The sequence below is a fragment of the Podarcis melisellensis genome (assembly GCF_964234715.1).
Source record: "Podarcis melisellensis genome assembly, chromosome: 13".
NCBI classification, from domain to species: Eukaryota; Metazoa; Chordata; class Lepidosauria; order Squamata; family Lacertidae; genus Podarcis; species Podarcis melisellensis.
Window position 1 is genome coordinate 47637040 of NC_138545.1, and position 110397 is coordinate 47747436.

The 110397-nt window shown below is 46.4% G+C and overlaps 1 protein-coding gene across 4 annotated transcripts; it reads left to right on the top strand.

Annotated features, from left to right (window-relative positions):
• Positions 1 to 35544: 35544 nt before the first annotated feature.
• On the top strand, positions 35545 to 105513 carry LOC309354210 (transmembrane protease serine 11A-like). Of its 4 annotated transcripts, XM_081884257.1 has the most exons (13): positions 35545 to 35913; positions 61173 to 61388; positions 68166 to 68317; positions 71587 to 71708; positions 73213 to 73331; positions 74212 to 74279; positions 78090 to 78253; positions 82846 to 82884; positions 92551 to 92574; positions 99922 to 100090; positions 100980 to 101245; positions 103087 to 103229; positions 105065 to 105513. In XM_081884257.1, exons 4-13 carry the CDS (start codon positions 71588 to 71590, stop codon positions 105224 to 105226), a joined length of 1275 nt encoding a protein of 424 aa, XP_081740383.1. In that variant the 5' UTR covers positions 35545 to 35913; positions 61173 to 61388; positions 68166 to 68317; position 71587; the 3' UTR covers positions 105227 to 105513. The 4 variants fall into 4 exon arrangements, with proteins under 4 accessions (XP_081740383.1, XP_081740386.1, XP_081740384.1 ...); XM_081884260.1 differs by lacking the exon at positions 92551 to 92574; XM_081884258.1 differs by lacking the exon at positions 68166 to 68317.
• The last annotated feature ends 4884 nt before the right edge of the window (positions 105514 to 110397 follow it).

Sequence of the window (110397 nt, forward strand, 5' to 3'; positions counted from 1 at the left end):
TCACACAAAATCTCCATGTGCTCTTTCCCATAACCAGTGGCGTAGCGTGGGTTGTCAGCACCCGGGGCAAGGCAAGTAATTTGTGCCCCCTAACCTGTGAATTTGCGCCCCCTAACCCGTGGATTTGCGCCCCCTAACCCTACCGCCCAGATGTTGCGCCCCGTGCGGCAGGCCCCCCCTGCACCCCCCACGCTACGCTACTGCCCATAACATAGCAAAAATGCAATCTGCACAGGAGTGTCAGGCCTAAGGAGCACAGTCACCTCCTCATCAGGGTGTCCCCCCCCCCAAATAACTGGAGACTGTCCCTGGATGCCTCTTTTGCTCCTCCCATTTCACGCCTCTTCTGGTTCTGGGGGACAAACAGGGAGGAGAGACACCCATGACTCTTCAGCAGCCTGACTCATTTCTGCCCCTTGTCTTCTTCTTCTTTTTTTTAAAAAAAATATTTATTGGCATTTTTAAATACAATACAGAAAGATAAACAATATCACATATCTCTTGACATAGTTTCATAGCTTCTTTGGACTCCCTCACGTCTCCCGCTCCCACTTTCATCCCAATAATATTTCCCAGCAATTTATCACCTTGTTTCCAATCTTCATATCTAACTTTCTCTTGTTGCTTCTCTGATTTCAGATGCCCTATGTTCAGATCCCTAAAGTTTTAAAAATAATCCAATAATTATCCAAAAGAGAAAAAAATTCCCCCCTAAATCTTACTTATATTCATAACTCCGTCTAATTTAGTGGTGCCAAATTATTTATGATCTAGCATCCTTCTTAACATTCAACCAAATTACAATGTTTCTGCAAGTAAATCTTGAATTTCTTCCAATCTTCTTCAACCCTCTCTTCTCCCAGGTCTTGGATTCTGCCAGTCATCTCAGCCAGTTCCATGTATTCTATCAGTTGCATCTGCCATTCTTCCAGTGTGGGTAAATCTTGGGTTTTCCAGTGCTTGGCTACGAGTATCCTTGCTGCCGTTGTTGCAAATTTCTGCCCCTTGTCTTCTCTCTTCCTACCCTCCTGCTTCAACTTCTGCCTCTGATTCTGTACTTCGCACCACTGCCACGCATGTGGAGGATCCTCCGTTCGCTGTACGTAATGCCGCCGCACATGCGCTGTACATAGCGGTTTGCCACTGGCGCTGCTCGAGCGCTGTACAAACGGTGATGGGATCCCTCCATCGCCACTACAGCCAAAAATGGAGGATCCTCCGTTTGCGGCTGCAGCTGTGAGCAGAGGATCCCGCCACTGTCCGTACGGTGCTGGAGCGGTACTGCCAGCAAACCGCTATGTGCAGCACACAATGCCTTTGTCTGCCCCTGCTTCTGTGCCCGTAGACCTCTTTACTAAGAACTACAAGGGCAACGCTGAGACTATCTAAGAAGGACGATAGCCAGGCAGGCAGGGTTTGGCTATGGGCAGAGTGAGGTTGGAATAATATAATTGTCGAGCCGCAAGGGGCCACGAGGGTCATTTAGTCCAACCCCCTACAATGCAAGAATATTTTTGCCCAATGTGCGGCTTCAACACATGACCCTGAGATTAAGAGTTTCATGCTCTACCAGCCTCCGGTGCTTAACAATGGACTATTTGAGAACAAATGGTAATTATATGGGTGGGTGGGTGTGTCTTGAATACAGAACACATTACTGCCTCCCTTAGAACAGCTGGAACATGACCCTCTGTCACCAAGGTAGCAATTACATCTGTTGTCCAGACAGTCCCAGTTTAGCAGATTTAATCAGCCAGGATGAAGGGGGGGGGGGGATAGAGCAGGCACCTGGTCTGCTGCACCTCTTCAAGAATCCTGCCCAAATTCTCAAGCGGAACAATAAACTGGAACCCAAACTAGACTATACTAGTAATTATATCCTTTCGCTTTCATGCTTGGCTTGTGTTCTGATAGGCAAGCTGGCTGCAAGCAGGCTGGGCCTGCCTCAATTCTTTGGGGGTGCTTCGCTTGCAGCCAACGAGAGACAGACCCATGGAAGGGGGCAGGGGGCATTCAGGGACGTGTCAGACTCAAGGGATTCTCTCCTCCCCAGGTAGCATCCAAGATCAAAGAAGAAACAAGGAAGTTCGTTTTTTAAATGATTTTATTCAGCAGTTGAGGAGCAGAAGAACAAATCTAGACTTGGATGCCATTATGGTGAGACATCACCTTGCCAACAAAGGTCCGTATAGTTAAAGCTATGGTTTTCCCAGTAGTGATGTATTAAAGTGAGAGCTGGACCATAAAGAAGGCGGATCACCGAAGAATTGATGCTTTTGAATTATGGTACTGGAGGAGACTCTGGAGAGTCCCATGGACTGCAAGAAGATCAAACCTCTCCATTCTGAAGGAAATCAGCCCTGAGGGCTCACTGGAAAGACAAATCCTGAAGCTGAGGCTCCAGTACTTTGGCCACCTCATGAGAAGAGAAGACTCCCTGGAAAAGACCCTGATGTTGGGAAAGATTGAGGGCGCAAGGAGAAGGGGATGACAGAGGATGAGATAGTTGGACAGTGTTCTCGAAGCTACAAACATGAGTTTGACCAAACTGCGGGAGGCAGTGGAAGACAGGAGTGCCTGGCGTGCTCTGGTCCATGGGGTCATGAAGAGTTGGACACGACTAAACCACTAAACAACAACAACAACAACATGACGTTGCTCACTCTGAGCCCCTCCTTTTCCTTCCCCAACAACATCCTGTGTCCTTATGGAAAATCTCACATGTCTCTGCATTCTTTGCTCTTGACTCCTGATGGACCGGCGTGTCCTTGGAGAAGGGGGTGGGTGGGTTTCCCAGGCTCTCTAAGGATGTGTCTTCTATCTGTTCTCCATCTCCCCCTCCTTCTCTCAATACCTCAAAACTTGGCAGTTCTCTGTCCTGTCGTAAATCAGTCCTGTCTCTGTTGCTTCTTGCAGCTACTGGAGAATGGGGCCCGGGTGTGTGTGTGGACTTTCCCCTCCTCCTCCGAAAGTGGGAGAGGGCATTTCGCAGCCCCCCTCTTCAGACCAGTCCCTGACAGGACCAAAATATGGCTTCTCAGCCTCCTTACATATGTACACCAGGGAGTAGCTAGTTAAAATGTGACAGGCAGGTGATAATTAGCCATAGTCTGCCTTGATAATTTGCAGAAGTTTTGTTCTTTCGTCTCTTGTGCAATTCCACTGTCACACATCCAAGAACTGACCTTGCTTACCCCCATCAACACCATTCATCTTCAGGTACGAGTTACCAAGCTGGAAGTTTAAGAGGGGAAGAGAGTGAGAGCCGTTGGTCACAATTGTTGCAAGCTCTTTTGTATGAGCCAACAGAGTTGTGAAGGATCTGTAAAAGAGTGCAAAAGTCATATTATTCTATGCACGCCCATTCATTTTGATGAGATTTGTGAGGTTTGGCTTGATTAGGACTTCTGTGAAGGAGTAGGGGAGAAATGCTTCTTTGTCTGCATTTTGGTGGGAAACTATTTCAATGTTCACTCCTTGAACCAATAGTTTTCCTTCAAAATGTGCACCTTTTAAGATTTTGTCATGCAGCCCTCCAACCAAATCACTGTACAGTGGTACCTCGGGTTACATACGCTTCAGGTTACATATGCTTCAGGTTACAGACTCCGCTAACCCAGAAATAGTACCTCGGGTTACCTCAGGAAGAGAACAGAAATCGCACGGCGGCAGCGGGAGGCCCCATTAGTTGAAGTGGTACCTCAGGTTAAGAACAGTTTCAGGTTAAGAATGGACATCTGGAATGAATTCAGTACCTAACCATACATTAGAGGAGAGGGTGCAGAAAGTAGGTATATTGGTGAAAACAGCATACTGAAATGCATTCACTTGCAAACTCTGTTAAGCAAAACTGCACACAAAACATGTTTATTAGGAGAAATCAGTACTACAATAATGATGAGGATTTTTTTTAAAATGCAAATTGCTTCAGAAATGTGGAGAACTGTATTGTAGGCTACTTAATTCCAAATCTCCTTTGTGGTGCAGAAATGTAGTTTCTCAATGTGGATTCGTTCAGGCTCTTCCTCTTCATGCTGCTTTCAATCTAGGGACTCGGCTACACAGCTGCAAATAAAACGTTTTAAATGCGTTGTAAAGTGCAGAATACAAGTGTGACACTAGATGGCGAAAGTGAGCTATGCAAAATTCAACGTGTTTTTCAAAACATTTTTTAGTAAAGCATTTTCACAGCGTTTTTTTAACGTGTGTGTAGATTCCACCGAGATTGATTCTAGATGTGGTTACTTGACACATGTTTGAAAATCCTTCCCTTGATCAGGTTATCTCTGCCTTTTCCTCCCTGCATGTGCCCCAGGTGAATGAAGACATGGTGACTGAGATCTTGGCACAGTGGTACCTCGGGTTAAGTACTTAATTCGTTCCGGAGGTCCGTTCTTAACCTGAAATTGTTCTTAACCTGAAGCACCACTTTAGCTAATGGGGCCTCCTGCTGCCGCTGCGCCACTGCTGCAAGATTCTGTTCTCATCCTGAAGCAAAGTTCTTAACCTGAGGTACTATTTCTGGGTTAGCAGAGTGTGTAACCTGAAACCTATGTAACCCAAGGTCCCACTGTATACATCCACCAACTGGGGGAGTAATAAGGTATCTGCAATAAGTGCAATAAGTGCAATTCGGTATCTGAACCAGTGGGAGGTAACAAACAGAAAGACAACCAGTTCTCCCTTCTCACCGATTCATTATCTTTTAGTAACATTTTGTTGGTGAAGGTGATTAAATCCTTCCTGCTTCTTCTCCAGTTTCAGCCAGCATTCAGTATGAGCTGGCATCTGTTAGCGTTCTGTTACGGCAAAAATCTGGGTGCGAGGCTGCTCTGCCACCCAGCTCATCGGACTAAGTCCGTGGGTCCCTGCGGAGGAAAATGAGCTCAGCCGGGCACAGGAGCAAACTGCAGAAGATCCAAGTTTATTGCACAACAGGTTCAAGGCGAGATTGAACCACGAGAAAGGGGGTGACATGAACTTTTGAAACTCCCTCCATGTCCCAGAATACAGTGCAAAACACGTCATGAATACATTAAAGAGAGGTTTGGTTACACAGATTACATCATGAATATATTAAAGGGAGGTTGGGTTACACAGATTAACATATGGAGGAGGGAGGGGGGAATATGCAGAGCTGGAGATATGCACAGATAAACACTTCCTGGGGATGAGAAAACAATGGTCTCAAATATGCATAGTCTGGCACCTGACATTGCCTGGAGGAAAGGCTGATCAGAGCGATTTGACAGGATTTGGGTCTTAACACCTTGCTTGAGGGATTATGCTGGACAGGGGAGGTGTGATGGAGTCCTAGAGAAATTGAGCAAACTGGCACGTTGATTTTCTATGAATTTTATAGATTTTAGTCCCTTTTGACATTGACAATTGGAAATAAATTGATATATTGTAGCGAAGAAGAAGGTGAAGAAGACATGCCCCCCCCCTCCGTATCAGTTCACATCCTGGATCCATCTTTGCTGCATCTAAAATCTATCCTTAGAATGGCTTTGTTTGCCATGAGAAATAAACCTTGGGTTTTCTCCGTCCTTTCAACCAGCAGCCTCACCTAATTATGTCTCTCTGCACATAGCTGTGGTATATTTCCTAAACTCCAACAGCGTTGTGGACTGCGGTGACAGGCGGGTGGCACTTTTTCCTCTCGCGCTGTTGGGCCCGCTCTCACTTAGACAGCTTGCCCCCACCCCACTGAACAACCCTTTAACTGAAGGTCTCTCTACCTTTCCCCTTAAATTTTAATCCAGAATGCCCTGCAGGGGACCTTTGTGAGGGAGTAACTAGTAAGTTGGAGTCTCTGACAGGCTTTCTTTAAATTAACAATAAAGATTTATTTAAGGCAAGATACAGTGGTACCTCGGGTTAAGTACTTAATTCGTTCTGGAGGTCCATACTTAACCTGAAACTGTACTTAACCTGAAGCACCACTTTGGCTAATGGGGCCTCCTGCTGCTGCCCGAAGCACGATTTCTGTTCTCATCCTGAAGCAAAGTTCTTAACCTGAAGCACTATTTCTGGGTTAGCGGAGTCTGTAACCTGAAGTGTATGTAACCCGAGGTACCACTGTAGTAAATAACACAAATGGATTAAACTTAGGTTACTTCAGGAATGCAGTGCGATTTCACTTTAATTTGCTCTCAGCTGTTTTTGGCATTAGAAGTTCGGTTCCTTTATACGGTGATTCTTTCAGTTATCCACCCCCTTTAACAATCCCGCTCCCTGAGGTACTTTAAGTAATAGACCAAAGGGCTCTCCACACCCCATCCCTTCACTGGGTTTTTTGGGAGTTTCTTCTTTTGCTCTCCCCTCCAGACTAGATTTGAGTCCCAAGCAGGCTGTTCCTTTCCAGTTCCTACTTCTCCTGGCTCAACCTCTGCCTCCCAGTGAAATTCTGGTCTATTCCTCCTACAGGACACCACACTCTGTCCTGCACAATATGCTCAGAGTGGAAGTTGTTTTCCCCCAGTCATGCACATAGAGACTTATAAGCTCAGCTAACTAGCCACAGTGTGGTGTAGTGGTTACATTACTTTCTATGGGAAAAAGCACACCTTGGTTTTGGAATGCTTCGGTTTTGGAACGGACTTCGGGAATGGATTAAGTTTGAGAACCAAGGTACCACTGTACTGAATGGTATATATAGTATTTATAAAATATGCAGGGATTCATGATATATAAAATGAACCATGGAAAGAGAAGAAGGGAAGTCACTGATATTATAAGGATGTAAAAGGAGTATTTTAAATTATATATATATATATATATATGCTTTCGTAGATTTTCACGGGTACAGGAATGCAGGTTTTGGTGTCCTCGGGTGTCTTCCCGTGTAAAAGTTGGGGTGTCTAGGCGACGTTTCGACGAGGTCTCACTCGTCATCTTCAGGCTGGTGCTTTCGGCTTCTTGTTACTGGAACAGAGCAGGATCTCAGTGTTTGAGTTCCTATAAATACTGTTGAGGGGGTGTGGTGTATAGCCTCCAATGTTCTGGGCAGAGAGGAAGTTCCCAGGCTAGTGTGCCTTTTCTTCTTTTGTTCCTTAATTACTTGAGGGATATCTTGAGTGATTTCTTGAGTGATATCCTGAGTACCACTTAGGTGGGTCATTAGGTGTGGATTAGTTGCTAAAGTCTTTGTGTCTTGACCTCTTGAACTTTGTGAAGAGTTTTTCTGAGAAGATGGCTGTACTGCACTTAGTTGTGCTCTGGCTTGGCTTCGTGTATAGGGGCGAGCTGTGGTTTTGTGGCCTGTGTCAGCCAGATCTGTGTAGGGATTTCCAGTTGGAAAACCAAGGGGTCTATGAAATACCCTGCAAAGTCTGCCCAGCCACGTACATTGGACAAACAAACAGACGAATAAATGCACGTATCGCAGAACACAAGAATGCCGTCAAAAAAGAAGAAAAAACTTCCTCTCTTTTCCAACACATGAAAGAAACAGGACACGAAATTAATTTTGCAGATTCCAAATTGCTCTTTAACATGGAACATCACCACAAGAGAATAATCATGGAAGCCATCGAGATAGAGAAACACCCTCACAACATGAACAAGCGTGACGACACATCCCGCTTGCCAGACACCTGGAAATTAGCCCTCCCCACAAAAACTGACACCAGATCCAGAGGCACACAGAACGCCATCACCAATCAACCACACCAGACCCAAACCCAGACCCTCTCCACAGATAAATTACAGACACCATCCAGTAGCCAAACCATGGTGGCACCTCCGGATGCTGCACCCCCCTGCAATCCCTACACAGATCTGGCTGACACAGGCCACAAAACCACAGCTCGCCCCTATACACGAAGCCAAGCCAGAGCACAACTAAGTGCAGTACAGCCATCTTCTCAGAAAAACTCTTCACAAAGTTCAAGAGGTCAAGACACAAAGACTTTAGCAACTAATCCACACCTAATGACCCACCTAAGTGGTACTCAGGATATCACTCAAGAAATCACTCAAGATATCCCTCAAGTAATTAAGGAACAAAAGAAGAAAAGGCACACTAGCCTGGGAACTTCCTCTCTGCCCAGAACATTGGAGGCTATACACCACACCCCCTCAACAGTATTTATAGGAACTCAAACACTGAGATCCTGCTCTGTTCCAGTAACAAGAAGCCGAAAGCACCAGCCTGAAGATGACGAGTGAGACCTCGTCGAAACGTTGCCTAGACACCCCAACTTTTACACGGGAAGACACCCGAGGACACCAAAACCTGCATATATATATATATATATATATATATATATATATATATATATATATATATATACATATATATACACAGCATATATACACAGCATATACACACAGCATATATACACAGCATACACACACACACACATATACACAGCAGAGTAGTTCCCCCCTTTTGTGTTTCATGTTGCATTTGCACACTCCTTTACACACCGGTGTAAAAGTTTCCCGGCCCCTGCAAGCACCCCAAAACCTCTATATATGAAGTTGTCCTCTGCTTCTCACATGATTCTGTCCTTCTGACATGATTCTATATCTCCTTGCAGACATTGATAAGTATGTGACCTGGTGTGTAGCACTTTTTGCAACTGCCACCAGGAAAATTAGAAAAAAATATATAGCCGAGATAGCTATCAACTGTAAAGGAGAGGAATTTATTTGACTCCATCTAGACCAAGCTGTGTCTTTCTTGCTAAACTTTGTACATAATTGTCTATTGTATTATTTAATATTACTTTTAATATATTAGTGGCCCCGCAGTGATTTTAGCTTATAAATTTTATTGTCTAATGTTTCAATTTGTATATTAAGGGGTTTCTATAGTTTTGTGCAAATTGGGTCATGTTTTGACAATGTAAACGTTTTAAGTTTTTGTATCAAACTAGTATATATTTTATTGAATGATATTGTATACAGCAGCCTTTGGCTACAAGCAATAAACTTGACTCACTGACTGGCATGTGCAATGGCTAAATCAAAAGCACACACTTCAGTGTATGGTAACTGCGAAGTGAATGTGGCTTACATTTTAAAACTGGATGAAAGCTGGTTTGAAGGAATGACCACTCCCCGCTTAAAACGGGGGACGCCCTTTTCATGGACGCGTGCAGCCCCTAGATCTGGAGTGGCTCCAACAGCATAGGCTTGGCTTTGCCTTCCCTCAGGTGGGATACCTGGAGGTCTCCGCCTACCTCAGTCAGTTGTCCAATCCCACCTGGGGGAAGCGTTGCCAAGGAGACCAGGCCAGGTAGGGGAGGGATTACCTGCCCACACAATAGAGGGAGGATCTTACCTGGGAATTCTCACTTGGCTCCAGAGCTTCTCCCACCCTACCCACCCTCAGTTAATGTCTTATTTTGCAGGTCAATTTTTCCTCACAGGTTTTGCAGGTTAACTTTTCTTCACAGGTATGCGGGCGCTGCTACGTTAAGGTCGCTGTTAAAGGGCCGGAAAGGAATTTCCCTGCATTGGCAGGTTTCGCCTTTCCCGTAGCAAAACGTCACAACTTTGGCGGTATCAGGCCTTGGGCGGAATCCTTTTGTCCATCTTCCTCTTTGCGGCGGTGATACCAGGGTTCCCCGTTAAAGGGGTTGTCTGAAGGGAGGCTTTGACCGTACGCCGAAAGGTCGTCATTGCTCTCCCCTGCGGCGGCGGCGTTACGGGGGCGGCTATCTTTGCTTGAACATATGTTCTCCAGAGCTGGCCCATCCCCCCCACACACACTGGATAACCCTGATGCTCCCTAGGTCCCCGGCTGGGGACTGGGGAGGGAGAACGCCCAATGCCTGAGCCAAGGTCTACCCACATTTGAAATTTAATAAAGTTGTGGCCAATTTAATCCCATAGCACGTTGTCTTGAGTCGTTATTCCACATGACGGGGGGACCGCGCAGGATCTGGGGACTCCGCCTGTCCACGCAAAACACACCAAAGAGCTGTATTGATCAAGAAACTCAATGTCACGGTCCGGTTTACGGGCGGTCAAAGTCCTGGCGAGGACGTTGGGACCACGGGCAAGATGGTGGGGTGGGAGCAGGAATGAGAGTCCAGAAGCCAAGGGTCAGAGACGGGAGTCAAGAAGCCAAGTGTCCAAGGGTCAGAAAACTAGGAGTGAAGAAGCCAAGTCTGAGGATGGGGAAGCAAGCAGCCAAGAAGCCAAACAGCAAGTCAGTAAGCATGTTGCTATGGCAAAGAGCCAAGGGGAAATGCTGACCTTATATCCCTTCCTGCCTCTTGCCACCAGGTGCTGTGAGTTACCAGTCAGCCTCACCTGTGCGGCCACACCTTGCCTCTTCAGAACAAACTTAGGAAAGACCCAGTCCTGCGAAGCCCTACTGGTCACAGGGCCTGGCTCCTGCACACACACCTGACACTCCAGAATAGATGTGGATTGTGACTAACACCATGTGTACACGGCTTCAAACTCCAGCGGCGAGAGTACACTGGAGCTGGGGTAAATGGTATTGAGTGCACAGTCCTTATGTGGGCTAACAGGAGGGAAGGAATAGGGGTGCCCCCATACCTGGAGGACTGGATCCACTTGAGACCTTCCCACGCTGAGAGATTCTAAGCATGCTTGAATGAGCCTGTCTAGAATCCTCCCTGTGATCAGGAATCCTGCTTGATCAGAGGGCTGAATTTACTCCAGAATGCAGGTCACATACTAAATTTAGGTTGATGAATCTGTCGCTATGTCAAAACTGAAAAATTCAAAATACACCTAACTTCTAGATCTCTCTTTTTGGAAGGCAGGAGAAACAACAAGCTGGTGGAAGTGAAAGAACAAGATCAACAACAATTGTTAACTTTAGGGATGAACACATTCAGTAATGACCGCTCCTCACATCAAATGGGGGGCATATTTTGCGTGGTCGCGCCCAGCACCCCTGATCCTACATGGCTCCTAGCAGTATTGCCTGGCATCGCCCCTCCCCCGACTGGATCCCTGGAGGTTCCCGCCCAACCTTGGGCAGTCAACCAATCCCGGTGGGGGAGGCGTTGCGAGGGAAGTTGGCCAGGTAGGGGGTGGGACTTCCCTACTCACACAATAGAGGGTGGAACTTACCTGGGAGATCACAGTCGGCTCCAGAGTTTCTCCCACCCTCCCCTCCCTCAGTTAAGCTTTCTTTTGCAGGTTAACTACTTCTTCACAGGTATGCTGGCGCTGCTACGAATTGGTCGCTGTTGAAGGGCTGGAAAGGAATTTGCTTGCATTCGCAGGTTTTGCCTTCCCCGTAGCAAAACGTCACAACTTTGGCGGTTTCAGGCCTTGGGCGGAATCTTTTAGTCTTTCTTCCCTAAAATGGGGGGGGGGGCGTGAAGCGGTGATCCATGCCCCCCCTTGCGGTGGCGATCCCAGGGTTCCCCGTTAAAGGGGTTGTTCTGAGGGCAGGCATTGGCCATATGCCGAGAGGTTGTCTTTGGTCTCCCTTGTGTTGCGGCAAATTGGGGGGCGGATTCTCTGCTTGAATAGATGTTCTCCAGAGTCGGCCCAATCCCCACTCAATCAGGATAACCCTGATGTTCCCCAGGTCCCCAGCCGGGGACTGGGAGGAATGAACGCCCAAAGCCTATGCCAAGAAGAAGAGTTTGGCTTTGATATCCTGCTTTATCGCTACCCGAAGGAGTCTCAAAGCAGCTAACAATCTCCTTTCCCTTCCTTCCCCACAACAAACACTCTGTGACGTGAGTGAGGCTGAGAGACTAGCCCAAGGTCACCCAGCAGCTGCATGTGGAGAAGCGGAGAATCGAACCCGGTTCACCTGATTACGAGTCTACCGCTCTTAACCACTACACCACAAGGTCTCCCTACATCTGAATCTTAAATAAAGTTGTGGCCAATTTTAATCCCATAACACAGTGTCGTGTGCCTTTATTCCACGCGGGAGCCAACCTGGGGTTGGGTGGGAGGGTCTCAACCCGTTTGCGCAAAACAAAAAGCCAGTGAACATAAGAGATTTGCCAATGCAAACAGACAAGACCTACTATAGTCAAGGTAGGTCCTTACTGGCAACACAAGCCTATGCACACAGGAACAAGAATGTAATGGTTCTAGGGGTTGCTCGTGCGTAAGTTGCCGCCACTCCTGGCTAGGTTGCCTGGTTGAACCCTTTCTGTCTGGACAGCCTTTCACCCGTGGCTGTCTCAATCACTGGCAGAATCCCTCAGTGGGCATTTCTTGAACTTCTTCCAGCAAAGAAGTTCTTTGACGCCAAGTCTCCTCCTACTCTCCCTGCGCGGAAGTCTTCTGCACAGGTAGGGTGTGGGCAGCGGAGTACCCGTGCTCTCCCCGCTGGTCTCCGGCGATGAGTCCTGGAGCCTCCTCTCCGATTCCCCCATCTGCCCCCCTTCTCCACTGGTGTTACGCTGATTTCCTTCCCCAGCAGATGGGCTGCCTCTCTCCCTACTGGGAACCTCTCCGGCATCCCTCCGGAGCCTTCCTTCCGCCTCTGGCTCCGATGGCAGTTCCCTGACAAAGAACTTAGTAATAACCTAGGAAAATGTATATTTTTGGATTAACAATGGATGGCTTCCATTATGTAGGCATGTCATTATCTAAAGCAGTAGGTAGAGAGCCAGGACTTTTTTTTTCATTTCCCATTTTGTTTCGCAGATGTGTTCTGCAACATGTCGTTGGGAGCCTCCAAGTGACCCATTTGTCAAGCAATTGTCCTGATTTATTTTCAGGGAGATGCGCAGATTAGGAGGAACTTGCACTAAAATGATGACTGTTTTCATGAGTTAAAACAACAACAACAACAACAACAACAACGAAAAACAAGTTGATGCAGAAATATGGAGAGCTGAAGAGTGGAAAAACAAGAAACTGAGAGGAGCCCAAAATGACTGATTTGTCGGTCCCTTAAAAAGAAACAAACAATAGACTTTTCCAACAGGAAGCCTGTTGGAACCTATATTGCGAAGGAGACAAATTTCTTACTCTCTGTCTTTTAAAATGTCTCTATGTAAAGGCAGCTACTCCCTCTTATTTCATCCTGTCAGCTGAAAACAATGAAACCAGTTGATTTTCTTTTGTCCATTTCTGCTTCTGGCAGATGACTAACAAACCACAAAGGACAACACCTAAATTTCAGCGAGACAAGCTAACGAAACACAAAATGACAAAAAGAGTTACACGGAGGGTGTTCCCAGGACTTTTTCACCACAGTAATGCAATCTATATTCTATAGGTCTATTAGTTCTTTTCAGAAAGAGGGGGGGGGAACCCAGTGATGCCAAGGTAATTTATTATGATGGAGGTGGTTTCTGATGGCCTGTTTTGTGCTTTCGTTCTATTACAATAGGAAGGAATCGTTGACTCGTTTCGGCTGGATGTCCTGCCTTCCTCTGATCCTGGCTTGGTACCCAAATAAAGGATTTGAACCCAAGTCTCCCCAAGGAAAGCCAAGCACTTATGTGACTGCACCACACTAGGGATGGCATAAAAATGCAACTGAGGAAGGGTGGGAGGAGAAATAGATCAAGCTTCTTCTGGCCTCATTAAGTCTATATCTGGTTTTATTCTTTTCCCCCCTGCTTCTATTTTTTTTTAAGGGGCAAAGCTTTATGACAGCATTTACTATACATAATAAAACAAAAACAAACACATTTAAAAAGCCATAGAATGCCAATCAACTATTCTATGGGAGAGATTATTCTCTGTGTTTGCACCAAGTACTATTACTATTACCCAAGTAAAGTAGAGACAGCACCTTGCCAACAAAGGTCCATATAGTAAAAGCTATGGTTTTCACAATAGTGATGTATGGAAGTGAGAGCTGGACCATAAAGAAGGCTGATCGCCGAAGAACTGATGCTTTTGAATTATGGTGCTGGAGGAGACTCTTGAGAGTCCCATGGACTGCAAGAAGATCAAACCTCTCCATTCGGAAGGAAATCAGCCCTGAGTGCTCACAGGAAGGACAGATCCTGAAGCTGAGACTCCAATACTTTGGCCACCTCATGAGAAGAGAAGACTCCCTGGAAAAGACCCTGATGTTGGGAAAGATGGAGGGCACAAGGAGAAGGGGACGACAGAGGACGAGATGGTTGGACAGTGTTCTCTAAGCTACCGACATGAGTTTGACCAAACTGCAGGAGGCAGTGGAAGACAGAAGTGCCTGGCGTGCTCTGGTCCATGGGGTCACGAAGAGTCAGACACAACTAAATGACTAAACAACAACAACAGCAACTATTACTCTGCCCAGGTAGATTCATTCAGGACTGAGTGCAGCTTTCATACTCTATACTGCTTAAGTCTTCCCCAACCTGGTGCCCTCTAGATGTCATGAGATTACAGATCTCATCATCTCTATTGGTCATGCACAAGATTGGGGAAGTATGCATCCAATTGGCTGATTCACATGGTGCAGCTTTCCTGTTTGAATGCTCTCCCGTACAGAAATGCCATTCATGAAGAGAATTACCACGTCAGGGAGAGATCTCAGAACTAGTTTTCTGCCCGCCGTTTTTCACAGGCATGCAACTTCCTCTGTCTAGATGACTAAAGTGTTGTAGTCCAGGAAAAGCTTTAAGCTACATTCTGCTGATTGCATAACCTGGTTCTAAACCTCTGAGGTTTTAAAATTACCGATGTGTGGATGTGTGAATCAGACTAAATGTACAAAGGCAGGAATCAATTATGAGTGTCAATGAGGACACTGACCCAGTGATTGATGTTATGCTTTCTGCATCTTCACATTTTGTTTTCCCCTCTTCTACCCAGCATTCAGTACCATTTGCCCAACTTTCTGTTCTGATTGTACCAACAGCCTAGCTATTTTCTGTTTCGGCAAATTCATCATGGCCAGGCTATTACGAAACAGGCTTTCATTCAGAAGCCGGGAGATGTTTGCGATACAAAGCACTGCGATTCAACTGCAGTCAATTGAGTACACTAATCCAGCGGTTTTAAACGTCTGAGGGTGTCAGAATAAACCTGAGTGAGTCATTAGGTCTTTCAGAGTTCACTGCAACAGCTGTGGTTATGATGACACCACAGAATGGTAATGATAGGCATTGTTAAATGCATTCCTCCCTCTGCTGGTTCGCAAGTCGGGACAGCCCCACACCTTCCACATTTCTCGCTAAATGTTGACAGAGGAGCATCGCTCGAGCCCAATTTGTACAGTTAACGGCTAGCATTTACACAGGACGGAACTTGCTAAGAACATCCTTCCCCCCACTATGAAAATAGGAGGTTATTTAAGTACAAGTTGCTCACTGATTTCTCTTTCTTTTGCAGAACAGAAAACAACAGACTTTTTTTTTTTGTATTTTCTAAGGACAGCAGCATTTCTTCTCTTGTACTTCCTGGTCTAGGGTGCAGAGTTGTACCTGTTTAACCAAGCAAGGGTTGTCTTGATTGATTTCCACATGCAGAATCTTGCAGTTAATGTTGCAGCCAGAGAGCAAACTCTTAGTCAGATTAGGCAGAGAATTATTATGGTGCAATAGCTTCCAAGTTCAAGCTTGTTTAATTGTGGTGCACGTTAAACTATCAGTTCACCTGTATCAGGTACCCATACACCCTGGGGGCTGATGGGAACTGGCGTCCACAGCAAGTGCCCCACAACAGACATGAAGAACAACAAACAGACATGAAGAACAACAAAAGTCAATTGTTCGGTCTAATCTTGCTCTTTCTCCTAGAACCTCATGGCATCATACACAGTATCCTCACAACTTTATGAAGGCTGTCACATTGAAAAATGGTAACTGGGCAGAGGTCATAAAGTAAGTTCATGGCGGAGGGGAATTTGAACCCAAGCATTCCAAGCCTTTGGGGGGGGGGACGCAGGTGGTGCTGTGGGTTAAACCACAGAGCCTAGGGCTTGCCTAACAGAAGGTCGACGGTTCGAATCCCTGTGACGGGGTGAGCTCCCGTTGCTCGGTCCCTGCTCCTGCCCACCTAGCAGTTCGAAAGCACATCAAAGTGCAAAGAAGGACAGAATTTTTTTTATGTATGCAACAACAGCAGCAAGAATACTCATCGCAAAGTACTGGAAGATACAGGATCTACCCACTCTGGAAGAATGGCAGATGAAGATGATAGACTATATGGGACTAGCAGAAATGACCGGCAGAATCCGAGACCAGGGAGAAAAGTCAGCGGAAGAAGATTGGAAGAAATTTAAAGACTATCTACAGAAATACTGTAAAATTAATGAATGTAAGAATGATGTCGGATAGAAATTAAGTGGTTTCTAGCTGTAATGTTTTAAGAGAATAGGGGGAAAAAAGGTTCAGAAGCAGGTTAAAACTTATTGATAAGGATTTGCTGAATTAACAATTGGAAATGGAATACAAAAAAGGGAGGTACGAGGAGGTCTGGGAAACAAGTCAATGGAAAATAAGTTGTGGAAATTTTGTGTGTTTTTTTTAATTATTTTTATTTTTGTATTTTTGTGATTTTTTTCTTTTTCTTTTTTCTTTTTCTTTTTGTATTAATATTGAAAATTTTAATAAATATCTTACAAAGTACAAGTAGATAAATAGGTACTGCTCCGGCGGGAAGGTAAACGGCGTTTCCGTGCGCTGCTCTGGTTCGTCAGAAGCGGCTTAGTCATGCTGGCCACATGACCCGGAAGCTGTACGTCGGCTCCCACAGCCAATAAAGCGAGATGAGCGCCGCAACCCCAGAGTCGGTCACGACTGGACTTAATGGTCAGGGGTCCCTTTACCTTTTACCTATTCCAAACCTTTATCCACTCCTCCACTCAACTGCTGAATGAAAGAGACTAGATACCAGCGAATAATGGCACTTGAAGGATTACTGTTGCTCCAAGAATTCTCCACACCGCATGAAGCAGAATAAAATTGTGATTATAAAAATCAGAGAAGACCCCCCCCCCTTCAAGCAGCAGAAATGACCAAAAACTCAAAAATGAGCTGGAGGAGTTGACATGAGACTGATCACAAATGATGTTCAGATGAAGAGCAAGGTTTACATCGCTGTGCAGTACACAAAAATCAAGGCTGAGGAATCTGTGGCCTTCTAAATGTTGCAGAACTACCAGCCCCATCATCTCTGACCTCTGGCCAAACTGGCTGGGGCTGATGGGAGTTGGGTTCCAACAACATCTGAAGGGCTATGGGTTCCTCCCAGGTGGGTGGAGCCTGGGAATCCAAAGGGTATATAATTATAATTTGTGCTGTTTTTATTTGGTTCTGCTATTTTTATGGAAATTGGGAAAGTCGTGGAAGGGAAATTTTGGTCGACTTTAGGAAAAATATTTAAGAATGAATAACGAGGTATAAGTATTGATGTTGAAGTTTGGATAAGTCAAAACTGGTTTTTAAAATGGTCTAAATTAAATGAAAATAAGGTTTGCAAAATAAATTGAGGAAATGGAAGAAAGAAGAAAAGTAAAATAATAACATGTTAGAATAAATTATTAAGTTAAAGTGGAGAAATAAGTTAAGGACTTGCTGAGCTGATAATTTAAATTGGAATACAAGAAGGGGAGGTGTGAGGAGGTCTGAGAAACAAGTTAAAAGAAAATAAGTAATTGAAATTTTATGTGTTTTTAATTGTTTTTAAGTTTTGGATTTTTGTATTTTTGTTATTTTTTGTCTATTTTTGTTTTTGTGTGGTTCTTGAAAATGCTAATAAATATTCATTAAAAAAAATAATGAAGGGCTATGGGTTCCTCGCAGCAGACATAAAAAGATTAGCTGTTTGAACTCATGTTCAGTCTGTTGTTTTTAGAAATGCATACTAACATGGCAAGTGCAGCTGAATTGAAGGCATATACAGTGGTACCTTGGGTTACAGACACTTCAGGTTACAGACTCCGCTAACCCAGAAGTAGTACCTTGGGTTAAGAACTTTGCTTCAGGATGAGAACAGAAATTGCGTGGTGGCAGCGTGGCGGCAGCAGGAGGCCCCGTTAGCTAAAGTGGTGCTTCAGGTTAAGAACAGTTTCAGGTTAAGAACGGAGCTCCGGAACGAATTAAGTTCTTAACCAGAGGTACCACTGTATAGGTATTACTGGGAAAAGATGTGTGGCTACCACAAAAAGAAGAAACTGCACATTTCTTCCTTTCCCTGATATAAAATGCATGCGCTAAAGCTGATCCAATATGCTTTGCTGCCAAGGAAGCAGCTCAGTTCATGTGTGCTTTCCATGTGAACTTTTTTTATATATACAGAAAAGACAGTGCTGTATAGTGGTCAGAGTGTGGCACATGTTCTTGTCCTTGCTCAGTTATGAAATCCAGTCTGTGGCTTTGGACAAATCACACTTCCTCAGCCTGACTTACCCCACAAGGATTAAAAAATGATAGAACCTGATGCCCCAACAGATTTGTTTTGATTTGATTTTCAAGTGCTTTGAAAAATTGAAAAACAGAGTGCGAGATTGGCTCCATTATTATCAAATAATGGAGGCATATAACTTGGACAAAAAAGTTGGTTTCCAGGTGGAAAAATCAAAATTGGAAACAAAATCGTTAGATCCCAAAATTAAGAACTTGTCAAGAATGTATAACTTGCTGTTGAAATGGAACACGCAGGATGAGTGAAATCTGCTATGATTAAATGGGCACAAGACGTTGGACATAACATTATGATGGCTGACTGGGAACAGCTATGGACCACAGGTATGAAATTTACGGTATGTGATACCTTAAGAGAGAATTTATTGAAAATGATTTACAGGTGGTACATGACACCAGTCAAGCTTGCAAAAATATATAATTTACCTGACAATAAATGTTGGAAATGTAATGAGACTGAAGGTACATTCTTTCACCTTTGGTGGACATGCCCAAGGATTAAGACATTCTGGGAGATGATTTATAATGAAATGAAAAAGGTATTTAAATATACCTTCCCGAAGAAACCAGAGGCCTTTCTCCTGGGTATGGTTGGCCAATTGGTGCCAAAGAAGGACAGAACTTTTTTTATGTATGCAACAACAGCAGCAAGAATACTCATCACGAAGTATTGGAAGACACAAGATTTACCCACCCGGGAAGAATGGCAGATGAAGTTGATGGACTATATGGAACTGGCGGAAATGACTGGCAGAATCCGAGACCAGGGAGAAGAGTCGGTGGAAGAAGACTGGAAAAAATTTAAAGATTATTTACAGAAATACTGTAAAATTAATGAATGTTAGAAAAATGTTGGAATGACCTTATATGGCTTTAGCAGAAATGTTATAAGGAATTAAGTACAAATAGATTTTTAATATATTAAAGGGAAAAAATAAGGTTAGAATAAGTTAAGATAAATTACAGGACAGAAAACAGAGGAAGATGGAAAGGAATTGCTGAAACAGTTAATTGAAGTGGAATACAAGAAGGGAGGTGCGAGGAGGTCCTTGAAATAAGTGAATGAAAGATAAGATACTGAAATTATTGGATGTGTTTTAAATTGTGTTTGTTTTGTGTTGTTAATTCAATGTTTTAGTATTAGTGTAATGTAGTGTTTTTGTTTTTGTATTGTATTGTATTGTTTTGTTGAATTCTTCTTCTTTCTTTTATAGTCTTTAAACTGTTAATAAATATTATTTTTTTATAAATGATTTGATTTTCAAGTGAAATCTTACCATAAAAAGAAAATAATAAGCTCATGTTGTTACTTGAACCATAGAATCATAAAATTGTAGTTGGAAAGGACTCCAAAGGTCACCTACAATGCAGGAATCATTAGAGTTTCGAATTCTTAACAACGAAAAACCACTGCAGTTCATCCGCTGTCAAAACCCCCCCATGCTGTTTGTTTTGCTGACCAGTGTGGCAAAATCACACACCTTATGTGATTTATACAATTAATTATGGAAATCACACACTCCATAAGTTATTCCACCCCATTCATTTCAATGCAAATGAATGTAAATAGGGGTGGGAATCAGTCACGTGGTTTGCAGACTGAAAACAACAACAACAGCAAATACTGATCATATTTGCTAGAACGATTTCCATTCTGGACCTGGGATGAGTCAGAACATGGGCAATTTCCATTTCCTGTTCCTCCTCTTCAGCCACCCACCTCCATCCCTTTTCTGCTGTGGAATAAATGAAACCCTCTTTACTATCATAGCATACGGAGTGAGCTCCCGTTGCTCTGTCCCAGCTCCTGCCAACCTAGCAGTTCGAAAGCACGCCAGTGCAAGTAGATAAATAGGTACCTCTGCGGTGGGAAGGTACACGGCATTTCCATGCGCTCTGGCTTCCATCATGGTGTCCTGCTGTGCCAGAAGCGGTTTAGTCATACTGGCCACATGACCCAGAAAGCTGTCTGTGAACAAACGCTCAGGGGCAGAGGAATGGGGGTGCGGTGGGGGCAGTTCGTACTGGGTGTCCCCACCGAGGGGGGTGACAAAATGCCAGGCAGCACTCACCATGGGGCCTGCAGTGCATCCGAGCCATGTGTCTTTCCTGGGAGTGACTCAGTGGCTTGGATGCCCGCAGACTCAATGCTACCCCAAATGGTCCGCCCACCACCTTCCCCAAAGCTGTAGGACGGCTGAGTGGGAGGAGTCAGGCAGACTTCTCGGAGCCCCCGCGTGTGGTTGCCCGCCCCCCCCCCGGGTGCAGGGCATGCACGCTGCCCCAGGCGCCCGATTGGCTTGCTCTGCCACTGCAAACGCTGGCTCCCTTGGCCTGAAAGCGAGATGAACGCCACAACACCTTAGTCACCTTTGACTGGACTTAACCGTCCTGGGGTCCTTTACATTTACCTTTACCTTAGGAGGAGGAGAAAGTGAAGGAGCTGCATTATCTTCCCTAGTCTTGGGACTTCCAAAGTTATGCCCAGCCACACATTTCTTTTTTACGACACGATATCTTTATTGTCGGGACGCAGGTGGCGCTGTGCGTTTCCGTGCGCTGCTCCGGTTCATCAGAAGCAGCTTAGTCACGCTGGCCACATGACCCGGAAGCTGTACGCCGGCTGCCTCAGCCAATAAAGGGAGATGAGCGCCGCAACCCCAGAGTTGTCCGCGACTGGAGCTAATGGTCAGGGGTCCCTTTACCTTTATCTTTTATCTTTATTGTCAATGTCCCATACAGAACACTGAAATTGAAAAATCTACATAAGACATTTAAAAACCCCTAAAAACTCTGAAACCCCATTTTAAAATTCAATATACTATAGAGACTCCTTATACTGCGTTTGGAACCAGAATTGCATTTGGGTAGAAACTGTTTCTCAGACGGCTAGTCCTGGTCTTTATAAACCTATACCTTCTCCCAGGAGGCAGAAGCTGAAAGAGATCATTTCCAGGGTGCGGACTATCCTGCGCTATCTCTGCAGCTTTCTTATGGCACCTGACAGCATAGATTTGTTCTAAGGTGGGGAGAGTGTACCCAATTATTCTCTCTGCAGATTAATTATTTTTCAGTATTTCAGATTGTCCTCTGGCCATCTGTATAGGGGACTTTAAATGGACTTCATTTTCTACGCAATCCTCTTCACATTACACCTTATTTGGGGAGTGGGGTGAAATGAGGGAGTGGCTCCTGAACACTGTAAAGGTAAAGGTAAAGGGACCCCTGACCATTAGGTCCAGTCATGGCTGACTCTGGGGTTGCGGCGCTCATTTCGCTTTATTGGCCGAGGGAGCCGGCGTACAGCTTCCGGGTCATGTGGCCAGCATAACTAAGCCACTTCTGGCGAACCAGAGCAGCGCACGGAAACGCCGTTTACCTTCCCGCTGGAGTGGTACCTATGTATCCACTTGCACTTTGACGTGCTTTCGAACTGCTAAATTGGCAGGAGCTGGGACCAAGCAATGGGAGCTCACCCCGTCGCGGGGATTTGAACCGCCGACCTTCTGATCGGCAAGCCCTAGGGTCTGTGCCTTAACCCGCAGCGCCACCCGCATCCCTGGACACTGAGTTTGGAGCTAAAGCACTGAAGAGGAAGCAGGAAAAGCCCCAGTAAAAACACCCTTACAGGAGTTAGCCCAAACCCAATTTTTATTTTATTTTTGCACAGCTCTCACTCATTTAATCAGGGCTTGCTCAAGAGAACTCCCAGCGGATCATGTCTCCATTATGCATCCCTTCCTTAATTTATCAACAATGCATTTTCCAAAATATCCGCAGCGGCTTTCAGTCTGCTGAGAATGGTTTCCTCTTCCCTCCAACTGACATCCCATCGGTTATTCTGTGCTGACGCACCGTTCTGTGAATCAGATCCCACAATGCAAAGACGTGTTGCCCAAGTATTTTAACTGGAAATCTAGGTGCAGTCCTAATTAAGACTCTGGCTGTAATCACTGCTTGAGTCAAAGGCTCCCCAGTGCCTTTAATAGCTACATGACAAGGGAGAGGTTCAAGAGGTGCAGCAGAAGCCGCTCCACCCACTCAGCTGCTATCTGCATTGTAAAGCACTAAGAGATGAGGTAGCAACAAAACTTCTGGCAGTGGTTAGCTGAGTTGCTCTAAAGAGGTACGATGGGCAGAACAGGTCCCTGGCTGCCATTGGTTGCCACTTGTCCCGAAAAAAGCCGGATTTGGACAAAAGCATCTCCTGTCCTGTTTGAACTTCCACTTGCTACTCATCAAAGAGGCAGGACAGGCACAGGAAATTAGGAATTAAAAGGAAAACTTTTAATGGCTTTTATAGGTCTATTAAATTATAAATAATACTGTTCCTTTTCAGAGGTTAGTTTTGTGTGGATGTGCAGCTCATAATTAGCAAGAATTACATATGGGTTGCTGACAAAGGTCAGTATAAGTAAAGCTATGGTTTTCCCAGTAGTGATGTATGGAAGTGAGAGCTGGACCATAAAGAAGGCAGATCGCCGAAGAATTGATGCTTTTGAATTATGGTGCTGGAGGAGACTCTTGAGAGTCCCATGGACTGCAAGAAGATCAAACCTCTCCATTCTGAAGGAAATCAGCCCTGAGTGCTCACTGGAAGGACAGATCGTGAAGCTGAGGCTCCAATACTTTGGCCACCTCATGAGAAGAGAAGACTCCCTGGAAAAGACCCTGATGTTGGGAAAGATGGAGGGCACAAGGAGAAGGGGACGACAGAGGACGAGATGGTTGGACAGTGTTCCCGAAGCTACCAGCATGAGTTTGACCAAACTGCGGGAGGCAGTGGAAGACAGGAGTGCCTGGCGTGCTCTGGTCCAGGGGGTCACGAAGAGTCGGACACGACTAAACAACAACAACATATGGGCTTTGTTTGTGCATAATGCTACAGCTAAACCATGCAGTGGGGGAGGAAAGGGGGTGCGGTGGGTGTGGTCCGCCCCAGGTGTCCCCACTGAGGGGGGTGACAAAAATACGAGTTTTTAAAAAATTGGGCTCATGAAACATTTTAGTTCAGTCAAGAAACGTAATGAAATGTGGCTGGCACTGGGCACCACACCGCGGAGGCTGGCACTTACCGCGGGGCCTGCAGTGCGCACGAGCCAAGTGTCTCTCCTGGGAGTGACATGGTGGCTTGGGCACCTGCAGGTTCTGCGCTGCCTGAAACGGCAGTGTGGGACTTGCGTCTGCCCACCACCTCTCCCTCAGCCGCCCTACAGCCGAGGAGAGGGTGGCAGAGAGGCTCCACGGAGTGCGCCCTGCTCCCATAGGTGGCTCGCCTCACCCCGGCTGCAGGACGCACACTGAAGCTGCTAGCTACGCCACTGAAGCCATGGTTTGTTTTAACCATTGTTTGCTTAATCAAGTAACAAACACAAGTTGTTTCAGGGATGAAGGCTTGTTTCTCTTGCCTTGTGCCTCTGCGGATTGGTGGTTTGGTGGGAGTGGCCAGACAAACCATGGTTAAGCAAGCCCACTGAAACACACCTTGGTTGGCATTCATCTGTCTTGGAAGACAGTGGAGGAGTGCACCTTTGGGATTGAAGTCAAACTAGTCACACTGAATCACACCAAACCACTGTCAAAACAAGCCATTGTTTGTAAGCCAACAACAAACAATTGCTTTGCATTGCTGTTTTTTGCCAGAGAATAAACCAGGTCGATCTGCTAAGGTGGGTTTGGATGTTTATACAAACCATGTTTTAGTATTATGTACGAGCCCAGCCATTGTATATCTCTATTTTAATAATAATAATAATAATAATAATAATAATAATAATAATAATAATAATATTTATACCTCGCTCTCCCCAGCCAAGACTGGGCTCAGGGCAGCTAACACTGAATAAAAATACAGTAAAACATTAAAAACAAAACAAAACAAAAAACAGTTGATTAAAATATAAGTTAGAATACAGTTTAAAATCCAGCCTCGTTTTAGTGGTAGCCTATAAGGGGAGAAAACGTCAAATATTCACCAGAGCCAACTATCCATGCTGGTTCTACATGGGCCAGCAAAAAGAGCCAAGGGAAAATTTATATACAAATCCCATATAAGGGGTTCCATAAAAAAGGGGGGGTGTTAGACTGTGTCCAGCCTAAAGGCCAGGCAGAACAGCTCCAACCTGCAGGCCCTGAGGAAGGGTATCAAATCCTTCAGGGCCCTGATCTCCTGCGGTAGGGCATTCCACCAGGCTGGGGCCAGAGCTGAAAAGGCCCTGGCCCTGGTTGAGGCTAATCTAATCTCCTTGGGGCTCGGGACTTCCAAAGTGTTATTATTTATGGACGTTAAGGTTCTCCGCAGGGCATACCAGGAGAATTTTGCCCATACAGTATGAATATAGAAAGAACTAGAGTGGATTTTCTTCTGACTCAGTGTTGTTTAAACTGGACTAGACCTTGACAAACTTTCATGTAGGCTTAGAGACTGCAATGAAAATGGAGAATACTTACAAGCCAAAGATCTATTCCAAGTTTCAGCCACACATAAAAATGCAATCAAGGGGTCAATTCTTCATGAGTCAGCAGAGAAGACTCATTCCCCACAATGCACCTGTAGGCATAATGTCTTATCAGTGTTGCTGGGAATATTTGGCAAGTAACTTTGTGTATATAAGGGCTCAGGTTGCAGCATACTGTGTGGGTTGTGGTAGGAGATTGCAGGAGTTGCTGGAGGCTAACTGCTGGAACTGCGGATTTGATTGAAGGCTTTTTGAAGAGATGGTCTGGGGAAGAAGGTGGAAAATTGCCAGGCTTCAGATCTTAGAGACCTCTCTCAGTTGCAGGACTTTGCAAGCAACTGAATTTAGGACTTGGCTGTGGGCTTTAGCACAGCAAGGACTTTGAAGCAAAGAGCCCTCTCTGGGTTCTGAGAAAGAAGACTACTTGTAAATAGTGTGTGTGTGGTGGTGTATGCTGGTGTTGGTCAAGTAAAGACAACTTTGCTAAGTGACTGTTTTCTATGGTGAGCGTAACTGTTTGACTGAGCTACTACAACACGTAAAACACCCAACAGCAGGTTCCAAAATAGACAAGGAATTAAGAACAGGTCTTCTCAGCCCATAGCAATGGTGACAGGACTGGCTCCTAAATTCCTCCTGAGACTTGTACTAAAATGACCCCCTTCTCCTTGTAGTGTCTTGTCTCATCTCAAGATTGTGGGTGATCTGACCCTCTGGGACATAGCAGAACTTAAAAGTTTAATATAATACTGTTATGTGCTGATGGGGTGATCACACAGTAATCCTTGGTGTGAGAATATGGGTATTATAAGTACACCAACAGAAATGGGCCCATTTTCATTTACAAAATGTTAAGGGGTGTGTGTAACACCAATTGTGTGGCTATGTGATTAGAATCATACTGTCTGGGTTCACACCTAATGGTAAGCCAGAGATGGCTTAATGCAAACTTGCAGGCTCCTGGAGAGATCATGGTTGGTTTTCCCCCTCCCCTAGTTGTTCTGCTGCTGTGCTGAGTTAAGCCGTGGTTTGGCTTAGCATGTCATCCAAACTGGGACATGTGTTTTAGCTCTCTCTAGACAAACAGTGAGCTGTATCCAAGGTTATTCCTATCATACACAGCTTGTGTTTTGTCTGGGAGAGCGAAACCTAGTTTCAGGTGATATGCTAAGACGAACTGTGACTTAGCTCAGCACAGCGCAGCAACAGAATGACTTGATGAAGACCAAAACCATCTTCAAACTCCTCCCTGGGAGCCTGCACGTTTGTTCATTCACACTAAGCTGTGGCTCAGCTTAGTGCTATATGCAAATAGGGCCACTGCCCATGCTTTCCTCTGTCTTCACAACACACACAGGGCTGTGTGTACTCCACGCTAAATTAAAACAACAGCAACAACTCTGTCAAGGTAATCCAAATTCTGAAATTTACTGTAAATTACAGACTGAGGAAATGTGCCCTATTTCTCTTGTATTGCATAATTTATTCTGCAAATTTTACAACTTTGCACAATTTATTATGGATTTATTAATTGGGGAGCATGAAGCTATACAGACATTGATGCCCGCAACTATTCAGCCTCTTCTCTAACTTCTGAGATTTTTGCTGGCATTGCCTGCACACTTTCAAACATATTTTTTGCAGCCATATTTTACAGAAACCTCTTGTTTTCATGGATGATTGTGGAAGTTTAAATCTCCACCTGATACCAAATTCCTGTTGCGATTCTCAGGTGAAATACCCATGCAATGGAAGCTACCCCCAGTTCCAGTCTAAGGTCCAAAATAGTTTACTGCTGCAGAAGATTAGGCTTCAGTAACACAGTTCCAGACATTGATATATATGTACAGTCTGTGGGCTTTACAGATACAGATATATACATGCACAAAGTATGTCTGTCGCTCAAACTTCAAGATATAACACCGACTCCAACTTAGTCACTTATATAGATAGGACTGGTCCATTGCCATAGCAACTTGCTTGACTCATTTTTGCACCTGTCGCCTTATCTCATACATGGGGTGATTTGTGCCCATGATGGAAATTAACCCTTTCCTAACCCCCCCACTTCCTCCAACCATTTCTGCACATTTTCTGAGTTTCTACAGACAATGCACATCCCAGAACACAGCTGTCCTTCACCATCAGTTCAGGAGTCATTTGATTTTGAGCCTGGGGTGGTGGAGGTGATGATTGGGGGGGGGGCACCCGTTAAGGGTGGCAGAATGAGAGACAGATTTGGCTCTGGGAGACCCGATCCATTCTGTGCTCCCTTCTATGAAACACCTGTGTCCCATGTTAATTACGGAGGGCTTGCCCTTGGGGATTCCACTTTGGGCTGGGGCTGTACATATCCCATAGTTTCAAAAGAGGTGCCGAGGGAGAGGCTTTTAGCTTTGGTACGTGATCTCCTGGTGCACAGCTGTTGTGTTCCTGGGAGGGGCGCCATGCTGTGCCTTCCATGCTTTGCAGGTTGCTCAGAGCTCCAACTCCCAGGTCCTTTTGTTTCCACCATGGGCTGGATTTTGCCACCAGGAGCCCTGCCCAGCTTTTAGGCAGGCCTCCAACGGCAGCACTGCCCCACCTTGAGGGAGCTCAGTGAAGGAATTCCGCTGCAGGGCGTTCCTCCTTAGGCTGGCTGACACAAAAGGGAACACCCACCCACTGGGTGCTGACAGACTCCTGCCAGGACAGCAGCCGAGGCTGCAGCTTACAAATTGGGAGAAGCAAGCTCCACGTTCTCTGCATACAAAGCCAGCGCCAGTTCAGTCCAAATGGAAGGAGTGACTCAGAGCAATGGAAGGTTCAGCCACAGACTCAGCAACATCTTATAATCCTGCCTCAACCTGGATCCTTGGGCAGGTCTGGTGGCGCCAGCGTGCACTGATTCTTTTATTTATTGTGTTCTGCATATTGTTTTTCAGCTCCTGCCTTTCAGCATCAAAGTCGGTCATAAGGAGCTGTTTTACAGCTGGGCTGTGTACTCACCATACGTGTAAAGCATATGGCTTTAATAAAGGTAAAGGTAAATGGATCCCTGACCATTAGGTCCAGTCATGGTCGACTCTGTGGTTGCGGCGCTCATCTCGCTTTACTGGCTGAGGGAGCCAGGGTACAGCTTCCGGGTCATGTGGCCAGCATGACTAAGCCGCTTCTGGCAAACCAGAGCAGCGCACAGAAATGCCATTTACCTTCCCGCCAGAGTGGTACCTATTTATCTACTTGCACTTTGACGTGCTTTCAAACTGCTAGGTGGGCAGGAGCAGGGACCGAACAACAGGAGCTCACCCCGTTGCGGGGATTCGAACCGCCAACCTTCTGATCGGCAAGTCCTAGGCTCTGTGGTTTAACCCACAGCACCACCCGTGTCCCTTATGGCTTTAATAGTCCCCTCCCCCAATAACTGCAGTTTACCCCTCACAGAGCTACGGTTCCCAGCGCACTTAACAAAACTACACTCTAGAACAGGCATCGGCAAACTCTGGTCCTCCAGATGTTTGTGACTACAGCTCCCATCATCCCTAACTAACAGGACTAGTGAGGCACGCTTGTCTCCATCATTGCAAACTTTCAAGAGGAATGTTTACCCAGGAATTTGGTGGCTGAAGAATACTGTTCCTGGCAACTCCAAGATCATTGGATAGAAGAATGTTGTTGTTGTTTAAGTGTAACTGCTTTTAGATGTTTGCTTTTAGAATATTTTAACTGTTTTAACTGTTTTTGCTTTGTTTTTGTTTTTAAATTGTGTATCTGTTTGCCCCTCTGGGTTCCTTGGGGAGGAAGGGCGGGATATAAATTCAATAAACAAACAGGAAAGTGTGACATGCCATATAAGTTATGTGTACTGGCCTTTGTCAGTCAATGAAAATGCTACTTCCTTCCTCCTCCAAGTTATCACCAGCTTGCGCTTTGGAAAGCTGTGTACATTGTGATAGTGCAAGTCACACAAATGAACTTGTGGATCAGTTCCAATGACATCACTAGGGATGAGCCAAACTCCCCAAATATCACAACTTCCTATTATGTGAACTGCCTGCCTTTAAAAAAAAAAAATCAACTCCTTACTGGATTTCTTGAGAGACTGATGGTGAAACTACATGCAACATTAGCTAGGTAGCTGTGCCTTGAAGCAAAAGTTTGTTGTGTTAACACAATTTCCAGTGCAGAACTCCTGATCCAGGCATTAGTATCAGAGAGTAGAGGTTTAGCCTTTTCTTTCTTTGGTGTTCAGCAGCAGCATCATGAACTTTATTGCACTAGCCAAAGGCCACGGCATCATTCACAATGGGAACAAAAAGAAAAGCAACAATAAGCATAAAAACCATAAAAACACCAGGCACTGCAGATACAATAAACCATGATCACTTCTCCTAAAAAAATATTTGTTGCATACAATAGAATAGCAAGGGATTCTCAGATAGAATGTGCCAGCTTAAATGTCCGAATCACCTTTGCAATTGACCACTATTTTGTCTAGTTCTTTTCTCCCGATCTTCTTCGCTGCCAACACATATAGTGCTACTTTTACAAAGTCATCAGTATCACTCAGCAGCCATTTCACCCTTTCTGCCCTGTTCGAGTGTGTTCCATTCATAAGCAGGGGTTTTATAAATCGGCCTCTTGGGCATTGCAATAAATAGTGGTACAGGTCCTCTACGCAAGGTTGCCCACAGAGACAAAGTATCTCCTTGTACTGTACTTCGCCACAACGACCATCCACCACCGCCAAGGGCATCAATTGTAATTGTAATTCTGTAAAAGCGATTCTTAGTATGGCAAGTGGGTTAGCCTACGGCACCTGGTATTCATAAGCGGTCTCCCATCCAAGTTCTAACCAGGTCTGACCCTGCTTAGCTTCTGAGATTAGACAAGATCGGGTGTGTTCAGCGTAGTATGGCCGTAGACGCCTTTTGTGGTCCTAATTCAGACTGAGGCCCATGTGTTTACCATTTGAATTGGGTGGGGAAAGCTCCCTTCTTCTCATTAAACACGCAGAGGCTCAGCCCATCCCACAGCTTGACTGTTTTCATCTGAATAGGGGAAAGCTGGCTGTGGGAGCTGTTGATTGGCTAGTACCTATGACGTTAATGCTTGCAGGGACAGATCATTAGTTGAACGGTATCTGAAGTTGGAAAAAAAGTCAAGCTGGCTGGGTGGCTGGCTGGCTGCCTGAAGTATATACAGAAGGTAAAGTCTGATGGGCAAACAAACTTTAATGGTTCCTCACACAAATGCAGACCTTCCAAATGTCCCTATTTTCCAAGGATAGTCCTGGATTTACAGAAGCCATCCTGGTTTCTGATTTGATTCCAGAATGTCCTGCATTTCCTTGTTGTTGTTGTTGTTTAGTCGTGTCCGACCCTTCGTGACCCCCTGGACCAGAGCACGCCAGGCACTCCTGTCTTCCACTGCCTCCCGCAGTTTGGTCAGACTCATGCTGGTAGCTTCCAGAGCACTGTCCAACCATCTCATCCTCTGTCGTCCCCTTCTCCTTGTGCCCTCCATCTTTCCCATCATCAGGGTCTTTTCCAGGGAGTCTTCACTTCTCATGAGGTGGCCAAAGTCTTGGAGCCTCAGCTTCAGGATCTGTCCTTCCAGTGAGCACTCAGGGCTGATATCCTTAAGAATTGACAGGTTTGATCTTCTTGCAGTCCATGGGACTCTCCAGAGTCTCCTCCAGCACCATAATTCAAAAGCATCAATTCTTCGGCGATCAGCCTGCTTTATGGTCCAGCTCTCACTTCCATACATGTCCCTATTTTTATCAGAGAAATGTTGGAGGCTTTGGAGTTATGCAACCCCCGAGCCAAGGAGATAAGTAACTATACAACCTTTGGAAGACATCTGAAGGCAGCCCTCTATAGGGAAGTTGTTGAATGTTGAATGTTTTATTATGTTTTTATATGTGTTGAAAGCTGCCCAGAGTGGCTGGGCAACCCAGGCAGATGGGTGGGTATAAATAATAAAATGATGGTGCTGGTGATGGAATAGGACGTCCCTATTTTCATCAGAGAAATGTTGGAGGGTATGCAAATGTGTAAGGCACTTTGTGCTAAAACTGTATTTGTGTTGTTGGCAGAGAAAGTGCTGTGATTTATGACCCAAACTAGAAATTATGGGGAAGTGTGACTTCTGCTGACCTGTATCTTTCCAGCAACATCTAGTAAAAGGAAATGTGTGATGTAACATAATTGGAAGGCTGGATGAATCTCTCAGTTTCGGTGTGCCTTAGTTTCTCATTTTTGCAATCTTAAGTTCAGTCAGCATTTCCCCAATGAAAAAAAAAGCATAAGCACTTTCACAAACATTTCTCCTAATATAGTCCCTCAGTGAAAATAACGTGCAAAAATGCGTTAATATCATACAGATTTTTGTGTGCAATTTTCTGCAATGTATACACATTTTTTCTAAGAAGGAGGCAGCTATGTGTTTCCTATACTGTCTAATTTGGACTATCTTATTTCTGCCTTCACCCAAGGATGGACTTTGCTGCCAAAGACAGGTATAATTTCTCATTTGCCAGATTTTCATCCAATCTCATTTTTGAAATGTGTTGCAAAATGTGACACTTTTCTAACTGTTACAAATGCAGGATACTGCCGATTCCTAGATGCTTGCAGTGTAGAAAAGACTAATTGCTTTATTAAGATTGCTACTGCCCCATTCCCCTACAAATGCAATCCCACAGATAGATAGATATAGACTTTATTTGCGTAGCCGACAGGCCATAGCATCAAAGGACAAACACCAACAAAAATACATTACGAATATAGTTACCATAAAAGATACATGTTGGATTATAATGGCGCAATTATAGCAATTGCACCAGGGACAATGTCTGCAAGATTCTGAGCTTTTTCTCTTTTCTTTTCAAAGTACAGTCATATTTTGAGTTGAATATGCTTCATGTTGAGCGCGTTCGAGTTGTGCTCCACGGCAACCCGGAAGTAACGGAGCGTGTTACTTCCTGGTCTCACCGCTCGTGCATGCACTCAAAATGACATCACGCGCATGCGCAGAAGCGGCGAAAAGCAACGCGTGCGTGTGCAGACGTGCTGTCGCTAGTTTGCTTCTGAATGAGAACGGGGCTCCAGAACAGATCCCGTTCATATCCAGAGGTACCACTGTACTTTTCTAGCCCTCCTGGAAATGAAGTTATAAAGCAAAATGTGCAGGTAACAAAGCAACTTCTATAAGTTGAGACAGCCTGACTGCTCCTGCCTTTCAATATTTTTAGCCATTGAGTGAAATCACAGTTGTGATCAATGAATGATTTGTTTGGATACCAGGCTATAGAAATCGCTGAAGTCTCATTCTGCACCCCCCCACTTTAGTGCATTTTTCTTTCCTACTTCTTATTTTCTAGTCTTTGGTTTGCTGTAGTGTGATCACCCCCTCCCTCTCTAGTAATCAGGTTCCATCTTTCTTATGATGGCTTCATAAGAAATCAGGTCTTAGATATTATTTTCTGCAAATACTACTACACAATGAGTATATGTTGTTGTTTAAATTTGTTTACCACCCTTCATCTGAAGATCACAGGGTGATTCACAACGTAAAAATACAAAACGAGAACACAAAAGACATAACAAAACATAAACAAACCAGTAAACCGCCCCCCCAACACATTAAAAAGACCATAGGATGTTAATCAGCCAAAGGCCTGGTTATTGAGAAATGTGTTCACCTGGCGCCTAAAGTTAAGTAATGAAGTCGCCAGGTGAGCATCTCATTGGAGAACATTCCACAAGTGGGGGGGCCACCACAGAAAAGGCCCTCCAGACCTCTCATGAATGGGGCACACAAAGAAGAGACTCAGATGATGATCACGGGTTCTAGGTCTGTTAATATGGGGAGAGGCGGTCCTTGAGGTCTTGCAGTCCTGAGCCATTATTATTATTATTATTAATAATAATAATAATAATAATAATAATAATTTATTATTTATACCCCACCCATCTGGCTGGGCCTCCCCAGCCACTCTGGGCGGCTTCCATAAAAACCAAAAATACAGTAAAATCACACGTTAAAAACTTCCCTGAACAGGGCTGCCTTAAGATGTCTTCTGAATGTCAGGTAGTTGTTTATTGCTTTGACATCTGCTGGAAGGGCGTTCCACAGGGCGGGCGCCACTACCGAGAAGGCCCTCTGCCTGGTTCCCTGTAGCTTTGCTTCTCGCAATGAGGGAACCGCCAGAAGGCCCTCGGCGCTGGACCTCAGCGTCCGGGCAGAATGATGGGGGTGGAGACGCTCCTTCAGGTATACTGGACCGAGTATTTAAAGCTTGTAAGGTCAAAACCAGCGCTCTGAATTGGGCCCAGAAACTAATTGGCAGCTAGTGAAGTCAGGTCAGGATCCGTGTAATATGCTCAAACCGTCTTGCCCTGGTGAGCAACCTGGCTTCTGGATTCTTCACCAGCTGAAGTTTCCAAACCGTATTCAGACACACGTATAACGTGCTGCAGTTGCATGTTGAGAACTTTAACCCGCTCCCTGAAATAAATTCAGACAAGACTCAAATTTTGGTTTGGTTTTTGGCAGAATTTAGGCCACAACTTTATTGATTACAGCAAGTGAGTGGTTGCATAGGCTCTGGTTCAACTAGCTCCCTGCACCTGTTGCAGGTAGCACTGACCCAGGGCACCAGCATAGGTCAGCCAAGGGTGAACACCTGGATAAGCGGAAAGCTGGGAGCAGGCTATCTCCACCACCCAAATGCCCCCCTGGACTCAGGCACGGGCACAACCCCCTCACAGGAGTTGACCAAACCATCAAGTCCCTGGATTCCTTTAACAGAATACCCTTCACATAGGGATGGTGATACCGTTCTCCCATCCCTATCACCTGAACCAGAGCCTATCCGCAATCTTACAAGTTGTGATGATTTGCTACGCGGCAGGCGAAACCCAAATGGCAACAGCCAATCAGCCAAGTGGGGAAAATTCCTGCCGTGCCCCTGTCCCAATGACAGAGGACACACGACGGCATAGCAAGGTCATGCGGAAAGCCCTAAAAATAGGGAGAGGTGGGTGGGTGTTCCAAATGCACACGCCGAAAGTGGAAGCTCTGGGTCACGTGCGTGGGCTTAAATAGGTCCCTCAAACTGTTTGGACTGCGTCCCATTGGCCAGATTGCACCCTGCATCAAAGGACCTACCAATCGGGTGTTGTGGCTATTCAAACGTACCCACCCACAACACAGGGTCAGGTTGCCAGGTCCCACCGCAACATGTGCCCTCTTTAAGGGAGGACCCGATTAATCTAATCTAGATGTTATCAGACCGTAGGCCCCAGAAGTTAGGCTATACCTGTCTGGATAAGGGTGCAGCTGGGCCACCAGCCGAAGCTGATGGAAGGCACTCTGCACCTCAAGTGGCAGCAATGGATCCGAAAGCTGCATATCGGCTCCTTCAGAGAAAGTGTAACCCCATCAAGAGCAGGCCACCCCCATCCCTCCAGTCTAGGGAACCACCCACTCACAGTGTCTCAGTCTCACCTGGATTGAGCTTCAGTTTGTTGGCTCTCATCCAGTCTATTACCGAGGCAAGCACACTGGCATCCAATTAAAGAGCACCGCCACCCAATCGCAAAATGTGAAAACTTGCAAAGAGGATTAGGCATGCATACTGCTGCAAAAGGCACTGAAGTCTAGTTGTGCAGTGGTATATATGTCTTTCTGGAAAGTACCGTATTTTTCCGTGTATAAGACTAGGTTTCCCCATCCCTAATAAATAATGTCGAAAATTAGGGAGCCTCTTACACACGGATAGTGTATTTCCCCATTTCCTTAAATCTGAGTCTTATACATGGGGCCGTCTTATAGACGGAAAAATATGGTAAGTTTCTTTGTGTACACTGAGGTTTCCTCCCAGGCAAGCGGGCACAGGTTTGCCGAATCAAAGGATAATGTTAACAACATTTATTAGTAATATTTTTTTTTAAAAAAAAGGATTTAAAGAATTCTGGTTTTAGCCAGCAGAAGGAAGTGTCCCACCCAGCTGCAAAACTTTCTACTCCTCCTTGGATTTTTTATTTACCAGAGGATTTACCCAGTGCTATTTTTATAGAAAAAGAGGAGCCGGAACTCACAATGAACGCCTCCTTTGTTCTCTTATAATGCTCACCTAAGAGGTGCTGGAACTGAGTTCTGGCTGGGAAAAACAAAACCCTGGTTTTATCTTTGGGGCAAAGCTTTGAAAAGTGGGAGCAGGTTTTATTCTTTTACTGGGCAATTAGGGAAAATAGTGGCCTTATGCTTTTCCTTACTATTTTACTTGCGAAAGCAAAGTAGGGGGGGAAGGGGGGGTTGTTTTAAAAATGAAAGCACGTCACTCTGATTTCCAGTTTGGCAAAACTTTTTTTGTTTGTGTTTCGCTGCAAGTCCTGAAACCTGATGGGCTCGGCATATTTTTTGTAGTTCCTGAAACTTTATATCGTTCCAAACCTCATAGCATTTAAGTTACCACAAGACGTATTTTATGGTACCTTGTTTAATGCGTTCCTGGGGGCGAGGGCTGGGCCCCCATTTTGGGAAATACAGCAGGACCCCAGGCAGCTTAACCTGGTTTTGACATGGAGGTCAAGTCGAATTCCATGGGAATCAATGGTCCAGATTCCCAGCGGTTATAAATCTGTCTGGTTCCTTTGATTTACAGGTGACCACACTGATTTACCTAAACAGACATCCATCATTTTCTAATGCCAGCTTCCTGGGAACACTTTGTAAATTCTTTGTTTCATTCTGTTCTGCCAAATGTCTTCTTTATTTGATCTTGCTTGGCCAGCAGAAGGGAGTCCCCCCCCCCCCCGCTCTCCGCTCCCTGTAAAGCTTTCCACGGCTCCCCGAATTTCTGTTTACCAACCTCTCTGGGGTTGTGTTGCAAGGCGCAATGAGTTATTGCTTGTCAAAGTCACCAAGATTCTTGAAAGAAAGGCATTATTATTAAGCATAAGGCACTGTTATGGTTATGAGTCCTGCCTTGAAATCTTACGACGAGCTGAATCGCTTGTCACCGTGACTTGTCCAACTTGTTTTATCTATCGTGTTGGTGGCTTCGTTTTTTTAATCCTAATCCAGCCCATAAAGCATCAAATGTGCAGAGTGATCATGCCACACAACCTGCTGTGAATGCCGCCCGGTGGAGGCGAGGGCTCCTCAGCTACAATCAGTACCTGCAGGTAAGAACTCTTTTACTTTTTAAAAACTGTGGATGGTTTTCGACAAGGAGGCAGAGGCCGACATTGCAACAGTTTGGATTCCCTGCCAGAGTTGGGGAGGCTGTTTCCACATCACCCCCTCTCAAACTGGCTGTGCCTCTCTGGATGTATAATTTGTATGAAAAGTAGACTTTGCTAGAAGGTCCTTCCTTCCTTCCTTCCTTGTTACTGGAAGAAAGTATTAAGGCAGTGAAAACGGCTTAGGAAAAGGCAAGAAGAGACCTTGCCCCTGGCTGGCACTCATTCAGTGCACTGACCACCCTCTGACTGCTGTATACATTTACAAGGGATATGGAAGTGTGACAGACATGTGAGAATGCATGTCTCTCTCATTTCTCTCTCTCTCTCTCTCTCTCTCTCTCTCTCTCTCTCTCTCTCTCTCTCTCTCTCTCTCTCTCTTTCTGCTGCGGAGGCTGCTGTCTGTATGGGATTTCAGGGGAGAGGAGCAGTTAAGAAAACGAGAAAACGAGGCTGCAGTTTGGGGCACAGACACTGGGGTTCAAACCCAAATTCATTGGGACTTCTTGTGTGAACACTCAATGCTCTCACTGTACTGCTTTATCTTTCTGTAAAATTCCCCCCTCTGTTTAGGACTTTGCTATCTTTCCCCTGATAAATGAACACTTGCTTGTGACAACTCAGTTCTGCAAAGTCTCTGTGTCCAGCCTGTCTTGAGCATCAGGTGTTTGGGAGGGGGGAAAGCACAGGATTTATTTGTTTGTTTTATATACTTGGCATTTATTTTATTTGTTTCTTTCTTTCACAATATTGGCATACGATCCTTCAGCAAAGCGGCTGTCAAAAGAACAAGGAGTCTTTGCTTGTGAGCTTCAAAAGGCATCTGGGCTGCTGGATGTTCTATTGAAACTATTATTGCAGTGATTCTCTCTGTGTGTTTTGAATTATTATATTGCAACATTTCCCCGTGAGGTCTGAAAGTGTGTGGAAAAGAGGGCCTTAAACATTTTAAATAGTCTGAAGGACTGTCGCTGGAGTGGAAATGTTGAAGTAGACGGATGCCCGGATCGAGTCAGGCAGCTCTTGCGTTCTTAGGGTTTGGGATGTAGGATCCAGAGATTTTTCCTCGAGGAAGGACTGTCTATTCATTGCACAGATAAAACTGGTTCCCAGAATTCCAAGAACAATAGTTTGCCCCTAGGAAAAATGCTGTTCTACTTGTTCATCCAGAGGCATTTCTTATGGCACTTATGTTATGGTTGTGCACCTGTTGGATTGTAATTTATTAAATTAATGCATTTAATAAACCTCATGTGACTCTCATGCTCAGGCTGTCTGGTAGCTTACATTGCCTTATGTTGATTGGCAACTATTGTTTGGTCATCGTTCTGCCCTCCATCGTTCTGCCTGGACACTGAGGTCCAGCTCCGAGGGCCTTCTGGTGGTTCCCTCTCTGCGAGAAGCCAAGTTACAGGGAACCAGGCAGAGGGCCTTCTCGGTAGTGGCGCCCGCCCTGTGGAACGCCCTCCCACCAGATGTCAAAGAGAACAACAACTACCAAACTTTTAGAGGACATCTGAAGGTAGCCCTGTTTAGGGAAGCTTTTAATGTTTAATAGGTTATTGTATTTTAGTGTTTTGTTGGAAACCACCCAGAGTGGCTTGGGAAGCCCAGCCAGATGGGTGGGCTATAAATAAATTATTATTATTATTATCGTTCCCTTTTCTAGTTATGTAGTGCATGCATAAATCCAGGTGTGCTGGAAAGCCAAAATGGGAGTGGGGAAGCTTAGGTATGAGACACCCCCCCCAAAAAAACCTTTGCATGAAGGTTTGTCCTGCTACCCTGCCCTGCCCCATGGTCACCTGATGACCGGCCACGGGCTGCTTCTATGCTACGGCTTTGGTGCATTCGCAACAGAAAGCAGTGCAAGGCCACAGCTGGCCAGGACTGGGAGTTAAACAGAAGGGAAGCAACCAGCTCCCCATGCTTGAATTAAGTCGTAAGGGAGGGCTGCACCTTTGCAGTTTGGAAAGCCGCTGCCTTGCAGGAATCACATTCCCCCACTTGGTTTGTAAATGTTGGAAGATTCAAGGCAGGTAAGAAAGCACTTCTTCACACAATGCATAATTAAACAATGGAGGCAGCGATGGCCACCAAGTTGGGTGGCTTCAAAAGAAGATTAGACAGATTCCCCGAGGAAGAGAGGGCTGTCAATAGCTACCAGCCAGGATGGCTATTTTCTGTATCCACAGTTGGAGTCAGCTATGCTTCTAAATGCCAGTTGCTGGAAACCACAAGAGGGGAGAGGGGTCTTGTGTTCGAATCTTGATTGCTGGTTTTGCCCAAGCAACTGTTCAGCCACCATGAGAGAAGAACGCTGGATCTAGCAGGCTGTCCTTACCTTATTGTTTTTAGGACTGTCAAGTAAAAATGGCGCACATCCTTAACACACATCAATTGAATCATTCGGCTTTACCAGAGAGCTTACTTCAGAGAGAGTTTCAGTTTCCTCGTTAAAATTTTTTTTTACAGCCCTTTCCATTCATCTTCCTTCTGTCTCGTGGCTTTCTTCCTCTCCTTTCTTCCTCAGTATCTTTGAAGCCTAGTCCTGAGGGGAAGGCTTAACAAACTCTACAAACTTCAAAACCTAAACAAGAAAATGAGCCGAAGCCATAGGGTACAAAAGTTGCTCTTCCATCTTAACCACAGGCTTAACTCCTCAGGATCCAATCTAGCATGCACACCGTTCGGCTTAGACCTATAATTGCAATTTTATTTTTTTAATTGTATGGAGAAGCGGAAAGCTCTAATTGCTTTGCCATGTTGCCTGTTCATCACCATCTTTTGTTTTATTGCTGCCTGCAGCTCTGTTGCCCAGCAGGACAGAGATAGGTCAGGCAGCAGAGCACATAAAGTATGAGAGGATATGATGGAAAGTCAGTCTGGCTGCTCCAAAGTCACTACTCTTTTAGCCTGTCTATTTCCACCACTGTAAGCAACAGTGGCGTAGCGTGGGGGTGCAGGGGGGGCCGGCCGCACCGGGCGCAACATCTGGGGGTTAGGGTTAGGGTGCGCAAATCCATGGGTTAGAGGGCGCAAATCCACGGGTTAGGGGGTGCAAATTACTTGCCTTGCCCCGGGTGCTGACAACCCACGCTACGCCACTGGTAAGCAATAAAAGGTAAAGGGACCCCTAACCATTAGGTCCAGTCGTGGCTGACTCTGGGGTTTCGGCGCTCATCTCGCTTTATTGGCCGAGGGAGCCGGCGTACAGCTTCCGGGTCATGTGGCCAGCATGACTAAGCCGCTTCTGGCAAACGGGAGCTTTGGGATTGATGAAATATATGCAAGAAGAAATGAATCAATGTGAGTTACACGGCTCAGATTGGTTCTACTAGACCCAACACTTTTAAGCAACACGGACAAAACTTGTTTCTGGGGCCACTCTGGGATTGGGGCCCGGAAGCTTAATCTTCATTAGTTTCCTAGTAGATCTGCCCCTGCTTCCCTATCCCACCAGAGAAGTGAGGAGAAGCTGCTATCATGTCTTCCATGGTAGCAGGGACCCACCACTGAAATCTCAAAGTTGCCACTGTGCGAACCCTGGACTTTGGCAGGGACAAGGCAACAGCTTACTGCTCTCACCTCAGGTGACAAAATCATACAGGCGGACCTTGGTAAACATTATTCTAATATGAAGGCAAATGAAACCCACCATTAGTACAGTGGTACCTCGGGTTACAGACGCTTCAGGTTACAGAATCTGCTAAACCAGAAATAGTACCTCGGGTTAAGAACTTTGCTTCAGGATGAAAACAGAAATTGCACGCCGGCGGTGCAACGGCAGCAGGAGGCCTCATTAGCTAAAGTGGTGCTTCAGGTTAAGAACAATTTCAGGTTAAGAACGGACCTCCGGAACGAATTAAATACTTAATCTGAGGTACCACTGTATATTCATATTGCAGTGAGCAGGCATTCTGCTTCAGAAAGTGTGGGCTATGCCAGCCCTACATAGCAGACTAGTAAAGGTAAAGGTAAAGGTAAAGGACCCCTGACAGTTAAGTCCAGTTGCAGAGGACTCTGGGGTTGCAGTGCTCATCTTACTTTATAGGCCGAGGGAGCCAGTGTTTGTCCGCAGACAGTTTTTCTGGGTCATGTGACCAGCATGACTAAGCTGCTTCTGGCGAAACCAGAGCAGCGCACGGAAACGCCGTTTACCTTCCCGCCGGAGTGGTACCTACTTATCTACTTGCACTGGCATGCTTTTGAACTGCTAGGTTGGCAGGAGCAGGGACCGAGCAAAGGGAGCTCACCCCGTCACGGGGATTCGAACCGCCGACTTTTTGATCAGTAAGCCCAAGAGGCTCAGTGGTTTAGACAACAGCATCACCTGCGTCCTTACATAGCAGTCTAGTGTTGCTATACTAATGTTGTAGGAGTGAGGGCTATGGGGTAGCTCAGGGTTCCAACATGGGGCAAGCACAGTTAGCCTTGAGGCAAGGCCGTTGTGGCACACAACTGTGAGGGTGGGGTGAAAAGGTGAGGCCTTGCTCTCCTCCCTCACACAGAGACTGCGACATGTTTCAGGATGGCTGAGTGGGGCTTTTGCCGTACGCATGTACAGGAAGGAAAGAGGGCAGGTCACACGCGTTCCTGCTAATTCTGTCAGACTTGAGTGTGAAGTCAAATCTTATCTGCTACATCTTCCTGGAGCCAGTCACCTTGAGCAGCCTCAGGTGAACCCCGGAAACTCTGGATGTGATGTTTCTTGAGGCAGAGCCAGCTCTCGTTCCACCTCTCTCTGCTGGGTCAGCCCTGAGATAGGTACTCCTCATGGTGCATACATGAATCAGAACCTCAGCCCTGCGTTACGCAATGGCAATGAAAATGCAGCCACCCCGGCACCCGGTTTGCCTGCCATGCCCTGCCTTTTTGCTGCGCTGGTGGTTACAGTAAAAACAATGGGAATTTAATGGTTTAGTCATAGCTAGCATACTGGTTTCCCCAGTAGTGATGCATGGAAGTGAGAGCTGGACCATAAAGAAGGCTGATCGCCAAAAAACTGATGCTTTTGAATTATGGTGCTGGAGGAGACTCTGGAGAGTCCCATGGACTGCAAGAAGATCCAACCTATCCATTTTGAAGGAAATCAGCCCTGATTGCTCACGGGAAGGACAGATCCTGAAGCTGAGGCTCCAGTACTTTGGCCACCTCATGAGAAGAGAAGACTCCCTGGAAAAGACCCTGATGTTGGGAAAGATGGAGGGCACAAGGAGAAGGGGACGACAGAGGACGAGATGGTTGGACAGTGTTCTCGAAGCTACCAACATGAGTTTGACCAAACTGCGGGAGGCAGTGGAAGACAGGAGTGCCTGGCGTGCTCTGGTCCATGGGGTCACAAAGAGTTGGACACGACTAAACGACCAAACAACACATCCAGGTCTCAACTGGCCATTTTATGGAAGGACTAAAAGCAGAGCTTTCAGGTCAGCCTTCCTGAGGCAAAATTTACTACTGCTGGTAGTAGTAGTAGTATTAATATTTGCTAACCCTTTCCTCTAATGCCCCCAGGGCAGGTTGAAATCATTTTTTAAAAACATTAAAAAATGGTTCAGAACAAATTACAATCACAAGAACAGGGTGGGTATAACAAATATACAGCTTAGGTGTCAGAGGTAAAGAGGTACATAGTCAGCATTGGAAAAAAACTCTACAGTGGTACCTTGGTTTATGAACTTAATCCGTTCTGGAAGTCCGTTCTTAAACTGAAACCGTTCTTAAACTGAGGTACGCTTTCTCAAATGAGGCCTCCCGCTGCCGGTGCCCTTCCACCATTTGGTTTCTGTTGTTAGAGATCAAGGTAAAGTTCGCAAACCAGGACACTTCTTCCGGTTTGCGGAGTTCATCAGCGAATCGTTCATAAACTAGGCTGTTCTTAAACCGAGGTAACACTGTATAGCAAAGGTGCCAGATATGGTTACTTGATACCATTTGAAAACTCTCCCCTTCATTAGGCTAGCAATGTCTTTTCTATCCTGCACAAGCTCCAGGTGAATGAAGAAGGAATTGGTGACCCAAAATGTCATTTCAAAGGGGCATGCTGCTGAGCAAGGCAAAATCAACCGGCAACGAGCTTTCCTTTTCAGAATGAGGCCGGTTTCCTCAAGAAGCACTTTTAAGGGATGCAAAATATGCCATAGATCTAGAGCAGGCTTCCTCAACCTCGGCCCTCCAGATGTTTTTGGCCTACAACTCCCATGATCCCTAGCTAGCAGGACCAGAGGTCAGGGATGATGGGAGTTGTAGTCTCAAAACATCTGGAGGGCCGAGGTTAAGGAAGCCTGATTTAGAGTGTGTGTGGACTACCTAGGAAAAAAAGGTAGTACTTAGTCTCCATTGAGTCTAGAATAAAATGTTGTTTGTACATAACCAGAGCAGTACATTCAAACTGCTTGACATCTGTTACATAATCCCTATCTTATTTACAGTCATACCTCGGGTTATGTTTTTTGGTGTTACGGATCGCCAAAACCCAGAAGTACTGGAATGGGTTACTTCCAGGTTTCAGCGGTCGTGCATGTGCAGAAGCACTAAATCGTGCTTTGCACAGAAGTGCCGAATCACAACCCACGCGTGAACAGATGCGTCGCTGCCGGTTGCGAACGTGCCTCCTGCACGGATCACGTTCGCCACCCAAGCGTCCACTGTATTTATATCCTGCCTTTCTCCTAATCCAGAACCTAAGGCAGCTCACATCATAAGTTAAAATAGATGCAACTAAAACACAGAGAATGAAGATAAATATTTAAAAAAGCAAGTTAAACAAATAACGCTACTAAAATCTGCACTAAAACACTAAAACCATTTAAAAGCAGCAATCCCTCTCTCTTTGTGCGTGTAACGCCTATCCTCAGAAGACCCTGCCACAACAGCCCCAAGACCTGTTGGAACAACAAAACAAAAATCTGCCTGCCAGCAAAATGAAAGTAGAGAGGAGGTCTATCCAGCCTTCCATGGAAGGGAGTTCCACAACCTGGGAACAGCCACTGAGAAGGCCATCTCTCATGTCCTCACATGCCTCTGAAGGTGGCAGGATCAAGAGAAAGGCCTCCCAGAAGATCTCAAAGCCCAGGCAAGTTCATATGGAGATGTGTACCTCCATACAACCTGCAACTCCACCTGTTCTGCCTGTAATTTGTCTTTGAACAAGCTACTCCACCTCGCCTGGCAACTATGGAAATATTTCCTCGAGACCAGAAATGAAGGCCCAAACCATATTGCCTGAACCTGTAGTATCCACATAAGGCATGAGCCCAGACGTAAAATATTGTATCCAAGGCTTTTGCTCATATGGACTGCTGTGTAATTATCCTCTTAAAAAGGGGGCTTTTTCTCTGTCTTGAGACAAACATGACCAGTGGTTAATTGAACCTCTTGGTCCTTCCATCTTCACGGTCAATGTATCTTAAAGGTGTTGGCTTTGGTGAAGAGTAGTTGCTCTCTAGGAATCCAAGTGTCAAGGAATCTATTTTACTAAGGGTTAAATTAAGGTAAAGGTAAAGGTAAAGGGACCCCTGAGCATTAGGTCCAGTCATGGACAACTCTGGGGTTGCGACGCTCATCTCGCTTTATTGGCCGAGGTAGCCGGCGTACAGCTTCCGGGTCATGTGGCCAGCATGACTAAGCCACTTTCTGACGAACCAGAACAGCGCACAAAAACGCCATTTACCTTCCCGCCGGAGTGGTACCTATTTATCTACTTGCACTTTGACATGCTTTTGAACTGCTAGGTTGGCAGGAGCTGGGACTGAGCAATGGGAGCTCACCCTGTTGCGGGGAATTGAACTGCCGACCTTCTGATCATCAAGCCCAATAGGCTCAGTGGTTTAGACCAAAGCGCCCAATAAACTTCAACAGGGGACCTTCTCAATGGATTGTTCCATATTCTCAGAATCTACCTTGGATTCAGCTACAGCTCAGCATATCTCTGTCAAAGGGTCATGAAGTAGCACCTGATCTGCTCTTGTCTGTTTGTATAGGGAAGTCTGGCCTCCCTGTAACCCCTTCCAGAGTTGGCAGGGCCCATAGGTGCTGGGGTGCAGGGCACCTGGGCACCGGGCTCTCAGGGGTGCCAGGCCAAGAGTCCGGGGTCTGAGAGTTGAGTCCAGGGAAGAGCCCACCCATCGGTCTGAGCACCACGTCGGGCTCCTCTGCTGCGGGCGGCTCTGTGCCGCGAGTTCGGGGGCGACCGAGCCAGCAAGACACTGATGTGGCCGGCCAGCTCTACCTTCCTGCATGCCTGGGACTGGGCAACCGGGGAGGCAAGCGGATATTTGCACCCTGGTGCCACATATGCTTAAGACAGCCCTGAGAGTTGGCTAAATTTATTTATTTTATTATTAAGCCACCATTTCCCCCACGGAGCTGCCGGTGGTGTCCATGGTTGGGTTAGGCTAAGAGATGGTGTCTGGCCCAAGGTCACGGAGTGAACTTAGTGGCCAAGTAGGGATTTGAAGACTGGTCTCCCAGTTCCTGGTCCAACACTCTAACCATGACACCACATCCTTCCTCTCTCATACTATATGTTCAAGACCCTTTTTGGATCCTGATACACGCTGAAGGAAAGTGTGGTAGGCTAGGTTTAGACTTTGAGAGAGATGAATTATATTTTAAGAACTGCACCCCAAATCACTCAAGAATGGAGTGTGGTGCAGTGGCGGAGGGGGGCGATTGTGGCACAATGGCGCAATCCTCCCAGTGGGGGTCCCATCACGGCAAGGTGGCGTGATCCTCCTGGCAGGGGGCCGATTGCAGCAAAGCAATGCAATCTGCCCTGGGGGGGGGGTTGTCACCCCCCTCTGGGATGACACCCGGGGCGAACCACCCCCACCGCATCCCCCTTTCTGTACCCCTGGTTTGGTGAGGTCACCACTTTGCTGCCTCTTCCCTTACTTACCCCGTGCTATTATTACACCGCTTTGAGGAAGAAAAACAGAATCCTGTTGCAGAGAGGATTAATCCGCCACTAAAGGCCACATCAATGTGCATCAGGTGATCCTGCTCTCTCTCTCTCTCTCTCTCTCTCTCTCTCTCTCTCTCTCTCTCTCTCTCTTGTTCTCTCTCTCGGCAGTAGTTCAACTGTTGTGAAAGAATGACACCAGTGCTGTCAAGACAGGATGCTAAGAACCTCACTTCCTGCAGTGTTCCGGAGGGAAAAAACCGAAACGCGTTTGCCAAAGAGGAAAGAAAAGGGGGCAACCTTTGGATTTTATTTATTTTAGAAACCAAGATGGCACGGTTTCAGCATGCAAATGTTCCCTTCCTCATAGACTGCTGAACCTCTCACAAAGGGGTAGCGAAGTTCCTTAGCATTATAAGAGACAAATCACATGCATTTTTTTTTAAAAGAAACCTCTCCCAGATTTTATTTTGACTAGTTTTCTCACAGATCATTTTTCCTACTCTTGGTGCCAAACTACGCAAGGTACACAGTGGCATTTAAACTCTCCCTAGATATATTTTTAAAAGCAACAGCAACAACTTGCTTCCAGACAGAGGTTGCAGTTTTGCTTGCTTGCTACATCCAGACCTGCAGCCCAGTATTCTGCACACGAGAAGTATTACACGTATGTTCTATAATGTTCCGTCCACTCAGTGGGCATGACCTGGGGCTCGCTCACACTTCACCTTTGGTCCTGTGTTTGCTAAGCTTCCTGGTTCGTATCTATGCACCATTTTTTTGCCCTGCTGCTTTCTCCAGGAAAACCCAGTTGTTACAGCTGAATCAGAAAAAACAGCAATTTGGGGTTTTCAAGGTAATTCTAGATGAGCCCTTAGTCGGTGGGAACCTGACCACTTTTCCTTTCTTCCACCTCTCATGGTGGCCTTTATTATTGCTTCCCTGGTGGGCGCTGTTGCTCAATTTTCCTGCGCTTTTTCTGGAGTAGAGTAATAATCAATCAATCAATCAATCAATCAATCAAGGCATCAACACCTGGTTCCCTTCCTTCTCAGCACATAGTACTTTAATTGGGTGGTTGTTTTTCTCCTGCCCTTCCTTGCTGTTTACTTTTCTTAAGGTAAAAGTAAAGGGACCCCTGACCATTAGGTCCAGTCATGACCAACTCTGGGGTTGGGGTGCTCATCTCACTTTATTGGCCGAGGGAGCTGGCGTACAGTTTCTGGGTCATGTGGCCAGCAGGACTAAGCCGCTTCTGGCGAACCAGAGAAGCGCACAGCGCCGTTTACCTTCCTGCCGGAGTGGTAGCTATTTATCTACTTGCACTTTGATGTGCTTTCAAACTGCTAGGTTGGCAGGAGCAGGGACCGAGCAACTGGAGCTCACCCTGTCATGGGGATTCGAACCGCCAACCTTCTGATCAGCAAGTCCTAGGCTCTGTGGTTTAACCCACAGCGCCACCCGTGTCCCTTTTTCTTATTTTATTGTTTTATTTTCTTATTTTATTGTTTTATTTATACTTTTCTTATTTTATTGTTAATTCACAAAGATTTCCCCTTTAGTAAAGCAGCACTGATGATGATCAGAGTCATCATTTTGGACTAAAGGACTTGTCGTTTTAATAGAATTGCTGGAAGAGCACTTATTGTACTCCGTTTTCTCGTTTTTAGTTTTTTGGGTGGTTTTTGTATTCCATGGAGTTGTAGGTTGCTTTGAGACATCTGTTTGTATTGGGTGACAAGATGCTACTGCTGCTATTGTTATTTAGTGCCTTGTCTGATTTCCTCTTGTTTGCACCCCGCGAATTGTACCTCCCCATTCTAAGTTCGAAAGCGCCTCACAGTGCAAGTAGATAAATAGGGACCGCTCTCTGGCGGGAAGGTAAACGGCGTTTCCGTGTGCTGCTCTGGTTCGCCAGAAGCGGCTTAGTCACGCTGGCCACGTGACCCAGAAACTGTCTGCGGACAAGCGCCGGCTCCGGCCTATAGAGCGAGATGAGCGCGCAACCCCAGAGTCGGTCACGACTGGACCTGATGGTCAGGGGTACCTTTACCTTTATTCTCATTTCTAATACAGTGTCTTAGGGTTTTTAAAAGCACATTTTAAATCTGTTTTAATACCTCTTTCCCCAGAATCATGACTGCTTTTGAGTCCATTTTTTTAAACCAACCCCTTTTCTGGGGTCTTTACATTTCATTTCAGCAAGTTCTAACCACCTTGCCTTTATCTTCAGATGTTGCTCTCCTGCTAAGATGGGACGGTCATCTCAAGGTGCAAGGGAGGAGGGATATGTCAGCTTTGGCTTCTCATTTTTCTAGTCTTGAGATCACTATTTCTGCATCAGCTCACATTGAAAAACAAAATCCTCATGAAAATTCATCACTATTTTAGTGCAAATTTCTTTACACGTTTTTGCAAAGCAATCTCCCCTAACATAATGCATTCTAATCTTGCACGCTTTGGCATATGCCTTACTATGCATTCCTTGGTCAGAAGATTGTATGACAAGTTTGGGAGAAGTGCGAACTTCAAAAGGTGGATATGGTTCAGTTCACTTCCAAAAGTGTGAATTTCCTTAGTAGGTTGATGATAATAATAAGAAAATTTTATATATATCCTGCCCTCCCCAGCCGAAGCTGGGCTCAGAGCGGCTAACAACAGTAATATAATACAGCATTCTAAAATCAATTCATTATAAAATCAGTTCCCCTTTAGATGATGATGATGATTTATTATACCCTGCCCATCTGGCCAGGCCTCTCCAGCCACTCTGGGCGGCTCCCAACAGGATATTAAAAACACCATAAAACATCAAACATTAAAAACGTCCCTAAACAGGGCTGCCTTCAGATGTCTTCTAAAAGTCAGGTAGTTGTTTATTTCCTTGACATCTGACAGAAGGGCGTTCCACAGGGCAGGCGCCACTACCAAGAAGGCCCTCTGCCTGGTTCCCTGTAACCTCCCTTCTCACAGGGAGGGAACCGCCAGAAGGCCCTCAGCGCTTGATCTCAGTGTCCGGGCTGAATGATGAGGATGGAGATGCTCCTTCAGGTATACAGGACTGAGGCCGTTTAGGGCTTTAAAGGTCAGCACCAACACTTTGAATTGTGCTCGGAAACGTACTGGGAGCCAATGCAGATCTCTCAGGACCAGTGTTATGTGGTCCCGGTGGCCACCCAATCACCAGTCTAGCTGTCACATTCTGGATTAGTTGTAGTTTCCGGGTCACCTTCAAAGGTAGCCCCACGTAGAGCGCAAGAGCATGCACCACTCTGGCGAGACAGTCTGCGGGCAGGTAGGGTCTCAGCCTGTGTACCAGATGGAGCTGGTAGACAGCTGCCCAGAATGACTCCCAGGCTGCGCATCTGGTCCTACATGAGAATTGTAGCAAATCTATTCCCCATCTCTATGTGCTATCTTTCTTTACTGCCCCTGCTACCAAGCTTTAAGGAAACAATGGCCTGACTGACACTGACACACAGAAATGTAGCAATTGAAGCCTTTTCTCACCATGGGCTTCACTTTCATGTCAAGAAGCATTAAACTGCTTCATGTTAAAGGCAGAGAAACAATAAAACTAAAAAAAGGGGCAACCCTACTAATCTCTCCACACTCAACTTTTGCCCCACTCTTTCCAGATACAGTTCCGTTCTTTAAAAGCTCAGCATTTATTTATTTTATTTGCCCTGATCTATCTCTGTGAAAGCCCGCTCTTTATCACTCAATCATAGCAAATGCTAGCTTGGGTTTTCCACAGATTTCTGTTTGCTCTGGTCATGCTTTAGAGAGTGTGTTTTTCTAGGGAAATCTCCGGAGCAAAAGAAAAGGGGAGGCGCCCTTGACATGGAGTTTTAAAGCTTGCACTCGAGCCTGGAAAGACCAGGGGAAAGCTAAGTGCGGATAAGCCAGTGTGGTGTAGTGGTTAAGAGCGGTAGACTCGTAATCTGGTGAACCGGGTTCGCTTCCCTGCTCCTCCACTTGCAGCTGCTGGGTGACCTTGGGCCAGTCCCACTTCTCTGAAGTCTCTCAGCCCCACTCACCTCACAGAGTGTTTGTTGTGGGGGAGGAAGGGAAAGGAGAATGTTAGCCGCTTTGAGACTCCTTTGGGTAGGGATAAAGTGGGATATGAAATCCAAACTCTTCCTCCTCCTCCTCCTCCTCCTCCTCCTCCTCCTCCTCTTCTCTCTAGCAAACATGCCCAGATTACAACCTGTCCTGCTCCTTTAAATGCTCCAAAAGCAGTTGGAGGGTGTGTGTGCCCCGTGCGTCTGAACATTTTGAAGGCATGGGTAGGGATGGGGCAGTGGCGTAGGAAGGGGGGTGTGATGGGTGCGGGTCACCTCGGGTGTCATAACTGAGGGGGTGACAAAATGGCAAAAATATGTGTTTTTATAATAAATAAATAAAAATTGGTCCCCACAACACTTTATTTTAAATAACTCCTGCACCCATTGCACCCCCTTCCTACACCACTGGTCGCTAGTGAGGCTGGGTACTGCAGCGTGCCTGAGCCCCACGTCTCTCCTGAGGGGGGTGCAGCAGCAGACTGTCTGCGAGCTCCGCGGTGCTTTTTAGAGCAGCGTGGGGCTGGCGTCTGCCCACTGCCTCAGCCGCTCTACAGCTGAGGGGGAAGCTGAGGAGAGGCTCCACGCAGCGCACCCTGCCTTGGCTCGCCCAGCCCCTGGCTGCAGGGCACGCAGGCTGCCCCGGGCACCCAAGCGAGTAGCTATGCCACTGGGATGGGGTGAGTCTTTAGTGCAAGAGTGCTCAACTACTGCAGAACCCCTGCTCAAATCCCTCCATATAGAAATCGGGGGGGGGGGGTATTTCAAGCAGACCTCCTCCTGCCATCTTTCTGCTTATACCAAGAAAAAAGCACACCAAAAACTCAGGCCAATGTAAATTCCAATAGTGGGCGTGGTCCCTACTCGCAAATCAACAGTCAATAGTAACAAAAACTAATCCATTCAAAAGTACAGTGGTACCTCGGGTTACATACGCTTCAGGTTACATACACTACAGGTAACACACTCTGCTAACCCAGAAATAGTGCTTCAGGTTAAGAACTTTGCTTCAGGATAAGAACAGAAATCGGGCTCTGGCGGCGCAGTGGCAGCAGGAGGCCCCATTAGCTAAAGTGGTGCTTCAGGTTAAGAACAGTTTCAGGTTAACTGGTTGCCAGTTTACAGCCAAATATGGTGAGAAATATGAGCTGCACGCAGGTACAGAGTCCACCCCAAGTGTCGTGGTGCATGTCTGTGACACGGATGCAGCAGAAAAGGGAGACCCAAACAATTCACCCAAGCCCAAAATTGTTCAAACTCGACGTCCTGATGTGCCATCTTCTGTGTCTAACTGATTTTCTCCAACAAGAGCACCTCTTTTTTATTCCACTTCTGTAGTCTTCCCATGCATTTTAATTTCTATTGGCTCTGTTTGTCTGTTGAAAATATAGTGTGTGTTTCTGGATATCTACCTTATTGGAATACACTCTTTGCTGCAATGAAATCTTACCAAAGAGTAAAAAAAAGAAGAAGAAGAAAGAACAGTTTCAGGTTAAGAACGGACCTCTGGAATGAATTAAGTACTTAACCCGAGGTACCACTGTATGTATTCTGACAAGGATTACAAACTCAAATAGAGATTACAAACTCTAACAGAGATTACAAATTCAAACTCATAAAGATATGTACAACACAATAATTCATTACATTGTGTTATACATATCTTTTATGAGTTTGAATGGATTAGTTTTTGTTACTATTGACTATTGATTTGCGAGTAGGGACCATAGAATCATAGAATCATAGAGTTGGAAGAGACCACAAGGGCCATTGAGTCCAACCCCCTGCCAAGCAGGAAACACCATCAGAGCACTCCTGACATATGGTTGCCAAGCCTCTGCTTAAAGACCTCAAAAGAAGGAGACTCCACCACACTCCTTGGCAGCAAATTCCACTGTCGAACAGCTCTTACTGTCAGGAAGTTCTTCCTAATGTTTAGGTGGAATCTTCTTTCTTGTAGTTTGGATCCATTGCTCCGTGTCCACTTCTCTGGAGCAGCAGAAAACAACCTTTATCCCTCCTCTATGTGACATCCTTTTATATATTTGAACATGGCTATCATATCACCCCTTAACCTCCTCTTCTCCAGGCTAAACATGCCCAGCTCCCTTAGCCGTTCCTCATAAGGCATCGTTTCCAGGCCTTTGACCATTTTGGTTGCCCTCCTCTGGACACCACTCCCACCATTGAAACTTACATTGGTCTGTGTTCTTGGTGTGCTTTTTTCTTGGTATATTTAATAACAAGAACTCCAACTTGTTTAATGTTTCTGCTTATGCCCAGCTGCCCCTTCTGAGGTCTCCAAGGGATGGGGTAGCAGACCACGGAGGTCTCCCGTGATAGTAGGAGAGACCAAGGCAGGCATCTGCTTCAACAAGATGTTTCAACATCATTTCGTAGTACAGGAGAGCTCCAGCCAACTCTCTCCTATCACTGCTGGAGACCTCGGACATCTGCTCTGTCTACCTTCTCCAAGTGAAGCCTTTTTATCCTGGGGTGGGGGAAGAGGCAAAGTAGCAGGTGGAGAAGGTTTCAAGCCTGAGCAATGCAGCTGATTTGGGGGTGGGTGGGTGAGAACAAGGCTGCCTGTGCATCCCTTTGGCGGAGGCAGGATCTCCGGGTTGTAGCAAGGCAATTCCAAACCTTCTGTTTCTTCCATTCTGAAATGCCCATGTTTGCATTACAGAGAGTACCTGGAAAACAGCGCAAAAGTCAAATAGCATCGGGGACAGCTGAGACAAGCAGGTTTAGGGCAGCAAAGTAGGAGTTTACTTCCTGCAGTGTATAGGTAAAAGAACAATGGGAATTACTGTATTTTTTGCTCTATAAAACTCACTTTTTCCCTCCTAAAAAGTAAGGGGAAATGTGTGTGCGTCTTATGGAGCGAATGCAGGCTGTGCAGCTATCCCAGAAGCCAGAACAGCAAGAGGGATCGCTGCTTTCGCTGCACAGTGATCCCTCTTGTTGTTCTAGCTTCTGAGATTCAGAATATTTTTTTCTTGTTTTCCTCCTCCAAAAACTATGTGCGTCTAATGGTCTGGTGCGTCTTATCGAGCGAAAAATACGGTAAGTTGCATCACTCTTAAGGCCGAGTGTGCGATTGGTCAAAAAGGATCCAATCATCTGTATTGTTTTTAACACTCGATTGGGAGCCGCCCAGAGTGGCTGGGGAAACTCAGACAGGTGGGCATGGTATAAATAATAAATTATTATTATTATCTGACCCCTCCAATTTTGGTCAAGTATTGTTAATGCTTTAACACCATGAGAACAACACATAAGATTCAGATTTGATATGCGTGCTAATTCCAAGCACACAAAAAACACAAACTAGCTGATGTTATGAAATAATTAAATTGGGTTTAAAAAGCAGCAATGAATTATTTATTTTGCAATCTTTCCATTCTTCCCTTCCCCTGTGAAGCATACAGAGTTTCCTGCCTCCATGTTCCTGACTTAAACTGGGTGACTGACCCAGTGTGGACTTCATGGCTGTGTAAGGTTTTGAACCTGGATAATAATAATAATAATAATAATAATAATAATAATAATAATAATAATAATAATAATTTATTTATACCCCACCCATCTGGCTGGGCTTCCCCAGCCACTCTGGGCGGCTTCCAAAAAAAATTTAAAATACTGTAATACATCAAACATTAAAAACTTCCCTAAACTTCAGATGTCTTCTAAAAGTCTGGTAGTTGTTGTTCTCTTTGACATCTGGTGGGAGGGCGTTCCACAGGGCGGGAGCCACCACCACGAAGGCCCTCTGCCTGGTTTCCTGTAACCTCACTTCTCGCAGGGAGGGAACCGCCAGAAGGCCCTCGGAGGTGGACCTCAGTGTCCGGGCAGAATGATGGGGGGTGGAGACGCTCCTTCAGGTATACTGGACTGAGTCCATTTAGGGCTTTAAATGTCAGCACCAACACTTTGAATTGTGCTCAAAAACGTACTGCGAGCCAATATAGGTTATATGTCTTGCTCTCCCTACCTGCTAGGCAGGTAGGCCTTTGCCACTGAAACCTGCATGTTGTTGTTCTGGTTACAGCAGAAAAAGCTCTGCTGTGCTACGAGGTTTGCTCCCTGAGTGCTGCAGGATGAGAATGCAAGCGGCCCTTGCTTCTCCTCTTGCCCTTGTAATTAAATAAATCTGCTGCCCGTCAGCTTCATGGAGCAGTATTTGACTGGTCAACTAGGGCAAGGATTCAAACAGAGCAGGTCTTCTGAGACCCTACTTCCAGCACCCAGCCTTTCCGTTCTTCGGTGTAATGCATTTCAGTATTTTGCCTCCCGTCTCATGCCCAGGAAAGGCATCCCCTGCGACCTACATAAATTGTGCCAACCAATCAAGTTTGCTTAATTTATTCTTCACCTTTCTCTATTTTGCATAACTTAGTATTTGCTTCTGAGGGGGGTGTTAAGTTGTGGGTGAACATATCAGATGACACAGCGATTCTTCAGACAGCTCTTGTTTATTCACAGGCCAGAACAGAACTGAACTGAAGGGTTCAGCCAGCCTGCTTATATAGAGCTCAACTACAAAGCAACAGTAACAACTTTCTGTAACTATCCAATCACTGAACGTCACTTTCAATTCCTTATTTGCATATGTGGACCTGAGTGAAAACTAGGGTTCAGCTCAACTACATATGTGGACCTGAGTGAAAACTAGGGTTCAGCTCAACTACAAAGCAACAGTAACAACTTTCTGTAACTATCCAATCACTGAACGTCACTTTCAATTTGCATATGCGGACCTGAGTGAAGACTATCTGTAGTATCCCCTTGCTGGCCCAGGGTGAGAACTTTAGTACATAACGGGGGGGGGGGCAGGAAGTTATGCAGTACACCCAAACTCCACCCCTGAACCCCAGGAGATCTTTTTCAGCAACGCTCTCTGGCTTTGCGATATGAAATGTACAGATGCATTTAAAGGATGTCCCCCCCACTCCCTTTAACCGCAGTAGCCATGAGCTGGATTGGGACCATGGCATGCAGAGAAGTGGCTTAACTCTTTCCTCTCCTGCTGAGAATTGCTCCCCACCCTCCAGAGGGGAAGCATCTATTTGCACCAACGGAAGCTCTCAAGAGAAGGACACTCAGGTCTTCCTATAGGATAGATGTGTTCTGAGGCCAGGATATTTGTGCTAAGCGCAGCCTCATGGTGCAAAGGGCCTTTTCCTCATAGTCTTCCTTGCCAAAGTTCCTCTATTGCCGCGGTATTTGCGGCATGAGTCCAGAGAGATACATCCTCATGCCATAAAATATTTTTGATGCTCTCTTGATATAACCCGCCCTAAGGACCTTGTGGTGAAGGACAGGCAGTAAAGCTAATCATTGTTATCATACATTCTGGTCCAGAGTTTATATGCTGGCATTAGTGTGCTATGACTAAGGATGCCTCATCCTGTCAACTAAATAATAACCAAGTAGGCAACAGGAGGGACGCAGGTGGCACTGTGGGTTAAACCACAGAGCCTAGGACTTGCCAATCAGAAGGTCGGCGGTTCGAATCCCCGCAACGGGGTGAGCTCCCATTGCTCGGTCCCTGCTCCTGCCCACCTAGCAGTTTGAAAGCACGTCAAAGTGCAAATAGATAAATAGCTACCGCTCCGGCGGGAAGGTAAACGGCGCCGTGCGCTTCTCTGGTTCGCCAGAAGCGGCTTAGTCATGCTGGCCACATGACCCGGAAGCTGTACGCCAGCTCCCTCGGCCAATAAAGCGAGATGAGCGCCGCAACCCCAGAGTCGGTCACGACTGGACCTAATGGTCAGGGGTCCCTTTACCTTTACCTTTAACAGTGATTTCGTTGTGACAAGGCTCAGGAAATAGAACTGTCTTGGCCAAACTGAGTATGAGAATAGTACTTCAGAAGCAGTACCAAAGTGGGGTATGTTTACTTGCAAGTTTGCAGGGGAACAAAGACTAAGTTCAATTCCATGTATACCCTTAGAAACTCGCAATAATGACATCTTTGCAGGATTTTTTGCTTTTTATAAGCAATGACGTGAGCCCAACCTGAAGAAGGAAGAGTTATGGACTTTTAAAGCTCCTATTGGCACACATCATATAAACTTTAAATAGAACATAATCTCAACATTTGATAACTTCCCTGCTGAGTGATTTAAGACCTTTACTGGTGTCATTCATGAGCGTATTAAATGTATGCTTAATGTACTCCAATTGCACGATGCATGGAATGATGCCATAATCTTCATTTATAAAAATGGAGAGCATCCAAGGTTGTTGACGGACAGGTTAAACAGGTCCATTATTAGTTCATTTGGAATCTGCTAGTGGCTGCGAAAAAAAGAAATCTGATTACAAAGAAATGGCATGGACCTGCTTTTCCTATGTTAGAATAAGGGGTGGTTAAGATTTGGAAATGTTGATATTAACAATGTTGATTTAAGCCAGGGGTGGTGAACCTGTCACTCCACCCCCCAAGATGTTGCTAGACTCTACCTCCCATCATCCCTGACAATTGGCCATGTTGGCTGGAGCTAATAGGTCTTGTAGACCAAAACACCTTGAAGATACCAGTTTCATGAAAGTTGCAAAAGGGAACTGAAGCCAAGTCTTCTTTAGAGCTCTTGGCTATGTGGGTAGGGCTTTGATAGCCTCCGGTCCATTGTCGCAATGCTTCAGCAAATGGTTGATGGACAAGTCTGCTAAGAGGATCATTTTTACCATGAAGGTAAAGGGTAAAGGGACCCCTGACCATTAGGTCCAGTCATGGCCGACTCTGGGGTTGCGGCCCATCAAGTTGTTAATATTCAGGATTACAGTGGTACCTTGGTTTGCATACATCTTGGTTTGCATACGTTTTGAATTACAAACACATCAAACCCGGAAGTGCGTGTCCCGGTTTGCAACCTTTTTTTCGATTAAAAGGTAAAGGTAAAGGACCCCTGACAGTTAAGTCCAGTTGCAAACGACACTGGGGTTGCTGCGCTCATCTCGCTTTACTGGCCGAGGGAGCCAGCGTACAGCTTCCGGGTCATGTGGCCAGCATGACTGAGCCGCTTCTGGCAAAACCAGAGCAGTGCACGGAAACGCCGTTTACCTACCTGCCGGTATGGTACCTATTTATCTACTTGCACTTTGGCGTGCTTTCGAATTGCTAGGTTGGCAGGAGCAGGAACCATTGCGGGGATTCGAACCGCCGACCTTCTGATTGGCAAGTCCTAGGCTCTGTGGTTTAACCCACAGCACCACATGCATCCGTTTTAACACAAAGTGTACTGCAAATATTATCTGCTATCTGTTTTTCTGGGATGGCTGTCTTCTGTTTTTGTGTGAATATAACCTGTCTTCTGAATTATCAGCAAAGATTATTTTTGGTAAGGCTTTTAAGGATGGCATTTGCGTGGCCAGGTGGAGACCCCTGACCCCAGGCGACCCCCAGGAGGAATGATGACTCATGACAACATGTTATGGGATTAAAATTGGCCACAACTTGATTAAACTTTCAGATGTAGGGAGACCTTGGCTTAGGCATTGGGCATTTTTCCCTCCTAGTCCCTGTCCGGGGATCTGGGGAACATCAGGGTGATCCAAACTGTGGGGGGATTGGGCTGGCTCTGGAAAACGTATGTTTAAGCCGAGAGCCCACTCCCCATTTCACCGCAACGCAGGGAGACCACTGACAACCTCTCGGCGTATGGCCAATGACTCCCCTCAAAACAACCCCTTTAACGGGGAACCCTGGGATCGCCACCGCAGGGGGGTTGTGGGTCACCGCTTCATGCCCCCCAATTTAGGGAAGATAGACTAAAGGATTCTGCCCAAGGCCTGAAACCGCCAAAGTTGTGATGTTTTGCTACGGGGAAGGCAAAACCTGCCACTGCAGGGAAATTGCTTCCCGGTCCTTCAACAGCAACCATCAGTGACTGTAGCAGCGCTCGCGTACCTGTAAAGAAGTGGTTAACCTGCAAAAGGAAGGCATAAACTGGGGGAGGGCAGGGTGGGAGAAGCTCTGGAGCCAGCTGAGGACTCCCAGGCAAGTTCCACCCTCTATTGTGTTGTGCAGGGCGGTCCTAACCCTACCTGGTCAACTCCCCTGGCAACACCTCCCCAGCTGGGATTGGTTGACTATCCGAGGTTAGGCAGGAACCTCCAGGTATTCAGCTTGGGGAGGCAAAGCCAGTCTGACCTGCTGGAGATTGTGCAGGGCCAGGGGGCTGCGTGTGACCATGCAAAAAGCACCCCACCCATTTGAAGTGGGGAGCAGTCATTAATAGATAGACTGGGCAATATCTGTACGTTTTGGGCTTGCCTGACATGGGAATAATAATAGAATTAAGAATTTGACCATGAAATAGTCCAATAAGGGGCTAAGACAATGTCTTGGGGAAAGCTTTTCAAAATATGGTTGGAAAACTCTCAGGCTGAATCGCTTCCCCAGATTTAAGATGAATGGTATCTTTCGCTATGGATATTATTAGCCTATTTAAACATTTTCTGTGTTGGTCTGGCGTTCCTTCCTTCCTTTCTAAACAAACCACTTTGGAGCTAAGACAGATATGCCATAATTTCCCGAGAGCCTTTTAAATGTATTGTTTGAAGTTCTTTATATCAGTGCAACTACATATAAATCTGGGATCTCAAATAGGGAGATAATTTTCTGCTTTGACTTAGGTCACATAAGTTGAATTAATACTTTGGTCCAAATTGCGAGAAACTATTTATTATGTGAAAGGCAATCTGTTCACATAATAAGAAGCAAAGAAGTTTGCAAGTTAAGGTTGGGCTTCCCTATTTTTTGCCATCTTAAAAAAATAATAATAATTAAAATGTTACCCTCCCAGGCCATGTCTCAGTAAAGCCCTTTTAGCCTGTCTGGGACAACTGCAACATTACCTCAGGGAAAGAGTGGCCTAGTTGCCAAGATTGAATGAACAAAATGGTAAAAAAAATAAGTAAAATCAGGAGTGCCAGAGCTGCATACAGTAATCCAAAGGAGGGAGAATCAAGAGAAGTTATTCAGGCACAGAAGGAAGGCAAAGAAGAAATTGCGTAATTTGGGGTTGCCATATTTCAAAAACCAGGACACCCCGAAAGTTGTTTTTGGAAATTTCCACCAGACGTGAATTCCGCAAATGTATGGCATCCCTAGCCCAGAATTGTGTGGTTAGGCACTGAAGGGGGGAAAAGTCCACTGAGGGAACAGGATGCTCGACAAAATGGGCCTTCTTAGGTCAATCTAGAACGGCATAATCATGTGAAAGTGCTACAGGGCACTCGTACCACCATTTAAATTTCTTTATGTCACTGCTGTTTGCGTGGCGAGTTCCCGCCTCCCGCCAGTAGGAATAACGACACGTGACACAATTATTTTAGGTTAATGGGCTACAAATGGCCACAACTTTATTGGTCACAGGTAAAGAGTGGTATTGGCTTAGGCATTGGTCCTATCCGACTATCCGGCCGGGAAGGGTTAACACCAGCAGGGGGAGCCCTGCTGATGCACATCAACTAGGGACTCCCCCGGGGTCACCGCTCAGGGGCGTGCCTTAGGCCCTCACCTCCATAGGCTTCGGATGAGGCAACGCCCCCCAGAATCCTTTACCGGACTACCCTTCAATATTTGGGGGAGGTGATGTGCTCCTCCCCCCCAACACATCTACATAACAATACCCCTACCCAATGCCTAACCACCAAAACCAAAGAAGTTGTGACAATTTGCTACGAGGTAGGCAAAAAACTGGTGCCAATTTGCAAAGTGGGAAAAAAATCCTACCAGGCCCCTTAACGGCGACCAACCGAGGTCCATAGCCAGGTCAGAAGGGGAACCTTGAAGGGCGGGTGGGTGGGAAACCTAAGAAGCTGAGCGGCCAAAGAGGGAGATCTCAGGCCACACTTGCCTTAAGTGAGGCAAGCCACACACCCTGAGCCAGCCGATGACGCGGCCCAAGGATTCCCCTGATCGCGCGGGTCTGGAAGCGTGAAGCCCGCAACACCACCTCCTCCCGAGGTCGGAAGTGGCTTTAAGGCAGAGAGGCAAGGCCAAAGAAATGGCTGCGCCACAAAACAGGTCAGCTCCAGAGGAGCAGCTGTAGAGAGATTTTGTTCTTCTTCTCCGTAAGAAAGTAAGATAATATTGATTTTTCCGGATTATTTCTGAGATCCATTGATGAGCTTCCCCATAGAATCCAGTCATTTTTTTGTGCTAGGCTCCCGAGTTGCAAAGTCTTCCAAGTTCATACATGTGGTCTGACCGCAACAGGAACTTCATCTGTAATCCTAATGCATAGCTATTACTCTGATTTCTATTGTCAAGTGTAATCCCTTCCCAAAGGGCTTGGTAGCATTAATCATAATTCCCCTGCGGGCATTTGTCAAGTCTCCCAGTTCTTTTCCTTCTCTGAATCTTGCTTAATCATTGCCTTAAAATATCATGTTGTAATGAGTTCCACAGACTAATTACACTCCAGGTTCCTTTGGAGAACTCATTCTGTATTGAGGCGCCAGTGCCGAACACAGCTGTCGCTCTCTTCTGTGAATATCGTTTTGCACAATTAAGTAAGAAGGGTTCAATTTTAGAAATGGTTTAGAAAGCAATCTCAGGAGAATCCTTAGAAACACATAGGATTGCGGACACTTTCTCTGCATTCTAACGTGCAGAAATTAAGTAAAGGGAAGGTTTTTTTCATCACTTTATCTCCACGATAGGAAAAACGCCCGCTGCTAAATTTCTGTATAGAAGGCAACTGGAAGGGACAAATAGGTTCTTCTTGTAATCTGGGAATGAATGTTCCACCTACATCTTGTTACAACACGCCACAGCCTGTCATTTTCCTGCCCTATCATGCTGTGATGTCTGCATTTACTGCACCAGTGTCGACAAATCGACAGGCAAATCACTTCAAAGTATTTCTGCATTTGTGGCTGCATCATGCATTATTCGATTGCTTTAGCAGAGGACTTTTGGCTTTTTGAATATTATCACTCATGGACTGCTTAGAAATATCATGCAAATGGGTCATTTATAAATAAAATTCATCCCACTGGCTGATACTTCAGAAGATATGTAACCCACCCGGGCCACTAAACTGGACCACATATTGCGTGTTACCTGCAGTTTTCCATTTCGGAAGCTTTGAACATTTGCATTGCATTTCTAGGCTTTTGTGGTCAATGCTGCCTATCAGCTGGTTACTATCCAGGATTACAGTGGTACCTTGGTTTGCATACATCTTGGTTTGCATAGGTTTTGGATTACAAACACGTCAAACCCAGAAGTGCGTTTGCAACCTTATTTTTGATTAAAAGGTAAAAAGGACCCCTGGCAGTTAAGTCCAGTCGTGAATGACTCTAGGGTTGCAGCGCTCATCTCACTTTACTGGCCAAGGGAGCCGGCGTACAGCTTCCGGGTCATGTGGCCAGCATGACTAAGCCTCTTCTGGCAAACCAGAGCAGCGCACAGAAACACCGTTTACCTATAGCTGTCAACTTACAGATTTGAAAATAAGGGACCAGCAGCCTCGAAAATAAGGGATCAGCAGCCAAAATAAGGGATCAACAATTACTTTGATAAAATACATATTTTGTTGCATGCAAATGGCTTTAGATACCTATTAGGTCCATAAATTACCATATAGCATTTATTCAACACAAAAAACCAGCAACAATTTGTTGTTGACAAAGGACAGCTGGACATAGAAAGGGCCTCATTACCTTCAGTAGCTAATTTAAGGGACATCATCAATAAGGGACAGCAGCGGGACATGGTGCTGGGATAAGGGACTCTCCCGCCAAATAAGGGACGCTTGACAGCTATGCGTTTACCTTCCCGCTGGAGCAGTACCTATTTATCTACTTGCACTTTGACGTTCTTTCGAACTGCTAGGTTGGCAGGAGCAGGGACCAAGCAACGGGAGCTCACCCCGTCGCGGGGATTCGAACCGCCGACATTCCAATCGGCAAGCCCTAGGCTCAGTGGTTTAGACCACAGCACCACCCGCATCCCATTTTCTTGGATTACAACCCATTTTTTTGGGGGGGGGGATTACGGACAAAAAATTTTTGGGAGGCCCCATTGACGAAACCGCGCCTTGGGCTACAACCTGTTTTGGTTTACAAGCGGACTTCCGGAACGGGTTATGGTTGAAAACCAAGATACCACTGTATTGTTGTTTACAAATGGAGGGGTGGGGTTTGTGTTGTTGGAATAGTTACCATGTTTTGATGCTTGAACCCTCAAATGCTTCTTCCCCATCATGTCCCTCCAGATCTGGCACCTCCCTGAACCGGTCTGGTCACCGCAGAGATCTTGAGCTGCAGGCTGTCTTGTCTTGGATGAAGGGAGGAGCAAGACACAGAGTGATAACTCAGCATATTGGGTCACGTCCTTTGCATCAGATATCACCAGCAACCTGGAGGTGATGTCAGGTCTAGAGGCAACTTCTTACTGAGGGTTTGCATGCTGCAGTGGTCAGTGCGATCTGGTAGGTGGTTTTTACCCAGGGGTTTTATTAATAATTATTATTTTTTTACAAGCTGGAAAGTGTGCAGAGGAGGGCAACCAAGATGAACAAGGGTCTGGAAACTAAGACTTATGAGGAGCGCTTGAAGGATCTGGGTATGTTTAGCCCAGAAGGGAGGAAAATGAGATACGATATGATAGCCATCTTTAAATATCTTAAGGCCTGTCACATGGAGGAGGGACCATGCTTGTTTTCAGATGATAGATAGATAGATAGATAGATGGATAGATAGATGATAGATAGATAGATAGATAGATAGATAGATAGATAGATAGATAGATAGCTAATACTTTATTCGGCTATAAGCCCACAAGGTAAAACCAATCAATAAATAAAATAGCATTTTACATTCTAAAATATCAACTAAAATATTTCAACGCATAATCTCCTTCACATTACATACAATCTCTAGATGTACCGTATTGTGGCCTTGAATATAAAGATGGTGCATAGAGTTTACTAGATTTTTAATAGTCATGCAGCATTCCATGAAGTATTTTATATGAAAGAACAGAATTCAGGAATCTGGCAACCTGTAATGTTCTATAAGAGTCAATGTCCTGGAGTAGATAGGCTAGATGTAATTCAGGTGGTTTAGCAACAGTTTCCAAAATGATTGAACTCAGAATCCTTGACAGTTAGAGCTGTTTGGCAGTGGACGCCCACGCGAGATGGTGGACAGGCTTTCCTTGGAGGTTTACAAGCAGAGGTGGGGTGGCCATCTGCCATGGATGCTTTAGCTGAGATTCTTGCCTTGCAGGGGGTTGAACTAAACAACCCTCTCAAGATCCCTTCATAGCCCTCAACTGTTCCCTTTTTTTAAGGGAAATTCCCTTATTCCGAATATGATTCCTCGCAAGAAAAGGGAAAAGTTGACAGCTATGGATCCCTTCCAACTCTAAGATGCTATAATTCTAAATGTGAAGTGGTTATATGGGGAAACTGGACCATGGGACCTGGAGTTTGCATAGCCCTTCTGGCACCATACAGGTTCCCTTAATTGGCAGAGTCCCACTGTATGAGTCCTCTGGGAGACAGCAAGGGGCCTGTTCTTCTAACAGTCGAGTACAGGTGGAGGAAGAAAGCAGCACCTACTAAAACCCTCTAGTGGTACCTCTGCTTACATACTTAATTCGTTCCGGAGGTCCGTCCTTAACCTGAAACTGTTCTTAACCTGAAGACCACTTTAGCTGATGAGGCCTCCCGCTGCCACCGCACGATTTATGTTCTCATCCTGAGGTAAAGTTCTTAACCTGAGGTACTACTTCCGGGTTAGCTGAGTCTGTAACCTGACGTGTTTGCCACCCGAAGCGTTTGTAACCTGAGGTACCACTGTAATCCACACCACTGACAGAGGAACAAGAGCCCTGCTGTTCTCCTTCATATTGTGCAATTCGGAGGAGATCCACCCCATTGACTTCTGCCACCAGCAACGAATAACTGAGTGGGGTTTGTGACTGTGAGGAAAGAGCAATAAGTCGGGGGTGGGTGGGGTGGAACTGCAAATTACTGACATAAATTCCACTTGCATAACATGTGGTTGTATTTTGAGTCTCGCGATTTCTGGTCTTCCTCGTCAGAATATCCCCTTCTTTCCCTAAAACTCCATGTTTTTAGAAATGGGGACACAAATGTTCTCATGGGCAAATGTGAAATGTTGCGAAGAATAGACAGAGGCCGCCACCAAGTTCTCCTTTGAAACAAGTAGATGCTGTTGTGCAGCTCCCATTCATCTCAAAGGAGCTGACTCAGGACAACTTCCCGGTGGATTACCACCAGTTAAAGTTGAACTGCAGAGGCAGTAGAACTGCCTTACTTATTCAGACTAAAGGTCAATCTAGTCCATTATTCTATCACCAATAACGTTAAGACAGACAGATGCAGCTGATAATATGCCAGGCACGAGGCTGATGGCCTTTCTCTGTTGGCTTGTCCTCAACAACTGGTGCCATTTTCTGCACCCCTTCATTTGCCATGCATTCACACTGGGTTTCTTGTACCTACTCATCGGACCACCATAAAACAAACAAACCTTCAACAGACAAAGGGAACTACGGTACATATTTGTATCAAGTTAATGAAAGTGTGTGTGTGTGTGTGTGTGAATGAATGAATGAATGAAACTTTATTTGCGTCAGCCATAGCAACAAGTACAGTGGTACCTCGGGTTACATACGCTTCAGGTTACAGACTCCGCTAACCCAGAAATAGTGCTTCAGGTTAAGAACTTTCCTTCAGGATGAGAACAGAAATCGAGCTCTGACGGCGCGGCAGCAGCAGGAGGCCCCATTAGCTAAAGTGGTGCTTCAGGTTAAGAACGGACCTCTGGAATGAATTACCGGTTAGTACTTAACCCGAGGTATCACTGTATGTGTGATGTGTGTGTGTGTGTTGAGATTGTATGCAAACCTAAACTGAATTCCCTAAAAGCATAAACTTAAAATTCTGAATCTCCCTAGCAAGTCACAGCATTATCCCTTAATTATCTCCTTGAGGATGATAGAACATGTGCTATCCAATCTTTGCAGTGAACATATCTTGTCAGTGCAGCAGGTAGATTACAGTCTTCTGGGTGAACTTTCCTGCGTTGTTTGCTAAGATCTGTCCCAAGTAATGTTGCTCAGCATATAATACAGTCATACCTCGGGTTGAATATGCTTCATGTTGAGCGCGTTCAAGTTGCGCTCCGCGGCAACCCGGAGGTAACGGAGCACACTACTTCCGGGTTTTGCGGCTCGTGCATGCGCAGACGCTCAAAATGATGTCTCGCGCATGCGCAGAAATGGCGAAAAGCGACACAAGAGTGCGCAGATGTGCCGTCGCTAGTTACATTTGCTTCTGGATGCGAACGTGGCTCCAGAATGGATCCTGTTTGCTTCCCGTGGTACCACTTTACAAAGGGCAATATACATAGAATCATAGAATAGAATCATAGAGTTGGAAGAGACCACAAGGGCCATCGAGTCCAACCCCCTGCCAAGCAGGAAACACCATCAGAGCACTCCTGACATATGGTTGTCAAGCCTCTGCTTAAAGACCTCCAAAGAAGGAGACTCCACCACACTCCTTGGCAGCAAATTCCACTGTCGAACAGCTCTTACTGTCAGGAAGTTCTTCCTAATGTTTAGGTGGAATCTTCTTTCTTGTAGTTTGGATCCATTGCTCCGTGTCCGCTTCTCTGGAGCAGCAGAAAACAACCTTTCTCCCTCCTCTATGTGACATCCTTTTATATATTTGAACATGGCTATCATATCACCCCTTAACCTCCTCTTCTCCAGGCTAAACATGCCCAGCTCCCTTAGCCGTTCCTCATAAGGCATCGTTTCCAGGCCTTTGACCATTTTGGTTGCCCTCCTCTGGACACGTTCCAGTTTGTCAGTGTCCTTCTTGAACTGTGATGCCCAGAACTGGACACAGTACTCCAGGTGAGGTCTGACCAGAGCAGAATACAGTGGCACTATTACTTCCCTTGATCTAGATGCTATACTCCTATTGATGCAGCCCAGAATTGCATTGGCTTTTTTAGCTGCCGCGTCACACTGTTGGCTCATGTCAAGTTTGTGGTCAACCAAGACTCCTAGATCCTTTTCACATGTACTGCTCTCAAGCCAGGTGTCACCCATCTTGTATTTGTGCCTCTCATTTTTTTTGCCCAAGTGCAATACTTTACATTTCTCCCTGTTAAAGTTCATCTTCTTTGTTTTGGCCCAGTTCTCTGATCTGTCAAGGTCATTTTGAAGTGTGATCCTGTCCTCTGGGGTGTTAGCCACCCCTCCCAGTTTGGTGTCATCTGCAAATTTGATCAGGATGACCTTGAGTCCATCATCCAAGTCGTTGATAAAGATGCTGAATAAGACCGGGCCCAAGACAGAACCCTGTGGCACCCCACTAGTCACTCTTCTCCAGGATGAAGAGGAACCATTGACGAGCACCCTTTGGGTTTGGTCAGTCAGCCAGTTACAAATCCACTGAGTGGTAGCATAGTCAAGACCGCATTTTACCAGCTTCTTTACAAGAATATCATGGGGCACCTTGTCAAATGCCTTGCTGAAATCAAGGTAGCCTACAACCACTGCGTTCCCTTCATCTACCAGGCTTGTAATTCTGTCAAAAAACGAGATCAGGTTAGTCTGACATGACTTATTTTTCAGAAATCCATGCTGACTATTGGTGATCACACATTCCTTTCTAGGTGCTCACACACTGTTTGCTTAATGATCTGCTCCAGAATCTTCCCTGGTATTGATGTCAGACTGACTGGGCGGTAATTATTTGGGTCCTCTCTTTCCCCCTTTTTGAAAATAGGGACAACATTTGCCCTCCTCCAGTCTGCCGGGACTATACAATCGTGTGTGCAAGATCTTCAACCTGTTTTTAAATCACAAGGGGAGCTGTGCTCAGAATGTGGCTCATGACTTTGCAAAAGAGAGGCTTAGTGGGTTAGGAACAGTTTATTGATGATACCACTGGATATTTTGATTGTTCCTGTGGACAGCAGATCATTGGAGAGCAAAAATGGAGGAGAATAACTGAATCAGCTGGTATTCAAAGCGCAATTCATTGTCAAGGCAACGTGTTTGGGAGATAAAATGTGACTGTAGAGAAGAACAGTCATATTTGAGAAGTGGCATATTTGAGAAATGACTATTCCATAGTCCTTAACCAATAATGGCTGATAGAAAAATTATGGAGATACACTGTTGTAGTGAAATAATATCTGAAATGCTGGCATGAGTTGCGATAGTTTTGTTTTCAGTCTGTCCCCATCTTGTCTCCCCAACCCCCACCTTCCTTGTACCCATTTCTCAATCCTAGAAATGGCATTATTGGTTGCAGCTCCTGACACATACGCTTCAGGTTACAGACTCCACTAACCCAGAAATAGTACTTCAGGATAAGAACTTTGCTTCAGGATGAGAACAGAAATTGCATGGCGGCAGCGGGAGGTCCCATTAGCTAAAGTGGTGCTTCAGGTTAAGAACAGTTTCAGGTTAAGAACGGACCTCCAGAACGAATTAAGTACTTAACCCGAGGTACCACTGTATAATAAATTAAAGAGGAACTGGTGCTAATTTGCTGCATTTTTATGCTGCAGATGTTGAGCACAGGTCCTTGACAATAACATTCCAGTTTACTAGGTGCTACCCTTTAAAAAAACCCCTCTCAGATCTACCCTGAAAGCAAATCTCAAGTTTTTGAATTTCCATATGAAATTGAATTTTTTGTTTACTTGGAAAAACACTTCATATCTCTAAAGAACTCTGGCTCCAACACTTGATGGAAAATCAAAGGAGATGAGTTCTGTCAATTTAAGCTGTTTCGGCATAATGAGGAATTTGCATCACAAATTCACGAGTTGCCCATTACAAAGTCATGACTAATTTATAAGCAACAAAATGCTCGGTGAATTCGAATGCAAAGTTCACAGTTGCGAAAACGACACGATTCTCTGTTCTGTTCTGTTCTTCCTTGTTCACAAAATAGCATGTTAGTTTTTTTCAGTTCAGCTGGACAGCATGTAGGCCCCTGTTGTGCTTTGTCACAACCTGGGTGTGATGTGGGGTTTTCGTTGTTGTCATTATTGAACCCAGTAAATTGTGAGAGAATGTGGGCAAGCCCATAACAAGGATTTGCTTGAAATTACTCAACACAAATACTGTAGATGTGTCTCCAGGTAGCTTTCTAATTTGAAGAAAACATTGGATGAATCAGAGTGGGAAGTTCTCTGCTCTCATTAAAGTTCAATCAAAACCAGGAACCGAAGACCTTCTGTTTCATGGGTAGTGTTATGTACTAACCTTGGATCCTAGAACAATAGGCAAGTAGGATCCTAGAATGCAACAACTGATTGGCTTGCAGGAGAAGGCCAATCAGGCTCCAGGAGGGTAGCAGAATCAGCCAATCAGACGGGACTCATTGTGTAGATAATGTATATAAAAGCTTGAGGTTTGGGGGGCAATTCAATCACTGTTTTACAAGCTGCAATAAAGAGCATGAAATCACTACAGGACTCTGAGAATATTTCACAGTTCATCTCCCAAATATTGGGAGAGAATATTTTTTTTAAAAAAAATATTGCTTTTCCCCTTTGATGTTTTTAGCTGTTCTTATTTTATCTGTAAGCCTCCATGAGTCCATTGTAATAGTAATTTCAGGGGGTCTACTTGTGAGTATGACATAACATTGGCTACAATCCAATACTTTAGGTAAAGATGGCAGTTTGTTCACCTTCAGGCAGGTACAAAATTTTGCCTGGCTGGTTGCTCTCCCCAGACCAGCAAGGAAGTGAATTAAGATGATTTTGTAATTGGAAGAAAGACTGTCAGGAGGAACCAAGGTTTCATGGGTGGGGGAACATAAAGCCATGGAAAATAATATCTTATGGGGGGTACTCTGGGGAGAGGCTACCTGGCTGTTCACCTAACCACAGATTCATATCCCAAATACAATGAAATGACCTCACCATTGAAATTGTTGACAGCATATTCTTGGAGTTAGCGCCACTGCCTTGCTTGGGTTCTCTCCTGCCCATCCAGTATTAGTAGGGCAGCTAAAAATTAGGCGATGCGTCACAAAGAGGAGGTGAAAGGAGGACATGGATTTGCATTAATTGTATATGTGCTAATTAAATTAGATGTAAATTAAAACAACACTTACAGTCATTTAAATAGAAGTAAAAGGCATCCCATAATAGTGGAGAAGACTGTGACCAGATGACCTGCTTTGTTTGTTGTCCAGGTGCCAACTCATGATGCACAATTTCAAGGCCCCTTCTGCTCTCCCGTCTTCAAGCTCTTTATCTTTAAACCAGACTTAGACTGGAAAGTGCTTCAAACAGAGGACTACTTCCAATAGAGAACTGTCCCCTGATAGCCCTTCAAGAGTAGAAGGTAATGTAATATGTCCATAGCCCTAGTTTTACTCAGTTTTCTGGTTGATGCCTACATTCTGGACCAAGAGCCATTTCCAAGCACTTTTCTTAGACACTCCCACTCTCAAGGTACATTATAGTCATCCAATCTGGGTGTTGCTACGGTATGGATGATCGTGGCCAAACTAGGACATCAGCTGAACTGCACACCACACCAGTAGAAATATCCCCCAGAGTCATCTGAAAACCATTTGGATCCATCAGTCTAAGGGTTGACTACTGAAATTGGTCCCTTATCCCTGGCAGAATTTTGAGGATGCTATGAGGCTACACATCACCAAATATTGATCTGCCCATGCCAATGAAGCATATCTATGTTCCTGAGTCAAAATCTCAAATCACCTCCCTCTTGTCCAGTAAGGTAAAGGGACCCCTTGACCATTTGGTCCAGTTGTGACCGACTCTGGGGTTGCGGCGCTCATCTCGCATTATTGGCCGTGGGAGCCGGCATACAGCTTCCAGGTCATGTGGCTAGCATGACTAAGCTGCTTCTGGTGAACCAGAACAGCCCACGGAAATGCCGTTTACCTTCCCGCCAGAGTGGTACCTATTTATCTACTTGCACATTGACATGCTTTCAAACTGCTAGGTTGGCAGGAGCAGGGACCGAGCAACGGGAGCTCTCTCCATCACGGGGAATCGAACCGCGACCTTCTGATCGGCAAGTCCTAGGCTCTGTGGTTTAACTCACAGCGCCACCCGCGTCCCATCTCCTGTCTAGTACAAAGCACCAAATCAAGGATGTGACCTGTCAAATGTGTAAGATCAGATGATCTGATCTGAGACAGACCCATAGTTGCAATGGAGGCCATGAAATACTGATAGAGGGAGCCTCTTCATAGATGTTGAAGTTCCCTCAAATCAACCAGTTCCTCCAACAGCACTCTCAAACCATCTCCATCAGCTCAGACACAGAAACTGTTCGCAGTGGAACAGATGACATCCTAAGAGAATGTCTATCCTGTCTCAAGAGCTCAGCACCGGCTACAGAAAGGTTTCGGGGCAGAAATCTGGTGGTGGAGATGGGATTGTGGTAGTCTGTGACAACTCTTCTCTCAGCCCATAGAGCCTTGGCTAACACTGTACCACAATACTTGTTGGGAACAACTGAGCGAGACAAACCTTTCACTCACTATGTTCATCCAGAATTCTTGGCGTCACATGGTTTACCAGCATTGACTGAATTGATGTTAATTCACTAGTTAGTGCTACTAAGATGGATAACTAATAGGACAAGCAGGGAGCCCCAAGCTCAGAGAAGGACCAGAGGTGTTCACAGCCTACAGCTGCCTGATCTCCTTTCTCCTTCCTTGGTCCATTCATGAATAATCTCCAACCACCAACACACTGCCAAGCACAGGACTAGCCTTCTCACTCACTTGAATTCCAAGTCAACCCCACCCCACATACCGTATTTTTCACCCTATAAGATGCACCTGACCATAAGACGCACCAAGTTTTAGAGGAGGAGAACAAGAAAAAAAATATTCTCTCCCTCTCTGCGCAGCACCTCTCCAGCGAAGCGAAGTCAGAACAGCAAGAGGGATCGCTGTGCAGCGAAAGCAGCGATCCCTCTCGCTGTTCTGGCTTCTGGGATAGCCGCACCAAGCCTCTTCAGGGCAGGGGGAGCGTTCCTCCCATTGCCCCGAAGAGGCTTCGCGCAGCTATCCCTGAAGCCAGAACAGCAAGAGGGATCAGTGCGCACCGATCCCTCTCGCTCTCCTGGCTTCAGGGATAGCTTTGCAGCCTGCATTCGCTCCATAAGACGCACACACATTTCCCCTTACTTTTTAGGAGGGGAGAAGTGCGTCTTATAGAGCGAAAAATACGGTGATTCGCATTTGCATTTCTGTACTGATCCTTAGTTTCCTAGTAGAGATTTGAATCTTTTTAAATTTAATTTAATTTTTAAATCTTTTAATGTAAGAATGCTTAACAACTGAACTCACAGTAGACGTCATACTAATTATACTATCTGGTGGGGGAGATATGATGGAGCGGGTGGAAGTAACCTCTCAGAATGGGTGCATGTTACATTTATTTTTTTTAAGGCACCCCAACAAATGCACACAAAGTCAAAAGAGCGAGAAAACAAACGGGGCATTCCTGGTAACTAGAGAGAGCAGAGTCCTGTTTGTTCAGACAATTCACAGTCATGTATGGGAGAGACCCTGGCTGTCTCTGCTGGTCCTATACCACGGCTTAGTTGCTGGCCTTCCACCTCCTGACAGCTGGGGGAGGACATGTCTATAGAGGGGAGCCTACTCTGCAAACATAAGGACCGTACCCTGAACACAGAGGTTCTGAATAGGAAATGCAGAGCAGTCCCCCTTTCTTTTCTTTTTTTTAAATTTTTATTTATACCAGAAGAAAAACAAACAAACAAAAAACACAAATAACAAATTACACACAAATTACAAAATTAACCATAGACACACGATATTCTTAGCAAACAATAAAACATCTATTGGTCTTAACACTAAAGACCCAACCTCCCGTCTATTCCATACTTCAAATTCATATTACTTATTGCCAATACACATTTTTTTTTCATAATTAAACTTACTCTCATTAAATCTAATTTCTTATATCTACCTTGCAACTATTACTGAAGCTCCTCGAATGCTGCAACAGAATTTAAACTACTATATTTATTTTTCAGATATTCTTTAAAAACCTCCCATTTAGAAACAAATTCCTGTTTTGATTTATTCTTTATTTTTTCTGATAAACCATCTAATTCAGCATATTCTGTCAGCTTTTGGATCCAATCTTGAATAGAGGGGATTTCATTACTCTTCCATTTTGAGAGCAGCCCCCCTTTCATGTACGTGCTCCTACCCCCCCAATCCATGGACAGCGAGGGGACGAGATGTATATCTGGGACCAGCAACATGTGGTGAGACCCTGCTCTCCCCCTCATGCGATCATGACTTGCATAAGGGATAATACCCAAACAGGGCTTTGAAGCTCATAGGATCTAAGTGAAAGGGATATCCATTTCACTTAAGTTTACGTGGACAGATAATTCATTGCATTTTTAATGTACTTACTGAATTCTTAAGATAATGGTTTACAAGAAGCCCCGTCTGCAAATGCATAGTGGGCATTTAAAATGTGATTGAAAACTCATGCTATTAATCTCTGGTTATTTTATCGTGGCGGGTGCCAATCTCCCCACTCTGTGTTTTCACCTATAATTCTTTCATTTTCGCCCACTTCTCTCAGAATGGCTAGGACGGAAACAAGAACGAGATACCTGGAGCCGTGGATGATAGCGCTGATTGTCCTAGCAGCGTTTGCAGTCGTAGCCCTTGTCGTCGGCCTGCTGGTTTATTTTTTGGTATACGGTGAGTGCGTCAGTTGTTACCAATCCATCAGGCCTGAACTGCTCTGTTTTCAAGCTTTTCAAACGTTAAAATGGTCTCAACCAGGCTTTGTGATCAAGACAACCTCTAGCCCAGGGCTGCACCCTGGAACATGTGTTTTGAGGTTCTGCAGGGGGCTGTCGTCTCCCCAGTGCTGTTTTACATCTATATGAAGCCATTGGGAGTGGTCATGGGGAGTTTTGGAGCACAGGGTCTCTATATGCCAGTGGTGGCAAACCTTTTAGAGACCGAGTGCCTAAACTCTGCAAACCAAAACCCACTTATTTATTGCAAAGTGCCCAGAGTTGTTGAGATTTTTGTTGATGTTACTTTTTGGGGGGGGGGGCTCCCCAAAGTTGTTGAGCTTTTCCGGAGGAGCGGCTGACCAAAATTTTGGAGCTTTGGGGGGGGGGTTTGCAAAAGTTGTTTTGCTTTTGGGGGGACGACGCCCCAAAGCTGCTGAGCTTTTTTGGGGGGAGAGAGAAAAACACAAATAATACCTAACTAACGTGCAGCTGGAACTAATGCCCCACAAATAACCCAGAGATGCATTTTAAATAAAAGGACACATTCTACTCATGTAAAAACACCAGGCAGGCCCCACAAATAACCCAGCAGTGGCGTAGCGTGGGTTGTCAGCACCCGGGGCAAGGCAAGTAATTTGTGCCCCCTAACCCTAACCCCCAGATGTTGCGCCCGGTGCGGCCGGCCCCCCTGCACCCCCCACGCTACGCCACTGTAACCCAGAGATGCATTTTAAATAAAAGCACACATTCTGCTCATGTAAAAACACCAGGCAGGCCCCACAAATAACCCAGAGATGCATTTTAATAAAAACACACATTCTACTCATGTAAAAATACGCTGATTCCTGGACCGTCCACAGGCCGGATTTAGAAGGCGATTGGGTCGGATCTGGCCCCCGGGCCTTAGTTTGCCTCCCCATGCTTTAGTGTCATCAGCTCAGTATTATGAAATATTCTGCCAGTGGAGACTCAAGTAGACCCCTTCTGTGCCAAATTGAAATGCCTGATGAAAACTTTTTTTCCCCACCAGGTCTATGTAGGCAATGAACTTCCCCCAACAGTTAGCTGATTTCTGATTTTAGCTTTTTGCCTGTGTGTTTTCTGTATGGTTGTATGGGTTATTACTCTAAACTGCTGTGATACCTTTTATGAATAGCAGTAAACAAATATTTCTATGGACAAATAAATATGCTTTAAATTTATGGTGTATGTATGCAGCCTGGGGCACCGTACATATTCCTGGGCAAATGAAAGGCAGGGAGCAGCCTGCTGCTCTCCCTTCTCTGCAGAGAGAGATATGAAAGCGCTCTGTTTCAGAGTTAAAAACACAGAGCGCCTCTGTCAGGGACCGCTCACCTCGTCCCCACGATCTTGTAGATAGCATGAGCCTCATTGGGGCGAAGTAAAGAGAAGATGAACATTCTTTAACATCTTCCTTTCCTCCTCTTCCTTTGTTGCAGATCAGAAGTTATTCTTTTACAATGCTTCTTTTAGAATCACTAATGAGCCATACCAACCAAGTTTGGAAAAGCAGACCTCAAAAGAATTTAGAGACCTGAGCTCTACCATTGAGACTATTGTAAGTGAAAATGGCTTTCTTTCTTTCTCCCTCCCTCATTCTAAACACCACTTTTTGTGCAAAAAGAAAAATAACTGACGAAAGCTGGGGTGACATGAGGAATAAACCAGGTTGCCTGTGCTGATCGCCGAAGAATTGATGCTTTTGAATTATGGTGCTGGAGGAGACTCTTGAGAGTCCCATGGACTGCAAGATCAAACCTATCCATTCTTAAGGAAATCAGCCCTGAGTGCTCACTGGAAGGACAGATCATGAAGCTGAGGCTCCAATACTTTGGCCACCTCATGAGAAGAGAAGACTCCCTGGAAAAAAACCCTGATGTTGGGAAAGATGGAGGGCACAAGGAGAAGGGGACGACAAAGGACGAGATGGTTGGACAGTGTTCTCGAAGCTACTAACATGAGTTTGACCAAACTGCGGGAGGCAGTGGAAGACAGGAGTGCCTGGCGTGCTCTGGTCCAGGGGGTCACGAAGAGTCGGACACGACTAAACTACTAAACAACAACAACAACAAAGCCTGGGCACAGCAATCTAGAATCTGATGCAAAGTAATCAAGGGCTATTCTTGTAAGCCTGGCCATAATTTTAGCGGGAACGTGAAGTATTCTTTTTCTGTCAGCTGTTTTATTTTATCTACCAGCCATGTGTTTACTATCCTTAAAAAAACAAACGCAAACCCTAAATGTTCTTCATAAATTGCAAAGTACAGCATGACAAACACCACATGCTGATGATAAACAATAGCTAAGTCTACAGAGATTGCAAGTTATTTTGATTAATTTTGCGGCGCAGAGATTTTCAAATGTGTGTGAAATTTTTCTGAGGCATTCTGGGATGCACTTGCCTAATATCATTTTCCTTCCTTTCTTCCTTTCAACAGATTAATGAGGCATTTGAAGGTACTCCATTGAAGAAAAGGAAGATCAAATCGCAAGTCGTAAATCTACGGTATGTAAAGCTAATGTTTTATGGCCAAAAGTGAAGTTCGGAATACAGTGTTACCTCGGGTTACATACACTTCAGGTTACAGACTCCACTAACCCAGAAATAGTACCTCGGGTTAAGAACTTTGCTTCAGGATAAGAACAGAAATCGTGCGGCGGCGGCGCAGTGGCAGCAGGAGGCCCCATTAGCTAAAGTGGTGCTTCAGGTTAAGAACAGTTTCAGGTTAAGAACAGACCTCCAGAACAAATTAAGTACTTAACCCGAGGTACCACTGTAAAGTTAACTGTAAATCAGCTTGCCCAAGATGTCTTTAGACACTGAATTGGCCTTACCTTCTAGTTGCAATGGGGAACCTTTTTCCTTTTGGCGCAAGGTCTGAATTCACTCTTGGGGGCTGCACTTGCATGCTAGGAGTGGACATGGCCATTCCAATGCCTGCTCAGAATGATCTGATGACCCAGGGGTGGCGTGGCGAGCTGCTCACGGAGTCTGCCTGGCAGACGCAAGCCCCATAGTGCCATTTCTGGCAGCGCAGGGCCCCGACCCACTGCGTCACTCCCAGGGGAGACACGTGGCTCGGGCGCGCTGTAGGCCAGGCCCCGTGGTAAGTGCCACCCCTCGTGGTGTGCCATTTTGTCACCCCCTCAGGGATGACACCCAGGGCAGACTGCACCCCCACCCCTCCCTTCCTATGTGTCACAGTCCGGTTCACAGGCGGTCAAAGTCTCGGTTGGTGACGGCGGGACCGGGGGCAAGATGGTAGGGTGGGAGCAGGAACAGGAGTCCGGAAGCCAGGAGTCCGGAAGCCAAGACTCCAAGGGTCAGAGAGCCGGGAGTCAAGAAGGCAAGGGTCCGAGGGTTAGGAAGCAAGGAGTCATCAAGTCAAAGGTCTGAGGATCAAAAAATGAGAGTCAAGGGTCCGAGGATCAAGGAGCAAGGAGTCAAACACAGCAAGGCAGGGAACATGTTGCTGTGGCAAAGAGCTGAAGGGAAAATGCTGACCTTATATCCCTTCCCGGCTCAGTTACCAATCGGCCTCACCTGTGCGGCCGCGCCTTGCCTCTCCAGAACAAACTTAGGAAGGCCCCAGTCCTGCAAAGTCCTACTGGTCACAGGGCCTGGCTCCTGCGCGCACTCCTGACTCTACGCCCCTGGGGAGGAGGCAATTTCCACTTCCATCAGGGAACTGTGTATACGTTCTCCTCAGCATATCGACGCATCCCTTTTGTTTATTACTCATTCCATTTTGATTATGTACACATCATGACTCAGTTTCTGAGTCTGCTGTTCATATGATGATGAGATATGATACTGCATTCCACTTTTACGCTGTTATTTACCCCCCCAAATCAGAGAAGCTTACGGGTAGTTCCTACCCGTGGTAGCAACTTACAGGGCCAGACCTGCTTACTTTTGCCAGCATTAATTTATTCCTTTCATCCCACACTGCTTCCAAAGAGCTTATTATGGTCTGTGCAGTGGGGCAAATGGGACTTGTGCTTTTCTCTCACATACCTCAGACTGGTTGTTGGTTACGGGCTCATTAACTTGATTGCTCTCCAGTGAAATTAGATGCCTGATTTTTTTTTTTTAATGGCTTTGCCAACAGTGTATTTAAATACAAATACCACCCTCTTCTTAGTTATAAATCCAGCTGCCGGATTTTAAAAGTAGGTGGGATGATTTAAAAACCATTAATCGTTCCGTAGCTCAATAACTTTTTAGATGTTTATAAAGATAACCGTGCCTGAGTCGCTGTGCTGGGAACAGATGACTTGCAAGAAATGGGAATAAATTCCCATCTTCTTGCTTGCGTGTGTGTGCAGTGCACCTGAGGGGATGAAAATGGCAATATCCAAGGTGAGAAATGGTGGCGTCTAGATGCAGACGCCACAAACAGTTCTGCCAGGGCTCCACAGAGCCAGGCTTTTACATCTGCATGTAATCTATGACTAATAGGATGGATGAGGTGCCTGTCTCTCAGGTTCAAGGTGTCACTAAGGACAGCAAGTGGGAGAGACACAGATATGATCTGAGGAATACATCATGCACAAGCCCTATTAAAATGAATGGAAGCTTGCAAGCACAGAGTTTTGGGGTGGTAGACTGATTGAAAATCCCACCTCCCTCAGAACAGATTGCTGCCCTCGTCACAAGGGAGGCCCATTCTAGTCCTTTTTCAGAGAGCTAAAATTGTTTGATGGGGCTTACACCCAATGGTTGAATTGCCCTCCTTTCTCCCCACCCCTTTTCAACTTTTTCAAAGCTCCTCTCAGAATGCAGCTCATTTTGGCAACCAGCAAAAGAGGCTTTGCTCCCAGAGGAGCTAAAAACAGGTGCTGCACCTTCCAAAAGTAAGACCCCAGGAACTTTTCAGAGACTCCCACCCTTACGTTTTGGAGGGCACCCCAAAACGTCTTGTTTGAGCAGTGGTGTAGTGGGAGGGGGCATGGGGTGGTTGCCCGGGGCACAAAATTGGAAAAGGTAAAGGTAAAGGGACCCCAGACTATTAGGTCCAGTCGTGACTGACTTTGGGGTTGCGGCGCTCATCTCGCTTTACTGGCCGAGGGAGCCGGCGTACAGCTTCCGGGTCATGTGGCCAGCATGACTAAGCTGCTTCTGGCGAACCAGAGCAGCGCACGGAAACGCCATTTACCTTCCCACTCCAGCGATACCTATTTATCTACTTGCACTTTGACGTGCTTTTGAACTGCTAGGTTGGCAGGAGCCGGGACCGAGCAACGGGAGCTCACCCTGTTGCGGGGATTCGAACCGCCGATCTTCTGATCGGCAAGTCCTTGGCTCTGTGGTTTAACCCACAGCAGGGGGTGCAAAATTTCAAAACCCAGTTCTCCCTGCATGCTTCCGTTGCTGGTCTCCGCTGAAAACGGCTTCTCCATGCGAACCAGGAAGTGGCCTCTCCAGATAATGCAACTCTTCCTTTCTTATCTCTGTGGCTGTGATCTGCTGGGTGACGTGGATGCCATTAGGCAGTCAAATGTGTTAGGTGGTAGGCACTGCCGATACAGCCTCCTCCTCCTCACTCCCTACATGTTGCCTTTGTAGAACCCAGGAAGGAGAAGGATGAGACCAAAACTCGAATTACTGGCTCTGGGCTTCACCTGCCTTCTGCCTTATCAGTCTGTCAGGGAACCGACATCGGAGCCAGAGGTGGAGGCAAGGCTCCCAAGCGATGCCGGAGAAGGGCCAAGCAGGGAGAGAGGGGACTCAGCAGCTGGGGAAGGAAATCAGCGTAACACCAGGGATAAAGGGGGGGCGATGGGGGAATCGAAGAGAGGGCTCCAGGACTCTTTGCCGGAGACCAGCGGGGAGAGCACAGGTCCTCCGCTACCCACACCCACCCTGCGCAGAAGACTTCCGCGCAGGGAGAGTAGGCGTAGACTTGGCGTCAAAGAACTTCTTTGCTGGAAGAAGTTCAAGAAACGCCCACTGACGGATTCTGCTAGCGACTGAACAGCCACGAAGTGAAGGGCTGTCCAGCCAGGAAAGGTTTAACCAGGTCTCCTGGCTACCTAGGCTACCTAGGTCTCCAGGCTACCTAGCCAGGAGTGGCAGCAACTTACGCACGAGCAACCCCATATAACCATTACACAGTCTGAATGGGTGACAGCCTCCATTGCATCCCGGTGAACTGTGTACCATATCAATTAGTAGGAGGTGGAGTTGCTCTTTCATTTTATTCCACCTCAGTCGCCTGGATGTCTCAGGCCAGCCTCGCCTGTGCAGAAAGTTCTAGTAGAAGAAACCCCGGCTTGTGGGATCAGCTGTCTGAGGCCTTGTTTTTCTTTGCAGTGAAGACTACAATGGCGTGCTTGCAGACGTGGTGCTGGTGTTTAGGTTCATTGCCTCGGATAGGAAAGAGGCCCTCTGGATGAGTGTGAACGATCTTTTGCTGAGGAGGCTGAGGTTGCCAACATGGCCCTTGAGAATTGACCTTTCGTCTTACAAGCTCAGAGGCAAGTGTCAGACCTTATTACCTTTTAAAATCTTGACTGGATTCCTCCCCCCATGTTTTCTATTCTCTGCTTTGTGCCCTGATGCATATGGTGCTGCATAAATTTATTACCTGTTCCCCTTCCTTGCTTCTCATGGACAAACTTCCCCCATTGATTTTTGCTATGGAGCCACCTGCTAAGTTCCGCCCCACAATTTCCAGCCTGCCAAGTTTACCCCTGTCTACCAGGACATGCCTTGTATTTCATCAGCTCTCCCAGCTGGCTGTGCTCAGGAATTACGCAATCATACAGGACAAGGGGGACATGGGTGGCCCTGTGGGTTAAACCACAGAGCCTAGGACTTGCTGATCAGAAAGTTGGCAGTTCGAATCCCTGCGATGGGGTGAGCTCCTGTTGTTCGGTCCCAGCTCCTGCCCACCTAGCAGTTCGAAAGCACGTCAAAATGCAAGTAGATAAATAGGTACCGCTCCAGCGGGAAGGTAAATGGCGTTTTTGTATGCTGCTCTGGTTCACCAGAAGCGGCTTAGTCATGCTGGCCATATGACCCAGAAGTTGTACACTGGACCCCTCGGCCAATAAAGCGAGATGAGCACTGCAACCCCAGGGTCGGCCACGACTGGACCTAATGGTCAAGGGTCCCTTTACCCTTTACATTTACAGGACTAGGGGGTTACATACCAAGGCATTTTGGGCATACTGTATTATATCTATTTTTGATTGAGAGACAGAGCTGATAGATTAGGGTAAAGGTAAAGGTAAAGGGACCCCTGACCATTAGGTCCAGTCATGGCCGACTCTGGGGTTGCGGCGCTCATCTCGCTTTATTGGCCGAGGGAGCTGGCGTACAGCTTCCGGGTCATGTGGCCAGCATGACTAAGCTGCTTCTGGCGAACCAGAGCAGCACACAGAAACGCCGTTTACCTTCCCGCCAGAGTGGAACCAATTTATCTACTTGTACTTTGACATGCTTTTGAACTGCTAGGTTGGCAGGAGCTGGGACCGAACAACGGGAGCTCACCCCGTTGCGGGGATTTGAACCACCGACCTTCTGATTGGCAAGTCCTGGGCTCTGTGGTTTAACCCAAAGCGCCACCCACGTCCCTATAGATTAGATTACGTAGGTACCTCTGTGACCCTTGTATAATGCCCCCAATCAAAAAGTGCGTTGTTTGGCTAATTAATACCCCAAATGAGTAGTATGGAGCTGAAAAGGTGCTTCTGGCACAACCTCATCAGGTCTGTGATACAGGGCAACGCCATTATTGACGTTGAGATGGTCTCAGAGCCAGCTCTAGTGACAGAAGTATGGATGAGGTTGCACTGTGCCTTCAATGACCTGCTTAGAAAAGCATTCCTGGAGAAATGCAACAGCAGTTAATACTTCTAACCAAATGAGCTTATGGACCTTCTAGGCATTTTGACAATAAAATTTAATGGGACGTATGATCATCTGTTTCTTCCTGACACAGTGTGGGAGACAGATAGATCTAACCAACAGGGCATGTGGTTCCACCACAAAATTCTCTGGAGCTGTTCAAGAACATGGCCATGCTCTTCCACAATAGTAGTAATAGTAACAACAACAACAACAACAACAACAACAACAACAACAACAACATATTATTATTTATATGCCACCCATCTGATTGGGTTGCCCCAGCCACTCTGGGTGGCTTCCAACAAATAAAATGCATTAAACACAGTGAAACATCAAATATTAAAAACTCCCCTAAACAGGGCTGCCTTCAGATGTCTTCTAAAAGTCCGATAGTTGTTTATTTCCTTGACATCTGACGGGAGGGCGTTCCACAGGGTGGGTGCGGCTACCCTAGAAGGCTCTCTGCTTCCACTCATTTCCATGGGGCTTGTGCAAGAGGGTCAGATCTGCCTGTCTCTCAAATATTCCAACAGGGCTCAACACTTACGTAGTTCCTCCCAACTATGGAAAAGCAGTGGTGTGGTGATTAGTGAGGTGGTCCTCATGAGTGTGCTTATTGGGCTACATCTTAATCATATTTTGAAAGGAAGAGTCAGGGTTTATCCACACTAAACTTTTGCCCCACGCTTATGAGGCACAGGCCCACCTGTCTGAGTACCCTTTTTCCTGCCCCAGAGCTTTCCCCACAAAAAAACTGCTCTTTAACGCTGTAGCACAGCAAATGGCAATTCGGGTTTTTGTGGGGAGCAAAAAAAATAAAAAGTGTTTGGAGCTTTAATGCGCAGACTGTGCCTGGGAAGAGCAGAGGAAAGGTAAGAGTTGCACGGCAACCAGTCATCCTGTAACAAATAATTAGCTAATTCATTTGGTAATTAACTCTGGTTGACTTATTAATATCCATAACATAGTCTTTTCATAAGAGTCTTTGATTAATAAATGATTTGGATTTAAATATGTGCAATGACAAACATCACCCATTTTTTTAAAAATGCACGAGTTGCACTATGCAAATTGCTGCACTGGGAATGAATAATAAGATAATAGATTATAGCTTTATCCCTACAAATGAAAAGGCTGTCATGATTGGCAGGTGACAGTTCCACACCACGACTGGCGCAAGCTACTTGTGGATGTTGCATTATATACATGAGGATGAGGGATGTGTGAAACTATTACTGCTCTGGCCCCCGAAGATGAGACTAAGTCTTCTGAAATCTCTTTTGGCTCCTGCTGAAATAACCTCAAATGTTTTGCCTGAGGAAGTTCCCCGACTTTGCAATGAGTTTCACGTTGCAACAGGTCTGGGATCTGCAAGGCTCTATGCCTCCAAGAAGCCACCTGGGCAACCAGCGGGAAAAGTGGATAGAAAGAATATTTTTCTCCCTCTATCCTTATACCAGAGCCCAGGGTCATCCCAGAAAGCGGAACGGTGGGACTCAGGGCAGATAAAATGAGAGGCTTCTTCACAATGCTGCATCAATAAACTATGGCATTTGTCTTCAGGTGCAAATAAATTTACCTTCGGGTAAATATAAATTGCCGTCCAGTCACTCTTCCCTGCGCGAACTTTGCTGGAAAAAATGACCTGGCAGGATAGTAGCAGAGTAAATGCAGCGGTCCTGAGTTCATGTGAGAAAGGGATAAATTACCGTATTTTTTGCACCATAACACTCACTTTTTTCCTCCTAAAAAGTAAGGGGAAATGTCTGTGCGTGTTATGAAGGGAATGCCTACGGGTGGCATGCCTACGGATTTTCCTCCTCTAAAAACTACATGCGTGTTATGGTCGCGTGCGTGTTATAGAGCGAAAAATACGGTAAGTCCAAAGACAGATCGGTTCTTATCTCTAGAAGTGTTTATTTACAAGCCATAAATCAGTCTCTTCCATCAGAGCTTTCCTGCATTCTCCGTGCTTCCAAAAGCACACAGATTCACAGCCACATCCACAAGATGGTCCCTAACTTGGACAAATTTACACGGTGCATTAGATCAATTTATGGAGGCTACCAGAGTCTTGATGGCTATTTTACTTCCACTGTCACAGTCAGAATGTCTATGAATACCTGTTCTTGGGGAGCAAGAAGGGGAAGAGGGTTATTTTTGCCATGTCCTGGTTGTGGTTTTCCCAGAGGTATTTGGTTGAGATCCTGGACTAGATGAAAAAGATCTTTAAATTAACATTTGCAAAGAAGACATAAACATTTCTACTTGGAATTTTAGGCAGTGATATCCCGAAAAATCTAAGAGAAATATTTTTATATGCAACAGCCGCTGCCCGGTTATTAATTGCATCAAACAGGAAAGGGGGGAAAGTACCAACAGTAAGGGAATGGCAGAATAAGTTATTAAACTATGCAGAATTGGCTCAACTGACAGACAGATTAAGGGGAAATACAAATACGCAAAAATGGGATATGTTCAAGAAATACCTAAAAAAATATAACGACATAACATCTATGGCAGTGTTTGAATGACCCTTGTGTAAATTAAGTACTAAGCAAGGAACAATGGTACGATATGTTATAAGAAAGTACTAGAAACTATAGTAAGAGTAAGGTAAGAAGTATAAGTATCGTATTTTTCGCTCTATAATACACACAGGACCATAAGACACACCTAGTTTTTGGAGGAGGAAAACAAGAAAAAAAATATTCTGAATCTCAGAAGCCAGAACAGCAAGAGGGATCGCTGCACAGTGAAAGCAGCAATCCCCCTTCTGTTCTGGCTTCTGGGATAGCTGCACAGCCTGCATTTGCTCCATAAGACGCACACACATTTCCCCTTACTTTTTAGGAGGGAAAAAGTGGGTCTTATAGAGCAAAAAATAAGGTACATTTGATGTCGTAAATGTAACTTACATCGGGAAATGACAGGAAGTCTACTTTCATATTATTTAGTTTATTGGATTTTTTGCTTTGGTTTACTTTGGTTTAATTAGAAATTATAAGAAAAGAGCATGTACAAATACAAGTTTAAATCAAGAGAGAGAGAGAGAGAGAGAGAGAGATGCTGGACTAGATAAGACATTGCTATGATCCAGTTCTTAACTAAAAGCTCAGTTTTGCAAGCAGAGCCTTGCAAGTCCAGTCCCATCCATGGAAATAGTTGCAAGTGACAGTGCTAACATGACTACCTCTTTTGCCTTATTTTCCAGAGATTAATAAAGCCAACGGTGAACATCTTATCAGCAATTGTAAGTACTAAAAACTGGGTGGTGTTCCAAAAGGGGGTTGCTAGAAATGGCATTGCTTTGGCACTGTGATTGAATCTTGTTGCATTCTGGGTGGCTCTTTGTTGACCGCCATGTATTTGTAGTCTGAACGGCAGATGGGAGACCATTTTAAAGACTCTCTCTTTAAGGATTCCTTCTGCAGCTCTGAAGCTGTACTGGGTGTGTGGGCTGGAGAATGGAGGTTACTGAGGGCCATGCACCACTAAGATGTTTGTCGGTCAAGATACTACAAAGTATGCTGAGTTTTAAATGGGTATCCATGGCATTTTGGTTCTGCAAAAAGTCTTTAGTATTCCCTGGTCAATGTAAAACGTGAATATAGTGCACCCCACACTATCTAAAAAATTAGATAAGCAAGTCAACTTGAAAAGAAGTGTTTTAATTTAGACTGCTAGCACAAACTAGGACCCCTCTTCAAAAAAAAGAGGTCCCAAGGGCCAGCAGAAAAGACATTGTCAGTGGCCCACTGTCAGGAATGATTGGTGGGTGCTAGTAGAGATAAGAGTCCGGGAATCCAGCCATATTTACAAAGATTTATTGGTTTCTTCAAGCTATTTAGGTAAAGGTACCCCTGCCCTTACAGGCCAGTCTTGACAGACTCTAGGGTTGTGTGCTCATCTCACTCTAGAGGCCGGGAGCCAGCACTGTCCGCAGACACTTCCGGGTCACGTGGCCAGCGTGACGAAGCTGCTCTGGCGAACTGGCACCAGAGCAGCACACGGAAACGCCGTTTACCTTCCCGCTATAAAGCGGTACCTATTTATCTACTTGCACTTTGACGTGCTTTCGAACTGCTAGGTGGGCAGGAGCAGGGACCGAACGACGGGAGCTCACCCCGCCGCGGGGATTCGAACCGCTGACCATGCGATCGGCAAGTCCTAGGCGCTGAGGTTTTACCCACAGCGCCACCCGTGTCCCGTTCAAGCTATTTACAAGAGCTCAAAAAGTCTGTCTCCATCATGGTGAGTCAGTTGCCTCAACTGAAGAGGCTTTCCATTTCCCCCAGCATATCAATTTCCTGAGCCCAACCCCCTTCCTTCCTCTGTTAAGAGAGTGGCTGGGCCCCGGAAATGGCTTCCCCCCTCTCAGATTCATTGCCTCCTGACAGCCCTTTGCCACCTTCCTCGTCCGAGGAAGAACAGCTGCTAATTAGCGGAGCCTGATCTCTGTAAGTCCCCATTCTCTCCCCCTTTTCTGCCTCCAATCCCCTGACTTCCACACATAGAATTGGTTTAGAAAGTACAACCAGCCATTATAACAGAAGTGATTTTAAACTGCCCAAGCAGGTATTCAGGGACAACCATGGTGAACCTCAGCCTTTCTCCTGAACCCCTTGGAACCAGGGAAGATGACACTGTGAGCACTTGGACAGTGTAGCTCTGGGTGGCTCACAAACACACGGTACATAAATGCATCGGAAATATAATATCATATAAAGCAGCAATACCATAAAACACCAATCCAACTTGCACACCCCTTTTATCCAAAATGTGTTTAAAGCTGTTCACATGAGCCAAGCTAGCAACAACTCTGACCACATTTCTAGGTTCTGCATTGCTACTCAGTTGCTATCTTTACTGACTGGGTTTTCCAGTTTTCTTTGTCTAACCTAAGGATGTAGAGATACTATTTTACAACTTTGCATAACATATATGGGATAAACAAAACCAGAAGAGATTCCCATGGACCTGCCATAGCAGCATTAACAAAGAGAATATTCTCCCAAATTTTACCTTTACACTTTCTGGCACTAAAACTGTAGCACAGAGGCCAGAATAATAGTGTGTCTTCCCTCTTGGCCAAGACCCAAATGTAAGCTGATTTCAGGGCATGCCATTTTTAGTTGCTGCTAGCTCCTGTTCTGCTAGTCAACACTTTCATTAATTGTTAACGTGTTTTCTATTTAAGACATTTCTGCCCACCTTTATGACTCCAAGCTCTCTTAAGGTATATTCCATAAAAACAACAATATCTACCACTCAGAAAATTAATAAACCAGCAATGATAAGACAGACATCCATCCCAGAACCAAAATATAAACATAACCAAGACCTACAGCAACAAATGAGCACAACAAATAAAGCCCTTTCAAGGGAAAACCAGCAAAAGCAGCTGGACTGCCTGATTTTCAACAGGAAGAACATTAGGAAGAACTTCCTGACAGTAAGAGCTGTTTGACAGTGGAATTTGCTGCCAAGGAGTGTGGTGGAGTCTCCTTCTTTGGAGGTCTTTCAGCAGAGGCTTGACAACCATATGTCAGGAGTGCTCTGATGGTGTTTCCTGCTTGGCAGGGGGTTGGACTCGATGGCCCTTGTGGACTCTTCCAACTCTATGATTCTAGGATATGCAGAGCCGTCTTTCCCATTGGGCTTACTGGCGCGTTGCGCCAGGGCGCCGGCCTCTCAGGGGCGCCCCAGTGAGTGGGGGAGCTGTGCAGCTTTGCTGGCGGCCTTCCGTTTTCCTGCACACCCGCCAGCTGTGCCCTGTCAACCATATGGCTGGCGGGTGTGCAGCTTCCTCCCCAAGCCTTCGTGGGAGGAGAGCGATTGCTGCAGAGGCTTGGGAAAAGGTCGACAACTCTGGGAAATGGGTGGTGGGGCTCCAGAGGGATCTTTGTACCATGGTGCTGGATATGCTTAAGACGGCCCTGAGGATATGGTAGGCCACATTCTGAAGCACCTGAATTTTCTGAGCCATCTTTAAGTGCAGCCTCATGCAGAGTGCATTGCACTAACCCATTGTGGACTTAACTAGAACATGTACAACTAGGACTAGATCTGACTTCTCTAGACAGTGCCACTGTTGGCATGCCAGCCTAAAGGAATATAATGTAATCCTGCCATCACCGCCACCACCTAGGCTGACGAGGCAGATTCCCAAACTACGTATTTGATCCATTGGGAGAGTGTAATCCCATTGGAAACAACCTTCCAGAGCAAGTGATCTTCTTTCTCGAAGGACCTCTGTCTTGCCTGGATTCAACCTCAGATTGTTCACCCTATTGCACCCCAGAAACGCCTCCAGACACTAGTTTAGGAATTAGGATAAGAATGGCAACAGGGCATATTCTTATCATTAGCCATAATTGCAGTGAAAGAAGATTGTGATCTTTTTGGCAGCGGGTGTAACCAGTGTGATATATTCCTGGCGACTCGCGTACAATATGGATTTGCATGCTTCTACATACAAGAGAGTTGCCATTCAACCATTGGTGATATATGCTAGGAAATATGAGCTGCATCCAGAGTTCTCCCAAACAGTGGCGTAGCGTGGGTTGTCAGCACCCGGGGCAAGGCAAGTAATTTGCGCCCCCTAACTCATGGATTTTAGCACTCGAGTGCGAGCGCCCCCCCCATGTTGCGCCCGGCCCCCCTGCACCCCCACGCTACGCCACTGCTTCAGGCCCCCCAATAAAACATTTGAGGGGGCCAGTCCCCCAGTTGATGGGCATTGCCAATGTGGTAAACTATGCAGGGCGGGGCTTACCTGCCTCCCCCCCCCAATATCATACTGTATTCACGTTGGCACCCCTGATGAACTCAGCGGGGCTTACTTCTGCCCCACAAGCCTTTGCACCTCCGCGTCTCCTTTCCTCTCTATATGTAAGAGGGTGTAGGTCAGGCTGGCAGCGCGAATAAGGGCCCCACTGCTGAAGGCCTCTCCCGCCACGACCTCCTGGTCCACAGGCAGGGCAAGAAAGTGCCTTTTCCTTGGGGGGGAGTCTTAAATTTCAAACCATTATTATTATTATTATTAATAATATCAAATGTGCGTGGTTTCTCTACCTCCACCGACGACTCGCCACGTGCGAGGATGAAGGCAGGCTCCCTTCACCTCCCCGTCCCCTCAAGGGAAAGGGAAAACGACGTGAGGAAAAGCAACGCGGGACAGCGAGCGAGGTTCTCCCCAGAGCCTTTTCCCGCCGCCCCCTCGCAAGACAGCCCTGAAGCCGAGCGCGGAGTGAGGGGCGGGGCCCGGCAGAGTCTCGCTGCCCCCCAGCGCCTCTCGAGGGGGCATGAGGGGCGCCGCGTCAAGGGCGCCCGTGGGCGCAGCGGCGGCTCCTGTCAGGGCACGATGCGGGCGGGGGTCCCTCGCGCAGCTGCCGCCGCCGGCTGACCCTGCCTCACCCGGCGCCTCTCCCCCACCCCGTCCGCCCACCCATATCCCGCTCAGGAGGGGCCGGTGGGCTGGCGAGCGCCTCACGGCACCAGCACCAGAGAGGGAGAGAAGTCCGCCTCCCGCCGCCGCCTTTTGTTAAACAGACATTTTAAATCGGTTTAAATGCACACTAACCTAGCAGTAACACCTCCCCTCCCAAAACTGGGCTGGTCGGGTGTGGTTCTCTCCCGCGCTGAGCGCTGCGCTGGGCGGCCGCTGCATTGTCCCTCCCCCAGATAGTCCCTCCCTCCCTCGCTCTCTCTCCGCTCCCGCTCCGCACCGCAACGCGGGCAGCTCGGATTGGATTCGCACAGCCAACACTGTGAGAGAGAGTGAGTGAGCCAGGTAGGGGCAGAGAGCTGCGAGTGCGCCCCCCAAAATGTTGCGCCTGGTGCGGTTGGCACCCCCTGCACCCCCACGCTACGCCACTGCTCCCAAATAACTTGGAGACTTGCTTATGCTCCGTTGGCTAATTTGGAACAGACATGTAAGTTTGAATGCCAGCATTATTGGTCCTGAAACCCAGCTACTGGCAATCAGTAATCCTGTTAGCTTCTGAGATCACAGCTCGTTGACCAGATATTTTCAAGCATATATTTACATTCATTAGAGCGAGATACTTGCTTCTTTTATGAGATTTATAGACAAGGAAGTTGTGTATCCTTCATATGTATCTGTGCTCTGTTTGCTGCTTCCACAGAATCACAGCATGCCCACAAACCTGATAAGGGGTTGCCCACCAGCTTTGTGCATGGCCATAAACTGTTCGTAGGGAATTTTGCAAATGCCTGCCTGCTAGAATCTAAATGCCTGTAATACACACACAAAGGACTGCTGCCAACTCTTTTCTGTGATTTATGTTAGCTCCCACACTCTTTTGTTTGAAGTGTCCTGTTTAGAGAAAGAAAGCAAAAAAGCCCCTTCAAGCTGTGGGTGAGGACTGACTCGCCATGCAGGTTTTCGGGGAGTCCATTATTCCTTTCTTGTGTGTTGTAAGAGGCAGATTACAGAAAGAGGGGAAAAAAGTATCACAATGCTAAGCCTTGTCACTTGCAAATGCTGTGTGCCTGGGGCTTAGCCGCCAGAAAGTATTTGGGAACTCCCACATCCTCTTCTGAACAACTTTGTCACCTTGACATTTCATAGTACAAATGGGGACAAATTTCCTCCCCAAGGGTGCCCCTCATCACCACGGAGCATCGTGGTGTCCAGGAAAATGTCTCCTTGAAGCTGTAGGAAGGATTTTGGGGTTAAAGAAGGGTGTTGTTGTTGTTTAATTGTTTAGTCGTATCCGACTCTTCGTGACCCCATGGACCAGAGCACGCCAGGCACTCCTGTCTTCCACTGCCTCCCACAGTTTGGTCAAACTCATGTTGGTAGCTTCGAGAACACTGTCCAACCATCTCGTCCTCTGTCGTCCCCTTCTCCTTGTGCCCTCCATCTTTCCCAACATCAGGGTCTTTTCCAGGGAGTCTTCTCTTCTCATGAGGTGGCCAAAGTATTGGAGCCTCAGCTTCAGGATCTGTCCTTCCAGTGAGCACTCAAGGCTGATTTCTTTCAGAATGGATAGGTTTGATCTTCTTGCAGTCCATGGGACTCTCAAGAGTCTCCTCCAGCACCAGAATTCAAAAGGATGATACAAAGAGGGAGCTGCAGCCTGAGACAGGAAAAGAGGTGGTAAGGGAACAGCTAGCTATTTTAAATAAATTCAGATATTAAATGAGCTTGGGGTGTAATCTCAGAGCCTCTGTCCATAATCATTTAGAATTTGCAGAGAACAGGTAAGGTCTCTGCAGACTGGAGGTGAGCAAATATTGTCCTCATCTTCAAAAAGGAGGAAAAAGAAAGATTCAGGTAACTACTGACAGGGAGCTTGGCAATGATACCAGGAAAGATCCTAGAACAGGTTATTAAACAGTTGGTCTGTGAACACTTAGAAAAGGATACCGTGATTACTAAGACCCAGCAATGGATTTCTCAAAAGCAAGACATGCCAGATGAATCTCAGTTCCTTTTTTGGTGGAACAGGGGAATCCTGTGGACGCAATGTGTCTTGATTTTAGCAAGGGTTTTGACAAAGTCCCCCATGATATTCCTGTGGAGAAGCTGGTAATATGTGGGCTGGACAAGGTAACTTAGATTGATTTGTAGCTAGTTGGCTGACCAAACTCAAAGAGTGCTCATTAATGGTTCCTCATCATCCTGGAAAAAGGAGGTGTTGCAGGGATTTTTTTGAAGGGCCTGTTGTTCAATATACTCATAAATGACTTGGATGGAGGTCTTGAGAGGATGCTCATCAAATTTGCAGATGGCACCAAACTGGGAGGGATAACTAATGCCGCAGAAGACAGAACCAGGCTGCATCAACAGAAGAAGTCTTGTGCCCAGGTCAAGGGAAGTCATAGTCCTGCTCACACCTGGAATACTGTGTCCAGTTCTGGGTGCCTCAATTGAAGAAAGATATTGACAAGCTGGAACATGTGCAGAGAAGGGCAACCAAGATGATCAAGGGTCTGGAAACCAAGGCTTATGAGGAATGGTTAAGAGAGTTGGGTAGATTTAGCCTGGAAGAGAGGCAACTAAGACATCTCTCAGTTGATAGCTGTCTAAAATATCTGAAGGGTTGTCACATGGTAGATGGAACAAGCTTGTTTTCTCATGCTCTGGTGAGTAGGACTCAAACCAATGGGTTCAAGTTACAAGCAGAGCCGTCTTGCCCATTGGTGTTAGTGGTTCGTTGCGCCAAGGCGCCAGCCTCTCAGGGGCACCCTAGTGAGTGGGGGAGCTTTACCGGCAGCCTTCCCTTTCCCTGCACACCTGCCAGCTGCACCCCACCAACTATATGGCTGGTGGGCGTGCAACTTCCTTCCCAAGCCCCTGCAGAGGCTCTGTATCTGTTAAAGTGACTGGTGACTGGGGGCGGCCACCGAGACCACATAACACCGGTCTTGAAAGACCTACATTGGCTCCTAGTATGTTTCCGAGCACAATCCAAAGTGTTGGTGCTGACCTTTAAAGCCCTAAATGGCCTGGGTCCAGTATACCTGAAGGAGCGTCTCCACCCCCATCGTTCTGCCCGGACGCTGAGGTCCAGCGCCGAGGGCCTTCTGGCGGCTCCCTCATTGCGAGAAGCAAAGCTACAGGGTACCAGGCAGAGGGCCTTCTCAGTAGTGACGCCTGCCCTGTGGAACGCCCTCCCATCAGATGTCAAAGCGATAAATAACTACCAGACATTCAGAAGGCATCTTAAGGCAGCCCTGTTCAGGGAAGTTTTTAATCTGTGATATTTTAGTGTATTTTTGGTTTCTATGGAAGTTGCCCAGAGTGGCTGGGGAAACCCAGCCAGATGGGCGGGGTACAAATAAATTATTATTATTATTATTATTATTATTATTATTATTATTATTATTATTGACAGCCCTGCTCCTGGTCGTTGTCCTCCTCCTGCTTCCTGGTGAAAGGTGGCGCACAGCCTTCCCGGGCTGCCTTCTCGGGCACCCTGACACCAGAGAGCTTGTCCGCCAGCACATTTTCCTGCTTGATCACGGCCACCACGCCGGGAATCGGGGCAGTGGGAGAGGCAGAGGACATTTTCCATCACCCCCTCCCTTGTTTTGGAGTAGCCGGGGGGGGGGCGCCGGAGGGATCTTTGCACCACGGCGCCCGATGTGCTTAAGACGGCCCTGGTTACAAGAAAGGAGAATCTAACTAAACATTAGGAAAAATGTTATGATGATAAGAGCTGTTCAACAATGGAACAGACACCCTTGGAAGAAAGTGGACTCTCCTTTGTTGGAGATTTTTAAGCAGAGGTTAGGTGACCATCAGGGATGCGGGTGGCGCTGTGGGTTAAACCACAGAGCCTAGGGCTTGCCGATCAGAAGGTCGGCAGTTTGAATCCCCGTGACAGGGTGAGCTCCCGTTGCTCGGTCCCTGCTCCTGCCAACCTAGCAGTTCGAAAGCACGTCAAAGTGCAAGTAGATAAATAGGTACCGCTCTGGTGGGAAGGTAAACTGTGGTCCTGTGCGCTGCTCTGGTTCTCCAGAAGCGGCTTAGTCATGCTGGCCACATGACCCGGAAGCTGTACGCCGGTTCCCTCGGCCAATAAAGCGAGATGAGCGCCGCAACCCCAGAGTCGGTCACGAAATGACCTAATGGTCAGGGGTCCCTTTACCTTTACCTTTAGGCGACCATCTGTCATGGGTGCTTTAGATGAGATTCCTGCGTTGCGGGGTGTTGGACTAGATGATCCTTGGGGTCCCTTCCAACGCTGCAATTCTATGATTCTGTGATTTTGATGCAAGTGTTGCCTGCTTTCCTTGCTTGTGGGTATGGGGTGTTCTGGTTGTCTGAGTGCAGTAGGAGATGCTGTTGGGCATTTTGTGTCTGAAATCCTAACATGTGGCACTTGTTAGGGTCCTAGGCAGAGAAGCATTATAAAAGTACTGTATTTTTCGCTCTATAGGGCGCACTGGACTATAGGGCGCACCTAGTTTTTAGGAGGGGAAATAAAGGGGGGAAATTATTTTTCCCCCAGCCCCAAAGAGCAAAGAAGCCAAGACAGCCAAGATCAATCTCACTGGCTGTCTTGGCTTCCTCTTTAGCCATGCGCAACCTCTCCAGCGGGGAGAGGTTGCGAGCGGCTTCGTTTTTAGCCGTGGGGCAGTTCGCCCTGCGCTCCCTGGGCTTCAGGCTGCAGGCTGCCATCCGCAAGCCTTTGGAGTACTCCGAAGGCTTGCAGATGGCTGCCTGAAGCCTGGAGAGCGAGAGGGGTTGGTGCGCACCGACCCCTCTCGCTCTCCAGGCTTAGCGAAAGCCTGCATTCGCTCCATAGGACGCACACAAATTTCCCCTTCATTTTTGGAGGGGAAAAAGTGCGTTCTATAGGGCGAAAAATATGGTATTTAAGTTTCCTGGATGCTTGTGAAATTAGGCTGTTTTGCCACTGCCGGAATCCCCCTCTAAGCATGCATGATGTGATTACTCAGAAGTAGGGGTGGAAGGATGTATTCATTTTGGCTCTCTCCATTTTCATTTTCCCCAATCTTATATCCAGTTGTCTGCATTTCGGCAGCAGTATGTGATTTACAAAAAAAAAAAAATCCTCATGAAAATTATTCAGCAAATTCTTCTCCTGATAAGCACATAATATGTATTTTTGTGGGTTACTTTCACTAATATATTCATTTTATGCACACTTTTGCCTAATTTTGCCTTTTTGTAAACAATGTTTGGTTGGAGAAATGCATGTCAAATTTGGATAACTGCGAGTTTATCCAAGGATGGCTGTATTAAGGTTCTCATATTGCTTTTGAAAGTGCAAATTGAATCAAATCCTACCCTCCACCCTTACTTGGAGCTAAGCTCATTGAATTTTGTGAGACTTACTGCCATGGAAGTGTGCATAGGATTGTAGCCTAACTTGTTCACGTGCATCTTACGCTTTCCTCTTCTCTTTCTTTCCAATAGCTACAGTAAACTTTCCAACTCAAGGTAGGCAGCTAATTCTTCAATATTAACTTAACCTAATGCAAGCTGCAGCCACTCTGCTGTGTCTCCATTAAAACCACATGGGAATCGGGGTCAGAATGTCTCCAGCCTAAACTAACACTCTTCCCATTCCGCCATTTTGAAGAGGAGCAACATGTTTTGCTACGACTTAGCAGAACAAACACTTTTTAAAAAACCACACAACGTTAGAGATGTGTGCAAATGGCTTCTGGAAATTTTCTACGCTTCTTTGTGGGCAGAAAAATGGAAGGAGCCATTTCATCAAATTTCTCCAGGGGGAGGCGAAATTTGCCAACATTTTTTTTGGGGGGGGGGCTATAAGACTTTCCGTTAGTGGTGAGTAGCCAACGCTCTTTCCTACAGTGTTGTTTGTTTAGTTTTGGCTGCTTCTGGAAGAAGAAGCAACAGCACCAACTATGTTGTGACAGCCCGGCTGCCATTTTGCATTTCCCACAATGCTCTGAGCTTCATCTGAGCATTGTGTGGGGAGATGGTGCTGGTGGTGGGAAAATGGCGGCCACCATTTGGTGGAGAATATTCAGAGAAAGTTCTGTGACGCGGTCTTATTTTTCTCAGAAGAGTGTCTTCTGACATGCTTTTCCTCAGCTCTGAAAATATTCTGTGGGGTTCCCATCCTGTGTTGCTTTTGGTCACATTCTAAAAATTAGAATCTAACATGACCAAGTAAGATTTCAGAACAGGTGAGTACCATGAAGAGCATATTTCCTTGCATATCTTCTGTGCACAATTCACCAGGCCTGTGAATCCTAGAGAATAGGAGGTACTGGAAATAAAATCAACCACCACAATCTCTTTCTCATATACATGTACCCTCTGGTGGATACATGGCAAAATGCACACAAGCTATTCTGGTGGATACATGGCAAAATGCACACAGCTGGAGTGAATGCATTTGCAAATACATTCATTTTAAAACTGTCTATCTCTTGATTTCATTCCCTCAATGAAAACTTGAATCTGTTGCTTTTTGCAATTGTTCTGTTATATCTGATTTGTGCCTAGTTAATGGAAATAAATAGTTTCCTTTGCCTGCTGGTAAAAATAGTTTTTGTTCAGATGGAGTTTAAACCTGTTCACAGACAGCTGTGAACATATTCATGCTAAAATATACTTTAAAAAAACACGAGAGTGATTGTTTTCAAATGTTGCCCTTCTATGCCAACTTGCTTGAAATGGCATATTATCCGAGGCAGGTAGATCTAGCTGCAGATTGGCGATGTTTGGAAGAAGAGGGGCCCTGCAGAAGTGGATCTGAGATTAGAACCAAAATGTGATCACAATCACAACACTGGGTATTATGCATATCCAGGGCTGAAATAGGAACTTGCTGCTGCCCCATCACCTATGTGGGGCTACCTGCAAAGCAGTGGCGACGACAATGGTCTCTGATGAGTTCTCATAAGACCTTGCCGAAATCTCGTGAGATTTTGTGTGTTCATTTTCTCTCAGCCAAACCTATTTCTCAGGGCTGGTGCAAAGGCCTGTTGTAAACCCTATTTGGGAGAGGTTATACATAGTGAGGTTGAATTCTCAAGAATAATCTTTTGGAGGATACAGTGGTACCTCAGGTTAAGTACTTTATTCGTTCAGGAGGTCCGTACTTAGCCTGAAATTGGCCTCCTGCTGCTACCGCGCCGCTGGAGCCCGATTTCTGTTCTCATCCTGAAGCAAAGTTCTTAACCCGAGGTAATATTTCTGGGTTAGCGGAGTCTGTAACCTGAAGCGTATGTAACCTGAGGCGTATGTAACCTGAGGTACCACTGTATTCTCGATTAATGAGGTGTATACATTTAAAGCAGCTGTGTAGACGACACAGAATTTAGTTTGTCGAGAATATTCTCACCTCACCTCACATCACTACAGTGATACCTCGGTTCTCAAACTTAATCCATTCCCGAAGTCCGTTCCAAAACCAAAGTGTTCCAAAACCAAGGCGTGCTTTCCCATAGAAAGTAATGCAAAATGGATGCATCTGTTCCAGACTTTTAAAAACTACACCTAAAACAGAAATTTAACATGACTTTTACTATCTAACAGACCATTGATCCATAAAATGAAAGCAATAAACAATGTACTGCAGTCACACAATCAATCAATCAGTAGCTGAACTGCGTTCCACACAGTCACAAAAACAAAACGAAAGGGCCACAAAAACAAAAATGCAACATAAATAGCAAAGAAAGACAGACCTCAGCGTAACACTCAAAACGGAAGCATAAAACTCAAAATGGGGCACGTTTGGCTTCTGAAAAAAGGTCACAAACCAGAACACTTACTTCCAGGTTTGCAGCGTTTGGAACCAAGGCACCACTGTAGTTATACATGCTACTTTTGGAGTTTTATCAGGCAAGGAAGACATCATTTGACAACTATTAGGGGGAGGGCTCTCTCCACACTTTATAAAGGAGTTTGAGGGCATGTCTTCAAGCTACAAATTTAAACCAATATCATGCATGTTTGGGGACACGGGTGGCGCTGTGGGTTAAACCACAGAGCCTAGGTCTTGCCAATCAGAAGGTCAGCGGTTTGAATCCCCACGACGGGGTGAGCTCCCATTGCTCGGTCCCTGCTCCTGCCCACCTAGCAGTTTGAAAGCACGTCAAAGTGCAAGTAGATAAATAGGTACCACTCTGGCGGGAAGGTAAACGGCGTTTCCGTGCGCTGCTCTGGTTCACCAGAAGCAGCTTAGTCATGCTAACCACATGACCCGGAAGCTGTATGCCGGCTTCCCTGGCCAATAAACCCCAGAGTCGGTCACGACTGGACCTAATGGTCAGGCTCCCTTTACCTTTATCTGCATGTTTACCTGTCCAAACCCTCAATCACAGAACTGTTACACAGTCTATATCTGTAGGGTCCTCCTGTCCTGTTTTGCGGTTCTGCCCCACTGCCAAAGCCTCCTTTGCCTGGGTAATATGATGGTGCCCAGGAGGCAGCAATGACAGTTTCTGGCAAGATCTAGTCTTGCCAGAAGCCACCACTTTTTCTGGAGTTTTGGGGTGGCCGGGGGGCACCGCCTCTTGGGGTTCTGCTGCCTGAGGCAGCTGCCTCAGCTCACCCCATGGGCCCTGATAGTCTGGATCTGCAATAAATAGTGCCTGCTTTCACCTGCAAACCATCCCCTCCTGGTGCTGCTTTGCAGCTGAAAAAGTGCAGCCTGACACCTGAGTCAGCTAGTAGTGTATAGTTCAGGGGAGATTATGGGCTGTTGCTTAACACTGGCTTGTGCCCATTTCTCCGGTGTAGCTGCCAAACAGAAGTCCACGCCTGTCGCTGGCTGTTCGATATCAATTAGATAGAAGATTATCGCAAATTGGCTGGAGCCACTTATTAAATAATCGGGGCAATTAACTCCTTAACTAAGTGAAATATACTTGGGAGTCCTGTTCTTTATTGCAGTATTGGATTGTAGCCAATGTTATGTCATACTATGTCATATGAGCAGACCCCCTGAAATTACTATTACAACAGACAACGGACTTATGGAGGCTTACAGATAAAATAAGAACAGCTAAAAGAAAAAAACAATAATTAAAAAAAAACAATCAAATATTCTCTCCCAATATTTGGGAGATGAACTGTGAAATATTCTCAGAGTCCTGCAGTGATTTCATGCTCTTCATTGTGGCTTGTAAAACAGTGGTTGAATTCTCCCCTAAACCTCAGGCTTTTATATACTTTATTGACACAATGAGTCCCATCTGATTGGCTGGTTCTGCTTCCCTCCTGGAGCCTGATTGGGCTGCTACTGCAGGGAGGGGAATGATGGGAAGAATTAACTGGATTTTAAGATGCTGTGTCTCTCTTGAAAAGGTTTTCCATGATGGTCGCATTACACAGTCGTTAGGCTTTCTTTGGTCGGAAGCTGGATCTATTGCATTTGCATTAGATGTTCAGAGAAATCATGCTGGACAGTAACCCACCCCAAACCACTGAAGCAAATCATCTGCAACCCCAACTGGAGGGGCTTGGAGCCTGATTTGCGTGGCGAGTTCCCGCCTCCCACCAGTAGGAATAAAGACACATGACACAATTACCGTATTGTTTGCTCTATAAGACTCACCTTTTCCCTCCCAAAAAGTAAGGGGAAATGTGTGTGTGTCTTATGGAGCGAATGCAGGCTGCGCAGCTATCCCAGAAGCCAGAACAGCAAGAGGGATTGCTGCTTTCACTGCATAGCAATCCCTCTTGCTGTTCTGGCTTCTGGGATTCAGAATATTTTTTTTCTTGTTTTCCTCCTCCAAAAACTAGGTGTGTCTTATAGAGCGAAAAATACGGTATTTTAGGTTAATGGGCTAAAATTGGCTACAGCTTTATTGGTTACAGGTAAAGAGCGGTATTGGCTTAGGCATTGGTCCTATCCGACTATCCGGCTTCAGCCTGTCTGCCTGAAGACCGGGAAGGGTTAACAACAGCAGGGGGAGCCCTGCTGATGCACATACACTAGGGACTCCCCCGGGGTCACCGCTCGGGGGCGCGCTTTAGGCCCTGACCTCCATAGGCTTCGGACGAGGCCATGCCCCCTGGAATCCTTTACCAGACTGCCCTTCAATATTTGGGGGAGGTGATGGCGCTCCTGCCCTCCATCACATCTACATAACAATACCCCAACCAATGCCTAACCACCAAAACCAAAGGAGTTGTGACTATTTGCTATGAGGTAGGCGAAAAACCAAATGGCCGGTGCCAATTTGCCAAGTGGAAAAATTCCTACCAGGCCCCTAACGGTGACCAACCGAGGTCCATAGCAAGGTCAGAAGGGGAACCTTGAAGGGAGGGCGGGTGGGAAACCACAGGAGCTAAGCGGACCAAAGAGGGAGATCCTGGGGCCGCGCTTGCCTTAAGTGAGGCAAGCCACACCCCCTGAGCCAGCTGATTGGCTGGCCAGGGGATGACGCGGCCTTAGGATTCCCCAGATCGTGTGGGGGCTGGAAGCCAGCCTCCGTGCGAATGTTGGGGGCGTGAAGCCCACAACACCACCTCCTCCCAAGGTCGGAAGGGCTTTCTCTCAGGCTTTCCCCCACAACTGGTGCTGTTTGAGAGTGATACCATGCAAACTGGGCAGTTTAAATGGGAATGCAAACAACTGCACACACACAGTAAACTCTGGAGCAGTCAAGACCTGTGTTTGCAAAAGGGCAACAGAAAGGCATGTCTGTTGATTTTTATACCAATTTCCCCCAAGGAATCCCGGGAATTTGTGTGGGGTTTAGTAGTCCCCACACAAAGCTGTAGTTTCCTAGGATGCACAGGAAGAGGGAGCAGATATCAAAGCAGTTTAAATCTCTAGTTGAAGGCAGACCTTGAGGCTGTTTAAGCCAGCGGCATGAGTAGATCTACTGAAATTAATAAGCACGACTAAGTTAGGGTCCATTAATTTCAATGGGTCTATTCTGTGTAAAACCTACTTGACTACCACCCCTGATCCTAAGCAGCTTTAAATCAGAATTAAATCCCATTTAGTTCATTGGGCCTTAACTTTGAGGTATGTGTAGGATTGCAGCCTTTAAAAGTGTTGGGTTCACCTAATTAATGATCCCTCCCTCCTTATCGCATGTTGTATGTGGGGTTGGATGTGTACAATCTGCATCAAGACTGGAGGCGAGGGAATAGCTTTGTCAAAGAGCTGGATTTTTTTTTAGATAGTTGCTCATGGAAAACAGGGTTTTGATATTGTTTCGAAATCACGTCTAATCAGGGGTGGGTGCTTACAACATCTCAAACCACTTTCAACTCTCCTCCGCTATGAAACACAGAGTAAACACAGGTTTTAATAGAGCCAATTGGTCTTCAAAAGGTCTTAACCAACTAAATGTTATTTGTACTTTAAAAAACACACCAAAACTGGCTGCTTTCTTATTTTGCAGTAAAGGCAGTCTCAGTATCCCATTCTGGACAATGCTCCCAGTCAGAATGAGGCCCCACAACTCTTCCTTGCTAAATATTGCTCCCCTTCCCCCAAGGTGTTATTACAAATTACACCTTTGGGACCAAAGTGCAGCCAGGAAAGGGGGCGAAGGTGAGGCAGAAAACTCAGTCCAGTATACCTGAAGGAGCATCTCCACTTCCATCGTTCTGCCTGGACACTGAGGTCCAGCGCCGAGGGCCTTCTGGCAGTTCTCTCGCTGAGAGAAGCCAAGTTACAGGGAACCAGACAGAGGGCCTTCTCGGTAGTGGCACCCGCCCTGTGGAACGCCCTCCCAGCAGATGTCAAAGAGAACAACAACTACCAAACTTTTAGAAGACATCTGAAGGCAGCCCTGTTTAGGGAAGCTTTTAATGTTTAATAGGTTACTGTGTTTTAGTGTTTTGTTGGAAGTAGCCCAGAGTGTGGCTGGGGAATCCCAGCCAGATGGGCGGGGTATTATAAATTATTATTATTATTATTGTTTTGACAAGGGCCCCCAATTTGGATCAGGTGCACATTCTGAAGCAGACCCCACCCCCACCCACCGCAACTGCTTTTTCTTAGGCATTGATGGCAGAGTTATCTCTTTCAGCTCCTAAAGGGCAAAAGGAGACAGTCCGGGGTGAGATCTCCTGGGGATCGGGGGGGGGGGGGTTGTGTGTGCTGGATATTTTTTCTGACCCCCATCAGATTGCCATTCATTCATCCCTGCCTCTAAAGTGAGTTTTGCAGAAATATTAAATACAGTGGGTGGGGATCAGGGTCATTTCTTTGCTTTACGTTATCTTTCTAAAACTAGAAGGCAAGTAGATTTCTAAGTTTAAAAACCCGCTCTACAGTGGTACCTCTAGTTACGGACTCGATCCATTCCAGGGTGCCGTTTGCACCCCGAAAAGTCCATAACTAGAGTGCTGCTTCTGCGCACATGCGCAGCGCGATAGAGCGCTTCTACACATGTGCAAAGTGCACGCGCGGCAAAACCCGGAAGTACAGTGGTACCTCTGGATATGAACAGGATCTGTTCCGGGGCCCCGTTCGCATCCTGAAGTGAACGCAACCCGTGTCTGCACATCTGTGCGTGCGCAGGTCGTGATTCACCGCTTCTGCGCATGTGCGTGACATCATCTTGACCGTTTGCGCATGCGCGAGTGGCAAAACCCGGAAGTAACGCATTCCGACTTCTGGGTCGCCGCAGAGCGCAGCCCGAAAACGCTTAACCTGAAGCAACTTAAACCCGAGGTATGATTGCATACACTTCCAGGTTTGCCGTGTTCACAAGCCGAAAAGACGCAACACAAGGTATGACTGTACTTTTTCAGAATATTTATGGTAATGTTCAGATCATGACAAAAGTCTTGTTATTGGGAATGAAACTGGGCTAAGAAGATGTTCTTTGGCAGGTTGCGGGACACGAGTGGAAAGATCCGTGGAGAGAATCTATGGAGGAAACATTGCTGTGGAAGGGGAGTGGCCGTGGCAAGCTAGTCTTCAGCTGAACGGCATCCATCGCTGTGGCGCAACACTGATCGGTGATATATGGCTTTTAACTGCAGCTCACTGCTTTAGAGGGTGAGAAGATCTCTCCCCCCCCCCACCTCCCAGCCTTGCTAAAACTGTTTCTGGGTTCTGCACCAACATTACATGAGTAATCAGAATCTTTAGTAAGCTATCACATCACATGCAACCTCTACCCAGCTATATATATGTTCAAAACATATGAAATTGATGCTTACCGTATTTTTCGCTCTATAGGACGCACTTTTTCCCCTCCAAAAATGAAGGGGAAATGTGTGTGAGTCCTATGGAGTGAATGCAGGCTACTTGGCTTCAGCAATAGCAACGCAAAGCCTCCGAAGCGCAGAGGGAACGTTCCCTCTGTGCTCCGGAGGCTTCGCGTTGCTTTCGCTGAAGCCTGGAGAGCGAGAGGGGTTGGTGCTCACCAACCCCTCTCGCTCTCCAGGCTTCAGGAATAAGTTCCCACTGTGCTCCGCAGGTTTCGGGTTCCTTTCAGCAGAGAGGGAGAGCTGCACAGCGCCCCTTCAGCCAAGCGGGAGGAGAAATGGAAGGGGCTCCGTTTCTCCTGCCGCTTCGCTGAAGGGGCACTGAGCAGAGAGGGGGAGATTTCCCCCCCTTGTTCTCCCCCTCTAAAACAAGGTGCGTCCTATGGTCCGGTGCCTGCTATAGAGCGAAAAATACAGTAGTTAGTTTGCCCCCACTCGTGGTTCTCCTCCCATCCTGGCTTTCTTTCTTCCAAGTTGGACTTATTTCTGGCCGGGGAGACCTCAGGGGGGAGAACTGTGGAGCCAAATCAGTAGGAAAGGGGAGAATTCTGCCCTACACAATCCCTTCTTTTGCCTTAATATTAACTTGTTGTTAAGAAAGGCTGGAGTGCAATAAAACTCTGTATGCATGTTGAGTAGAATGGATGATTATTCTACCACTCTCAAATGTGTTTTAGAGTGAGGGATCTTCGCAGCTGGACAGCTAGTTTTGGGGCCCGCTTAAACCCTCCACTATTGAGAAGGAACCTTCGCCAGATCATTGTGCATGAGCAATACGCCGAGAGCGTCATGAGACATGAGTTTGACATTGCTGTCGTGCAGCTTGCGTACCCAGTTCAGTTTACGGCAGCCGTGCACCGCATCTGTCTCCCAGAGGCGTCGTATATCTTTCCAGAAAACACCACCTGCTTCGTCACGGGATATGGTGCTCTGAGAGATGAAGGTCAGTAAACTATCTGTTCAGCTTAAACACAGACGTTGACTTTCAAGGTGCAGTCACTGTGGCAAGGCCGGTTCCAAGTCATGGAGTGACATTCACCTGCTGGGCTCTCCCATAGCAGGTCCAACCCCAAACTACCAATTAGAGAAGAAGAAGAAGAGTTTGGATTTGATATCCCGCTTTATCACTTCCCTAAGGAGTCTTAAAGCGGCTAACATTCTCCTTTCCCTTCCTCCCCCACAACAAACACTCTGTGAGGTGAGTGAGGCTGAGAGACTTCAGAGAAGTGTGACTAGCTGCATGTGGAGGAGCAGGGAATCAAACCCGGTTCACCAGATTACAAGTCCACTGCTCTTAACCACTACACCACACTGGCTCTCCAAAGAGAGTTATCCAAAGTTATCTCCAAAGAGTTATCCAAAGAGAACAAAGATATAAACACAGGGAAGGTGTTGCTCCTGCTACTACAAGCAGTGGCATGGCATAGGGGTGTGGGGAACAGGACCTTCGTGGGCCCAAACCTTCCAGAGGACTCCCTCTCCCACTTTGTGGGAGTGGCTGCTACTCCTCAGAAGCACCTGATCCGAAGTTGGGTTTGGTGGACCATCCTGAGGTGCCAATGCCATAAAGGGGATGCAAATGGTGCTGTGGTCTAAACCACTGAGCCTCTTGGGCTTGCCGATCAGAAGGTCGGCGGTTCAAATCCCCACAACGGAGTGAGCTCCCGTTTCTCGGTCCCTGCTCCTGCCAACCTGCAGTTCGAAAGCATGCCAGTGCACTATGTGACACTATGATGTGAAACAGCTCTATTAAATTTTCAGATTTTAATGTATAGTCTACATAAAGGTTTACTCAATTCTTTTTTTATTTGCATTTTCAAAAAGAGGAACAGAGAGCATATTTAACCCCCTCCCCTGTCTCACAACTTCATACCAAATACAGCATGTATGCAAATACCATATGACTTCCCTTCCACACTTTTCCTGGTTCCTTTTGCTTTTCTACTACTTTTCTGTAAGTGCTGTTTTTACATCAGTAGTAAGTTGAAGTAGTAAGGGACACAGGTGGTGCTGTGGGTTAAACCACAGAGCCTTTTGGGCTTGCCAATCAAAAGGTTGGCGGTTCGAATCCCCGTGACGGGGTGAGCTCCCATTGCTCGGTCCCTGCTCCTGCCAACCTAGCAGTTCGAAAGCACACCAGTGCAAGTAGATTATTAGGTACCCCTCCGGTGGGGTCGTATGTGCTTGTAGGTGTCCATAATCTTGGGGTGCAAAAGGCACACAGGGGCACAGTTACCCCATTCAGGACCAGGGAGTCCTCCTCACCAGCCCGCCCCCTGTTCCCCAAGAACAGTACTTCTGTCTTGTCAGGATTCAACCTTAATCCATTAGCCACCATCCATCCTCCAACCGCCTCCAGCCACTCGCACAGGACCTTCACTGCCTTCACTGGTTCTGTTTTGAAAGAGAGGTAGAGACTGAGTATCTGTATCAAGTCTGGCTGAACCAGAGGTTTCATATTGCTAATCCTAGAGGGTCACGTTGCAAACTCCCTGTTTTGTTAGGGCTCCCAGGGCTGAGCACGTACTGCCTAAGGAACTCACTAGGCGAAGTTTAAGCATCAGACCATGAGATCCTTGCTTCAGATTTGGCAACTCTTAGCAACTCCCCCACCTGCAATGGAAGTGAAGTGCTGAGAGTGCATTGGTAGCAGTGCTTCTGTAACTGAACGGTGACTCTGTGGTCCTGTGTTGCATGGGGTGTGGGGTTATGTGGTGCTTCTGTGTGTGTTACACCGTAGCCTTCCTACAAAATTTCATGCCACCCATATTATTTTGGAACTAGGTCCCAGCGTCGGTGAACTTCGCCAAACAGAAGTGAAAATCATAGGCAATGAGATTTGCAACAGATGGAACGTGTACAATGGCGCCATTTCGGCAGGGATGCTTTGTGCTGGGTACCTGGAAGGAGGGAGTGATGCCTGCCAAGTAAGTCCAATAGCTTAATAGTAGAGGGATGCAGGGAGAGAAATCCATGCAGCTTGCATTTTAATGCAACGTATCTAATTTGCAGCTCCAAAGCCAGCATGTGGCTCTAAACCAGGGGTTGGCAAACTATGGTCCACGGGCCAGATTCGGCCCAATTGCCCTACGGATCCAGCCCGTGGATGTTCTGTGGATCATCTATTCTGTTCGCTAATTTTTTTCCATTAATTTTTTTCGGCGGCGCCATTGGGGGGCGCCATTTCCCCCATCCTCTCACACACCATGGTGCCTCCTCCCTCCTCCTGGCTTCTCCACGCCCTACGTAGTGGAGGAAGGGGGCTGGGCTGAGCTGGCTGAGCGCCATTTTGTAACCAAACAATTAAACCCCTGTGTTGCAAACAATCATCAGTAATATCCAAGGCAACATGATCATCAGTAATATCCAAGGCAACCTCTCCTGGCTGGAGAGGTTGCGTGGGGCTAAAGAAGCCATAGGCTTCTTTGCTCTTTGGGGCTGGGGGGGGGACCCGGGCTTCCCCGGCAGCCCCGAGAAGTTCGCAGAGCAGTGGGAAGGCTGCGCGCCTTTCTGCTGCTCCCCGACCTGCTCTTTGGGGCTGGCGGTGGGGGAAAGCAGCGCTTCCCCCCACCGCCGGCCCCAAAGAGCAGGTCGGGGAGCAGCGGAAGGCTGCGGCGCTTTTCCGCTGCTCCCCGACCTGCCCTTTGGGGCTGGTGGTGGGCTTCCCCCCGCCAGCCCCAAAGAGCAGGTTGGAAGGAACCCGAAGTCTCCTTCGGGTCGCCTTCACTGAAGCCTGGAGAGCGTGCACCGACCCCTCTCACTCTCCAGGCTTCCAAGCTAGCCGCCTGAAGGCGACTGAATGTACCTTGAACGGCACCTTGTTTTAGAGGGGGAGAACAAGGGGGGGGGAATTCTCCCCCTCTCTGCGCAGCGCCTCCTGCCACTTCGCTGAATGGGTGCTGGGCAGAGAGGGGGAGATTTATTTTTTCTTGTTCTCCCCCTCTAAAACAAGGTGTGTCCTATGGTCGGGTGTGTCCTATAGAGCGAAAAATACGGTACCCGCTGTTTCGTGGAATTCTTCTTCAGCACAGCAGATGGATACGAAAATGCTTCATAAACTGAAAATTAATTATTGAAATGATGACCTGCATATGCATGGTAACTTACAATAACTCAAATTATTATAAACTGTACGCATTAACTATAATGTCAATACAATATGAAATGAAACTAAAAGTACATACCCCATCTATATGGTGAATGGAATTGTAGAAGACCAATTGCTATGGAGCAGTGGTCATAAAGCTATGTACTGTATTTTTCGCTCTATAAGACGCACCAGACCATAAGACGCACCTAGTTTTTGGAGGAGGAAAACAAGAAAAAATATATTCTGAATCTCAGAAGCCAGAACAGCAAGAGGGATTGCTGTGCAGCGAAAGCAGCGATCCCTCTTCCTGTTCTGGCTTCTGGGATAGCTGCGCAGCCTGCATTCACTCCATAAGACGCACACACATTTCCCCTTACTTTTTAGGAGGGAAAAGGTGAGTCTTATAGAGCAAAAAATACGGTAACCACTGCTACTAAGGGCAGGCACAGGAGCCACAGTTGCGAGAGCACAGCGCTGACATTAGCAGCATAGGTAGGCAGGGGCTGGGGGGGAGAGAGAAGCCCCCTCCGCCACATGCATGTAGTCCGGCCCTCTACAAGGTCTAGGGGATGGTGAACCGGCCCCCTCCCCAAAAGGTTTGCTGAGCCCTGCTCTAAACCCCACTGCACCAAATAATATGCATATCAAAAATGGTCTTCTTTCCTCTCCTAGGGCGACTCTGGTGGTCCTCTGGTTACTCCTGATTCTAGAGGAATATGGTACCTGGTTGGCATAGTGAGCTGGGGCGAAGAATGTGCGAAGCCAAACAAGCCTGGAGTCTACACGCGAGTAACTTACTATCGGGAATGGATTGCTGCCCGCACTGGGATATGAAGCTGCGAAGGAGGATTTGCAGGCAATGTCAGAGCCTGGAACCCCAAGACATTTGGACTAAACATATATATATATATACATATGATGCATATAGCTCCATTGTTTTGGTCCGTTCTGGTTTCAGAGCAGGCCTGGTGCCTCTACTGGAAGCACCAACACAATTCCATGCCAAATTACGCCATGCCGACCAGCCTCATTTTATTTCACATTCTTGGTTTTGTTTTGTTTTTTGTTTTTTTTACAAGGAGAGCAATAGATTGAGGAATACAGTTGCAACCAGCAAGAAATGTTTTGTGTGTGGTTCTTTACGTCGCCAATCCGTGAAACAGTTGTACTGTTTTAATACAGTGGATCTCTTACTGCCATATCTTTTTTGATAACCTGGCTGACAGTGCTTTTTTAAAGGGGTTCACATCCCGTTTTGCTCAAGGCAATGACTACGCATAGGGACTAGGAACAGCCCGATTTATTTCTTCCCCCTTTCAAGTCTAAATACCCCCGTCACAAATATCCCAGGCAGTATCTTGGGGGAGGTGGATCCTTGGGCAAGAGTCTGCCTGTGCAGTGGCGTAGCGTGGGTTGTCAGCACCCGGGGCAAGGCAAGTAATTTGCGCCCCCTAACCCGTGGATTTGCGCCCCCATCCCTAACCCCCAGATGTTGCGCCCGGTGCAGCCGGCCCCCCTTGCACCCCCCATCTCCTTAACTCAGGAATGGTGAAGAGGGGTGAGGCAGGAAGATCGAGAAAGCACAGAGAGCCCACTGTGGTATTCTGTTACCTTGAGTGCACCCTGATGCAGAGCCATCTTTCCCATAGGACTTAGTGGCTCGTTGCGCCAGGGCGCTGACCTCTCAGGGCTGCCCCAGCTTTGCCGGCGGCCTCCCCTTTCCCTGCACGCCACCAGCTGTGCCCCACCAACCATCTTTCCCTCCTACCCTCCTCGGCCCGCCCCCCTTTGCGGGCGGGCGCATTGGTGCTGCTGCTGCTTGTGCTGCTCCCATAAATGCTCTGTGGCAGCCGCACGGGCAGCAGTGGCAGTGGCGTAGCGTGGGGGGTGCAGGGGGGGCCGGCCGCACCAGGCGCAACATCTGGGGGGGCGCGCTCGCACTCGCAGCTCTCTGCCCCTACTAAAATCCACGGGTTAGGGGGCGCAAATTACTTGCCTTGCCCTGGGTGCTGACAACCCACGCTACGCCACTGAGGAGCCGCCCCTCAACTCTGAGGCAGTGGCCGAGAACGGGCTGCCTCCTCCTCCCCCACAGCCGTGGGAATCCCATCAGCCGCTGTCGTCGTTGTCTGAGGAAGCGGTGGGAGTGGCAGTGGTGGGAGCAGCTCCCGAGGGGCCTCCTCCACGTCACCAGTGCCCGCCGCCCCACCACACCACTCCCCGGGGCACAGGCGGTGGTGTGGCAACTGCCTCCTGCTCCTCGGGCCCTTGGGCCGCTGGGCAGCAGCGAGAGCGCTGGCAGCAGGCTGTCGTCAGGCAGCGGAGGAGGAGGCACCCTGGAGCCCCGCAAGCGAGCGCGGGGTTCTGGCGGTCTGGCCAGCTGCGCTGTGTCCACCACATTGACAGCGTCTTCTGTGGGCGGCGGTTCCTGGGGCTACGAGGTGGTCTGCGAGTTGGGCCCCGAGTTCTAAATTCTGAGAAAGGGAGGGGGTGCCGGAGGGATCTTTGCACCAGGGTGCCGGATATGCTTAAGACGGCCCTGCCCTGATGTCAAGTTTCCCCTCAGATCCGTTGTCCTGACACCCAAGAGCGTAACGAAAGGTTCTATGAGCGCATTGTATTTCACAATGCGTGGTGCGCCTGCAAGCATCAAACCAGTATCTGCTTCCTGCGCACCTGAGAGGGCTTGGTGGACTTCTTGCTGCCATCATCAGGGTCTTGAGAAGATGCCCCACAGAGGACTCGCAGCATTAACATCCCAAGAGGGACTTGCTTCTCCAATAGCCACAGCCTTGGATTCCAGCAAAAACCAGGCATGGTTCTGCAGACTTGCTTCCAGCTCACAAAACTCAGACTCCCCACACTGGCCTTTGTCTTTGTAACTACCAGAGAGTTGGTGAAACACCCCCCCCCCCCAATTTTCTGTCTGGCACACAGCCACTTCCTTTGTTACCTGACTGGCCCATACTTAGAGAGCCATTGCCTCACCAGGAAGCTAGCCTGGCTTTTCCAGGAATTGAATCGTAGCTATTAACTGTTCCCTTTTTTAAAGGGAAATTCCCTTATTCAGAATAGGATTCCTCGCAAGAAAAGGGAAAAGCTGACAGCTATGAATTGAATCATAGCTATCAGGGAGGCAGTGGGAGACAGGAGTGCCTGGCGTGCTCTGGTCCATGGGGTCACGTAGAGTCGGACACGACTAAACGACTAAACAACAACAAATGAATTGAATCAGTGCTGAATCCAGGAACTCATAACACTAATATGCCCAACTATGCATTTCAAAGTATTTTTCTTACGGACCAACGTGGCTGCCTTTGTTGTTTCGTTAGCCAAAATGTTTATCTGCATTTTAATTCATCTCTTCAGCAATAGCAGCGACTGCAATGTTCACATAAATAGGAGAGCACCTGGCTTAAAGGCAACTGTAAGCCTTGCGTTCCCATTCTAACTTCCTTCGATGGGCAGTCATTTGCTGGGAGTATACCTGAGACCTAAGTTGTTTGCTTGCCACCTCCTCTGCAAATCTGACGCAAGATTCAAGTCGCATGTTGAGATCCTAGCGTGATGCAACAGAATTAAGGTGGGAGCAGCCAAGCTTAACTCATTTTTATTTTTTTAATAGCTCGTCCATGGTGTGTTTTCCTTCCCACCTCCTTAAAACTATGCCTTGTGTTTGGAAAATGCAACAAATGTCATTCGCCAGCAAGCGAGAATATAATAGTCTGCGGTTAAAGAGTCAGAATTAATCAATAAGGCTGCCCTGCTGGCTAATTGATCATTGGGATAGCTCAGTTGGTAGAGCATGAGACTCGATCACAGGGTTGTGGGTCTGGGCCCCACATTGGGCAAAAGATTCCTACATTGCAAGGAGGTGTAATCTTCAACACCTCCCTTTCCATAGAGGCACAGATTGCAGCTATAACAAAGGCGGCATTTTTTCATCTCCGCCAAACTAAGCAGCTGGCTCCTTATCTCTCTCGCCCTGACCTAGCCACTGTGATCCACGCGACGATCACCTCCAGACTGGATTATTGTAACTCGCTCAATGTGGGGCTGCCCTTGAGACTGACCCAGAAACTCCAGCGGGTGCAGAATGCTGCGGCGAGACTCCTTACGGGGTCCTTGCTGCGAGATAACATTCACCCGGTGCTATACCAGCTGCACTGGCTCCCGGTGGGGTACAGGATCAGGTTTAAGGTGCTGGTTTTAACCTTTAAAGCCTAGGACCCTCGTACCTACGGGACCGCCTCTCCTGGTATGTCCCACAGAGGACCTTACGGTCTTCAAACAAAAACATCTTGGAGGTCCTGGGCCACAGAGAGGTTAGGCTGGCCTCAACCAGAGCCAGGGCTTTTTCAGCTGTGGCCCCGATCTGGTGGAACGCTCTGTCACAAGAAACTAGGGCCCTGTGGGACGTGACATCTTTCTGCAGGGCCTGCAAGACAGAGCTGTTCCACCAGGCCTTTGGCCAAGGCACAAGCTGACCCCCTCCTTTGGCAATCCTCACAGAACTCTAGCCCAATGGTTGCCATTAATCTGATTTGAACTGATTTTATAATGAAATGATTTTAGAATGTTGTATCATTTTACTGTTGTTAGCCCCTCTGAACCCGGCTTCGGCTGGGGAGGGCGGGGTATCAATAAATTATTATTATTATTATTATTGACCCCCTTCCATCTCTACAATACTATGATTCTATCAATGCAGACATCTGACCCAAACCATCCCAAACCCCAGCATTATTCCTTCATCCCCCTAGTCTCTCCTCACACCTGACAGCTCATCATCCTTCATGGCCTGGATTACCACAAGAGGCCCTGCTCCGTGAATGATTTTGCTTGTCAGATATGGATGGATGACACAGCCTTTTGCTGCTTGCAGTTCTCCTGTAGCGGAAATGAAGGAAAAACAGATCTCAAAGGATAACTTTACGTGGTAGACCAAAACCAGCTTTGAATGCCTCTGGAATATTGTGTACGTGTTTACTTCTTCGTTCTCTGGAATCACAGGTTTGCTGTCCAGCTACAAATTACCCACCGCAGACTCACATAAAGAATCGGGACCTGCTGTTCTGCTGCATTTTTTAGTTTATTCTGTAGGAATAAGAGACTGGCACATCAGTGTTGGGCTCACCCTTATCCATCTTTCAGCCCAGTTAGGCTGATTACTGCTCAAACTATGCATGAACAAGTGTCCAGGCCAGCAGATTCTTCCCTATAGATGCCAACACCCATTGCAGTGACAATCCACAAGAGGGCACTGCTATACAGTTGCAGCTATAACGTTTAAGTGTGTTTTAAGTGCATTATACAAACGTGACACTAGATGGCGCTGATGAGCTAATGGAAAATTCCATATATATTTTACGTTTTTAACAAAAGCATTTCCACAGCGTTTTCTTAAATATCTTACTTACAGAAATATTACTTACAGGCCAGAAATATTATTTACACCCAAGGAGTACATATAGCTCAATGAGGATAAAATTTGGTGGAAACCTTGTTTTTTAAAGAAATAGTGGCTTATGAGCAATAGTGGCTTTCTCACAAGCATACATCTTTTTAAAGAGTAGAATAAGAAGACGGAGAAGTTTTAATTATAATTTAAATACATTATTGAACTATTAAAAATTGTTTAGTACAGTGGTACCTCGGGTTAAGTACTTAATTCGTTCCAGAGGTCTGTATTTAACCTGAAACTGTACTTACCGTAACTTGAAGCACCACTTTAACTAATGGGGCCTCCCGCTGCCACCGCGACGCTGCTGCACGATTTCTGTTCTCATCCTGAAGCAAAGTTCTTAACCTGAAGCACTATTTCTGGGTTAGCGGAGTCTGTAACCTGAAGCGTATGTAACCTGAAGTGTACGTAACCCGAGGTACCAGTGTACATTTTAAAATGAATAATGTATTTATTGTAAAATGTATTTAAAATTATAATACATTATAAAAAAAATTACGTTATATACTTACTTATTTATAAGACTTCGGTTATCCCCAGG

Excerpts from the sequence above, each read along its gene's own strand:
- LOC309354210 (XM_081884257.1), top strand. The coding sequence starts at position 71,588 with ATGGCTAGGACGGAAACAAGAACGAGATACCTGGAGCCGTGGATGATA. Across the intron at positions 78,254-82,845 it reads TTCGTCTTACAAGCTCAGAG|AGATTAATAAAGCCAACGGT; the intron begins GCAAGTGTCAGA and ends CTTATTTTCCAG. Across the intron at positions 100,091-100,979 it reads GCAGCTCACTGCTTTAGAGG|AGTGAGGGATCTTCGCAGCT; the intron begins GTGAGAAGATCT and ends AATGTGTTTTAG.